This window comes from Zootoca vivipara, chromosome 7 (assembly GCF_963506605.1).
Source record: "Zootoca vivipara chromosome 7, rZooViv1.1, whole genome shotgun sequence".
In the NCBI taxonomy this organism is placed as follows: domain Eukaryota; kingdom Metazoa; phylum Chordata; class Lepidosauria; order Squamata; family Lacertidae; genus Zootoca; species Zootoca vivipara.
The window spans coordinates 15110641-15221029 of NC_083282.1; the positions used below are offsets into that span (position 1 = coordinate 15110641).

At 44.4% G+C, this 110389-nt stretch overlaps 1 protein-coding gene across 1 annotated transcript; it reads left to right on the forward strand.

The window, feature by feature from the left end:
• The first annotated feature begins 5767 nt into the window (after positions 1–5767).
• CRB1 (crumbs cell polarity complex component 1) lies at positions 5768–109529 on the forward strand. Its single transcript, XM_060277451.1, has 13 exons — positions 5768–5880; positions 6620–6687; positions 11519–12106; positions 27209–27404; positions 31739–31878; positions 34330–34512; positions 63575–64531; positions 79066–79619; positions 82679–82844; positions 84243–85149; positions 86493–86621; positions 89207–89333; positions 108453–109529. The coding sequence occupies exons 1-13, from the start codon at positions 5768–5770 to the stop codon at positions 108666–108668; spliced, it is 4344 nt and encodes a 1447-aa protein (XP_060133434.1). The 3' UTR covers positions 108669–109529.
• Positions 109530–110389: the final 860 nt, after the last annotated feature.

A 110389-nucleotide genomic window follows, 5' to 3' on the forward strand; every position in this document is an offset into this window, starting at 1 on the left:
TCTTGGTAGACCACAAACTTGACATGAGTCAACAGTGTGATGCAGCAGCTAAAAAAGCCAATGCAATTCTGGGCTGCATCAATAGGAGTATAGCGTCTAGATCAAGGGAAGTAATAGTACCACTGTATTCTGCTCTGGTCAGACCTCACCTGGAGTACTGTGTCCAGTTCTGGGCACCACAGTTCAAGAAGGATACTGGCAAGCTGGAACGTGTCCAGAGGAGGGCAACCAAAATGGTCAAAGGCCTGGAAACAATGCCTTATGAGGAACGGCTTAGGGAGCTGGGTATGTTAAGCCTGGAGAAGAGACGGTAAATGTATTGATTTCACTAAGTAGATTTCAGTCTTAATTGTGTGGGATTGCAGCTCTCTGGTGGGACCAGTCAAGAATTTTTCCTCCCTCCTCAGGACAAATGTACATACCAGTAGTCGGGGAAAGTCAAATCAAGTCATTCATCTGCCATAGTGTGCTGTATGGCAGAAGGCTAATTTGATGGCTAGGCAGTCCTTCATTCATATACTCTCAGGACTTTGCCTCAAGTTTCTGCATAGTGCTAGGAGATGGAGGAATTAGTTTGGGGCTGGCTGCCAACTGCTAAGTTAATCATTCTTCTGATCTTAAATTCTGGCCACCATGTTTATGCATCAGCTTGCGTCTAAAAGAGGTCCCCTTGAAAATTCATCAGCATTTTTGTCACATTTCTCCTCATACAGTTCTATATGCAATTTTGCCTATTATTATTATTATTATTTTATTTATTGAGTTTGTATACTGCCCTATACCCAGAAGTCTCAGGACAGTTCACAGAAAAGATCAAAACATATATAATCAGAATAAAAACAACAACCCAACACACACACACACACGAAAAGAGCCACATTTTAAAAGGGTATACAATGCCAAACAGACAAAGGCCTGGTTAAAAAGAAACATTTTTGCCTGGCGCCTAAAGGTGTATAATGAAAGCGCCAAGTGAACTTCCCTGGGGAGAGCATTCCACAGACAGGGAGCCACTGCAGAGAAGACCCTGTTCTCGTGTTGCCACCCTCCGGATCTCTTGAGGAGAAGGCACACAAAGGAGGGCCTCGGAAGATTATCTCAGGGTCCGGATATAAATGTATACACATTTTTGCAAGCAATTTCCCCTAATACAATAAATTTTTATGTTACTTATTATGCTAATATATGCATTTTCATGCAAACGTTCCTCATGGGGTGATGGAGGATGATGAGGGAACGGGGGTCGGTGCACAAGAGCCAGAGCAGCAGGACCCATCACCAGAGAGGTCCCTGTCCCCATGAACATGGCAGGCATAGGGAGCAGCGGGAATGGCACATTAGGAGGCTGAGGCAGTCAAGGGCCCGCAGCCCAGTTTCTTAGCTGGCCAGGTGGAGCTCGCTAGCCCAGGAGGGATGTGATAGCTGGAGTAGGCTTGGAGCAGGCGAGAGTCACCTGCCTCATCCAGCCCAGATGCTGCAACCAGCATGCAAAGTATAAAAGGGCAGCAGAGCTGAGGTGCTTGGTCTGCTCAATGGCCCAATATTGATGGACCTTGGATGCTCCAGGATCTATGGACTTTGGACGCATGGATTGACCCTGGACTGGGGACTTGACATACTGACTTGCCGCCAGGTAGGCGACAGTGCTCTTTCAACCCACTTGGTATGAAAAGTTGGACCTCCCTGTATCTAATTAGGCTATTGGGCCACTTACTGGAGGTGAATTATGCTTCCAGTCTGTCGTTTGTTGTGGCATGCCTTGGCAAATGGTGCATGAGACGCACTTACACAAACGTAATAGTGATATTCATTTCTTAAATTATATTTATACTTTTCAGATATATACATTTCACTGATTTTACAGTCATTTTAACATTTTTAAACTTGACTTCCTTCCCCCTCTTTCTGCAGTTCCTTAAATTTATTTTTAATATCTTCTGCATAAGCAGATTAACTTAATTTACTCATTTATTTAACTTCTTTAACTATATACTTTTACTTAGCTGCAGGTTATACAACAACCCTGCCAGTGTTTTTATCTGTTTACAATTTGTCTGTAAATATTCAATAAACCATTTCCATTCTTTTATAAAAAGTTTGTTGTCTTGATTTCTTATTCTTCCAGCAAGTTTCACCATTTTTGCATATTCCATCAGTTTTTGTATCCATTCTTCCTTTGCTGGGACTACTAATTCTTCTTTCCATTTTTGGGCAAGTAACATTCTTGCCGCTGCAGTTGCATACATGAATAAATTTCTATACAATTTAAGTAGCTCTGTCCCTATTTTTCCCAAGAGAAATGCTTCTGGTTTTTTTTTTTTAACAAACAAATGTTATTTTAAACATCCTTTTCATTTCATTGTATATCATTTCCCCGTAAGCCTTAACCTTACTACAAGACAGTGATATTCATTTCTAAGATAGCACCTGCTAGGATACATAATCTGGGATTTACCTAGGGTTAGCCCTGCAGCAGTGAAAATCTAAGGTAGCTAACTGAATGCTCTTAGATAAAGAGATTAATTAGAGGATGCATCTGATTGCATTATACCAGCATGAACCTCATTTCTTCACCCATTCCACCTGCAACAAGCAAAAGGAAAACCTGTGGTGGATTTCTGAACTGGATGCTCAAGGCTTCTGATTCATAAAGCAGCAACGCCTTAAACTGTGTGCTACGAGAGTTGGTATTCTTTTAATACTTAAAAGTTCTCGTAGTCTCAAAGTACCCATTTGCAGAGTAAATTCCCTGCTACACCTCTGCAAAACTCACTGTCTCCTTCAGATCAAAATGTATATCCCAGGATAGAAACACAGGGAGGAACTCATCTCAGGGGATTTTTTATTATTTTGTAAAATTTAAAAACCAAACCAAAAATAATGGGTTGTCTGCTGCATTGACAGTTGCAAACCCTCATCATAGCTGCCAAGTTCTCCCATTATGCTGAATAGGCTTCCTCGCGAGAAAAGGGAAAACTTGGCAGCTATGCCTCATTGCTATGGATTTTTTTTGGGGGGGGGGGGGGTTGGTTAATTTGTTCATTTCAGCCACATCTCTAAACTTGTTATTATAATCGCATCTACATCATTAGAGGTTGGGAGTTTTTCCGGTGTCTTGCCCTTACAGTCTTGTACAGACGAATACACTGATAAGCTGTGATTTCATATTACCTGAGTGAGTTATCTCAATCACCATAAAAGGCTCTTTGCAGTAATTCTAATAGATTCTTAAATCAAATTTCTCTCTTTTTTTTTAATAGGGGGTGCTGACAGTGACTCAGCTATCTGAAGTTTGGCAAGCACTGGTCTTTAGGGCATAAGATTTCACGTGCCTGATCTGAAGCATTTTACTGTCCATTTTGGGGGTCACTAGCAAACCCCCCCTTTTTTGGTGCTTAAACACCGATTTGCTTTGTATACCCATTCATAAATGTAGAAAATGTAACTTCAGGATTTTTTCTTGGGGGGGATGGGATTGTGGGATTGAAGTGGCAGGGGGCCCATGTTACAAATTTCTACTGGATGCCCCTCCCCCCAATAATTGCCACCAACTTTCAAGACATTCTGCTGCTGTTCCCTGCCTGCCTTCAGTTCTACTGCTCGGTGAGAGTTAAGGAAGCATCCTTGCAAGCAGATGCTTCTGAACAAGCACATGGGGAAGTTGCAAGCCAAGGAGGATCAAGTGTGTGACTATGTTGTGGTGACACCTGTCATGCTGTCGCCGTGTGTGCTGTCACCTGTCTGTTACTAAAATAAAAAAATTCCTTCAGTCTGTTACTGGTGCCGATGTACCTGTAAGGTGTGTGGGTGCCCACAAAGTAGCTGTGACCCAAAACAAGCCTTAATGCTCTTCCTGTTTAATCAGCGCAGCAATCTAACATAGGAATAGCGAAAGGGAAACCGGTTTGATAATCGGCTCTGAAATAGGGTCCCAGCTCTCTTTCATATGTTAAACAGCTTCCTAGACATTTGCAAAATGTCTTTTTCACTTGCTCCTAATATCTACAGTGGCTATGGGCTGTTTGCTTTGTTTTGTTAGCGTCCGCCAAACTGTGTTGTTTCTTTGTCCTTGTCGAGTTAGGTCCGTTAGAAAAATAATAGTAATACGGTAGTAATTGGCTCTCTCTTTTGGAAACTGGAACAGCGTCTTCCTTTTGTTGCGATTGCTGTTGTTTTTGTTGGTTTCTACGGCAACCGTCTCCATTCAAGGCAACAAGCCACACACATGGTTTCCCTGGAAACATGCTAGCATGCTTGGAAAACAGGCCTGGAGTAAATACATTCCATATTCAGGGTCTTGGCGCTTTTATGGCTGTGCCGTTTGTGGATCATCGCAGGGCATAACCAAAAGGCTTGTTTGTTTTCATTTTGTGGTCCACTTCGGCATTAGCCTTTTGAGAAACAGAAGGCATAACTACTACTTCTTCTTTTTGCCTTTCTGACACCTATCAGTGTCAGATCAGATTTGTTTGTCTCTCTCTCCCCACCCCCACCCCCAATTCCAGTCCTTGTCTCAGTTACCCGAATTTTTCTTTGGGTCAGAAATACATGCTCAGTGCAGTAGTACATCTAGTTATGAACTTAATTCATTCCGGAGGTCCACTCTTAACCTGAAACTGTTCTTAACTAGAGGCGTGCTTTTGCTAATGGGGCCTCTTGCTGCCGCTGCGCCGCCAACACAGGATTTCCTTTCTCACCCTGGGGCAAAGTTCTCAACTCGAGGTAACTCTTCCAGGTTAGCGGAGTTTGTAACCTGAAGTGTTTGTAACTCAAGGTACCACTGTATAGGCAAAGGCAGTTGAGCCACCAGCCATCTCGCAAACACGGATACGCTAATAACATGTATGGCGTGCAAAGGGAAAGGAGTTCAGTCTCTGGGATTCAGTGGCTGTGCTTGTGTAAGGTTGTGGGCGCTGGGTTGTGGTGACTTGGTGAAAATGTGCGTTTTCAGCATTAAGGAAGGGAAATGGGATTATTAATTCATTTGGTAGCTTTATATCTGTTTTTGGCTAGTGTCTTCAAAGCAGCTAACAACTTGTATAAAGCACAATAGCATACCCTTCAACATTTTTTGGAAAATAGGGACGCCCTATATTATTATTTATACCCCGCCCATCTGACTGGGTTGCCCCAGCCACTCTGGGCGGCTTCCAACATATATAAAAATATAATAAAACATTTAAAACCTTCCCCGCACAAGGCTGCCTTCAGATGCCTTCTAAAAGTTGCATAGCTACTTATATCCTTGGCTTGGTGGTCACATAACTCCATACCCTCCAACATTTCTCTGATGAAAATAGGAACGTCCTAAAGAAAACCGGGCCATTCTGGAATCAAACCAGACACCAAGACAGCTTCTGTTTATCCAGGACTTCCTCTAAAAAAAATAGGGACACTTGGAGGGTCTGCATAGACCAAGAACCAACAACATCTCATAGTGAATAAAGAGTGATTGTTTTACTGGGTGACAGAAAAGGCCTCAAGGATGTGTTCACACCAACACAGGAGAAATTATCTAAAATTATCAGCTGCAGTCGAGTGATGCAAGCCAATAGTAGGATTCTCCACCTGATCCTATAAAGCTGCTGTCTGAGCTGCTCATTGCTCAGGTACAGACTGGACTGCTCATGAGTTCCTGCTCACTAGTCCTGCCTGTGGCAGAGCAAAACGTAACATCCAGGAACAGCTGGCATGGTGGAGACGGCACTGCAGAGCTGTCATCCCGACACTGGTGCCACAGCTGCTTACATGGCCAGTGCAGTGCAGCATGGGCAAACTGGCAACATCAATCTGGTGCTCCGACCAGTGCACCGGCACACCCTCGAGCTCACTGCCTGGCACCCGCTCCATCCAGATAGGTGGCAGCAAAACTAATGTCAGGTAGGTAAAGGTAAAGGACCCCTGGACAGTCAAGTTCAGTCAAAGGCGACTGTGGGGTTGTGGCTCTCATCTCGCTTTCAGGCCAAGGGAGCCGGCGTTTGTCCACAGACAGCTTTCTGGGTCATGGTGCCAGCATGACTAAACCACTTCTGCCGCAACAGGACACCGTGACGGAAACGCCATTTACCTTCCCACCACAGTGGTACCTATTTATCTACTTGCAGTGGTGTGCTTTCAAACTGCTAGGTTAGCAGGAGCTGGGACAGAGCAATGGGAGCTCTGTTGTGGGGATTCAAACCGCCGAACTTCTGATCGGCAAGCCCAAGAGGCTCAGTGGTTTAGACCACAGCACCATCTGTGTAGTTGGCTCTGTGGCACCACATTGACCACTCTTGATAATACTTTTACAAAAGTTGTGTGCCACCCCCCACTTTCGGCAAGATTCCAGGAGGTTCCAGGCATTCCCCCAGGGTTTGTGCTCTGTTGGAGAATTGAAGACTGTGGCAGCTTTAAGAAAAATGATTGATTGACATATTTACACTTTCAGTCTTCATGGAGGGAGTCCAGATCTTACAGCATGCTCATTTCATGCAGGGCCTGTTTCCCTCAGCTTTGCAGCACTGGAGTCAAGGGCATCTCTCCTAGCTGGCCTACAGCCAGAGAGTCAAAGATGGATCCCCCCTTCTTCTTCCCAGCACACCTTGCTAAAGACACTCTTTCCCTGTGGTTTCACACCCAGTTATCCTGGCAACCTTCTGTCTGCCCAGGCCATCAACATCTTTTGTCTTGGTAATGTCAGTATCCCAGGTGAGGCTCTGGCTTGGAAAGGAAATCTAACCAGCATTTTTTCCACTGGCCTGCAATCTCCACCCCCACCCCCCAATACTCCAAATAATCAAAATCCTACCATTTATTAACCGCTTGGGTTTAGGGGGATCTCCCCATCTCTAACAAAACCATTGGTAATAGTATGGTAATCTCTTTCAGTCGGTTAAGAATTTTAACTCAAACCTCAGGGCAGCCCAACTTTTCATACCAAGTGGACCTCAAAAGTACTTTGATATGGAACCTGCAGGCTGCACCCTGCCTTGTTGCACAGGGGTGGGGAGCAAGGCCCAAATTTGACACTCGCCGCAGCCCTCGCACTGCCTAACCCAAGCCGGGTAAATGAAGTGCTGGGCTTTGGGAACAAGGGACAAGGCTCTAGCATGGTCCTAGAGCGTTCCCACCTCCTGCCCAAAGCCTAGCCCCTCACTCGCCTAGCTTTGGGAAGGCAGTGAGAGGGCTGCGGGGGGGGGGGGTTCCTCAAATGCTGGCGAGGGCTGCCAAAAAGGCCCATGGCCCTCAGTCCACACATTGCAGCACCCTACTCTAGCTCCTGGGTTGAGAGCTGCAAATAGTAGTTGGCATTATTGCCCTCTCTACCAGTCTGTTTCTTTGTACTCAGGCACACTTTATTTATTAATTTTACCTGCCAAGCTATATGCTCTCCAAACATAACGTCTCTCTCTCTCTCTCTCTCCCTCTCTCCTTTCATGCTGGAGATGTCTGAGAAAAACCCATTCTCGTCTCTTTGACTCTTCTTAAGATTATGTGCCTGTGTTCTCATTCTCTTTGGCACTTCCTCAAGTGCCGTCATGTATCATCCAGAAACACAAGATAACACGCACAGCCTTCTGGGGTTCTATTTGCTGGGGAGTTGGCAGGTTTATGGGGCTGTCTTTTTTGCTATCTGTCAGAGCCCATGCCAAACATACTGTGACAGGCCTAGGTGTACCACCGCAAAGAACTCTCCGATACCATGCACCTTGGGCGATGAATACACTTCCAGGGGAATCAGTTATTTCAAAATAACTTCGTGGGGTCGTGGGGCCAAAGGACCTGAAGATATTTCATTGGCAGTGCAAGTTGAACACTGCTGTGTTAAAATCTCAGTGACAGTTTTTGGCTTCTGTAAATAACGGGTGAACGCTAGGGATATCCATGCACAGTTCTGAGTCAGGACCTCGGGGGAAAGACATACAGTAGCTGATGTTTAGGAAGAGGTTGTAGTAGCGCATAGTCAATGGCCCAATCTAGTTTTAGAGACCGTTCTGAAGGTCAAGAGATGCCACATTTGGATTGTGTAACACATGGCCAGACATCAGGGTGTTTCTTGACACCAGTTTTCTCCAGGAATTGTAGTGCTTTTCTCAGGTGACAACCCTCTGACAAAATGGCATGCTGACATATTGCTCACCCACAATCCGGACAGCAACTGTGCTTGCCTCCCAACCAACCACAGCACACACAAAATGCTGGTGGCTATTATTTGAAACTTTCTAGCAGTGCACCAGCTTTAACCAGTATGGTGTGCTCAGATGTTTTGGACTACAATTCCCATCATCCCTTACCACTGGTCCTGTTAGCTAGGGATCATGGGAGTTGAAGGCCAAAACATCTGGAGGGCCGCAGTTTGGGGATGCCTGGGCTATCCCTACATGTTTGGTGGCATTCCTTCCAATTTAGGGAGGTAAATCAAGGCATCAAGAAGCTGTAACATACCCTCAAACATTCCTCGGACAAAAATAGGGACATTTCTTACTCCTCCTGCAACTGACCCTCCTCGCCCCCCCATTTTTGTGTCATCCCCCCCCCCCCCACTGAGCATTTCCTATCAGAAGAAGGGTGGGTGCCTTCAGTGGGACACAGCACATACACCCTAAGGGAGGAAACCAGCAGTGGCAGCCATGGAGAGGCAACGGAATTGCAGTCCTTGCAGCCCCCACTGTCACCACTCGGGATAAGCACCAGCTCATGTGACTTTACACCACAGTGGGTGGCACTGTGGTCTAAACCACTGAGCCTCTTGGACTTGCCAATCGGAAGGTCGACGGTTCGAATCCCCGCGACGGAGTGAGCTCCCGTTGCTGTGTCCCAGCTCCTGCCAACCTAGCAGTTTGAAAGCACGCCAGTGCAAGTAGATAAATAGGTGCCACTGTGGTGGGAAGGTAAACGGCGTTTCCATCGCAGTGTCCTGTTGCGCCAGAAGTGGTTTAGTCATGCTGGCCCCATGACCCAGAAAGCTGTCTGTGGACAAATGCCAGCTCCCTCGGCCTGAAAGCGAGATGAGAGCCACAAACCCACAGTCGCCTTTGACTGAACTTGACCGTCCAAGGGTCCTTTACCTTTGTCTACCTGACACTAGTTTTGCTGCCACTTATCTGGATGGAGCGGGTGCCAGGTCGGAGCACCACATTGATGTTGCCAGTTTGCCCATGCTGCACTGCACAGGCCATGTAAGCAGCTGTGGTACCAGTGTTGGGATGACAGCTCTGCAGCGCCGTCTCCACCATGCCAGCTGTTCCTGGGTATTACGTTTTGCTCTGCCACAGGCAGGACTAGTGAGCAGGAACTCATGAGCTGAAGTCTGCTGATGCTGGATTTTGTCCATATGTAAAGGCCATTGTGCACTCGGTTCTGCTCATGTACGTAGGTGCAGAGGCTGGGAGGAGTGAGTGTAAGGACAGCTGCAGATATTTGCTTTGCTTTTCCCACCTCACTTACCTCCCTTTAATGTATATCCATTTTGCTGTAATGACACATGCTAACCACTCCCAACAGTTTAGTTTACATAGGTTTTGGGGTTTCTAAACTGGATTTATGTAATATTTTATTAGTACTGATGCCAACCAGCAGATGTCACTCTTTACTGTGAGCAAACATCTTGAGAAAACTCTTCTTGACTTCAGATTCTAATATATTCCATTTTCGGGGGAGGGGGGGGAGGGGGGATCCTCTTGCCAAACATCTCAGTTACATCAAAAGCCCTTAAAGATGGGGTAAAATGTTTGGCACTAATTCCTCCAGTAATTAGGTTAACGCCGTGATGCCTTTTAAAGAGACTTGGAGAATTACTTCATGTGTCAGTCAGTCTAAATCCAAAGTGATCGGCAGTTTATTTTAATTTTTTTGGATGTTAAATATTAATTTTTAAAGAAATCTCTGTCAAAGCAGGTCACTGCTAAGTGATCTTAATTGGTTGAGAATTGGAGGGGGGACGACGTGTGATTCTTATTCTGCATTCAAAGAAAGAGCTTGCTCCCAACATCCCTGCAGATTTCAACCCCACTCTCCTCCCTCAAACCCTTTTTACACTCCTTTCTGACACTGTTAATTGGGACAATATTCTTGATCGAAGAACAGATGTTTGCACCTCGAGCATGAGGAAGCCCATGTGCCTATGCGCAGCAGGCTGATACCCCCTACCATGGGTTACTGAAACGGCAGGTCGCAGGAAAAGCGGCTCTCGTGGAATCAGATACTTGCTTTCCTGCACGGAAAGGTCAGAAGCCAAGAAGCTCTCCTGTCTTTCCCTTTCCATTTTCCTGCACGCAACCCAGTTCAGCCTGCACCTTGAGAAGGACGTTATGGCAAGGTGGCACTGTGCCCTGTTTTATAGAGAGCAGTCCTCTGTTTGCAGGGCTACCGGACAACAGTCCTCTATTTGAAAGGCTGTCTGGTCCAAGTCTGGTTTGAAGATAAGAGACCACAAAAGAAACCCAGACGGCAGGTCACCTGGTCACATTTCTCCTTATTATAGCAAGATGTATTGCATTTCTTCTTAAATCACAGCAATCTTTTCTAAAGTTGTGCCTATACATCTGAATTAGCATGTGTACATTTTATGCAAAACTGAACCTTTTTTGTGATGATGTATTTTCATATCATTATTAATTACATTTGCATGCAGCCTCAAAACATCTCTGAAGAAGCTTACGATTAATAAGTAAAAAAAAACCCTCTGCAAATGGCAAAATGAGGCATAAAACTGTAAGAATAGAAAAGCAACAAAAAAACAGCAGGAAGATAAAACTTACCATGATTCCAAAGTTAGAACACAAATTTTGAAAGCAAGAGGTTTTATTGAAATAGTTGGTTTTTGGTTTTGATTTCGTTTTAGTTTGGGCAAAGTCTAAGTGGCCATTCTAAGCCATGGAAAACAGCAAAACCCATTATTCACATTTGGCCAGATCCAAAGCTATGATAGATATTGCACAGAACATGGGTGTAACCTCCACAGTCTCTACACACAGATCCTGCAGTCTAAATGATTATGAAGGCAAGCGGGAAGAAGGAGAATAATGTGCAGATAAAATAATAGATGTGAGGAATGTGGCCTGGGGCGGGTCCTAAAGGCCAGGTTGAAAGGTATGGAGGACTTTATTTGTTCCTCTGTCTTTGCAGAGCCCTGTCCCTATATGCAGGTAAACGGAAGGCAGAGGGAAAATTGGAAATCTTAAACTACCTGACATTTATTTTCCATAATAAACTGCACTTTTGCATGTCATGGTTCACCGATAGATTAATTTCTGTGCACACTTCACCCCATATATGTTTTGGGGTTTTTTTGTACACGTCGCTTGGCTGGAGAAGTGCATTGCAAAATCAAGAAAAGAAATTGAAGGAATGTTGTGTTTTGACTCGTGTATTGTTTTGGGAAGGGTGAGCTAACTGCAACTTCAAGAGAATTTCTCTCCCGCCCCCACCCCAATCCTTAGCATAGACGACAACATTTTGTTGCAGCCACCCCACTTCTTGCTATACATTTCAATTGTTCCTGGAGTTGCCCATTAACCACTTGCCTTTCCTTTTTTAGAGTCACTTTGCCTAAAAGATGGTCCCAGGTGCCTGTCGAGCTCTTGCCAAAAGGATCCGGAATGTGGCGGTGCTGCCACAGAGGGTGGCTGCGGCTGTCCGGACTCACCAGGTGTCACCCCGGCCAAAGGCTGTGCCAAGCGACCCTATGACCCTTGCTCCTCCAGCCCATGTCTTCACAACGCTACCTGCTCAAGTGCTGCAGGGAACCTCAGCTTTACTTGCACCTGCCCTGTGGGGTACGCCGGACCTACCTGCGAAACCGCTGCCAGCATGTGTGGCTCGCACTTCTGCGGCCACGGAGGCACATGCATGGAGGAGCCCGGTGGCCTCACTTGCCTCTGTACAGAAGGGTACACAGGCCCATCCTGTGAAGCTGACATTGACGAATGCCTTTCCAGCCCTTGCCTCAACGGAGCAGTGTGCAGGGACCAGGTCCGTGGGTACGCCTGCTACTGTGTCCCGGGGTACCAAGGGAAGCACTGTGACCTGGAAGTGGATGAGTGTGCTTCAGATCCTTGCCTGAATGGTTCCACATGCCTCAACCTGATAGGGAAATATGAGTGTGTTTGCCCTCTTGAGTACACAGGTAAGAGCTCATTCATTCATTCATTCATTATATTAGATTCATATACCACCCTTCAACATAAGCCCCCAGGGTGGTTCACAGAATAAAATACAGGATAAAAACATGGATATTATTATTATTATTATTATTATTATTATTATTATTGAATTTATATACCACCCAATACCCGGGGCTCAGGGCGGTTCACAGAAAAAAAATCAACCACAAAATACATAATAAAAACAAAAAAAACAACAACCCAATAGCCCCCCTCGGTTGATTTTAGAGCACCCAGAGGTGGTGAGTGTCGAGGAGCTGCCTCTCCCTCTCTCTCCATTGGAATACTTCTCACAGAGCAGTTGTTGGTAGATCACTCTGGTTTTTTTTTGGGGGGGGTGGTGGTGGAAGATCTCTATACATTTGCAGAACCACCACACCCATCACAGTGGTTGGGTGACACAGTGTACAATGTTCAATGAATGACGGACAAGATTACTAATTTCCTAATGAATGTGGCATTTCAAAGTCTTTACATTGGAAGTGCCTGAAAGCTACTTGTGCAGAAACCTTGGCTGCTCCCACTCCTTAAAACCCTGATCTGCAGCTCCAAGAATAATGTGCAGATTGAAACATAATTATCCTTCAGATTTCACGCTTCTCTGAATTTTCTGTACATGGTTCTTCTCACCATTCTTCTGTAGCATGGAATCCACTTCTGATGGCAGTCAGCAGGGGTGGTGAACCACTTACTCTCCTGTGTGGTAAACCCATGTCAGTCAGCGAGTAAGCACATACTCTCTTGTGCATCATCAAAACAGCAAGACAATCACACACACCCTTCCCACAGACACATCTAAAAGGCTGTAGAATATTAATCAGCCAAAGGCCTGGCTGAAGAGAAATGTTTTCACCCAGCACCTAAAAATATGTGATGAAGGTGCCAGGCAAGCCTCCCTGGGGAGAATATTCTACAAACAAGGGGCCACTGCAGAGAAGGCCCAGTCTCATGTTACCACCCTCCGAACTTAAAATTGAGGAGGCACATGAAGAAGGGCCTCAGATGATGAGTGCAGGGTCTGGGTCGGTTTATATGGGGAAAGGCGGTCTTTGAGGTATTGCAGTCCTCAAAGGCTTTGTAGGTCAAAAACAGCATTTTGCATTAGGCCCGGAAACTAACCAGCAGCTGGGCCAGCAGTAGTGTAATATGCTCAAACTGTCTTGCCCTGATGAGCAACCTGGGCGGTGAATTCTGCACCCACTGAAGCTTCTGAACCGTCTTATGATTCCTACTGATGCAAACAGCTTGTACTTTGCAAGCTTAGATGCATTTTCCTGCCTGTGACCAGGTGGAACTCCCCTTTCTTGGCAAACGCAAGACCGATTCAGGTGCGTAGTGTCGGGAGCAGGTCAGCAATAAGTCACACGGTGTCAGCAAAACTAACTCTTTATTCAAAGAAACAAAACAGCTCAGGAGGCCAGGCCTAGTGAGTGCAGCAAGCCTTCCCAGTAGATCTTGCCCTAATAAGGCAGTTGCGAAGACTGGAGGCCCTTGCCTTCCCACAGCTCACTAAGGCTTCCCCTCCCTCAGCTCCTTCCCAAGCAATCTGAGACGCTGACGCCTTGTCTGCCTTTGCTCCGCTATCTTCATACCTCTTCTGGTGCTGAGAGACCAGAGGAGAGGGAAGCTGGTCGCAGAAGGAGGTGGGGTGCCCCTGGCTTCTTCAGTAGCCTGCCTGATCTCTGCCTCTTGGCATCTCTGCCCCAGTTCATATCGCTAGCTGCGTTTAGCAGTATGCTGGAATTGTGCAGAGGCAGGAAAGTGTCTCTGTAGGGTACATTCAGTATCCCTACTGTATAAACAAGCCAGGAGCTCTCCCTGCCCCCGAATCATATTTATTAAAACACAAAGTAGCATTCCTATACTGCAGCTATTAAAGACTAGCATTTTCATTTTTTAAAAATACAACTCTTAAGTTGGAAAGTATGCTTAAGTGGTGAATGCCTACAGCAGGAGCAGGAAACCTGTAGCTGTCTAGATGTTCCTGGACTACGACTCCCATCATCCCTGACAATTAGCCATGCAGGCAGGGACCGCTGGGAGATGAGTCCAGCAGCTTCTTGGAGGGATCACGTGTTTCCCAACCCTAGCCTACAGCTAACACACAAATGAAACCTGCAAGATTATATGTTCAAAAAACAGCAGGGGAAAATGTAAAAGAATAGGAAAACAATAATGCAAGCTTTTGCATTATCTCAGATTTTATGCAACTCGAAAAGAGGAAATGGAAGAGAGCATAGCATGTACCACAGACTGCAGGCTGTTACAGGGTCAAACTACATGCTTTTTAAAAAAATGCATGCTTAAGCGGCCCACTTTTGTTTGAAGGAGAAGCAGCTGCACAGAGGCCTGAATTGGATAGTGCTCCAAATTTAGGCTGGTGTTCCATGCAGTTCCCCACAGAACCCCATGCCCTGGCTCCTGTTTGCCCTCAAGGGCACTGTTTTGAACCCTTGCTCTCCTGACTTCATGCCAGTGAACGCTTCCTATATGCTGCTAAACTGTGCCTTTGCAGATAAATTGGCATCTGCCCAGACAATGCCTCCTGACCCCAAAAGCCTGTCTGTGGAGTAGTCATGTTCAGACAATTTCCTGTTCACCTTTGAGGTCTCGTTTCCATTCATCCACAGTCCATTCCTTTCTTTTCTGTGGAGAGGGTTTATTGAGCAAGCCATGCAATGCACTAGATTCTGTCTCTTTTTTTTCCAAAAGCCCTTCTGTATCTTCCACAACTGTCAGTCATCTTTGCCTTCCCAGCTCTCCGTGCCCACTAAGTGGTTCTAGCAATCTTCTTGACCTACAGTATTGTATACAACTTTCTCACATTCATGACTACCAGTGTCATTCTCAGCTGTGCTTCCTACTGCTCCTACATAATGTAGCCAGTAGCTTCACTATTCTGTTGCAACCTCTGGACACACAATCCCATTACGTTACTGACTACCACATAAAATTATCTCTAACCACTTAATTGGGAGACTGAGACTACTGTATGAAACTGAAATTCCAGGCTCTCGTTTCACAATAACAATCACAATAATTTTATTATTTATACTCTGCTCATCTGGCTGGGTTTCCCCAGCCACAATGTGCAACAGCTTTCCCAAGAATCTTATACTTTTGCACTGTCTTAAAAGTGGATGTTAATTTATCCAAACCTGGGTGTCTAATAACCCAGTTCTTTGAAAGCCCCTGAATTACCTCCGCATATATTTGGCATATATTTTGCAAACACAACCAATCCCCTTTGTGCATTTTAAAAATCACTTGGGGTCCCTATTTTACCTGCCATACGAGCAGAACCAACTAATCATTATTGTATATGCTTGGCATTTGCATTGCATGCGTACTAAGCTAGCAAACTCTCAAGCAGGGAAAGGAAGCGCAGCTGGAGGTCAGCACAATATGTTCTCAGTAAACCCATTTTCACAGAGTGCCTTTCTCGGGCATGCAAAATCTCCCCATGAAATTTTCTATAATAACCTTTAATATTGGACGTAGTCTATAATAGTCAGTCCCTGAGCTTTAGCCACCTTCACTTGAAGACAGAGAGAAAGCATCTGTTTGCTGTTTGATAGGATTCCTTTGTTAAAATCAAAGAGACTGACTTCTAAGGCAGCAGTCCAAACAAAGATCCACCCAAATGAGCATGTTAGGATCCATTGGATCTCCATCTTAGCTGACCAATTCCTGGGACAGTAGAACCCCACATCCTGGCTCAGTAGGACGTGGGTGGCGCTGTGGTCTAAACCACTGAGCCTCTTGGGCTTGCTGATCAGAAGTTCGGCGGTTTGAATCCCCACGACAGAGTGAGCTCCCATTGCTCTGTCCCAGCTCCTGCCAACCTGGCAGTTCAAAAGCACACCAGTGCAAGTAGATAAATAGGTACCGCTGTGGCGGGAAGGTAAACGGCATATCTGTGCGCTCTGGTTTCCATCACGGTGTTCCGTTGTGCCAGAAGTGGTTTAGTCCTGCTGGCCACATGACGCTGGCTCTCTCGGCCTGAAAGCGAGATGAGCGCCAGAACCCCATAGTTGCCTTCGACTGGACTTAACGGTTCCAGGGGTCCTTTACTGTACCTTTTTGCATCCTGGCTCAGCCAGAGATACACTGGCATCACTCCTAATCTCGTCTTGGCCAGTTGAGTCAAGACCACCAATATAAACTCTGAAAATGTGCCTTCCGTAGCAGGGGTGAGACTAGGCTTAAACTGGATCCTAATTCAGTTTATCTTGGTCACAGGACCTGACAATTTTGCAGAGCTTACCCTGGAAAAATGGGTGGTGAAAAGGGCTTGCTTTTCCTCTGCCACTCTGAGTCTGGATTAGAAGAAATTTATGCCAGTTTAAATTAATTCTGACAGCTTTGTTCAGATTTGGGGAAATGTTAAATTTGTTTTAATTTAATTTGTTTCAATTAGTGATCAGTTTGAAAAATTTGAAAATCAATAAAAAATGATTTGTTGGAGAAAATAATAATCCTGCCAGTTTTTTAGGCTTAGGCATGCTCTGCCTGCAAATTACCATAGGCTAGCATAGAGTTAGCTATTCAGTAAAATCAATAGACTTAAATTCTTCAGCAGATTTTGATGTGGCCAGTATGTCTCATAGCAGAGCACTGCTAGGATATTTCCATCCTTGTTTCGTTCAATAACATGACAGAAACTTATCAGATTCTTTTGACGGTAACAATGTTTAAATGGCATTATGCAGACTAAAAACACGGGGCTGCAACTACTTGGAGTTTCTTATGAACAATTTGGCAGTGCCCTTTTTTTTGGGGGGGGGATATTTTTTTCACCACTCCTTGTGAAAATATTTGCTTAAACAGTGCTCCCCCTGCACTTTCCCTCACTCACCCTCACCAATAGCATCTTGCAGCAAAATTAGATTGCAATGTCGCTGATTAAGTTAAAACACCCATGTGATTGATCTGGGAAGGAAAGACCAGCTTCCAAGGGGAAAAATAGCACAGAAAAAGCAACTATAGTACAGGGACAAGAATACCACACCAGACCCTCCAAGTGCCCCTGTTTTCCAGGGACAGTCCCGGATTTACAGAAGCCATCCTGGTTTCTGATTAGATCCCAGAATGTCCTCATTTTCCTCAGGGTGTCCCTATTTTCACCAGAGAAATGTTGGGAGGGTATGGAGTTATGTAACCCCTGAGCAACAGAGATAAGTACTGTAACTATACAACCTTTAGAAAACAGCCCTGCATATGGAAGTTTTTTTAATGTTCTATTATTATTATTATTATTATTATTATTATTATTATTATTATTATTATTTATTAGTTGGAAGCTACCCAGAGTACCTGGGGCAACCTAATCAGATGGGCAGGGTATAAATAATAAAATGATGATTATGGAATAGGATGTCCCCATTTTCAGTGGAGAAATGTTCGAGGCTATGCCGTGCCAGTTTTAAAAAAAGAAAAGTAAGTTAGCGTTTCCCTGAAGAAACTGGTAGTTTCCAAGCTGGAAGTAAAAGGTGGCGGATATTTTGTACAGCACTATCTAAAAACAAATGGGGACACACACACACACTCCTAAACAAACAAGGTTTATTGGACAATTTCTAGGGAGCTAACGAGACAAGAACAGCAGACACTGCACGGTATACAAAGACATTATGATGGCTGCAAGCATTTTTGAGGAATGTGGATTAAAAATAGACTTAAGCCACTGTCCCATCCCCGCCCCCCGTCCCCAGCCACGAGTGCAGGGGTATGTAGAAAGGCAAAAACAGATCTCCTCTGTTGACCGACATTGGTTTCATTTGGGAGCCTGCCTTCAGTTAAGATCCATCATGCGCACACTGAGTGTTATTTCAAACAAGAAGTATGTTGCCTTCCTGCCTCCCTGCTGTTACCAGTAGGTGTCTCAGCTCAGGCCAAGTGATGAGAGAAACTACCGAACCACAGGAAAAGCTGGAGAGGGGAAGGAAGGAAAAGCCCATTAACTGCCAGCATGGCTGCTCTGAAATGATCACATTCGACCCGGACCTCCTGTCGTACGGAGGAAGCTGCATTTGTAACTTGTGACTCTCAGCCAAGCCTAAGGTTGTAGCACAGGGATGGACTCCTTGATGGACAGCGGGACATAATCCCCTCACCTCCAGGGACCATGAGAGAGAGGACAAGGTTCGAGTTAGGGAAGAACCAAAGCTTAGACAGGACTGGGGTTGCCCAGCAGGCATGGTGAAGAGACACTGGGCAGCCAATTCACAAACAGTAACTGGTTCCCTGCCTCTCTCTGTCTTATTATAACTTTTATCAGTTTATTTCCACTGGTCATCCCAATGCTTTGGCATTGATTGCTTATCTTCAAACATGTCAGAGCTGAAAAAGGGACAGTCCTGTGTACTTGTAACCTCTGTCCTCACACTAAGGAGCACTGCTGGAGGCACACACACACACACACCGCCCGCCCGCCCATTACTAGTTTCCAAAGGATGTGTTTGTAAATTGAGCTTAACATTTCCCCTCCTAAAAATTTGAAAACAGACGGTGTAATCTTGCCAAGGAAGTGGTTGGATACATTGTGTAAAAGCTGCGACTCAAACTTACTCAGCACCATTTATTATCTGGATATGTGAATCCCCCCCTCTGTGTGTGTGTGTTTGTGTGCATGCCTGGGAAGAAAGGAAGGAGTGTACAGTGGTACCTCGCAAGACGAATGCCCTGCAAGACGGATTTTTCGCAAGACGAATGCGTTTTGCGATCTGATGGTGATCTGATAGTGACTTGCAAGACGAATTCGTTTTGCAAAAAATTCGTCTTGTGAATCACAGTTTCCCATAGGAATGCACTGAAATTTAATTAATGCATTCCTATGGGCAAAAAAAGAAATTTCAATGCATTCCTATGGGAAACCACGATTCGCAAGATGAATTTTTCACAAAACGAATTGACTTGTGGAACGAATTAAATTTGTCTTGCGAGGCACCACTGTACTGGCATATATCGTGTTCATGTGCATGCATTTACATTCACCGGAGTCAAGCAACATTGTTTCCCTTTTATAGCATTGTCATATGCATGCTTTCTCAGATGAAAATGCCGCAGTTTTCAACTGAGTTTACTCAGCGGCAGGTGAATTTAGGATTGCTTCGTCAAGAGCTTTAACCTCTGCAAACCAAGGGAAGCTCATGTGGAGCTCATGGTTGGGGGCAGCAGCTGTAGCCTGTGAAATGATCCTAAGCCTTCCTGGGACTTGGACCAAGTTTCATTCCTTATCCCCTACTAAGACCTTCATTGCTTTGGTTCCTCCCAAATCCCTTAAATTTTCAGTGTTCTGCAGAGTCGAGTCTGGTTCCTGTTCCACCCACCCCGTCTCCTCTTTGCAGAGCAGCCCATTCTGACTCTTAAAAAAGGCTTCCCCACATAAAAACCACAAAACCAACTTTAGGCACATGGAAGATATGCACACAGAAGCAGTCTGCAGGACTCCTCTCTGGCTTGACAGCCCTCTCCCAGATTTTGGAGGCAACACATTTAATGTGTGTTTGTCCTCTCCCTCCCTCTGCTCCAGTCACTTCAGTCAGGGAAACCCAGGAGTCACTGGCAACGCTGAATTGTCAGGAGCATGAGAAGGGTTGAAAGTAGAGGCAACAGAGGAAAGAAAGTGGGGCATAAAACACAGACCCAAAGAGACTACATACGTTGACATATGGCTTGAGAACGGCTTCCAGCAGCAATGACTAAAATAATAAGGGTAAAAATTCCATAAAGGGGTAGTTTGCTGTTTCTGCCATAGTAAAATATTGGATTTTAAAGTCTGCTTAATGGAGTGATTTATCAGAAGCCTTTCATTTTTTTTTTTGGTGGTGGCTCTTGTTGTTGTGGTTGTTTGCTTTTCTGCACCTCGCCATGAGATGTGTTAAATGCACGAGCCAGAGGGATTCTTGGATGAAACCCCCAAGGTGTCCCTGCTGGTAATAAAAATCCTCATTTAGTCTGTCAGAGGGAGCTTGCCTATTGCTATTACCCCAGCCTGACACCATGAATCACAGTGGGGAATCATCCAGCCTCATCTCATTTCCCCAGGATGTTAAAAAGCTTATAACTTTTGATGTGTATGCCGAGGACTTGCAATAAATCGACCGCGGTAATGCTAACCAAATGCTCTCGTTACTGGCTCCGGGTTGCTACTTGCTCCGTGGGCTCTGCAGGCTGCTCTTACGCGGCTGGTATGCTGTGTGCCTCTTCCCTCAAAGAGCTGAGAAATGTCTCACATAATTCTCACACAAATGGAAGAGGTTATTGTGCAGGGATAACGGGAGGGCGGAACATTTAAGGCAGCCGGAGGAGGAGGAGGAGGGGTGGGTGGCTGCAAGAGGAATCTGCATTTTTATTACGATAATGCACCGCACATGTGCGCTCTGTTGACGGTGCATGTGCTGCACAGCTGTTGAATAATGGGACGCAACTGGTGCCGGGATAGGCTGGCGATCAAACGTAGCATCTCACCATTACTTTTAATGCTCTTTAATCCAAAGACGGCAGAATTTGGAAATCTAGTCCAGACAGTGGCTTCTCATGCTCCTGATTTCACATTGCAAAGCACGGCTGAGCGTAGGGGATTGACAATGTAGATGGTCTCCATGCAGAGACCAGGCCAAGCCACACAATGCTAAAGCATCTCCCAGATCTGAATTGTGGTAGATCCTTTATCTGATCCTAGCTAGTATTCCAGAGCTCCCCAAGTCCACACTGTCCACCCCATGTTTTATATAGAAAGGCAAGGGCACTCTGATAAGAAAGATCAAACAAAGACTTGGCTGTGTGTGTGTGTGTGTGTGGGTGGGTGGGTGGGTGGGTTCGCCAGTGGAGATATTAAACTTTCCAGCCTATGTTGGCCTTATAAAACACTGAGTTTCAGCTCTGGCTATTTCTGAGGTTCCTGATAAAGTTTATTGGTCCCATCTTTTTCATGACATAGCTATTAAAGCTAACTTGTAACACTCTGATTCTACGCAAGTTTTATATCCATTTCACTTCCATGGCTTCCTCCACAAAGAAGTGCTCACAGATCCACAAACTAGAAATTAAATAGGTTCACTTTAAAATGTGGACCGAACAAAATTCTCCTCCATCCCTAAGCACCTGGAATCTCCAAAGGCCTTGCTCTCTAGTTGCTTGGAGCAGGAGGAACTGCTGAGCTGACATCTGCTGTGTTGCTCTCTAGTTGACCTGGGGGTAGCATTGCTTCTGCCAGCCCATCAGGGTTCAGCTGACGCAAGGGACCTTCGTAAGTCTCTACAGTGGCTTGCTCTGGCCCGGCTCTCCGGCCACTTTGACACAGAGTGAGCTGTCAGCAGATTGCTTATCCTTGCACGATCCCCTTCCTGCTTTATTCCATGCCATAGACTCCGATGGTCAGAATGCTTACCCCACAATCTGGTCAACATTTGTTGGGATTTGATTAGATGCTAGGACAGTGATGGGCAACCTTTTGAGCTTGGTGTGTCAAAATTCGCCAAAAAACCAAGCATAACTCGGGTGGTGTGTCACTTCGAGAGAGAAAACCCCCACAATTTTGCGATATTTATAGTTTAAATAATAAAAATGTATAATTGTGATATATAACTGTATTAAATAAACCAAAAACTAATTATTTAACCTAACCAAACTAAAAAACCCTTATTTATCACACAGTGACCAGAGTTATTGAACTTTTTGGGGGGAGCTGCTGACCAAAGTTTTGGGGGTTTTTTGGGGGGTGCCCCAAAGCTGCCATACTTTTTTTGGGGGGGAGAGAACAGAAATAAATGACAAATAATACCTTCACTGGAACAAACACGCAGCACCGACATAGTCTGCCAAAGTACCAAAAAACCAGCATAGAACAGGTTAAAAAATGAATGCTGTTACACCCAATCATAGTCTGCCAAAGCGCCAGAAAAAAACAGCACAGAAAGGGTTAAAAAACCAATCTCTGGCTACCAGCAGCAACAACAACAACAAAAAGGATCTGGGTTTTAACAGCGGAGACAAGCTGTAGCGGAGACAAGCTGTAGGAGGAATGGGAGAACAAATGGGGGGGGGACAACAACAACAGCGCGAATGGGCCAATGGGCCAATGCATGCCAGCAGTGAGGGCTCTGCGTGTCACGTCTGACACGCATGTCATAGGTTCGCCATCACTGTGCTAGGAGAAGATTTATCTTTCCTTCCTCATGTTAGTGAGTTCAGCAGAGCGCCGTTCCTTTGAAGATTAAAAGGGAGCTTGGATAGTTTTAGCCTTTTAGCATTAATAATCCAGGATGCTTTAAGGCAGACTGGATGTTCCTGGTATTAACCCCACTTTTCTCCCCCTCAAAATAATAACCACACACATTTTTTTTTTAGTGAAAAGGTGAAACTAACATTTACTCACTCAAGAATAGCAAATACAGCAGCACGACATAGGCAGGCTGAAAATGCTAATTAAGTTACTAACGGATACTAAAGTCTAGCTTAAAAAAGGAGTCTGAGCTAGAGCTAGAGCTCAGACACACAGATGCTCTCACATTACAGACATGGTCGAAAAAAGTGTGCGCCGAGGCAGGGAAGAGCATATTAAGTTATGCCCCTTCCTGTTGGGGCACAAAAGGGAAGTGATCTCGTCAGAGGCAGAGCTAGCTGCTCCGGCACACTGGGCAGGGGCGGGGTTAGAAGCCCACAGGGGCGAGTGGCGATGGCACCCCCCTTAGGGCTGACACACGGGGCGGACCGCACCCCACCGCACTCCCTTCCTCCGCCAGTGGCTCTCGCAGAATCGTCTCTAGGAAGTACCACAGGAAAACACTATGAGCTTCAGCCCCTATTATGTGCTTATCCCAGTCAAATCAACAATATGAATTGTTGGATTTGACTGGGATAAATACCCCACACTTTGTTGGATCTTGTCCAGTACAGTAATACCTCGGGTTACGAACGCGATCCGTTCCGGATCGCAGTTCGTAACCCGAATAGTTCGCAAACTGAGCGCTATGGGCGCCGCCATTTTGCGCATGCGCGAAGTGTGATTTTCGCGCTTTGCGCGCGCGCGGCGAAAACACTTCCGGGTTTGCGCAGTTCGTAACCCGAACTGTTCGCAAACCGAGGTGGTCGTAACCCGAGGTATGACTGTACTTTTATTTGAATAACTAGAGACACAAGCTGCCATAGCCACAAAAGTTTGTGTGGGTCACAATGTTTCCTTCATTGCCACCTTACATGGCCCATATTTGGTAGGCTGTTAGGTAGGCTATTATTTTGTTTACAGATGGGGAATTGGGGCAGAGAGAGAATGATTTGCCCAAGGCTAGGAAGTGACATGCTGCCCAGTTGGGGGAAGAGAGCCATTTCCCTCTATCATCACCTTCCAAATTCCAGGTGAAAGCCATCTGAATCATTTGTCTGCTAGATAAGTCTGCCACCAAACTATAACATGTGCATATCCCCTTTCTTTAATTGAGAATACTTAAGTTTAAAATTCACCCGACTGGAGTCTTCTGGTTTTGTTTTGTTTTAATTTAGAGGAATGTAAATACAGTATACCTAATTTGCTTCATAGAATAACTTTTATGGCAGGGCATTGCATGCAAATGCCAAAACAATTCCATATCCATTTTCCCTCCTCCTCCTCCTCTTCCATGTCTCTTAAAATCCCATGTTTTTACAAGTTGACTACAGCAGTAGAGACTGGGGGGAATCCCTCCCATATATAATCCATCACATTGGCTAGACATTTTATAGATGGAAAGGACTTTTCGCTCAGTTGCCTAAGGCCGGTTACTTGATTTGACAGACCAATGGCCTGATCCAACATAGCAAATCCTGTGGTTTCATGTTAATAATCAGGCTGTTTTTCGGCCCGTAGTTTTGAATCTGGCTATGCTGAGACTCTCGATACACACTGCGTTTATTTTTGTCACTGTGTTTTCAAATGTTCACAGGGAGCTGCTGTTAACAAGCCCTGACAGATTTACGGTCACTAGACATAGTTTGGCAAATGCACACTAAAAAAAAATAAAAATCCTTATGATGAATTCATAGAGCAAACAAAACAAAACAAGACAGAGATTTGCTTCATGTAATGATGGTGTAGGGGTGGCATACGTCCAGAATTTCCCGGATGTAGCCAGGGTTCAGCCTTTGGAAACAGTATCTGGGCAGTGTCCAGGAAAATCTGGACATAAGGCAACCAATGTCGGAGGCGTAGAATTCCCTTAGAAGTAGTTCAAAAACTCAACAACTTTGCCCCCCTCCCCAAACAAGAAAATCAAGAAAATCTCAACAACTTCTGTGTACGGATTTTCACTTTTTGAAATATGGCAACCCTATGATGGGGCCTTTTTAGTCTTAAAACTGGCTCACACAGTTGTTCAGTAGGTAGAGTTAACAGACTGTGGGACATAGCAACGATTCTCAGTTTGAAAGATGTTCCCCATACATCCAGTGATCCACTGACGTAGGAACGGGGGTGCAGAGGGTGTGGACCGCCCCCGGCACCGCTATTCTGGTAGGGTGCCATCGCAGCGGGCCCCCCGGACACGCGCCGCGCACCCTCATGCGCCGGGCATCATGCCCTCAGAATGTGCACCACGACCTCGCGGGCGGCGTACCACACCCCGGGATGCGTGTCACGCCCCGCGGGCGGAGTGCCATGCCCCCGGGATGCGTGCCATGCCCCCACCTGCCCCCAGTAGCGGAGCATGCAGCTTCGCCACTGCCGCAACCCCATAGTCGCCTTTGACTAGACTTAACCATCCAAGGGTCCTTTACCTTTTTGCCCCCCCCCCTTTTTAGTCACTGGCAGTTCACTGACTCCTTTTAAAAAATGAGGATACTTTTCACCTTTGCTCCAGAATTGCTGTGCTGTTGGATGGTATGGTGGAGGGATAGCACAAAGCTGCTTCAGCATATGACAGCAATGCTAACACGAGGAACACCAGCACAATCATTGGGGAGGGGAATAATGCTCTCCTGAACTTGTAAATATAATGTCATCAGTATGGAGCTGGGCATGATGCAACATGTAGATAGGACCAGAGCAACACAGCCTTCAGTAACCAACAGCTGTTCTGTAGTAATTGCCATGCTCACAGTAAATCTCGATGGCATGGCAGCCAGATACCAGTGGGCAACTGGGATCCTCTTCCCCTGCTACGCTTGCACTAGCTGAGCTATGCCAATACTAGAACAAGCATGTGAGATATACCCAACAAACTCAGCACAGCCAAGGGCACTGCACATCAGGGTAGCGAACAGAACACACCCAGAATTAATCTGCCAGCAGCTCAAACTGCAGCAATTTATGAGGATGAATAAGAGCCAAAATCAAGGCATGAACTTGCACTATTTTACCATTATCAGAAGAAGAAATCAAGACGAAAGGTGCCAAATGAAAGAAGAATTTCATGAGGCGCAGTTCATGAGCACTTAAAAAAATTATTTTATGAATCTTATTTTTCTATCTTTCACTTTTAACCTCTCTACCCTTTTTCTTTCTTTGTATCTTTCTCTCCTTGCTTTTTGTGTTTTTATTGTATTTAGATAAAAGTCTTGGTTTGGCTAAAAAACAGGGAAAAGATACTAAGTTTTATAGTTTCTTCCATGTACCTTAATAGAATTATTTTATTTTTTAAAAAAATCTGCATGATGCAAGATAGAAGAGAATAAATATCAGTTCAAGGCCCAGACTTTAGAAAGGCTGTAGGTCAGTGACAGACCCCATGCCTTGTAAGCAAGAGGTCCCAGATTCAACCAGGTATGGCTGGGATTAAGATTCCCACCTGAAACCCTGGAGACCTGTGGGCAATGTAGATTTTACAGAGCTAGAAAAATCAATGGAGCAACTCTGTGGTTCTAATGTTTAGTTAGTTTGTAGAAAATATCAGGGCCAGTGCAAAGCACTAAAGCACATACGGCAGACAGTTGCCACCTTCCCCCTCTTGCTGCCCCCCTCTGCACAGTTTTTGAAAGGAAAGAGCTGTAGCTATATGGCCATTTCCTAAGTCCTATGTTGCAGGGACACAGGTGGCGCTGTGGTCTAAACCACTGAGCTTCTTGGACTTGCCAACCAGAAGGTTGGCAGTTCGAATCCACACAGCGGGCTGAGCTCCCAATGCTCTCTCCCAGCTTCTGCCAACCTAGCAGTTCGAAAGCACACTGGTGCAAGTAGATAAATAGGTACTGCTGCGGCGGGAAGGTAAATGGCATTTCCCGTGCACTCTGATTTCTGTCATGGTGTCCCATTGTGCCAGAAGTGGTTAAGTCATGCTGGCCACATGGCCTGGAAAGCTGTGGACAAACACTGGCTCCCTTGGCCTGAAAGCGAGTTGAGCGCCACAACCCCATAGTCGCCTTTGACTGGACTTAACAGTCCAAGGGTCCTTTATATCTTTTTTTTTTACCTTTACCTCCTGTTGCCCTCGTGGTAGCAGCAATAACACGCCCAAGATTTCCAGGGACATTTCACTTCTCACTTCCATGCTCTGATGGAATCCTTCAGAGCAATGCATTTAGGGTGAGGCGGCCCCAAAGGGAGCTTGGGCCACCACAACGGCCATGATGATGGCAAATACTGATGAAAGCTTAACAGCATCTCAATACCACTTAACAGAGGCAACTAAACACTAACTATTGTTTGTTGGCATAACAGCAAAATGACAGCGAGCCAGGCATCCCCCAGGGCCGCCTTACCCACCGAGCTTCAATCATAGAACTGTAGAGGAGGAGAATTCTAGAACGGACCACAAGGATCACCTCGTCCAGCCCTCTGCTATGTAGAAATCTTTTGCCCAACATGGGGCTCGAACCCATCAGATTAAGATTCTCATGCTCTACTGACTAAAGAGATCTACTTTCTGTCAGTGTGGTTACCTGACCCTATTTCCTAATCACCAATAGCTACTGGGCACTTAAGATTTCTAGGAACAAGAAGAACTGGAATAAAAATAAGCGTTGTAAGATCCGAGAACCAAAAGGTTCTGACGTCTCGCAAAGCAACCATCTCTTATCAAAATCACTTTCCAGAACAGGTGCTTTTGATGTGCACCCTTCAAACTTCCCCCTTTATCTGTCTTTTCCCACAGGTATCAACTGTGAGCTGGAAATTGACGAGTGTTTGTCACAGCCTTGCCTGAACGGCGGAACCTGTCATGATAGACTGGGTGGCTATTACTGTTCCTGTCCACTTGGCTTCCTGGGTGATCTCTGTGCCGTCAACATTGATGAGTGTGCAAGTCAGCCATGCCTCAATGGGGGGCAGTGTATTGATGGTATCAACGGGTACGTAATCTCAGTGTTGGGAAATGTGCTTACAACACATGACAAGCACTTGTTACCTTTATCCTAATAGACTGGAATCACCTCTAGGCCAAGTAGGCTGAGAATGTGAATATTATTATTATTATTATTATTATTATTATTATTATTATTATTCTGAAAATTTGACTTTTCATTGATTCCAGCTAGAATCTGTGTATATTTAGAAATATAGCAGAGACCTCAACCCAGCCAAAATGGAAAAATCCTTCCATTTATGGTGTGCAAAGGAGACTGCTTTTCTTAGGAATATATTTTAGGCATTCAAAACTGGAGGTAATGAATAATAAAATAATAGAGCTTTAGATTTGGACTTGGAATTGAACAGTAGCTGTTGTTTATGCCACTATACAGGTCATCTAGTTCACCCTCTTGCTTAGTGCTGGAATTTACATTGTCATAATAATGATAATAATTTATTATTTATACCCCGCCCACCTGGCTGGGTTTCCCCAGCCACTCTGGGCGGCTCCCAACAGAATATTAAAAACATGATAAAACATCAAACATTAAAAACTTCCCTAAACAGAGCTGCCTTCAGATGTCTTCTGAAAGTCAGATAGTTGTTTATTTCCTTGACATCTGATGGAAAGGCATCCCACAGGGTGGGTGCCACTACTGAGAAGGCCCTCTGCCTGGTTCCCTGTAACCTCACTTCTTGCAGGGAGGGAACCAGCAGAAGACCCTCAGAGGTGGACCTCAGTGTCCAGGCTGAACGATGAGGGTGGAGACGCTCCTTGAGGTATACTGGGCTGAGGCCATTTGCACGGGTCAGCAACCTTTCTCAGCTGTGGGCTGGTCCACCGTCTCTCAGACCATGTGGTGGGCCAGACTATATTTTGGAAAAAAATATGAACAAATTCCTATGCCCCACAAATAACCCAGAGATGCATTTTAAATAAAAGGGCACATTCTACTCATGTAAAAACACGCCTATTCCCGGACCGTCCACGGGCCGGATTGAGAAGGCAATTGGGCCGTGGATGGCCCACAGGCCTTAGGTTGCCTACCCCTGATTTAGGGCTTTAAAGGTCAGAACCAAGACTATGAATTGTGCTCGGAAACATACTTGGAGCCAATGTAGGTCTTTCAGGACCAGTGTTATATGGTCTCGGCGGCCACTCCCAGTCACCAGTCTGGCTGCAGCATTCTGGATTAGTTGTAGTTCCCGGGTCACCTTCAAAGGTAGCCCCATGTAGAGCGCATTGCAGTAGTCCAAGCGGGAGATAACTAGAGCATGCACCACTCTGGCGAGACAGTCTGTGGGAAGGTAGGGTCTCAGCCTGCGTACCAGATGGAGCTGGTAGACAGCTGCCGGATGGACATCCAGCCTCTTTTTAAATACCTGCTTCAATGAACACCCATGGGGTCAGGTACCAAGCTCCACTTATACGTCAGAACAGAGGTGGCTCACCTGTACCCTCCAGATGTTGCTGACGGCATAATCCTTTGGCTATGATGACCAAGCCTGATGGGAATTGTAGTTCAGCAACATCTGGAGGGCGCAGATTTAGCCATCCATGCATTAGAGCAGGCATGCCCAAACTGCGGCCCTCCAGATGTTTTGGCCTACAACTCCCATGATCCCTAGCTAACAGGACCAGTGGTCGGGGAAGATGGAAATTGTAGTCCAAAACATCTGGAGGGCCGAAGTTTGGGGGTGCCTGCATTAGAGTGTCTAAAGCAGCGATGGGAGACCTGTGGTCTCCCAGATGTTGGGTATCAAAGCAACTACTTAGCAACAACTGCCAGGCAAGCCCTGAAAAAACAAAACCCACTAAAGTATCAAAACTTTGAATTTGTTTATGTGAGAAACAGAATACAGACTACCAAATTAAAACCAGTTAAATATTGCCTGGTTCTCATGGAGCTAACAAACCTATGGCTGGGTTACACAACTTCAAACTGCTGACTGAATATTCTTCCTGACTAAAACACCAAACCAGCATGTCAAGAGAAAGGCTACGCTAGAACCTTCCTCACTGACACCCACTTTGTTTTGCACAGGAAACATTTTTGTATGGGGGTGTATTTATTCATGGGAGACACCCGACCAGTAGGCTGAAGTGATACAGCCCAAAGTCCCAGATAAAGAGAGGTTTGCCACCTCAGTGACAGCTGAGCCAGAGTTTCCCAATGATTGGATACGAATCCATTTCAAGATAACTGCAATATCTGAATCCAATGAATTGTGGTGGTGTTTTTTTTTAAAAAAAGAGAGACCTGTTCAGATTGAAAGGGTTTCTGATCAATAGCTGAGCGGTCTCAAAAGCAGACTTTGGAATTAAACATTGAACGCATAAAGCGTTTCGTTCTCCTGTCGCGGCAGAACAGATGTCACACAGAGGGAGAATTCCCTGTTCTGCTTGAATTGAACAATAGCAATTATTTATGCCACTATGGAGTCGGTGTATGCCAATAAAGCTGTCCACCGAACTAATCTTTCCAATAAAGACACAGGTTTTCTGCTCTCATTAGATAAACTGAAATGCAAATGAGCACTATGAGTGTCATGAAAGGCTTAGAGGACACACCAGCCCAGGGAGCTAGACAAACGTTTATTATCTCTCTTAAAAAAAGGAAAAGAACAATAACAGGAGACTCCAGGCTCTTGCCAGATACTACAAAGGCTAGTGCCACCCACTCACTAAACTATTTAATGACACTATCCATGCACACTTTGCAAAGGTGACTCTCAAGACAGTTTTGTATTGAACAGTGATGGTTGTTTTTAACTAGACCTTTTGATTTGGGGGAATGATAAAATTTGAAGACTGGTGGGTGCAAATTCAGGAGCATGCATATGAACATGAACTGTGAAAATTAAAAGTTCACCTTTTGACTATTGGAAGTATAAACCTGCCCATTTCAAATGTAAGGTTTTCACCCAAACAAGAAGCAAAATTTCATGTCAGATCTAGGGATTACCGGGGGCGGAGGGAGGGCGGGAATGGTTTGCCTTTTACGTGAACCTCTCATCTAGAAACTTTCTTACTCAGGAACACTTGCCGTACACTGGTATTATGTTTTCTGATTTTATATTGGCGAAAAAGAAATGCATATTATAGATAAAGTCTTAAGAAGTACGACTCATTGGAAATATGAAGCATTGGGTGCTAGGCAAATTGTGAAAAAGAGAAGTGGAGGCTGCTAAGATGGAATGGAGAAGTAAGTGAGATAGGCAGAAAATGAAGAGGGAACTTGGACAGGAAATCAGAAGGTGTAAATAGATGTATAGCTATAAGATGCTCTGATGAATCAAGGCTGGGGAAACTGTGGTTCTGTGATTCCCACCATTCATTGACCCAGCTAGTTGGGTCAGATGGAAGCTGGAGCTAAGGATGGACAAATCTATTCCTTTCAGTTCTGTAAGTTTCTCATTTTTTCCAGTCTTAAATTCAGTTCTCTCTCCACATTTCTACAACAATTCGCATTTTAAAAAAAGAAAATCCTCATGAAAATTCACCCACATTTTAGTGCAAAGTTCTCCTAGGAAACATGTTTCTGTATGCTGCTTTGACTAATATGTACATTTTGCAAGCGATTTCCCCTGTTTGCACTTAATATATACCTCTTAATGTTACGCTAGTATATGCATTTTTTTGCACATAGTACTTGGGCAGAGAACCTTATTGCAAAATGCAGAGAAGTGCAAATTTCAAAGAATAGCTGTGTTTCGGTTGGCACGTTGTTGAGAAAAGTGTGAATTTGGTAGGCTTGCCTTTAAAGGCAAACCAAATAATAATAATAATAATAATAATAATAATAATAATAATAATAATAAATTTCCCATCTCCAGCCAGAGCTCAACAACAACTGAAGGGCTACAGCAGGCATACCCAAACTGCGGCCCTCCAGATGTTTTGGCCTACAACTCCCATGATCCCTAGCTAAGAGGACTAGTGGTCATGGAAGATGGGAATTGTAGTCCAAAACATCTGGAGGGCCAAAGTTTGGGGATGCCTGGGCTACAGGTTCCCCATCTCTGTAATAAACAGTCTCTCTCTCCAGGCACCTCTCCTACACATGCTCATTCTCTATGGATATGGGACATCCAAGGGGCTATGGACTGCTGCAAGAGTGTAGAAGAGGCAGTCAAGTATGAAAGGGCACATTCTGAATCTGATTCAATATAAAAAAATAAAGAAACATACTGGGAAGGGGCCTAGATGCAATAGCTGAAAAAGAAGGGTGGAAGCAAATGTGGGTCTGGAAATCTTTGCACGAGCACTGAGTTTTCAAAGACGAGCCCGCAGACCGAGGATGGCATTGATTTAATCTGTTTTATTGCAATGCAGGTATAGTTGCAACTGTACAGGCAGCGGATATATGGGCCTTCACTGTGAAACGTTAATTCCTTTCTGCTGGTTCCACCCGTGCCTCAACAATGCTACCTGCGAGGATGCCGTGGAGAGTTACGTATGCCACTGCTGGCCAGGTAAACTCTGTTTTCTCTCTCACACAAGCTCCCCTCTCTTTAACTGCTGTGAGCGCTCTGTGTAAACAAACAATAAAAATAAAATAAATTATGCACCATAGCAGCCTAAATTCTATGCAGGCAGCCACTCCCCCCCGGGGGGGGGGGCGTTACCGAGCGGTTACATTCTGAGGCAGCACGCATGTCGGTGAAATCGTGTATTATTGAAACCCATTGAGAAATCCTGCAAACACCCCGTTCCACCCTTTCGGTGAGGTTTCAGCGACATCTTTATGACATTTCTGGGTCACTTCCAGGTTCGGTGTGATGTGCCATCCTATGCCCCTTTAAAATGTGGGTTTTTGGGGATGGGGGTTATTGGGTTGTTTTGATTTTGATTACAGTGGTACCTCGACTTATGAAGATAATCTGTTCTGAAGGCGCCTTCATAGGTTGAAAATTTCGGAAGTCGAAAAAGCGCCCCCACCCAAAAAAAAATTTTTGATTTTGTTCTGTGAACCGCCCTGAGACCTCCAGGTATAGGGCAGCATATAAATAATAATATAATATAATATAATAACTTGCATATACACAGTTGCACACATGTTGAATGTATGTAAATGAGGGTTGGGGTGGGCCTGCCTGTACCAAAATATGCTGAACGTCAGCAAAATATTATTAGGCAATTGAAACAAGTTCATCATATACGGATTTAGTATGCATTATTTATTTCATTCCTTCTAATTGCAGAGTGATGCAGTGAGATATACAGGGCCCTAATGGTCCAGGTCTGGAAGCCCTGCTTAAAGCTGCTATGGCAATTTCACAAGGCGTTGCCAGAACACATTGTCATGGCTTTAAAGAACATAAATACAGTATGTTTAGATTCTCTGAATGGCATGATCCGCACTGGCTACCAAATCCAGCAGCTTTTGTGCACTTGCCTGGAATTTCTGAAGATCACCCTGCCTGCACTTCTTCTGATTTGTTTTTGTTTTTTTAAACTGGTACAATAGGGATCAGCAGTGTGTACCTATTGAATGGGTGGCTCTTCAAGCTCTTAGTTAGTGATGATAGGCCAAGCGCCTGTGACTTCCCTACAAGCCACTGATTGAGTCCATGTGTCTTGCCTGGCTGAAACTCTATCCAACTCCTCTTTCCATGGCTTTTATGCCAAATACATGCAGTGGCTCCCCGTCTGCGGAATGCTCTCCCCAAGGAAGTTCGCCTGGCGCCTTCATTATTCACCTTTAGGCGCCAGGCAAAAACGTTCTTTTTTAACCAGGCCTTTGGTTGATCCATGCCCTTTTAAAATGTGGGGTTTTTTGGGGGGGAGGTGACTATTGGGTTGTTGTTTTTATTTCTATTGCGTTTTTTGTGGTTTTATATATCTTGATTTTATTCTGTGAACCGCCCTGAGACCCCCGGGTATAGAGCAGTACAGTGGTACCTCTAGTTATGGACTCGATCCATTCCGGGGTGCTATTCGCACCCTGAAAAGTCCGTAACTGGAGCGCCGTTCCTGCGCATGCACGCAGCGCAATACAGCACTTCTGCGCATGGGCAAAGTGCGCAGCATGCTTCTGCACGCACATGCACGGTGAAACCCAGAAGTATACACTTCTGGGTTTGCCATGTTTGCAAGCCGAAAAGACGCAACATGAACCTAACGCAACACGAGGTATGACTGTATATAAATTCAACTAATAATAATAGTAATACAGTGGTACCTCGGGTTACAAACGCTTCAGGTTACAGACTCTGCTTACCCAGAAATAGTACCTCGGGTTAAGAACATTGCTTCAGGATGAGAACAGAAATTGTGTTACTGTGGTGCAGCGGCAGCAGGAGGCCGCATTAGCTAAAGTGGTACCTCAGGTTAAGAACAGTTTCAGGTTAAGAATGGACCCCCAGAACGAATTAAGTTCTTAACCCGAGGTACCACTGTATAAAAAGATGGATACAGAAGTGGGTTGAGTTCTCCTACAGCTTTCTTCACTCTCCCCGGCCCCATCCTTTCAGGCCCCTTAGATGTTCCGCAATACAGTCATACCTTGGTTTAAGTACGCCTCGGTTTGAGTACTTTCAGTTTAAGTACTCTGCGGACCTGTCTGGAACTGATTAATCCACTTTCCATTACTTTCAATAGGAAAGTTCACTTCAGGTTAAGTACGCTTCAGGTTAAGTACGGACCTCCGGAACCAATTACACTCATACCTCGGGTTAAGTACGCTTCAGGTTGAGTACTCCACGGGCCCTTCTGGAACGGATTAATCCACTTTCCATTACTTTCAATGGGAAAGTTTGCTTCAGGTTAAGTACAGACTTCCGGAACCAATTGTGTTTGTAAACCGAGGTACCACTGTATTATCTTTGCTGCTTCCACAGCGAATATAGCACAACCCCAAATAATGAACAATGAGATCGCTGTCCTAAACAACCTCAAGTTACAACCCCTTCTCAATTCTGCAGGCTATGGAGGGTCTCACTGTGAAATGGACATAAACGAGTGTAGCAGTAATCCCTGCTTCCATGGGAGTGAGTGTGTGGAGCTATCATGGTCGAGCTGGTATGGAAGAATACCAGAGCTACCCTCGGAATTCAGCTACCAGAGAGCATCGGGTTATGTGTGCAGCTGCCGTGCAGGATTCACAGGTAATGCAACCTCCAGATTTGTAGACTTGGTATTTTTAAGTGTCACAGTCTGAAGGGTCCCTCTGGTGGACTTACGCTGCAATAGAGGCTTAGGGCTGTTTTGTAAGCAAATGACTTGCCTTATTAGAAAAACTAACCACTAAACTGAAACAGACACGGGGACAAATAGAAGAAGACGCCTTCACCCCAGTTTGGTTATCACATACACAGCCCAACAAAACAACAAGAAGAACCCGCCGATAACATATGAATCAATCTGGCTAACCTGATCCAAACACACACACACACACACACACACACACACACACACACACACACACACACACACAAAACAAATCTCACTATAGGCAACCAAAGACAACCAACCGCACGCTAAGCCACCACCCCCCCAGCCTCTCTCGCCACCAAGGAAATACAACAAGCGAATAGTAAAAGAACCCAAAACCCCACACATACACTAAAAGTAGAAGAATAGAAGCATAACCACCCAACCCCACCCTGTTTACCATCCCCCCTTTCCCCCTCTTTCCTTCCTAACAAAACAAAACAAAAGGATAGGAAGCTTTAAACAAAACAGAGCCGAGCAGTTCTATCCTGTTTCCACTTGCTGTTTTTATTTAATCCACTCCACCTGGTTTATTTAAACCCAGGACTTGTACATTGACCACTAATAATGAATCATATGTTGTAGATATTATTGCAAATTTATTATGCTATTTTTGTGGTGTACAAATGACATTAGAAGGCTTGGTCTTTTTATTTAGACCATTTATTGTTCCTATGATCCTTGTTTGTCAGCAAACGATTTCATACATAGCTATGCTCTCGTGTGGAAGAAACCAGAGGTGCAGTCTCCTGTGTGATGAATATGCATTTGCTTCTGTCTGTCTGTCTGTCTGTCTCTCGTTAAGCATATAAATGGTGTACAAATTGTAGTCCATTTTCACCTTGCCTTGAACAGCAGAGGGGTGCAGAGCCAGCCAATGTATAGAGGCCAGCAGCTATGATCCTGGCTCTTCTCCATGCACGGATAAAAAGTTAATTACAATTTTGAGAGTATCTTGTTTGCCTGGCGGCGTTTCTGTTTGTTGCGTTAATAACAACTCTTTAAACGCATAATAAAAATATATCAGTGATTTGCTTCAGGAGCTAGGTTCCTGCAACATCTGGCTTCATTCTGGGAAATGTTCTATGTTATTTCCATCAAGTTGTGTGCATTTCAGGATATTAATTAAATAAGGATGCGGGTGGCACTGTGGTCTAAATCACTGATTCTCTTGGGCTTGCCGATCACTAGGTCGGCAGTTTGAATCCCCGCAACGGGTTGAGCTCCTGTTGCTCTGTCCCAGCTCCTGCCAACCTAGCAGTTCGAAAGCACACCAGTGCATGTAGATAAATAGGTACCACTGTGACTGGAAGGTAAATGGCATTTCCATGCACTCTGGTTTCTGTCACAGTGTCCCATTGCACCAGAAGTGGTATAGTCATGCTGGCTGCATGACCTGGAAAGCTGTCTGTGGACAAACACTGGCTCCCTTGGCCTGAAAGCGAGATGAGCGCCGCAACCCCATAGTTGCCTTTGTCTGGACTTAACCTTCCAGGGGTCCTTTACCTTTACCTTTTTACCTTATTAATTAAATAGTACTGTTCTTCTCATTTAGCATCCTTTCCAGGCACTGGCTAATTATTACAAAAAAAAAATACAGAATACCCTCTGCCTCGTTCATAAGTTGACTTTCAGCATTTCTTACATTTCAACATACAATAATGCTAAAACTAGCATTGAGTGTTCAATTTCAGCCAGAGTTTTGCAGGGTTGAGCCCCAGAATATTCTTTGGGTGCAAATGCAGGCTATACGTTCATTTCAGAAAATACTATGTGACACCATTTAAATTTCCTACAATTCTCCTGCTGCCTCATCATTCCATTGTATTGCGATAAAATAACATTGGCATTCGACACCAGTTGTTGGGGGCAGAGCAAGAAGTGTCAATGCCAGAGGCCCTAGCACCTCTTGAGTACCAATGCCAGGTCTGATCCCAGAACACATTTTGAAAACCACTGCCCTTTATGAGTCTAATTTCCTGAACACAGTGGGGTATTTTGAATGTGTCTGCTGCTATTTGCTTGTTCCTACTCTCTTTAAAATATATATTTAATTTTATCGAGTTTAAGAACAAACACAAAACAGACTAAAACCTTACTGTATTCAGAACTCAAAAATGTTAAGTCCCCCTTCCCCACAACATCCACTGCCCTTCCTCACCACCCCTTCCACAATTCCTTTCCTTTCCAGATTCTTCTGTTTAGCTTTGATTCCAATTGTCTGCATCTTTTGTAACTTTAAAAATCTAATTTTAAAACAATATTTCTTGGTAGTGAATATGAGCAAAGTCCTTCTCAGTTGCTGATCGTGAGAAAGGACAAACAGAACACCACCCTGATGGGAACAGTAATTCCTTCCATTTGCAGGGAAATGTGCAGGCTCCATTTCATGTTGCACCACCAACAAATTAATGAAGCCCTTGGCTGATTAGAGATTGCTGTAATTCATTTGACAGCATGGGCCCATGGGTTCGTGAATGTCCAGCAGTCACCTCCAGCAATGACAGGGCATTCAGGAGCATATTTCCTAACAATTCTCCCAGGGTCAATGAGTGGGATGCACACACACACACACACTGTTTGTTCAATAGGTTGGTCAACACACCCGATATTTCTGAAGGTCAGTTGCTGGCTGGACGAGGAGGTGTGGGAGGTGGGAGGCTCCAGGAGGAGAACCCCCTAGAAAAGCCAAGGGAGTGGTGGTGGGATCCTGAAGATAGGTCAGAGGATCAAGAGGGGTGGACAGAATGGTTGGATGCTGAACAAGCAGCAGGCTTCAGTGAGAGAGAGGAAGAAGAGGCAGAAAGCACTGCAGATGTAAGCCAGGCAGCTGCTGAGGATGTGAGGGCTGAGGCTGCAACAGATTCAGAGGAGCCGACCAGTCCTACTGTTTTCAGCTCCCCTCCTCCCTTGTCCCCAAAGGCATTGAGAGCTTTGCTTGTAGAAGAGCAGAGAGCACAGAGAGTCCATCCCCAACAGATTTTAAGACTGATGGGGAAAGAGCTGGACAGGGAGGAGACTTAGGGGAGACACAGATTGTCAGGTCTGGAAACTGGTTTACTGGAGCCAGTCTTGCTCATAGGCTTCTCTGTTTGGATTCTGCTTCCTTGAATAAAGAATCAACTTTACTGCTCATCTCTGAGTCTCCGTGCTGACCTGCAGCTGAACCAGCCCTGAGAGTTGCCCTCCTAGACAGAGCAGTATCAGGGCTGATTGACACCTTAGAAAAGGGGTTCGAGAGAGAGCATAGCCAATGAGTTGTTTTTGGGTTGTGAGCTGGCTGGGTTGCAGCGGAGCCGGAAGCTGGGTGTGTCATAATCTCCACACAAACACACACACACACACACACATACCAATCTCATAACTTTATCATGACTATCATTCACCACGGATGGATGGGCTCAGCCCATATTCTAACTATACCAATTTATTCTTGTGAATTTGTCTCTCTAAAAGGTTACTGTATAAAACTTTGAGCATCTGGACCAGTCCCTTTTTCGTGAACCTCAGGAAACATCCAGTTGGTCTTGGAGCTGCAAAAGTCATTTTAGAAACACACACATTGCCAAGGATTCTCTATTATCCCGCACCACTGCCAACAAAATGTCACAGATTAAGACTGCTTTCCCTGTAATCCCACTTTGTGTGAAATTTACACTCCTGTTATTACTATCCCACATGGCATACTAACACATGGGGTGATATATCACAGGCATCCCCAAATTGTGGCCTTCCAGATGTTTTGGCCTACAACTCCCATGATCCCTAGCTAACAGGACCAGTGGTCAGGGATGATGGGGATTGTAGTCTGAAACATCTTGAGGGCCAAAGTTTGGGGATGCCTAATATATCACATTGTTGTTGTTTAGTTGTTTAGTCGTGTCCGACTCTTCGTGACCCCATGGACCACAGCACGCCAGGCACTCCTGTCTTCCACTGCCTCCTGCAGTTTGGTCAAACTCATGTTCGTAGCTTCGAGAACACTGTCCAACCATCTCGTCCTCTGTCATCCCCTTCTCCTAGTGCCCTCCGTCTTTCCCAACATCAGGGTCTTTTCCAGGGAGTCTTCTCTTCTCATAAGGTGGCCAAAGTATTGGAGCCTCAGCTTCAGGATCTGTTCTTCCAGTGAGCACTCAGGGCTGATTTCCTTCAGAATGGATAGGTTTGATCTTCTTGCAGTCCATGGGACTCTCAAGAGTCTCCTCCAGCACCATAATTCAAAAGCATCAATTCTTCGGCGATCAGCCTTCTTTATGGTCCAGCTCTCACTTCCATACATCACTACTGGGAAAACCATAGCTTTAACTATACGGACCTTTGTCAGCAAGGTGATGTCTCTGCTTTTTAAGATGCTGTCTAGGTTTGTCATTGCTTTTCTCCCAAGAAGCAGGCTTCTTTTAATTTCATGACTGCTGTCACCATCTGCAGTGATCAAGGAGCCCAAGAAAGTAAAATCTCTCACTGCCTCCATTTCTTCCCCTTCTATTTACCAGGAGGTGATGGGACCAGGAGGTGATGGGAGGTGTTGAGCTTCAGACCATATTTTGCACTCTCCTCTTTCACCCTCATTAAAAGGTTCTTTAATTCCTCCTCACTTTCTGCCATCAAGGTTGTGTCATCTGCATATCTCAGGTTGTTGATATTTCTTCCGGCAATCTTAATTCCGGTTTGGGATTCATCTAGTCCAGCCTTTCGCATGATGAATTCTGCACATAAGTTAAATAAGCAGGGAGACAATATACAACCTTGTCGTACTCCTTTCCCAATTTTGAACCAATCAGTTGTTCCATTTCCAGTTCTAACTGTAGCTTCTTTTCCCACATAGAGATTTCTCAGGAGACAGATGAGGTGATCAGGCACTCCCATTTCTTTAATAACTTGCCATAGTTTGCTGTGGTCAACACAGTCAAAGGCTTTTGCATAGTCAATGAAGCAGAAGTAGATGTTTTTCTGGAACTCTCTAGCTTTCTCCATAACCCAGCGCATGTTTGCTATTTGGTCTCTGGTTCCTCTGCCCCTTCGAAATCCAGCTTGCACTTCTGGGAGTTCTCAGTCCACATACTGCCTAAGCCTGCCTTGTAGAATTTTAAGCATAACCTTGCTAGCATGTGAAATGAGCGCAATTGTGCGGTAGTTGGAGCATTCTTTGGCACTGCCCTTCTTTGGAATTGGGATGTAGACTGATCTTCTCCAATCCTCTGGCCATTGCTGAGTTTTCCAAACTTGCTAGCATATTGGGTGTAGCACCTTAACAGCATCATCTTTTAAAATTTTAAATAGTTCAGCTGGAATATCATCACTTCCACTGGCCTTGTTATTAGCAGTGCTTTCTAAGGCCCGTTTGACTTCACTCTCCAAGATGTCTGGCTCAAGGTCAGAAACCACACTACCTGGGGTGTACGAGACCTCCATATCTTTAGAGAGATATATCACATATATCTCACAGAAAAATAGCTGCTCCTTTCTCCCTGTTCTCCAACCACTTCAAATTTACCGTATTGGCCCGAATATAAGCCGCACCTTAAAAATTGGAGGGGGGAATACTTGAATATAAGCCGCTCCCTTCCTTGCTGCTCCTGGCTGCATACTGGGGGGGGGGAGCAAGCCGCGCTGTGTTGCTGGTGGGCTTTCCCCTTCCTCGCTCTCTTTCCCTTCCTGGCCTTGGGGGAGAGGACGGGGGACTATGCGTGAGGCAGGCACCGCTTCACCGCACTCCTGGCGTTGTTTGCCCCTCGCTGCTGGCTGTATACCGTAAGGTCGCAGATATAAGCCGCACTTTAACTTTTCACGGTCGGAATTTTTGGGGAAAGTGATGCTTATATTCAGGACAATATGGTATTGCATTTACTTAACAGTTCAAAACCCTTTCCCACTGTCAAACCCAGTCACTCAACAATCACACTCCATGTACCATATACAGTTGTACCTTGGTTGTCGAATGCCCTGGAACTCGGACGTTTTGGCTCCTGAATGATCAAAACCCAGAAGTAACTGTTCCGGTTTTCTAACATTCTTTTGGAAGCCGAACGTCCGACGGGGCTTCAGTGGCTTCCAATTGGCTGCAGGAGCTTCAGAAACCACGATTTGGAAGTTGAATGCTTTGGAAGTCAAACGTACTTCCAGAACGGATCCGTTTGACTTCCAAGGTACAACTGTACTGATTTCTGACTTCAGTAAAACACTCAAAATGTTCAGCAACCAATACTCATTGTACAGATGCAACAGCAGGTGAAAAGCCAGAGCAAAAACCAAATTCCAATCATTTCCATCCCCTCTCTCACCAGGACCAAGACCAACACCGTCTCTCCACCCCTTAACTAGGGAGATTTAGCCTTTCTCTGTCAACAGACTTCGCCTGCAGAGGGAGTTTCTGCTGTGAACTCTTTCCTGGGCTGGGAAAGAGATCTAACATCAGCTGCTGGCCTTCAATAAGGACAAGGAAAGGAATGGTAGGCTACAATTGGGTCCTTTTGGCTGTGAGATCTCTTGGACATTCTGTGTCCAAGCTACTGTGAGGGGGGAAATGTCGGCCTTCATTATGCTGTTCACACAGTCTAGGCCCTCCTTGCCTGCAGGTACCATTTGGGGTGGGCTTTTCATAAAGGACTCTGCTAGCTGCCTCTCTTCCAGCACCACTATTCATCTTGGCATCTTAAATCCCCAGGGGGACTCTCTCGACATCTTTAGTCCTTTCCTGCTGCGCCAAGCCAACGCGAAAGAGAAGAATGTCACAGTACTGGAAACGTATGTGCATTAATTTCTTGGCACAAGAATCATAGATTTGGAAAAGACCTTGGAGTCCAGCCTTCTGCTCAGTGCAGGATCTGTGACTACAGCATCTCTGACGGATGGCCATCCATCCTCTGCTTAGATACCTCCAGCCACCACCTTCTCTCTTTCAAGAGAGAAAGAGAGAGGCACTCTGCACCATTGCCAAACAGCTCTTCCTGTTAGAAGGTCTCTCTTAATGACTAGCTAACATCTGCTGACCTGTCTCATTTCCACCAATTAGTCTTAGTCCTGCCTTCTGGAGCAAAACAGAACAAGTCTCTATGTTCTGCAGGGTGGACCTTCAGATATTTGAAGACCGCAATTGTGTGTCCTCTTATTTTTTCCTCTCCTCCAGGTTAAATGTACCTGCCTCTTTCAACTCATAGGACTTGGTTTCTTGACTCCTCGCCTTCCTGGTCACCCTCCTCTGGTCTTGCTCCCCAGTAGATTGATGTCCTTCTTAAAATGTGGCACCCAGAATTGGGCACAGTATTCAAGATGTGTGCTGACCAGCATAATATACAATGGGACTATGCCTTCACCTGAGCTCGACACTATGCTCTGTTAGTACAGCCTAAGTTTGCATTAAGTTTTTTAGCAGCTTCATTGAATTGCTGGCTCATGTTCAGGTTACGATTGACTATTGACACCTGGATCCTTTTTACATGTACTGCAGCTAGGGATGGATGAATCTGTCAGTCTTGGTGTGTCTCGGTTTCTCATTTTTCCAAGTTTTAGTTCAGTTTGCAATATTCCAGCATCAGCATGTGATTGTTATGATTTTTAAGTCCTCATGAAAACACATAAGTATTTTGGTACATGCGTCTCCTAACATACACATTTTAGCAAACAATTTTCCCAGATAAAATGCATCTTGGATGTTATTTCCATGCACCACATTTTACAATCAGGAATATACATTTTTATGCACAATTCTCTAAAAGACACATTTTATTAGAGGTTACCGTCCACACACTTTCGCTGCGCAGATGCTGGTGGTTAGGTAATACCTCTTTTGAACTGTTTAGCAGAGTTTATCTTCTTTCTCTCGCGGAAGTGGTATACAATGACAAAGTTGTTCTAAAGATGACTCACAAACTCTGTGAAGACTTGGTCAAGAGATTTTATTCCCAGTCCGGGTACAAGCATTACAGTAGCAAAGATATTTTCAACTGTTAAAATAAACAGCAATTAACAGTACACTTTCAAACAAATGTCTTTTCTTATCTTCCACACGTCGTAAATTACAGCAACAGTCCTTCAGCAGAATTTACAGACAGTCCTCTTTGGACAGACGTTTGCTATCAGGCGTCTGCAAAAACAAATCTGAGTGGTCGTCTTCTTATTGGCCAATGCCAATTCAGTGGCTCAGAGTGCTACTCCCATACATAAAGGAAAAACCTCTGGAACCTTCTAGAAACTTTCTACTTTTGTTTCTTTGCGGAATGATTCCCTAACACATTTTTGTACGTTTTTGATGGGGAATTGCATTGCACAGTTTTGAAAAGTGTGACTTTTGAAGGATAGGGGTATCATCTGAGGAACTGTAAATAAGGCAGGTTTACATTAAAATAGCTCCTGCATCCCTATGCCTCCCCTTTGAGTCATCTCTCATACACAAAGTCCACTGGATGGCTCTGGGTAGCTTCTTATCTCTTATTCCCATCTGCCGCTCCGTACCATTGCATAATAAGGAACAATGATTTTGGCAGGGCTGGCTCTAGGTAGAGTCCTGGTGGCGTGGGGCACCAGGCCGGTAGGCAGGGCGCCGCAAAGCGAAGCTGCGCGGAAGCCATGCTGCACCCTGTGAGGGCGGGGGCGCCGGAGCGATTTCCACCCCTCAGCGCCAGGGCATGCGACCTGCTCGAGACTGCCCTGGATTTTGGACAATGGAGGTATTAACAGTAGAATGGACTCCCTTGGGAGGTAGTAGACTCGCCTTCCTTGGATGGTTATAAGCAGAGGTTGGATGTCCAGCTGCAATGGATTCTTTAGTTGAGGTTCCTGCATTTCTTGGGGTTGGGCTAGATGACCCTCGCGATCCCTTCTTACTCTACAGTTCTATGATTTAATGAGGACACAGTTCTAACTTAGGGGCTATGAGCACTGAGGGAAAGGGCAAAGTGATTCACTGCTTCCTACTGCCATCTTCTTTCATCCACCGAAGCTACCAAGATCCCTGGAGGTTTATGCTGGAGGGAATCCAGCAGACTGATATTGATGACTGGTGGTGATTGTTGCATTCCAAAGCCTGCTGTTCTGAAAGCCGTAGGCATTCTCAAGATCGGTTCTGCATCAGCTGCCTGATTTAGCTTGGAGGGGAGGAATAAAGGCAGCCAAACCCCTTTCAGGAATGGACAGGACTGTCAATTCTGGTTTCCTCTCCATTTCTCCTTTTTCCAGTCTCCACATTCAAGTTCAGTTCTCCACATTTCCAAATCAGTTTTCAATTTTTTTAGAAGTCTTTATAAAAATTCACCAGCATGTTAATGCAATCTTTTCATCGTATATACATTTTTGTACGCAATTCTGCCTTATATTTTCGCAAAGTAATTTCCCCTAATATAGTGCATTTTTGTATGTTATTTTCATTAGCATATGCATGCACATTTCCCTGTATTATATGGATTTTTGCACACATTACTTGGCTGGAGAACTGTATTGCAAAATTCAGAGAAGTGTGAATTTTGAAGGATTGTAGCAATTGTAAATTAGGTAGGTTTTAAATGTGAACTGAATTGAAAATCTCCCCCTGCAGAACAAGAAGACTCTAGAGTTTGTTTCCTTGCCCTAACAATTTTTGAGATACATTGTTTCCCTATCCATAGCTTTCGTATCTTTCCCATCTCTGTTGCAGTCCAACACTGAAATCACTTGGGGGGGGAGGTTGGAGGCAAACTTCTGAAACAGTCTGTCGTAATACATTTAGCCAGGTAATTCAGTTCCAAAGCATGACTATAGAGAAGGTAATTCCATAAGATAAGTGCCACCACCAAAAAGGCTTTGCTCCATGCAGGGGTGCCAACTTGAATAAAATATTGTGGGGGCCCAGATAAGCCCCACCCACACATAGTCGGTCACATGATGTAGTGCACACACACCATTTGAATGGGAATGCCCATCAACTTTGTGGGGGCCCAGCATAGCTGCCAAGTCTCCCGTATTCCCCGGGAAACCCCCATTTTTCCAGCTGTTCCCAGCCCCAAAAATGGAATTTTTTGTTTCCCCCCGGTTTATTCTGGCGCAGTGGCCATTTTGGAACTGGGCGGAGCATGCTCAGAAGGGACTTTTGATGCTGCTCTGCCCAGTTCCAAAATGGCTGCAGTGCGACTTCTGGTGCGGCGGCCATTTTGGAACTGGGCGGAGCAGCATCAAAAGTCACTTCTGAGCATGCTCCGCCCAGTTCCAAAATGGCGGCAGTGCTACTTCCGGTCTGCTACTTCCGGTCCGATCCCTTAATTTTCAGGCAGGAACTTGGTAGGTATGGGGCCCAGCCCCCTCAAATATTTTATTGTGGGGGCCGAAGCCCCTGTGGCCCCTAGGAGTTGGTTCCTATGACCCATGCTTCAGTGCAACAGTAGGGAACCTGCACCCCTCCAGATGTTGAACTACAACTCCCATGAATCCTGATTATTCTGGATGGAACTGATGGGGGCTGGAGTCCAATAAAACAGGTTCTCCATCCCTATTTCAGCTTCGCATTTAGAGGAGAATTGAACGAATTGTTTCTGCAGTCCTATATTTGCATACCTGCGGGTAAATCCTATTCAGTTCAGTGGAACTTACTTTTGAGTAGGCATGTCTACAGTTGCACTGTAATATAATGCCCTCAGCCTAGCATCACAGGACCCCCTCGGGACTAGTGAGTATGTGCCGTCTGCAATTAAAAATATATATGAAAAAGAGAGAGACAATTAGCACTTTAAAGCACTTTTCCCTCTTTCAGAAACCTTCTGATCTTGAAAGAGCATTTGGACAAGCTCAAAATAGATCTTAGGGTTTTTCTTTTTGCCGTCATTTTTTAAAACCTTTCTTTAATCCATCGCATCCCTAATGTGAAAAGCTGTTCGCCCTGTCATCGACGGCACACACAACGGCTTATCCCACACCCCTTCTGCTGTTGACTTTCATGGGGCTTGTTTAGTTTGGGAGAAATCCTGCTAAATTCTGGTTCCCCTCGGTTCTTCTTACACACCAGGACTGTGTCTTTCTTTCTGTGATTTCACGGGAACACGGGGGGGGGAGTGCAGGACATGTTATTGGTTTGAGAATTTGGCTTCCAGAGAATTTGGGGTTATGATTTCATTTTTTTAAAAAAAGAACAAGCCTCTAGTCCATATGGATGTGAAAATCTACATGAACGTGGACAACGCCTAGTAAAGTTTCACAAATCAGAGGGTTGGCTAAAGCATAGCTGCCAAGTCTCCCATTTTTCATGGGAAACCCCCGTATTTAAACCCGTTTCCCGCTGTTATCCCGAATAGAGAAAAATCCCATAAATCCCCCGGATTTCCTACCTGCCAGGGAGGCTCCTTCTGTGCATGTCTGGACATGCACAGAACCAATTTCGGGTGCTGCTCTGCCCATGTCTGGGCACTGGAAATCTGGCAGAGCGGCACCGGAAGTCCCTTCTACGCATGTCCAGACATGTGTAGAAGCCATAGCTGCCAAGTTATCCCTTTTTTAAAGGGATTTTCCCTTATGCTGAATAGGCTTCCTCGTGAGAAAAGGGAAAACTTGGCAGCTATGGTAGAAGCGACTTCCAGTGCCATGCCGTTGCTGATCCCGGATTTCTCTTACCGGGATTTGGAGGGTATGGGCTAAAGAAGGTTTTCACTGCTTTGAGTGGATCTTTTCAGCTCTTTGTCCATTCCAAATGCTAACAAGTCACACAAAAGTAGCAAAAATGGCAGAATTGTGTCAGCTAAAAGTATACGTGGCGCAGCTTTTGTCAGCACATAACTTTCTGGGGAGTGGGGAAGGGTGGGTACAAACTGCACACAGCTTTGGCTATAAAGATTTAGGTCAAGACAATTTGATGCAGATTGCACCAAACAGTCAAAATGGGTGCTTCTCTGAATTTTGCAATGCAATCCTTCAGCCAAGTAATGTGTACGAGAACGCACACACCGGGTGAAAATAACATTTAAAAATGCATTACATTGGGGGAAATGTACATACTCGGAAAAATCCTCACTAAAATACCGATGAATTTTCGTAAGGCCATTAAAACAAATTGACAAAAGACTGTAAAAATTAGAAACTGAGAGAAATAAAAAATTGACAGATAGCTACAACTGGGTAAGGACACTTTCAGCTGATTTGCCTTTTTACTGACTCAGCCAATTAAATTTGAATGGTTTTTGAAAATATAATCAAAAGCGTAATGTAGGTGGGTTATAAGACCTTGTAAGACCTATGAGATACTTTACAAGATGTACCCATGCTGTTTGGAAGCAAAACATCTGTTCTAATATTTCTGTGCCACCAAAGGCGTTGGAGGGAGAACTGACAGGGTCAGAAATTCCAGTGAGTGTTGCACCAGCCTCAGAAAAAAGATGAAGACCATGTGGTTCTTATCTCTGTATTTTATGGTTAGTTTTAAGTAATACCGTATTGGCCCGAATATAAGCCACAACTTCAAAATTCAAGTGGGGGGGGAGAGAAAAGACAATACCCGAATATAAGCTGCTCCCTTAAAAATTCCACAGGCACTCACACCCATTTTACTGTATGTCTGCTTCAGCAGCTATATCATAAAAGCCTATATTTGTAAGGCCGTGAATTTAAGCCGCACTTTAACTTTTCATGGTCAGAATTTGGGGGGGGGGAGTGTGGCTTATATTCGGGCCAATATGGTAGATACTCTTAAGTGATAGGATATATAGGCAGCAGAAAGGCGGGACTCCCCCCCCCCACACATCATAAACAAATACAACTTGGACCGTAGGATTAAAGCTTTCCCTTATTTCAGCCAAGGAAGGTGGCTTCTCCAAACGCTGAATTGCGACAAGCTCCTGTAATGTGTGTTTTCCAAATGGAAACTCTGCTGTGCCATGCTGAAATATCCAAATGCTATTTAAAGTACTACCGAAGTTTATAAATACTCAGTTCCAATCACACACCGGCATTTTACTCTCTGGAGGTGAGGCACTTTTGTGCACTGGCTGCACAGCACTGAGGACTTGCTTTCCCCTCTATGATCCATCCTGTCTTGTTGCAATAGCTCTGCTGCATAATACAACTGGACGTGATTGGCAAAGCCTTCAGGCAGTAGATCCTTGGAACCTGGCAGATCTCTCTGTGTTTGCCATTGATTCACAGAAACCTTTGGGAACATACGCCTCTGACTTTCCTGAAATTATAGGTGAGGTGGTGCCTACATGCCAGTCACCCCAGAAGGACAACCTATCTTCAGCTAGCAGTCCCTGATAAAACACGGTCCATATTTTGCTTTGGGGGTGGATAACGGGATGCCTTTTAAAAACTCGTAAAAATCTCCGAGAGTACACATCTCTTAAGTGCCACTGAGTAGCCCTGTGTAGGATTTGCAGCCTGAGAAATGTGTTTGGGGTTGCATCTTGATCTGAGCTTCCATGTACGTAATTATGCACAGACACAGAAATGAAAAACAGGCCTAAGGTTTGAAGTCTCTTCATGACGAGAGTTTCACACACAAAAATAGAATTTCCAAGAATCCAAGAGCATTTTCTTTTCCAATAATTGAATTAAATATAAGAGTTTTGGGTGTGAAAAATTAATCAAATTTCAACACTGCATTGTAGAGTGCTTGTAGTCACTCCAGCGGGGATTTGATATAATTTAGAAATAAATGTTCCGAGGATAATAGACAGTGGCCCAGATCCAGTGGCGTTCTCCCTCCCCTCTTTTTTAACATCGCTGGGTTAATAGCTGATGCTACCCTGTTTCTCATATTTTAAGACATACCCATAAAATAAGCCATAGCAGGATTTTTAAGCATTCAAGGAATATAAGCCATACCCCGAAAATAAGACATAGTGATAGGCGCAGCAGCAATGCCGGCCGCGGCAGGAGGAGGAGGAAAAAAATAAGACATCCCTTGAAAATAAGCCATAGTGTGTTTTTTTGAGGAAAAAATAAATATAAGACATGTCTTATAATATGAGAAACACGGTACCTTCATATTAGATGTGCCCATCCAATTAAATGCAGACAGATGGGCTTCCTCATCTAAAACTATGAAGTTCATTGCTGAGGATGAGATGCTTTGGGCGGTGTGTGTCTGCATCCAGACACAGATACCCACATTAGGTACATACAAACAGCTCCCTGGCTGGATCGCCATGAATGCATTTTAAAGCCAGCTTGTTCTTCTTTTAATCTACTGCGCTTCAGAGCAGCTGCTCCAGTGGTTATGTTAATGGTCTCCTTCAAAAAGGCTTCAGTTCCTCAACAGCTTTCATTGAGCCTGGCATAGAGCAGGGCAAGTGTTCTGCATTATCTGTTACTAAATCGACTAATTCAAAAAGCCCATCTCTCAGTTTTTTGTTCTGGTAAATGAAGGATGCATTTGTCTTCACTTCTCCTTCTGCACTCTTATGCGTGTAATGTTGAATGGGTGCCCCTTTTCCCCCCTTTTTCCTTTATAAATGAGCCAGTGCCCACATTTTCCCCACGTGAGCAAGCCTTCAAAAGCTTGGGACTAGTTTGCCTTACCCCAGAGATGCCCACTTTGATCTGCAGAACAAACACTTCTGCAAGTGCAGCACAACGTTTGTAAGTAAATAAGTAAGCAAGCAAAGAATTGATCTTTCAGTGTGGCAACATCTAGATTCTGGAACTGCTGCCCACTGACATTCGGCAGGTACCTTTGCTGCTAAAAAAATACGTTGCATAGGCAAACCTACCCAGATAGGTTAATAATAATAATAATAATAATAATAATAATAATAATAATAATAATAATAATAATATATTTATACCCCGCCCATCTAACTGGGTTTCCCCAGCCACGCTGGATGGCTCCCTACCGAATATTAAAAACACAATGCTGCATTAAACATTTAAAACTTCTCTAAATAGGGCTGCCTTCAGATGTCTTTTAAAAGTAAGATAGTTGCTTATTATGTAGATTCGGCTCATATACATATGCTGGTTTTATTTCTACTTTAATTTTTTAAAATTCAACTTGTTTTTAGCTTTCACTTACTTTTATTGGTACCTTTAATGTATGTTTTATCTTTTGTGTACATTGCTTAGAGCATGCATATGCAAACTCCGGCCCTCCAGATGTTTGGGACTACAATTCCCATCATCCCTGACCACTGGTCCTGTTAGCTAGGGATGTTGGGAGTTTGCCCATGCCTGGCTTAGAGGCTTCTACAATTATGCAGCATACAGATTCTGCAAATCTAGCCCCGCCCACTGGAAACAACTGATCCGACAACATCTTGAATGGTCCTCTAAGCCAGTGGTCCACAAATCCTTTTCGGCCACTGCCTCCTTGGTTCAGTAAACTCATCCCCGGTGCCCCCGAAGCATGATTCAGAATAGCACTTTGCACAATCCACTAAAGAACCTGATAATGAAATTCAAAACAGTAACCATTAATTGCACATAGAATCAAAGTCCAAGTAAAACTATTTAGCCTAATTAATTCAACAAAATTGATGCCCTTCATGCAGTGAAACCAGATTTTCAGAGTCTGAAAGTCATTTACACCTCCAGTGCCCCCCCCCCTGCTCCAAGCCCCCCTCATACTGTATCCACACAAGAAAGTTGCCATGTGAGAGAGGGCAGTGGGTATGGTCACACTAGCTTCCCCGCCCAGCACGTCTGTTTTTTATCACCTTCCAATTTGTGGAAGCTGAAAGGGCGAAAGAGTAGTTTTGGAACCCTGGAAATTATTAGAAGAGTCCGTTATCAAAAGGCCAGTTCTATAAAAAAATTTCAAGCCAGCTGCCCTTCTCAGAATTTATTCTTTTTTTAAGAAACATATTTTTTGTGTGCAAAATTGGTTTGCTGTGCAACATAACATACATTTCCCCAAGGCCCATAAAAAACAAACCTAGCGCATTTTGCCGCTGTATCTTTAACAGGAAAATTATAGGAGTAAAAAAAGAGGGCTGTAGAGCGGGGGAGAGGGGGGGTCACTTCCTAATTAGCAGTACCCACAGTGTGTTGCACAATCCCAGGAAAACAGATCTCAAGTTTAGCTATTCTATATGTTCTCCTTTATGTTTGCTAAAGCTGCAGTAATGCAGATTAGAAGCCAGTCTGTAGCCACTTACATAAGGATTCCATAAGGCCTGTGGCAGGAATGATGTCACCTTAGAAAAACAACTCTGTCGTAGCGGTCGCAGTTAGGAGGCTCAGAAATGTCTGTAACAATTACAAACTTGGCTCTCAAATCTATTTCAGACTTTTTATGGATGGTGTGAAACACGTCTTCGCCCCTTTGAACTCTCCCGAGTTTCTGGGGTGCGCAAAATGGCTCGTGTTTTCCTTTAAACATAATTGCACCTGGAATCCAGGAACTGCATGCCGGGCCGCGGCCTGGCGTATAAATTAAGTGGCTTGACTGAGCAGGCTGGCCTGAGGTAGAATTCAGCGCTGCCATACAAGAGGCTTCCAGAATACGACCTCTCAAGTTAAGGGGTCAGAACAGGTGGGGAACGCGGTGGTGATCGGATTTTTTTGGGGGGGGAGGGGAGAGCAAGCGAACACTGACAAGTCCCAAACTGTCCAGTCTGCAAAAGAGAAACAATGTCATCCTCCACTGAGAAACCAGGTTGAGTGTACATAGGTCATTGCAGGTCTTTCCTCAGATTGGTGGAAAATGAGGGAAAGGCTGAGAAGAGGTTAAACACCCTCCAGTCTGTTTCTCATATACACACACACACACACGCACACAACCCCTTAATTATACCAGCACCGCCAAGGGCATCTTGAACGCTCTCAGCTGCAAAATGGTGTTCAGCTTCGTCTCGAAAGCATTGAGATGTAAACATATTTCCATTCACACTGTTTCCAACCCCCTTTCCTTCACAGCCGTTTTCTTGTTATTTAATGTGAAGTCCTTCAGTTTCCACAAATGAATGCAGCTTTAAAGAAGTCAAGTACAGACAGTACCTATTTTCTAAGTTTAATGGTTAATCCCTCCCTCCCTCCCTCTCCCCTCCCTCCCGCTACAAAATAAATAAAATAACATTCCATTTCTGGGTTTAGCAGATGGTAATAAATCTAAGGGCTAATTCACCTGCCACAATATGGAGGGCATACCTGGAGATGAGCGTTTGTTTGTGTTTTACTAACTCGGTGGTAGGGCCAGGCTTGCTGTATGCAGTTGGCCATTTTGGGCACTGGCTGAGGATCCCAGGACCCCTCACCCTCCTGACTCAGCTGCACCACCATTCACTGTGCTGCCCATTGCCTCCCCCCCCCAAAAAATATACATTTAAGTGGTGGATGGTTGTTAGCTCTGCTTCCATCCATGGTGGTCACCCACCATTTTAAGTTGTAATGCCTCAGGCCATAGATCTATGAATAAATTTCATAGATCTGTGGGCCAGGGCATTACATTATATTCTGGGTTATTTAACAACGTGGGTGCCCACCATGGATGGGAACCAATCCAAGTTCTTGAGAATTATTTTTAATTATAGCAGGAGGGGCAGAATGTGGCTTCTTCCTGGTGATGGAAGCCCAGTTGAATTCAGTGGGACTTACTCCTGGTAGGTAGATAAAGAATTGTAGCCTGAGAGGGAGTTTGCCCGTCTTGGCAATCTTAACCCATTTTTGTAACCACTACAGCACGTTGGACTTTGAAGTCTCGATGATTATGCAACTCATAATGCCTGCATGCACCGGGCTCTAACTTCCCTCCAGCAGACTCAGCAGCAAAGCCTTGGGGGGTTCTCCCCACACTAGGAACTACAGGGGTTCCTTGCATTAGCGTGGGTAATTATTGTAGGTGAGCCTCATGAATAAGCTCACAACAAACAATGCGAAAAAAACCTGTTGTGATGCAAACCGCCAAAATAAAGTGTGCTAACAAATACCAGAGAAGGTACATTTTAGGTGGTGTGTCACATAAATTATCTTTTTACCTAAATGATCCCCCATAGCATCTCAGCTCCTAATTGCAGGGTGTTTACAGGTAAGTAAGAATGTGAATGATAATGCATATTTATAAAGACTTCTACCACACTGTAGGAAACAGATGCTGAGTTTGATTATGAAGAGGCATTACGCGTTTTAAGTTTTTAAGATAACCTTCACGCACCCCAAGCTAACCTTTCCGGACATGAAAGTTGTGGCACGAAAAATGTTTGGGAGCTATTTTAAAGGAAATTCAGCAAAATCTAGATTTCTGACATGGATTGCCATACATCCGGATTTTCCTGGGCATTTCAGCAATTTGCAGCCGGACGCAGCTTCTGACTATGTCCAGGAAATCCCGGGCATATGGCAACCCTATATGTCAACACCATTATTATAACTCTGCAGAAGAGGACCTCTTGCTGCCACCTAATGGCTATCATTTTATTATTCCTCAATTATGACTGTTCTGAGAGGCTTCCTGGAGTTGTTTCTGTCCATCCCATGTTGCAGTCAGTTGGTCACAAAATATCACTATGACAGCATTTCCAATTCCCAGCGAAGCGGCTGAGGGATGTGGCATTAAAAGAAAAGAAAAGAAAAGCAGCAATTCTCACAAACATGTGGCCAAAGTTTTAAGTAGAGCTGCAGAACTCCTTTGCTCTTCCATTCCTCCTTTTATGTCCTTTCACCTGATCAGTAGCAATAGCCAACCAGAGAAGTCCCTCAGAACCTGTTAAGTGACTTAGGGCTTGTGCCTCAGATTTTGGGGGTGTGCAAGAAGAGGAGAGGGAAGCAGCCTAGCCTACTGTGGCCTAACCTATGAATAGCTCAGTTGGTACAGCATGAGAGTTGTGGGTTTGAGCCCCACACTGGGCAAAAGATTCCTGCATTGAAGAGGGTTGAACTAGAGGACCCCACGGCCCCTTCCAACTCTGCAGTTCTATGGTTCTCTCTCGCTAGATTGAATTCAGTTAGATGCTAATAATTGTACGACTGCATTAAATGTCCACAGTACCTTTGGTAGGGAGAAAGATGGGGAGAAAATAACATTTTTTGGTTTTTATGTATTTTTGTGATTGTGGAGTTGTGCCGCTCATCTCGTTTTCAGGCCAGGGGAGCCGGTGTTTGTCCGCAGACAGCTTTCTGGGTCATGTGGGCAGCATGACCAAACCACTTCTGGTGCGACGGAACACCGTGACAGAAACCAGAGCACACAGAAACACTGTTTACCTTCCCACCACAGCGGTACCTATTTATCTACTTGCACTGGCCTGCTTTCGAGCTTGCTAGGTTGGCAGGAGCTGGAACAGAGCAACGGGAGCTCATTCCTTTGCGGGGATTCCAATAGCCAACCTTCCAATTGGCAAGCCCAAGAGGCTCAGTGGTTTAGACCACAGTGCCACCTGCATCCCTCTTGTTTAAATAATAACAACAATAACAGCAACAAATTGACCCTGCTTCTGGTGAACCCCTTCTCTGCCTCACCAATTTCACTTCTCACCATTCATCTGGTTCCAGTATCAATGGATGATATTTCCGGGAGGTCTCTCAGAAATGGGGCACGGTGACCATCCCCCAGCCTTCTGCACCCGAACCCAATTTGAAAACAAACAAACAAACACAAAGGCAAATGCAAATGTTATGCACACAGCTACTAGACATAAGCGATATTCTAGATTGGCTATTGGTGCGTTACAGATATGAGCCACCCAGGCTTTCTTTTCTTCTGTGCTCCTCTTAGGACTGTGTTCCTCTTCCAACTAGCCCCATCCTATTAAAACTATCACTTTCTACCTTGCTGGCTCCAAGACTCTGTTTTAACATGGTCTGACAACGAGGCTATGCAAACTCAGTCACTTTTACATATTACACAGACGCGTTTGCATTTTAGCGATACAGGGAATTCTCGCAAGCCACTGAACTGTTTCCCGCAGCTGCTATCTCCCTGGGCAAGAGTTAAAGGCAGGAGCAGTTTCACACTAGACAGCACAATGGCTGTACATGCCCATCTCAATTAGGGTGAACAAGAAGCAGCCAACAAGCGACAAGATGCACAATCCCCTTTCATAGCAGATTGGACGTTGCCCAAGCCCTCTATGTAATGGAATTCATCTAAGAAGCAAACATGCTTTTAAGCCCCTTAAGTGTTGTCAAGAAGGGAAAGCAAATTTGCTTGCCAAGTCCACTGCAATATATATATATATATATATATATATATATATATATATATATATATATATTATTTAATCCAGTGCTCTCAACCATTTGGAAAGCAACACATTTTGACCTTAGCCAGTCTTTTCAAAACAGATGAAAGGTAATAGCACTTACCGTCATACCTTTGTACAGCTTGTAATATAGACTATATCCTCAGGAATACAGAATCAGATAGATGTCCGAACACGCAGATGGCAAGAAAGTGTTTCTGCCGCACAGGGCACAGGTGGTGGGGCTCCTAAGCCATAGTGAGGCTTGAACCACCACGAAGGCTTGAAGAACAAGGTTTATTCCCCAGGGATCCTTGAGGACAGGAGACTAGAACTGCCCCTCCCAATGGCAGGGTCCAAATAAGTGATCCTCCGCAGGGGAAGGGCCATCTCACTCCCCACAACAGGCCCTTCCCCTGCAGATAGTCAAGTCTCCACTTTCAATTTTTGCATGCTTTCCTCCTTACCTGTGTTCTCCTTTCTGCACTTTCTGTGGCCCTCTCCTTTCCTCATGTTCTCCCACCATCCGCACTAGCTTAGTCAGCAGAGGTAAAGGCCTTTGGAGTAGACGGCCCGATGGAGATCTGGGCCCCAGGCCTGCTGTATGCATTCCCACCCGAGGTCTTGCACAGGATCTGACTGATGAGAGCGGACATAGTTCTCGTGGCACCCGCCTGGTCATGCAAGTCTGGGATCTCAGATGTTCTCCATCTTTCTAAGGAACCCCTCTCCCTTTGTCTCCCCCACTCCTGACGGTCCTTCTTTTGCAGTGGCTAGTTGTCCATCTACATCAGAAATGTGGCTCTGGTTGAAGGAACATTGCCAGGCAATGTTCTAGAGATGTTACTAGCAGGGCATTTCCCCCCCCCCAGATGGAACTTGCTGGAACTCAATTCCGGCACCTCTCAGGTGGGCGCCATTGTAAGAGAGCAAGAGAGGTGTTCATGGCATCCCTACCAAGTTCCTCTCTGAAAAATAAGGGACCGGACCGAAAGTAGCATACCGGAAGTAGCGCGGCGGCCATTTTGGAACTGGGCGGAGCATGCTCAGAAGTGACTTTTGATGCTGCTGTGCCCAGTTCCAAAATGGCCGCCGCACCAGAAGTCGCGCTGCAGCCATTTTGGAACTGGGCAGAGCAGCATCAAAAGTCGCTTCTGAGCATGCTCCGCCCAGTTCCAAAATGGCCACCGTGCCAGAATAAACTGGGGAAAAATAAAAAAATCTGTTTTTTTCGGCTGGGGACAGCTGGAAAAACGGGGGTTTCTCGGGGAAAACGGGAGACTTGGTAGCTATGGTTCATGGTGAGTTATGGCACCTCTTTTTCTAGAAAAATAGCACTGGTTCATTGATTGGTGCAGGAATAGTGGGAAGGAGGGGATGAATATTCTGAACGTCCCCACAGGTGTTTCATCAGATGAGGTGGGGGCTGTGAGCAGTATTCTGGGGTGCAAGTGGGACTTTGTCCTGTCAAGCAGTGCTCTCTTTTGATGATTTCTGAAAGGGGTTAAGCAGATGAACCTGCCTACAGCGCACCAGCACCTGAGGTGGTTGGAGCAGCACTGTGCAATTGGGGTAGAAGGGATTGTCTCTGCTCTAGCAGCCAGTGCTAATCAATGTGTTATTGGTGATATATAAAGCCTAAACAACTTGGGATCCGGACAGCCCATGTTCTTCTCAATATTCTGCTGCCAAGAATGGTAGTTAGCAGAAACACAGAAAGGGGCTCAATTGGGGAATATCTTTCTTTAGGAGGTACAGTTGGTGTCAACAATATTTTATTTCTGGTGTCAATTTAAAATGTACCTGTTCTCTCAAACATTTATATGCAATGAGCCTGTGAGATTTATTTTTGCGGTATCATCTGGACTTTTTAATATGATTTTTTAAAAATCGGTGTTTTAACTGTAGTGTTATCTGCTCTAATTTCATTGCATTGTTTTGATTTCCTATATATGACATAACCCACCCTGAGCTTAGTGACAAAGAAGGTTGGAATAGAAACATTCAAAATAGGGCAGGTTCCACCAGGGACAACAGCACCACGTCAGTTGTGTAGGCATGTATTATTATGAGGAGGACGAGAAAATGTGAGAGAGGTCAAGACAGAGAGCAAGAAGGGGAAAACAGAGAGGGAGAAAGATGATCATACATGGGGACCGGGGAATGAAATGAGACCAGTGCACTAGCACAGAAGGAAACAGTGTGAGCTGAGCAGTGGGATTCTGAATTGTACTTTGTGGTGTTGATCAGGCAAGTTGATTTGTTGGCTACAAGCAGGGAACAGCTACAGCGAGCACAATAAAATAATGTAGTTGCCTCTCAGGCAGGGCAGAGACGTGCCTTAGCCGTACTAATACAATCATGAGGTTTGCTGGACCAGATTAGGTTATTCAATTTAGAATCTAGCAGCCCTCGGAATGAACAGAAGAAAGGGAAAGGCTTGGATGATCCTTCCATTCGCCAGCTGAAGTAAAAGGGGGAGAGATGATCATTGGTTGGACTGAACATTCCTTTCCAACCCTTTCAGCATAGAATGGATTTATGCCCCGAAGCATGAGGGTTAATTACCATTACTTTAGCCTGGCTGGCTTCACTTCCTTGCTCACCCGCTTCCTCTCAGTCTCTCTCATGAAGGTGCATTTCCTCCTTTCAGCAAGGAGCAATTATCACTTGACAATTAGCAGCACAGATGTGGCAAAATTTGAATTTTCATGATTATTCAATAAGATATGGAGTGGCGCCTCAGGATGAAGAAGCCTTTGGAAAATACTGAGCGGTAAAGAATTGCTGCAGCTCATTTATTTATTTATATTAAGCATGAGGCAGTCAGTGTTAAAACCGGGGGTGGGGTGGGGGGGTGAGTTTGATAATCAAAACGCTCAAGCCATACTCACCAATCCCTTTCTCCAAACTGCAGTTGCCACCTTTGAAACAGAACAGTTTGTTGTTGTTGTTGTTTAGTCGTTTAGTCGTGTCCGACTCTTCGTGACCCCATGGACCAGAGCATGCCAGGCACTCCTGTCTTCCACTGCCTCCCACAGTTTGGTCAGACTCATGTTGGTAGCTTCGAGAACACTGTCCAACCATCTTGTCCTCTGTTGTCCCCTTCTCCTTGTGCCCTCCATCTTTCCCAACATCAGGGTCTTTTCCAGGGAGTCTTCTCTTCTCATGAGGTGGCCCAAAGTATTGGAGCCTCAGCTTCAGGAGCTGTCCTTCCAGTGAGCACTCGGGGCTGTTTTCCTTCAGAATGGATTCTTACAGTCCATGGGACTCTCAAGAGTCTCCTCAAGAGTTTAGTTGTACAATTTATACACGGTGGTACCTGCAGCCAATCGGAAGCCGTGCCTTGGTTTCCGAATGTATTGGAAGTCGAACAGACTTCCAGAACGGATTCTGTTCGACTTCCGAGGTACCACTTTAGAAGACACCTTCAGAAGAGCCCTGTATAGGGATGTTGTTTAATGTTTAATGCTTTCTTACGTTTTTAAATATGTTAGAAGCTGCCCAGAGTGGCTAGGGCAACCCATAATAAAATTGTTGTTGTTGTTGTTGTTGTTGTTGTTGAATAGGAGGTCCCTGTTTTCATCAGGGAAATATTGGAGGGTATGCAATTTATAGGTCAACCTTCGTTGTAGCTGAATTGTATTGGATGTTGTGGGCAGTTCAGTGGGCAGGGAATGTACCACACATCAAAAACACCATCAAAAACACATTAACCTAGAAGTTATTGAATTCTGTCAGAATATAATTCCAGGTTAGTGTGTCTGGGATTGCAGCCTAAGTATATATAACGTGCAATAATTGCGTCAGCACGTAATGAGCCTTAGGTTAAGCCCTGCTGATCTGGCTTGTCGAGGAAAAACGCTACCAAGCTAAACTGACATTTGCAGATTCACCTGCCCAGGTCTTCCTCTTCAGACCCCATACTTATCTCGTGGAATATGCAATGCAGCTATAAGGACCACGTCTGCCGTGGGGGAAAATGGTTGCGGCTACAATACAAGCTTGGGCTCTTTTAATCACAATGGTCGCAGGTAATTTTGGTTGTGGCGTTGGTTGTTTTCAGGCTCTAAGCTAATATTTTTTCTCAGACCTAGATGTTAGGCTTACAATTTGAATATCACATTGCTTCTAATAAAATATAATTGGGATATATTTTGAGCAGGGTTGGAAGAAAATGTTGTTCATGTATCTATTTTTCCAAACCAACAGGCTTGTGTTGCTTATCTATGGTAGTGGTCACGGGTTATTATTTTCTTTCTGTCTCAACTCAGATCTAGCTGTTACATCTCTCACCACCTAAATATCAGATTTCTAATTATATCAGTGTAATATAATTAGAATATATTTGGAAACTGTGGGAAGAAAGACATGTTTTGGGTTTTTTTCCCCTAAACCAAGTTTGCTGTCAGTAATGATATCAAGCAGTTGCTTCGTGTTTGGCGAAGTCGTAAAAAGTAGTGTTCACAGAATAGCGTTCAGCCTGATTAACTGCTTTTGTAAGCCCGTGAATCTATTCAGAGCCACATTTAAGGCGGCTTACATTGCAATCTTACGCTTACCTACTTGGAAGCAAGTCTCACTGAGTTCAATGAGGCTTACGCCCAGGTAAGTGGGCACAGAATTGCATACTCATAGTTATTTTTCATGAACGCCAGTTAGCTGCAGCTGGGCAATACAAAAAGCATGAAGGAAGTATCAAAGGGAAAGGGTCTGCAAATAGAAGAGGAATGGGAGATACCTGGCCTCATTTTCAAGTACAATCCATGACAATGGACAGAAAGAGAGCTACTGAATGCTGTAGGCAGGGAGTAGAACATCTGACGTATGCTTACTTAATCAGAAACGTCTGCTCGCTGTAAATATCAATAAAAGTTGGGATAGTTTGATCCCCCCACAATAACAAAATGCAGAACATTTGGTTTAGCAGATGCCGGTGCTGGCTGAAAACAATTAATGCCTGAGAAACCCTTCCCTTTCCACACCTAACTTTTGAGGCATCTCACACTTTGCTGGCACGCAAATAATTTTCAGTCCACTGAAATATGGGCCTCTCTGAGTGGCTGGATCTGAAGTTCTCTAAATGCTCTCTAATCCAGTTAGCGTGAGTGACAGTGGCCTTGCTTCCCAGAAGGCCACCAATAAGCAATATTTGCTGCTAATTACAGAAAGAGTTGGTGGCGCTGCCTCGAGAACGTAAGACAGATTCCCTTCATTAGCTCTACAAGCTACTTTCAGATGAAAAATCTAAAGTTTAAAAATGCACATACCCTGCAATGGTTCAAAGGTATTAAGGACACTCCCCACTTTCTGATTCCTGACCTTGATTAAGCACTGCGACTGTTTTGCTGCTATGTTTAGTCTGAAGGGATATCTGAAGGGTGCCATTTAATTTAATTTAATTTTTTGCTTGAATTTGGACAGTTAAGAGAAATCTATTTCAATTGAGGTTTAGATTCCTCAGCCTGGTTTTAGAAGTTAAATATCTGAGTGGACAGTAGTGTAGATAAGATAAGCATAGCAGACCCTCCAGGTCCCCCTATTTTCCAGAGACAATCCCAGATTTACAGAAGCGGTGCCAGTTTCTGATTTGATTCTGGAGGAATGTTCCGCTTTTCCTTAGGACATCCTTATTTTCTTCAAAGAAAGGCTGAAGGGTGTGGTATAGGCTTTGATTTAATGGTTTTATGGAGGGTGCTGTTCAGATGGGCATTACTCAGGTCAGGGGGGACCCAGGTGGCGCTGTGGGTTAAACCACAGAGCCTAGGGCTTGCTGATCAGAAGGTCAGCGGTTCAAATCCCTGTGACGGGGTGAGCTCCCGTTGCTCGGTCCCAGCTCCTGCCAACCTAGCAGTTCGAAAGCACGTCAAAATGCAAGTAGATAAATAGGAACCGCTACAGCCAGAAGGTAAACAGTGTTTCCATGTGCTGCTCTGGTTCACCAGAAGCGGCTTTGTTATGCTGGCCACATGACCTGGAAGCTATACGCCGGCTCCCTCGGCCAATAATGCGAGATGAGCGCGCAACCCCAGAGTCGGTCACGACTGGACCTAATGGTCAGGGGTCCCTTTACCTTTACCTTTACTCAGGTCAGGAGTAGGTGTCATCAAGCACCTGCTACGGCCCTCACCCCTGCAAGGCTCTCTCACTCTCTTGACCTTCCTGGTCCTTCTGTTCTTCCTCCTCCCCTACCCTATCCAAACATGAAAGCAATGACAAACGTGCTGTGCCTTTCAATCCAAAAATCTGTATCTTCTCCTGATTAATTAATCTCCCGGGGGGAGGAGGCAAATATACAATCCCACTGCATATGATAACAATGCCTTCTTTCTGACTTTTCTAGTAAATAGGCAGAATTTATTTTATTTTATTTATCTATGCCAGTGAAAGGTACCATCTTTTCATAACTATATCATTGTCTAATGTGGCCATGTTTAAAGAGAATTTGTGTGCTGTGTTCCGTAACTTCTCCCATATGTCTGCTGCTGCTCCTCTGTACGTTGAACCCATTCTTAACATGTAGTGGCATCAGGGATCAAGCTGGAACCCCTGTTTTGGCAATCTGCAATGAGGTTTCAAGAGTGATCGGGCAGCGATGGCGTAGTATAAGGGCAGGAATGTTTCAAGCAACATTGTAGTGGAGCTAGGGACCAGCCAGGGACGAGGCATTGCCACTTATGTCACAGCAGGGATGGTGGTGATATCTCTTGGGGCACTATTTGCAAATCCTCTGCATGCAAAAATGATTAAGCAATAATTAAGTTATTGATTGTTAATTAATTAATTAGTAAGTAAGTAAGTAAGTAAGTAAGTAAGTAAGTAAGTAATAACCCCAAGAAGGTAGTAGCAAAGAGAGGAATTCCCCGCCTAGACTAGACAATGAGATTAATTACTCTATCGTTTTCTCACTTCTGTGCCCACAATATTCAATAAATACTGGAAGCTCACAGGGTCTTGTGTGGTATCTAACCAAACCATTTTCCGAGTAGATCCGTTGCAATCAGTTAAGTTAGTCATTATTTTACCCACTTTGTCCCGATTTCCCACAGCAGGTGCAAGTAATTTGTGTGGGCTGCAAGGCGTGGACTGACACCTTGGCTGCCTTTTTCACTTTTCTTTTAATTGACACACTTGTCTTTATCTCAGGAGCCCCTTGAGAAACTAGATCCTTATTTGAGGTGTTCTTCATTTTGCTTCCAAACTCATAGATGCTCGACCACCTGAGTTTGGTATTACAGGGCCTGACACATAACTCCATACAGGGACGGCACCATAGAGTTCGTCTGCTGCAGGATAGAGTGGCCTACCTTCTGTAAGCCACCTTGGAACCTGGCAGACCTGAAAGGTAGATAATCAGAGGAGATGATTTGGAAAGAGGCCAACTCAGAATCAAGAGAAAAGTTCTGAATTCTTCCTCAATTTTTTCTTTCTTTTAAAGTTAATAATGTGTTCTGTATTGCAATAGGACAATACTGTTGATATTGAATCTACTATTTGGTGGTGGCACTTTGTTTTGGTTTCTAAAGCATTTTCCTACATTCAGGCTGTTTAGAACTAGCAAATAAATCTCACCTCATTGTTACTTTAGATTCACTTTGCATTAACAACTGCATTTTGCTCCATAGCACATTTTGTTGCTTCTACTAATTATAAAGCGTGTTGCTTAATTTAAAGGTGGAAATGTATTGGCTTTACAAACAAATGTTTTCCTGGAACTATTTTCCATCTCTCTCTCTCCCCCCCCCCCCTCTCTCTATATAAACACATGATGTTAATATTTTTTAACATAGCCGGCACCATTCATTGCTGCCTTGCAGCTCAAGCAAGTCATTTGCACCTGTGGGAAATGAATACAAAGTGGGTAAAATAATGTTTCCTTCCTGACTTAGAAATACTTTGCAGCTGTTTTGCACTGCTGTCTTCCAGGGCAAGTGACTAGACAAGAGGCAAGAAGGTGGGGAAACAGCCCCGGAATGTACCTGCTTCAAAAGCTATAGCCAGTTCACACCAGTGGCGGAGGAACCCTCTCTGCCACCCAGGGCGGCACAGCCCATACAGACTGCACATGTGCGGCATCCTGTACGGAGTACGTATGTGCAGACGCCCGTACGGACGCCGCTCCCTCGGCCGCTCTACAGCTGGGGGGAGTCAGGGGCCATCTTGTCGCCCCTCTCAGAGTGGCACCCGGGGCGACCCACCCCCTCTGCCCCCCCTTCCTACACCACTGGTTCACACCAACTATGAGAGAGATTTCCAAAGTGGGAGCTTGACTTACTACATAAGGATTAAGGTCCAATTGCTGAAACAATGTGGTTGGCTTCACATTTTAATCAGACCCTCAGCTAATAAAGTTGCAATGTGAGTATGCCAGCAGCCACAAATCCCTAAGGTATTTAACATGCACATAAGCACTGATACAAAATGTGACAGTGAGCACGTGGGCAGTATTTTCTCTATATATACACCATCTTGTTTAAATTGGATCTAAGAAGTCCAAAAGGGAGTAGACAGATACAGCAAGGACAGTTTAGGTATCTCCCCCCCCCCCCGGCCATCAACAAACTCAGCCATACTTGGGGGACAAAAACATACATTTTTTGCCACATGGTTCATTATGTTTCTATTTTTGAGAGATGAAAAGATGCTTCCAGACAGGTGTATATTGTGGGATAAGGTGCTCCTCATGCATTAAAAAATTTTTTGCAGCACTCACCAGATGCCATAGTCTGTATTTTACTCCAGTAAGTTAAAAAATAAACTTGGCAATGACCCATTTGAGAGATCTCAGTGACCCATTTACAGTATTAAGTCTCCACCTGGAAGCACCCCAATTTTAAGCCTAACCTGGTCTATAGGATCAAGGCCTTCATTCTTCCTTTCTGCTTTCTCGCAGGCATCCACTGTGAAGAAGACATTGATGAATGTCACACGAACCCTTGCCAAAACGGAGGGACCTGTGAGAATTATCTTGGGAATTATACTTGTCATTGCCTAACCGGAGTGGAGGAGGGCATATATTATGGCGGCTGGAATTGCACAGAAGTCCTTCTCGGATGTGTTCAACATAAATGCCAAAATGGGGGGCTGTGTGTTCCTCACTTTACAGACGGACAACACAGATTTAGCTGCATATGTTCAAATGGATATACCGGAGTACACTGTGAAACAATGACCACATTGTCTTTTCAGGGAAATGGGTTCCTTCAGGTTAACAGCGTCACAACGCCTGTCCAGGATGGTTTCTATAACATAAACCTTAGGTTTCTGACTATTCAGCCAACAACTTTTCTATTCCACCGAGGGGACAAAAGCACATTTGTGAAGTTGGAGTTACTGAATGGCTACTTACACTTATCCATGCAAGTCAATAATAACCAGTCAAAGGCCTTTTTGCATATAGCACAGAATGTCAGTGATGGTGAATGGCATTCAGTGGAGGTAACCATAGCAAGAGCAGTTACTCTTAGGTTACTCGACAGCTCTTGTATAGAGCCATGTCTCAGTAAAGCTACTGCCACAGTAGATAGCGATCAGCCAATGTTTACTTTTCAGAGCACTTTTTTGGGTGGTTTGCCAGTGGGGAACAGGAGCGATGACTCTCCACTAAACATCTATAATATGCATTCTGCACCTTCGTTTGTAGGCTGTCTTCAGGACATTGAAATAGACTTGAACATTATAATCCCAGAGAACATGTCATCTGATTCATCTTTAAATGTCAAGGCAGGCTGCACCAAAAAGGATTGGTGCGAACACCACCCTTGTCAAAACAAGGGGCGCTGCATCAACTTGTGGCTGAGCTATCAGTGCGATTGCTACAGGCCCTATGCGGAGCCAAACTGTGCTACAGGTAAGGTAATGCCCTCAACCCCAGAACCTTAATTGCCACCTGAAATCATATTGTACAACAGGTCTTATCAGACTGCAGAGCCCTATACTCCAAGCTTTGCTATTGTCCGTCATCTGCTGCTGGAATATTCCTCAGCTACAATGGTGGCCAAAAATTTACAGCTTCACCACCATCTTTGCATAAGCATAAGCTATGCATATACAAAGATGGTGTCAATGCTGCCATGTTGAAGGATATGCCAGCAGTCAGAACTCAGGCTATGTTAGGGGAGAATGAATGCAGATGGAGGGGGCATTGCGTTCTTTTCAAGGGTTTTCTGCTTGCTACTACCTGTTTGGTTGAGCTATCCGCGCCACTACAATTGTAAACGATGTTGGCCCACCAAAACTGGCCCAAGATCCACTGGGGAATTTGAGTGAACTCCTACCCATCTCTGTTGTAGAACATAAATACACACACATATGCACCAGTTACAAACTCTGTAAAGTGATCACAAATGCACAGATACTGGAAGGTTTGCAGAATTTTAGTCCATGTTTTGAAAATTTAGACCCAGGTGTGCGGATCCCCAGCTCATTTTTGGACTGAAACTTAAAGCTTATTGCCACAGATAGACCACTGAACAAAATAACACAACACAGTGGCCAATAACAATGGCACTAAACACTATTTATAGACTAATACAAATGATCAGAAATTACAACCATTATCTCTAAATCTTCTTCACCAGTCATGGTAGAATAATTCAAAAGTTTGATATATACATAATCTGTCACCAAATATCGCTGGAACAGAGTTTCTGGATAACCAATCTGTTGCGTTCAATGCTTCATCAGCCAATCTTGATCAATTCTTCATCAGCCAGACTTGTAAGAATTAACATGAGAAGGATGCAGTTCAATTTCTTAACAAGCCAATCTTACATGTAAGTAAATATAAACGCTGTAGAAAATATGCTCTGTATCAGTGCTCATATGATACTGTAGTCACTGATGACTAGAGAAAGGGATTTATGGAACAGGAGATGAATTAGACTACATAGCTTCTAGGTAAGTGAGGCTTTACTATAAGTATACAAGGAAGCAACTTGTCTCACTATACAAGATGACATCTCATGGCCATGAAGGAACGAGGAATTGCTCACAGCACCAGTTCAGTGTTTTCTTGTTTTGTCTCTCTCTACAACCCATTTCCAGCCAGGTAGAAAAGTCCAGGTAGTTTCAAGCTAACTAAATGCCTCTCCAATAGCTAGCAGGCATATTTGGTACTTGTTCTGGCTGGCATCAATATGCCACATTCATTCCTGGTCTTTTGTTCCCAGGCCTCTTAATAATGGCAGTCTCTACCCTTCTCTTTAATGTGAAACATGTTGGCTGTTAATTATTCAGATAGATCTGAAGTGAGGATGGGGATTGTTGCAATGGCTCCCTAAGGCAGTGAGGAGAGAGGCAGAGAGAAGGAATTAATTATTCCCCTATATAGTTTCTAGGGATTTTACTGGTGTTGTTAATATTGGTCCAGATCAGGGGGGGATTGCAAAAACAGCTCCCAGGGCAGAAAGGCTCTGGTGCAATTGTCTTTCATGAAGCAGCACATGTGAGGTGGGTCACAGCATCTTGACTTTTCCACCAAGCTAGTCAAAACAGACTTTTCTAACGTTGTATTATTTCCATTCTGTGCTGTTGTTTTGATTTCTTCCGAGACATGTGGCCATGGGGTGATAATGAGTTGTCTGGTGAGGCGATGTAGCTAACATCTCAACTTCCTGACAGTGGCCAAAGATAGCCTTTCAGAAAATGTTATGGGAGCCAATTCTCACATGCGTTTCATAGTCCTCCATTATCTGCATTGCTGTGAAAAATAGCAACAGTGATACATGGGATTCCTTCCCGCTTTTCCTCTGCAATCAAGTGGTTAATTCAGTGTCTCAAGAATATACAAACCCAGGGTACAATTTAGTTAAAGTCTTAAACCCCAAAGATTTCAGCAAGTGACTTTTAAACTTTATTCTAGGCATTTTCTTTACTGTCCTGCCAACCTCAGCCTGTTCTTTTCCAGCCTCTGCCTTCTTACTTACAATCAGTCCAGGGAATGACACCGCCTGTCATTTGCCTCCTTCTTAGTAGTGTCAGACTTATGCACATGCTAAGGTGACAGCCATGTAAAGCCAGAAATTATGAGGGCCCTCTAAGTCCATAAAAAGTTATATATTTTGGTCAGATTGTTAGGGTTTTTTTTGTTGCATATTCACCTAATTTACTGGCTGTTGGCACCCATCTGTCTCTTGAGACAACGGCATGTGCCTCTGTGGGTGAAAGCGTGGGCAGCGTGTATGGAGATCCCGGGTTGCCCTGTTCTCAGCCTCACTGATTTGGTCCAAAGGAAAGCAGAATAATACGGTTGGCACCAGCTTGGCTGCAGGAGTTTCCAGAAGGAAGCATACAAGGCACCCACCGTCCAACCGTCTTTGGGACTTCAGTCTGGATTTGTGGAGGGTTTACTCCTTAGCCTTCACTTTCCTCAATGATGTTCCACAAGGCAGAAGAGGTTTAGGATCAATGCGATACAGCAAATTAACCAGTTAGAAGTACTGTTTGTGGGGGACAGGAGGCGGGCAGGTGTGGAGGACTCCCTGGTCCTGAATGGGGTAACTGTGTCCCTGAAGGACCAGGTGCGTAGCCTGGGAGTCATTCTGGACTCACAGCTGTCCATGGAGGCGCAGGTCAATTCTGTGTCCAGGGCAGCTGTTTATCAGCTCCAACTGGTACGCAGGCTGAGACCCTACCTGCCTGCGGACTGCCTCGCCAGAGTGGTGCATGCTCTAGTTATCTCCCGCTTGGACTACTGCAATGCGCTCTACGGGGGGCTATGTTTGAAGGTGACCCAGAAATAACAACTAATCCAGAATGCGGCAGCTAGACTGGTGACTGGGAGCAGCTGCCGAGACCACAAACCACCGGTCCTGAAAGATCTACATTGGCTCCCAGTATGTTTCCGAGCACAATTAAAAGTGTGGTGCTGACCTTTAAAGCCCTAAACGGCCTCGGTCCAGTATACCTGAAGGAGCGTCTCCACCCCCATCGTTCTACCCAGACACTGAGGTCCAGTGCCGAGGGCCTTCTGGCGGTTCCCTCGCTATGAGAAGCCAAGTTACAGGGAACCAGGCAGAGGGCCTTCTCAGTGGTGGCGCCTGCCCTGCGAAATGCCCTCCCACCAGAGGTCAAAGAGAACAATTACCAGACCTTTAGAAGGCATCTCAAGGCAGCCCTGTTTAGGGAAGCTTTTAATGTTTAATAGATGATTGTATTTTAATATCCTTCTGGAAGCTGCCCAGAGTGGCTGGGGAAACCCAGCCAGGTGGGCGGGGTATAAATAAAAAATTATTATTATTATTATTAGGCAAATAAAAAGGTCTTTATCTTCTGCCCAAATGACATCTTAGTCGGTGCCGGGCAAGTCTCCCAGGGATGGGCATTTCATAAGCAGGGTGTCATAACTGAAAAGCCCATCACTAGTCAACCATTGTTACCTAACTTTGCTGGGGGGCGGGGGGCATCTGGAAGAGAGTCCCAGACATCAGACATGAATATTCAGGCAGGCACGTGTGATGAAAAGTGACCCTTTTAAGTAATCTAGTCCCAATGCAATTATGAACTTAAAAGGTTAAAGTACCAGTACTTTGAATGGTGCCCAGAAACAGACCAGTAGCCAAAACAATGGGCAGGGATCCAAATATGAGAGATGGGTCTGGCATCCCCGCTTTCGTCCTGAAATTGCAAAGTATAAAATCATGCAAAACTAGCCACCACAGGCCAGAGAGAATAAAAATATTGGGCTGCAGTTCTATACCTACTGTACTTACCTAAGGCCCATTGAACTCAGTAGACAGACAGTGAGCTACTTGAACATATACAGCAAAGCAGTTAGCTCTGAGAGTTTGTCTTATATTTGAACGTATTTAACTTTGACCAAACTGCATCCACCGTTCGCATTCAGATATTTTTATCTGTGAGAAAAGGTAGCTCTTCTTTTCTTAACCCTCCCCACCAAAAAAGCACAGCAAAATCAGATAAAAAGTGTGGGGGAGGGGAGAGACATGAAAGGCAACGTTGCAAATCTCTGGCTCAATCCAAAGCGCCGTATCTATTGCAGATGTTAAATGGCACAGTTGCACTGAATTTAGTGGAGTTATATGGATTTACACCAGCTGATATCTGGTCTGGTTGGGGAGGGGGGGCTTACTAGATCCATTTGTTCAGAAAGCTTCAGCTTCAAAATGCATTCCAATATTTTTTAAATACTATATCATTTCACATGCTACCCCGTGTGTGCACCTACCTCTTTTTTTTATTATTGAAAAATGACATTACCGGAGCTGTAATTGTAGCAGACGGCTTTGAAGTTGAGCAGTAATTTATCCAAAGGTTTGAAAAGCAACTTTGTGATAGGGGGACCCCATCTGGTAAATATGTTTGCCTCTTTATATGAAGCAAAATTAAAACCATGCAGCTCCAAGAGAAGCTTATACTTCCATTAGGACTGTTGCAAATGATTAGAAAGTATTTGAAACTCCCCCTGCCCACTTCTCCCTAACCGCAATATTCTTCTCAATTCACAGCATCCTACCATTTTGATTAAAGGTGTGTGTGTGAGAGGGGGGGGGGGACGGAAGGGAAAGAGAAGATTGGGAGCAAATAACAGTCTCACTGACTGAGTGAGTGTATCCAAATTGCTAGAGTATTCCTTTGAAAAGGTGGTCCAAGCCATTCAAACTTTTAGAAAAATCCAAACATGCAGCACATCTCTTCTGAAAACAGGGAACATGAAGTATATTCTGAAATGGTTAAGGTATGCTCATATTGCCTAGCTAGTTGAAACTTTGCAACAGTTTCTCACACATGTTTACCTCATGCATAGGTTTGGCTCACAGCAGAGATATAAAGAAACCCAAGTCGATTTCCTATACTAGCCAAGTATAGTATAACATCTGCCTGTCAGCAAATAAATTACATGTCTGTGCACACATATGTGTGTTGATTTAAGTAACTGGCAAAATGGAGATCGTCTTAGCTTCTTTCAATAAACTGATAGTCAGATTAGATGAAACGTTGGAGTGCTGTAATCATATCTTCCAGCTCTTTAATTCCCCTCCCCCCCAAAAAAAACACACAAAAAGTAGCTGCAGGGAGGGGATTTGGACTGGGACTGCTAGGACAGAGGAAGAGTTTGGACTTGATATCCCGCCTTTCACTCCTCTTAAGGAGTCTCAAAGCGGCTAACAACCTCCTTTCCCTTCCTCCTCCACAACAAACACTCTGTGAGGTGAGTGAGGCTGAGAGACTTCAGAGAAGTGTGGCTAGCCCAAGGTCACCCAGCAGCTGCATGTGGAGGAGCGGGGAAGCGAACCTGGTTCACCAGATTGCAAGTCTACTGCTCTTAACCACTCCACCACACTGGCTCCTTTATCCCTTTCCCCCTGAGGTTTTCTCAATGAAAATGACCCCTCCCCCCTATTGCTATGGTATTTGTCTTGCTGGGGGAAACCTATTGGTGCAGGGGCGGGTTTTATGGGGGAAATGGGACAGAGGAAAGGGTTAACTGGGCTCCAGCACTGGGGTCCTGATATGAATCAGGATAATCCGCAGCTTGATTTTATCAAAAGAAAGAACTCAAAGAAATTAGAGATTTGATCACAGATGTCGTTTGGAGTTCAACACTGGGCATCACAGTGCTAGTTCTAAGATGTGGGTGGCACTGTGGTCTAAACCACTGAGCCTCTTGGGCTTGCCGATCAGCGGTTCGAATCCCCACAAAGGAGTGAGCTCCCTTTCCTCTGTCCCAGCTCCTGCCAACCTAGCAGTTCAAAAGCACACCAGTGCAAGTAGATAAATAGGACAGGGGCATAGCTGCCAAGTCCGGATCGTAAAGATCCGGGATCGGCAGCTCGCGCACGACCGGAAGTTGCGTGACGCAACTTCCGGTGGCGCTTTGCCCTTCTATGGGCACCAGAAAATGGCGGCGCAAGCGCCGAAAGTCGCTTCCGCGCATGACCGGAAACACGTAAAAGCGACTTCCGGCGCCGGTGCCGCCATTTTCTGATGCCCATAGAAGGGCGAAGCGCCACCGGAAGTCGCGTCACGCAACTTCCGGTCATGCGCGGAAGCGACTTCCGGCGCCGCCGGCGCCATTTTCTGGTGCCCATAGAAGGGCAAAGCGGCACCAGAAAAATGGCCGCCAGGAAGAATCGAATTTAAGGGACAATGCCGGGATTCTCTGCCAAACGGGAGACTGCCGGGAAACGGTGAGAAAAAAGGGGTTTTCCCGGCGGATACGGGATACTTGGCAGCTATGGACAGGGGCAGGAAGGTAAACAGTGTTTCTGTGTGCTCTGGCACTCATAATGGTTCTCTCTGGTTTCCGTAAGGGTGTTCCATTGCATCAGAAGCGGTTTAGTAATGCTGGCCACATGACCCAGAAAGCTGTCTGTGGACAAATACTGGCTCCCTTGGCCTGAAAGTGAGATGAGCACCACAACCCCCACACTGGCGGGGGAAGAGGAATGCGGGAGGAGTGCACCGCCCCTGGCAGCACGATCCCAGTGGGGTGCCATCATGGCTGCCCCCCGCCCATGCTTGGTGCCACACCCCCACAGGCGGTGTGCCACTCCCCCAGGCTGCATGTCATGCCCTATGGGTGGCACACCCCATGCCTGGGACACACGCCAGCCCCACCCCGCCTGCTCTCTGCCCCCCAGTGCTTGAGCATGAAGCTCTGCCACTGCAACCCCATGGTCACCTTTGACTGGACTTAACCATCTAGGGGTTCTTTGCCTTTTACCTAGTTCTTAGAATGAGGAGGATGGGGAAAATATCAGGAACATTGGTCATACCTCATGTTGCGTCCGCTGCGGGTTGCGTTTTTGCAGGTATGCGAACGCGGCGGACCCGGAAGTGTTTACTTCCGAGTTTCATCGCATGTGCATGCGCAGAAGCATTCTGTGCACTTCGCACATGCGCCAGAAGTGCTCTATTGCGCTTTCGCGCGTGCGCAAAAGCACTGCTCAGGGTGCGAATGGCATCCCGGAATGGATTGGGTCCGCAACCCGAGGTACCACTGTATTTCTGTGATGACCTCTGCTTCAAGGGGCACAATGAGGGCAGCAGAGTCAATGAAGGCAGGAACAAGATCTGGTGGAACAAGCCTTTTAGAGGCATGGGTCATAGCAGGGAGGGGATAGTGCCATTGGGGCTTCACTTCAGGCAGGAAAGTGCCTCAGGCCAACACTGCATAAGACAGTGTTTCTCAACCTTTTTTGGGCCACGGCACACTTGTTCCGTGAAAAAAATCACAAGGCACACCACCATTAAAAAAGTTAAAAAAATTAACTCTGTGCCGCCCTATATTATAATTATGACTGTAAGAAACACTTGCCAAATATTGCTTTCCGATGGGTTAGTGTCGTGTATTGGCGGCCGCCAGGCTCGTTTGCACTGAGCTTTGGGAAAGAGGAGGAGAAATATTGCTTTCCGGCGGGTCAGTGTTGTTTATTGGCGGCCGCCAGGCACGTGACAATGCAAATCGCCCTTCACGTCGCCGCACGTCGCGGCACACCAGCCAGCGTCTCGCGGCACACTAGTGTGCCGCGGAACAGCGGTTGAGAAACGCTGGCATAAGATACACTGATTACAACATTTGTTGTTCAGGAGTCTCTCTCTCTCTGTGTGTGTGTGTGTGTGTGTGTGTGTTTGCATGCGCATGCGTGCTTGCCCAGCACGGGCGGGGGGGGGGCAGCCGTGTGTGTGTGAGCAACACACCAAAATTCAGCCTAATGCACAGGTTCATTTGCTCTGTGCTGAAACACACTGGTCTCTTTTATGAGATAAACTACATGCTCCAAGTTAGGTACAAAAATGTCCTGTTTCCAACTTTTGTCATAATCAGTGTACCTTGGGCTATGAGTGTACCAAATTTCAACTTTCTGGGTGGCCTACTTGTATTTAGCTTGTGCCCCCCATTTCTGGGGGGAGAAAGCAAACAGCTTTTTGCATGGTGCAGAAAGATATTTATCATACGGGGATGCACTTTGCTAACCCCTAGAGACTAACAGCTGCCACATTTTCAGACGTTTCTGGTAATCGGGGTGTCCTGGACTATAGAATTCCCCAGATATACATCTGAATGAGTGTAAAAGGGCCCCATTTCCTATAAATGTTCAGCTTACTGGGATTGTGGCTTGGGGGAAAGTGGGAGAAATAAGCAGAAGCTCTTCCAAAGCGGGCCAAGCCCAATCCAGGCAAAGTCAAGGCAGGTCACTCTAAGCAAGTCAAAACCCTGGACAGTTCCCAGTGCCCCTTGCTGAATGAACTATAGGAGGTGTTATTTCAAGCAAGAACTGAGGCAATTTGAGGCATTGCAGAGGTTGCTAGAGCTTATACTGCATTTGGCCACATCTCCTTGACATAACGGCTCTTCTGACTTACCATGTCCAGGTTTTGTTTTTACAAACATTATTAATTTATATTTTGACAAATTAATAATCATAAATAAATAAGAATAAAAACGTGCATCCCGTCACCGAGAGTGTTCCATTGTAACTATCCAACCTCCCAAAATTTCAACACCTCTTGCGGTGGTTTGACCCCTTTCCGTTTTAACAGTACAAATTCTACAAAAACCTTCCAAATGTCTTCGAAATCATTTCTCCTGCATATTCTCCATCTTGCTTTAATGTCACATGTTAATTTATCACAAATAGCTATACCCCACACCATTCTTCCATTTGATATTCTGCTTGCCCCTCCCACTTCCTAGCTATCATAATTTGTGCAGGTGTCAATAAATTTGTGAGCAAGTCCTCCATAGCCTGCGAACCTTCCACCTCATACCATGTCCAGGTTTTCAGAGTCTACAGTTCACTGTGGATGTGATGGGAATGTTCATGGGGGGCTCCTCTTCTGAGACTGAGGAAGGGCTATAACCTCAGGCTGGGAGAACCCAAGGGGAAGGTCTGAGATTCCTGCATTGCCAGGGGTTGGACTAGATGACTCATGTGGTCCTTTCCAGCTCAATTCTACCTATGATTCTATGTGCACCAAATGCACACATATTAGGGTTGCCCACCAATTATATTGAATAGCCATTGGATTAATGAATTGCTTTTGATAGAATTGAATTGATTAAATTGATTGATTGATTAATTAACTGATTAATTGATTAAATAAATGGATTGAATTGAATTGATTAAATTGGTTAATTGATTAAATATAACCACATCTGCGTATCACTAAAGCCCTAGTAGGTGACTTTTGAGTGTGTTGAAGGAAGCAAATGCAAATTGCAACTTAAGAAACAAAGACTGGAACCCTCAACACATTTACTTGGGAGTATGACCCCTTCATGGATCAATGCCTTGTTCAAGCCCCTTGAAGGGGCTTGAATAACTCAGAGAAGCTATGAGCTATGCCATGCAGGGCCACCTAAGATGGACAGGTCATAGTGGAGAGTTTTGACTAAACGTGATCCACCTGGAGAAGGAACTGGCAAGCCACTGCAGTATCCCTGCCAAGAAAACTCCATGGGAAGACTCCCTGGAAAAGACCTTGATGTTGGGAAAGATTGAGGGCACTAGGAGAAGGGGACGACAGAGGACGAGATGGTTGGACAGTGTTCTCGAAGCTATGAACATGAGTTTGACCAAACTGCGGGAGGCAGTGCAAGATAGGAGTGCCTGGCGTGCTCTGGTCCATGGGGTCACGAAGAGTCGGACACGACTAAACGACTAAACAACAACATGACCCACTGAATGCAATGGGATTTGCAATCATTCATAGAGTTGAACAGAAGTGAAAGGCCCACCAACCAACATAAAATAAATAAATAGAATCAAACATAGAAGGAATTATCCCCTTAAACTGCAACTTCACTGAATAAAATTGACCATCCCCAATCAGTCTATTAAAACTTTACAGCCAATCCTGTTCATGCTTATGCAGAAATGAGTCCCAATGGATTGAATGGAGCTTACTCCCAAGTCAGTTGCCTGGAGGTTTCTTCCAAAAAGTAGAGATCTTTCCCAGCTAGCATCTGCATAGGAATTGCTTTTGGATGTTTTTTAAATGTTTTATTGCTTGTGTGTTTCCCTCCCTAGGCTCCTTTGGAAGGAAGGGCAGGGCATAAATTTAATTAACAACAATTGTGCACTGGATTATAGCTTTACTAGGTTAAGCTATCAATTAAAGTTTAAATTCCTAATATACAAGGGCACACTCACTTTGGAATTTAAAGATAATGGAAGAGATCTTCAAAGTGCTGCTGTTGCTGCTGTGTGTGCTTTGTGGTACAGAAATTATTTGCATCTTTGTTAAAGAGAAGCTGACAAACAGTAAGCGCTGGGGGAAATTTCCATTGCGTACTGCACTCTCTCAGCAGTAGCAGGCAAGCAAGAAAGTTGATTTATTTCCATCCGCACCCAGACGTAATGGCTCAAGAGGTTAATATTGACCAAGGTTATGCTAAATGCCCATCAAACCACATACCAGATCCAATATTTCTTTTGAAGCAGAGTAATTGAAAACTGCAAGCTCGCCGTGCTACCTTTTAAAAGACTAACCTTGCTTCCTTTGCCTTCTTTGTAACGTTGCGCTTCTTCCTGCCACTCGCAGGCTTTGCTGCATCATAAGCATTCTCTCTTCAACAAGAAAAATGTCTTTCAAGTACTCCCTTAATAGAGAGAGATGGGTTTTTTTTATATAAAAAATAAACTAACCTTTCATGCTTGAAAAATGACCATTTCAACACCGAGGGGGAAGATTTATGAACATATGCCTTGTTTTTTAACAAGCACATACAGAAAGAAGTTTAAGATCACCTCATTCACAAAATTAAAACATTTCTCACACGTTATTTATGAAATTGTCTATTCAGAAATAAGCCAGGGATTTATTTCCCCATACTAAATAAACGGAGCCAGATATGAATCCTGTAAAACTTAGAAGGCAGGTTTCCACAATGATCACCCCTGTTTTCATGAGTCTTAGAATCATTTCATTAAAATAAAACACTGCAGGCAGTGTGTGTGTGTGTGTGTGTGTGTGTGTGAGAGAGAGAGAGAGAGAGAGAGAGAGAGAGAGAGAGAGAGAGAGAGAGAGAGAGAGAGAGAGAGAGATCTCAGCACCAAAGCAGCTTTCCCGCCCTATGAACGAAAAGTCTGATTATAAGTTTTTGAACAGCTGGGGTTTGTTTTGTTTAAGTCCAGTTAACGCTGTTGATGTTGTTTGGTCTGTGAAACCGCACATTAAAGGTTTTAGTTTAGGTTAGCCAATTCTGATTATTGATTTGGGGCCAATTCTTCTAGTAATATAGCACTTTGGAAGCCATGCTGGGTTAAGATATTCTGCTACCTGAAACAGAAATGATACGCCTCCTCAGCCCTCCCTTTGCCACGCAAGGGCCAACACTTTAACTTCAGAAAGCCTCCCTGGGCTGTTTAGACATCAGTCCTTGCCTTCATCTCCCTGCTTCCCGCTTAAATCCTGCTAAATTGGTGGAAGGACCATAGTTCAGTGCATTTTGTTTGCATACAGGTTCAATCCCCGGCATTTCCAGGTAGGGCTGTGTGAGACCTCTGTCTAAAACCCTGGAGAACTGATCCTGGTCTATGTAGACAATACTGAACTAGAGGAAACAATGATCTGACTAGGCATCAATAAGTTTTTTAATGTTCCTGTGCCGGAAGCAAGCTACTTCACCCTGCCATATGGTAAAGTCGACCTAGAGGGGAAGCCATTTCCACATGATAGTGTATCTCCAAATGATTTCCAGAATATTTTGGATCAGCTGCCCTGAACTGTTGCGGTGTTCAGGGAGCCACTTCACACTAATTAGTGTATTATTATTTTTTAGATTTATCATCATAAGATTTTGGGGCAGTTCACAGAATAAAATACAGGATTAAAAAAAATAAGTAAAGCAAAACAGCAAAACAATAACACCCCCCCCTTCCCACAGACACATTTTAAAGACTGTAGAATATGAATCAGCCAAGGGCCCGATTGAAGAGGAATGTTTCTGTCTGGCACCTAAAATATACTATATAATGAAGACTAGGCGAGCCTCCCTAGGTCACCACACTGTTTGAGTAAATGATGAGACTCCATCCCACTTTATTATTATTATTATTATTTATTTGATTTCTTTTCCCGAACTTTGCCATGTTATTGCCATGCCTCAATGAAGAGTGAAGATAGCTTGGGATTAATAATAATAACAACAATAATTTATTATTTATACCCCGCCCATCTGGCTGGGTTTCCCCAGCCACTCTGGGCGGCTTCCAACAGAAGAATAAAATAATCGATTAAAGATTAAAAGCCTCCCTAAACAGATGTCTTCTAAAAATCTGGTAGCTGTTTTTCTCTTTGACATCTGATGGGAGGGCGTTCCACAGGGCGGGCGCCACTACCGAGAAGGCCCTCTGCCTGGTTCCCTGCAACTTGGCTTTTCGCAACGAGGGAACCGCCAGAAGGCCCTCGGCACTGGACCTCAGTGTCCGGGCAGAACGATGGGGGTGGAGACGCTCCTTTAGGTAGAAGCCAACCAACATCATTTGTCCAATCCTAGGTGTGATCTTCTCTGAAAGCTAGTAAGCCAGATGGTCCTTTGGGGCACATGCTCGTGTTAGCAGTATAGTTGCTTCATCTGTTTTCTTACATGTGCTGATCACCCATCATGGAATCCAAGGTGGCATAAATCTGGTTTCTAGGTGGTCATCCATCTAGGCTCTGTCTAGACCAAGACCTGCTTAGCTTTAGCAAGCCTCATGTACCTTCAGACAATATCCTGGGGCCACAACCTGTGTGTACAAGGCCGAGGTTAACGATGGGCAAAAGATTCCTGCATTGCAGGGGGTTGTACTAGATTACCCTTGTGGTCCCTTCCAACTCTACAATTCTATGATTCGTAGGTACAAGAAGAAAAATAAGATTTAAGTTTGACCATTTTCTTTCACTTGAACGTTTTAAGATTTTTGATTATTGGGGTTTGTTGTTGTTTGAGAGATCGGCATTTGTGCCATACTAGATTTCAGATCAAGAAAACATCAGCCAAAAGGATGATCAGCCATCATACCTGGCCATCTAAATTCTCAGTGTAGTCTACTTTAATGTGGAGAATACGGCACATCAGTAGATTGGCTATGACCAGAAGGAAATCTGTACAACGGGAACTGCCAAGGCAAATCCCAATTTATTTTTTTAAAAGATTGTTACAGCATATTGGGTCTCACATCCCTCAGAGCTGATGGCAAAACACCCAAAATAGACACAGAGAGGCACATATCCAATTGCCAGCCTACACCCTGTTAGAAGCTTATCTAGAGCTGAACACAGCAGAAGGAGAAAGAGGAAGCAACATTGCTGCCTGATGTCCCAAGACGAAAAGAGTCTGCTGTATGGTTTGATCAACAAGCATGCCGCATATGCGACAGAGCTGGGATCCACTCAGACTAGAGGCCCTGCTCTGGTGTAAGCATCAGAGGAAATGTTTCCTTTCATAGGGCCCACTCTACATCATCCCCGGTTCAGTCAACACTGACCTCTCTTCTTGCATGGTAGGAGTCAGGCTGAGCTGAAAATAACATGGGAATGGGGAAATTAACCTGGATTGTTTCCTATATCAAATAGCTGTGGTTTCTACTGTACATTGTGGCAGATTTCCAGAACTAGCTCGCAGGGACTAAAGAAGTGTTCTTTCTTGTATGTGTTTGCATGGAACTCAAGCTTGCTATTCTCATACTTGTTCCTCAGAACTTTCATCAGACTCACAGGGAGACAGAAATGTCCAAAGTTGGCCCCTGTGATTGGCAGATAAGAGCCAAAATGTATGTTGAGGGGGGAGGCCAACAGTTCCCTTGCCCTCTAAAATTCAGGAGAAATTTTGAGTTCAGGAGGCAATCCTTCCCAATTCAGGTTTGTCTACCAATAGTCCCTGAGCGTGAGCAAAATTCACGTAGTCATCCAACAAAAAGCGAAACAATGTTGGGGCCATGGCATTCAAGGCCCTCAATATTTTATCTGTCTTTTCCTCACACATTAGAGATGGGCCATCAGGGGGAAACAGAACTTCTGAACAGAATGTTGGGCGATCCCTGGTGAGATTGGAAATGAGGAATGTAAGACGTGTGGGTCGCAACCCTTGCCTTCCCAAAAGGACTGAAACTGAAGCATCAGAACCAGCCATTGCTGGTCTCCTAGCTTTGAATGGGTGCCAGTTATATCATACCATCTCAGATAGAAGGTAGAATTATATATCTCAATCTTTAAACAGCTGCACTTGCTTTGCAGGATTCGTAATGCATCTTTCAAACGAATGGTACAAACCATAGTAGTTTGCAAACTGAAAGTCCCATCAGGTAGTTTAGTTTATAATGCCAGAGCATTCCCGATCTGTTTCATGATATGTCAATTTTTCCATCAGTACTCCTGTCTTAAAGATGTTTGTTTTTTTTCCTCTCTCTCTCTTCGCCATGTGAACTCAAGAGTACATTCCAGGAAGATTTGGGCATGAGGAATCCAAAGGGTTTGCTGCTTTTCCTTTAGAGGGCAGCGGCGACGAAAGTGTGACAATCTCAATGTTTGTCCGAACACGCAAGACTTCTGGCTTGTTGCTGTCTCTGAAAAAAGGCACAATCCTATTTCTTAAGGTCTGGTTGGAAGGTGGGAAACTCCTGGCGTCAGGCCTAAGCTCCGACAAACTCCTAGGAACGCAGCCTGTGAATGATGGAAATTTCTATTTGATATCCTTAAAAATCAAGCCAAACAAGACCGAGCTATTCCAGTCTTCGCAGAACCTGGGCTCCATTTCTACTCCTGTAATAAAAATCCAGAGCGGTGATATTATGTACATCGGAGGATTACCCGATGACCAAGAAACCCATGTAAATGGTGGATATTTCAAAGGCTGCATCCAAGATTTAAGACTGGGCAACCAACCACTGGAATTCTTCCCCGTCACGACTTCATCAGATTCTGTCATCAGAAAGAGCACGCTGATCAACATTGCCCCAGGCTGCATCGGAGACAACCTCTGTCAGGTAAGGATGCTGTTTCTCAAAGTGCCGTTTCCATGTTTGCAGCAAGGAATTCTCTTTTGAACTAGCAGTGCTCCGAAAACAGCATGTGACAGTTAGAATATCTGAACACGATATCCGAAACAGGCAGGTAAGATCAGGTTTTTGTCAAACAGACCCACACTTTGCGGGCGCCAAGACCGCAGAACATCTGGGAGGCTGGAAAGCCCAGCGCTTGAATGGCAAGGTAATGATAACCAGTTAGCAAGCCTGCTATTCATTAAGGGCAACTTGAACTCGCTGTAGTTTTTCCAAACCAAAATATTCTCATAATTACTGTAAAACCAGACTTTCGAAGCAGGCTAATCACATGGTATGTTACGGGCATTTGGGCCTGGCAATGAAGCCTGTAAAAATATTAAAGAAGAGAGGAATGTTGTATCACCACACAAATACAAAGGGGGTTGGGTCTACCAGAAATCACACGGTCCTCATTTAACATTGCATAAAAAGTAATGGATTTATAAACAAACGCCATTTCTGTTACATATGTGCAAATACAAGTGGACTGACGGAATGTGTTCTAATGTCAGTTGTATGTTCCTGTCCAGTATGTTTCATACGAAACAGCTTTTTTCCCCTTAATGTCTCAAGCATTTCGTGATTTTTTTTTTTAAATGCTTACAACCATGCTGAGCACTTTTTCCTGTGCTTAGCCTTCTTTCAACTTATTATCATTATTAATGTATTATTTGCCTTTCATGCAAGCACCTCAAGGCGATGTACAATAAAAACAGTTAAAGGCAGTTAAAAACACAAAAAAGCAAATAGGTTTAAGACAAAACAAAAAACTGGACACCCATGGCACAGGCCCATTCACCCAGCTGGGAAAGCTTGAAACAGAAAAGTTTTCAATTCCCCCCCCCCCCGAAAAGTGCAGATGATGGGCTCCTGTTATATCTTGACAGGCATGCTATTCCACAGAACGTACTATCATCCCTTCATAAAAGACTTCAAGAATGGCACTTTTTCCTAATTTACTTTCACGTCTCCTAGACATACGAAGCCTCACAGAGAGGCACCAACTGACTAGGCCCTTCTTCTCTGTTCTCTTCCATTTATAGCCCAATGCTGCTCTGAAAACTGAGAACCAGTTCACGCATGCACAGACATAATTTGATTTCTCACAATTTGATTATATGGCCCATGTTGACTTGTCCCAGAATCTACGTATGAATGGGTTCAGTTGAACAGCAAGGGATCCCCAGACCTCTTTGTGAAGATTGATCTGTGATAACTCATTCACACATGTAAATTGCCATTTGACGCTGCAGTAACCACACAATCAGCATGAACCAGGTCTTGGTGATAAAGTAGGCAATATCACATTATCCTGGCTTCAGTTCATAACTCCTAAGGAAAAGCGGGACATTCCGGGATCAATCAATCTGTAAATCTGGGATTGCCCCTGGAAAATAGGAACACTTGGAAGGTCTGCAATCTCTATTCCCAAACATACCTCTAACTTCTGTTTTACTGCTGGCTGTCCTAAGACAGAACCTAGAGAGCTCTTTTGTGGTTTCACCAAAAGGCCGACACAACCAGCCTGTGATTCTCCATTGTTTCAGACCAGGAATCTGTTCCAGGCTTGTCTGGAGTCACACAGCACTGAACCTGGGATCTTTGCACTGAAAACATGTGTGGCGGCCTTTTGCTAAAGGAAGGTCAGGCCTTGATATGCAGCAAACTTATGCATGCTCAACACTCCCTAGCCAGAAAGGCCTTCTTTGCATTGTGCATTATCTACAAAGCCTCTTTTAAAAAAAAGGAGGTTTCAGGGCACCACCCGATTTCAGCAAGAGTTGTTTGTAAAAAAATTCCCATTCTTATTCGACAACGGCTTTCCTTGACATGCCTCCTTTCCTCCCTTTGACCACTTTCGCCTTGAATAATCTCTTCTTCTTTTTTATCTTTTGATATCCTTTCTCCTAGGACTAAGTCAAATGGTCTGTTTAAGTGGTTTTCGGAACAAAAGAAATATATCTTATCTAAGCTTGTCTGATATAAGGTGATACAACTGTGATAATCTTATAGAATCATAGATTTGGGGGGAAATAAAAAACTCTATTCTGCCAGGCAGGAACATTTTCCTTATGGTATGTCGGAAATGTGCTTTTGCAATGCAGACTACTACAGAAAGCAGTTGGATTGCAACAGTACCTTAAAACAGTAAAGGAGCTCTATGACACCTGCAATTATCACAAAAAGAATTCTGTATGATGCCATCCCATGTTCCTGGTTCCTCACGATACTTAGTGAGTTCCCAGACAGCCTGAAAATGATTGGCCCCAATCCAGAAAAAAATCCCATTAAAATTGATGGGGAAAACCTGGTCATGAATAACTGGCTAGTCTCATAGCTTTAGGGTTGTGTCCCAGTTGTTCTAGTGAGAGTAGACCAGGGTTTCTCCAGACTGTTTCTGGATCAGGGTCTCCAGCTGTTGTTGTTTTTTTAGACTACAACTCCTATCATCCCTAGCTAGCAAGACTAGTAGTCAGGGATGATGGGAACTGTAGTCCAAAAACAGTTTGGGAAACCCTGGAGTAGACCCACTGAAATTAACAAAACTGAAATCCATTGATTTTCAGTGAATTTACTCTGAGTAGGACTAGCATTGGATACAACCGCTAGCGATGATTAATCGAGACCATTAATCCTATAGAATACAGACAGCTGCCTTATGCTAAGACCATTGATACATCTCTATCATCATCAGTTGGGGAATCTAGTTTTGACTGGAGCAACAGCTCTGGGGAGGGGATATTTAACCCCCCCCCCAATCTCTCCTGTTTTCCTAATCTAAAGCACCCACAATTGTATTTGGGCTCTTTTCTAGTAGGCATTTACAGCAGTAGAGCGTGTTTTCATGGCACTTTTTTAATGAGGAAAATGGGGAAACATGATAGAGCAGTGAAAGAGGTCAGAGGAAATAAGTCAGCTTCTTTCTTTCTCCCACAGCCACTTTCCTCGCTTGCCTTGCTAGAGATACTTGCTTACATCTGACTCCCCTCTCTCCTGTTTAGCCGAACCCCTGCCAAAACGGTGGCGTTTGCTATTCAATCTGGGATGACTTCACTTGCACCTGCCCACCAAATACAGCTGGGAAAGCCTGTGAGGAAGTAAAATGGTGTGAACTCAGTCCGTGCCCCCATGAAGCCCAATGCCAGCTGGTGCATCGAGGATTTGAATGCAAGTATTCCCCACTCCCCACCCCTGAAAAACCCTAACGCCTAACCCCCATCTCCTTAACTTTGAGGGACTAAGGCAACAAATTTTTTCACAAGTGTTTCAGGCTTTCCCAATCCTTGTGATGTATTTATTGGGGCATTTGTTGCTGAACATAGCACCACTCTGAAGTTGAGTGTTTCTTAGCAACTTCATTCACCTTATATTGCAGGAGAGAATTTGCTAAGCAGTAGCATTACCGGGTGCAAAAACAGCTAGACATTAGGGGGACTGAGGCATTGTGCAGCCCCTACACTAGAAAAACACTGTTAAGGTCCCTTATAAGAACACTGGATAAAAAGCCAGTCATTTATCCAGGCATCTCTGTTGCCTTTTCAGCACCCGCTAGAACCAGAGGTGGATTTAGGGCAGCGTGACTCATTCCACCACATAGGCGCTGAGCCTAGAGGGCGCTGCAGGGTGCTGTGGGACGTGGGTGGTACTGTGATCTAAACAACAGAGCCTCTTGGGCTTGCCAATCAGAAGGTCGGCAGTTCAAATCCCCGCAACGGGGTGAGCTCCCGTTGCTCTATTCCAGCTCCTGCCAACCTAGCAGTTCAAAAGTATGCCAGTGCAAGTAGATAAATAGGTATCACTGCGGCAGGAAGGTAAACGGTGTTTCCATGTGCTGTGGTTTCCGTCACGGTGTCCCGTTGCGCCAGACAGCAGCGGAGCTTCATGCTCTGCCACTGGGGGCGGAGAGCAGGCGCGCTGCCCCCAGGGACGTGGCGCACATTCTGGGGGCGGGACGCGTCGTGCGCAGGGGTGTGCATTTTGGGGGGCGGGGGCACGCTGTGTGCAGGAGTGGGGCATGCATTTTGGGACAAGGCGTGCATTTGGGGGGCAGGGCGGGGAGCCGCAATGGCGGCCCGCGCCCACCGCTCCTATCTTCCTACGCCCCTGGCGCCAGAAGCAATTTAGTCATGCTGGCCACATGACTTAGAAAGCTGTCTGTGGACAAACACTGACTTGCTCAGCCTGAAAGCGAGATGAGCGCCATGACCCCATAGTCGCCTTTGACTGGACTTAACCGTCCAGGGGTCCTTTCCTTTTTTTGCAGGGTGCTGAAACTATGACATAGTGAATTGAGCAAATCTCTCTCTCTCTCAAAATATATATCCCTCTATCACCATTTTATCTCAATCTTCCATCCATATACCGAGAGGGTGTGTGTGTGTGTGTGTGTGTGTGTGTGTGTGTGTGTGTGTGTGTTTGCATTTTTAATGACTATAAAAGCAATCAAGGGCACTAAGCTATCTTGCCAGTATATAAAGGCAAAAACCAAAAAGTTAAATACAATGTAATGTGCATGACTAAATACACCACTCTAGATGCTTAATGCCTTTTGCTATCTCTACACAGGTATTGCCAATGCAATTTTTAGTGGCAGGAGCAGTGCAATATTTTACAGAAGCAATGGGAAGATCAGCAGGGACCTTACCAACATCACCTTTGGCTTTCGGACTCGGGACTCTGACGTGATCCTGCTTTACGCAGAAAAGGAGCCAGAGTTTGTCACCGTCCGCATCCAGAATGCAAAATTGGTGTTCCAGCTGCAAAGTGGCAACAGCTTGTATACGCTGAGCCTGGCTAGCTCGCGGCCGGTGAATGATGGGATCCTGCACCAGGTGACCTTCTCAATGATGGAGCCCTTATCTCAGCCCTCAAGGTGGCTCATGGATATGAATGATAAGGAAGACATTGCAACGAGTATGGTTGCCACAGGAAACCTCAACTTCTTGAGAGAAGAGACAGATATCTACCTTGCTGACAAAGCTTTTGATAACCTGGACGGGCTCAGAGGATGCATGAGCACTGTGGAAATTGGTGGCATCCACCTCTCCTACTTTGAAACCATTGATGGCTATATGAAGAAACCACAGGAAGAGCAGTTCCTCAAGATATCTGCCAACCCTGTTATCACTGGCTGCCTTCCATTGGACGCTTGCAGCTCAAACCCTTGCATGCACAACGGGATATGTGAAGACTTCTACTCTTATTATAGTTGCACGTGCGCCGAGGGGTGGACTGGAACCCACTGCGAAACCAACATTGATGAGTGCGCATCAAATCCCTGTGTGCATGGAAACTGCAGCGACAGAGTCGCAATGTACAAGTGCATATGTGAGCTGGGGTACACGGGGTCGAGGTGCGAAGAAGACATTGACGACTGCCAGGGCCATCTATGTGCAAATGGGGCCACCTGTGTTGATGAGATTAACGGCTATTCCTGCCTATGTGCCGGGAATTTCACCGGACGGTTTTGCAGGTACTGTCATGAAGCCTGATGAAGAAATTCACCTGCTACAGTATCAGTTGCTTCCGATCTCTTAAATGAGGCAGTGATTAAAAGCTGAACACACCCCTGGGTTAGCAATTGCACTACTAAGAGTTGCATGGTGAGGAAATCAGGTAACGTCGTGGGCACCCTCACTCTTATAAATGTATAAGTGTACACAGGACTAGTTCTCTTCCAAAGCGTTTAAAGCAGGGCTTCCCAAACTTAGGTCTCCAGTTGTTTTTGGACTACAACTCCCATCATCCCTAGCTGGCAGGACCAGTGGTGAGGGATGATGGGAATTGTAGTCCAAAAAAATCAGCTGGAGACCTAAGTTTGGGAAACTGTCTAAACAGATGGAGATTTAGCACTGAATCAGAACTAATGGTAATCAGGTTTTCCGTGGATTGTTGTTTGTTCAAATTTAGTGCTAAATTTGTGGGTTTTCCAGGGGAAAGCGGCAAGGCGAAGGCAAAACCATGCGGACTCATGTTTAGAGAGAACTGCATAGCAAAATTTGGAGGTGTGAATTTCAAAGGAGAGCTGTGTTTCAGCTCACACATTGCTTTCGAACGTGAGAATTAGGTAAGTTGGCATTAAAACCGTACCCCCGTGTTTCTCAAACCTGGGTCCTCATCTGCTGTTTGAATACATCATCCCTGACCACTGGTCCTGCTAGCTAGGAATGACGATGGGAGTTGTTAGTTCAACAGCTGGGGACCCACGTTTGAGAAACACTGTCCTAACCCAACCTGATTTCTTCTCCATCCCTACTTACAAGCAAGCATGTATAGGATTGTGCTATCAGTCAGTCAGCAAAGCCAGTCTAGATACGTATACTGCCAACTTTTATCACCTTAAAAGTTCATTTAAACAGAGACGATTGATGAAAGACTCCAGTCTAATTCAAATGTTGTTTTCATGGTATAGGAGCTGAGCTACCTATTAAAGGCACACCCTCATGCCGCTTCAGGCATGATAGAGTTACCTCCAATGCCCTGGGGAGTGGGAAGCACCAATGGGAAAGGCCTGTGTCACCCGCAAGGTGGCTCCTGTTTAGACATGTGATGCCAGGACACCTGGCAGCAGGTGTGATACTACCAACATAATATTTGCCTCCTCTGTGTTAATATATTGCAGACAGGGTTTGTTACTAAAACAATTCCCATGTGAGACTAAAATAAACCCCAAGAGAATAAATAGACTGGAGGTGGAGGGGGCAGGCTTTTTATCATGTTTTTTTTTGTTTCTGTTTTTTAGTGGAAATCAGACTGGCTTTGAAAAATGATAGGGGAAAGTGATTTTGTAGGCTTACCACTGTTGTTTCGCTTTAGATATATACAGCTACCGTCTACAGTGTGCGGGAATGAGATCAAAAACATTACCTGTTACAACTACGGCAACTGTTCCGAGCTCCAAGGACTCTTGGAATGCATGTGCCTCCCAGGCTTTACAGGACGACGGTGAGATAATTTGACGTATCATAAATTTTTTTCATGCAATAATTGGACTCAATAGAAATAGGAGCAGGGCTTTTTTTTCAGCTGGAACTCACGGAACACAGTTCCAGAACACTGAAACGGTACCATCCCAGGAAAGAGTGTGCCACATGATTACTCTGCCTGTGCCGCTCAGCACTGACTCATGGGCAGAGACCCGTGAGCTTGGAGGCAATCCACATGTAGCACTCCTGCATAGGATGGCTTCCTTTCCTATTTACTTTTGCCCCATGCAATGATCCTTTCCAGTGAAGTTGACAGGAAGCCCTTTGTGCATAGGCGTCTTCACCAAAGCCCTGGGCTGGGCAGAGAGCACCACTCTGTAAAGTCTTGCAAATGCCCCCCTGCGATCTCGGTTACCGACAGCGAAAAGACGTGTTTGCTAAATTGACAAGACACTGGGTACTAAATGTAAAGAATAGAAAAGAAATCATTTGGTAAAGATTTCATTCTGTGTGGGAGATATTTTTTGCAACATTCCAATTCCCACCCAGTGTGTGGGAACATGCAGCATGTATGTAACTTGCCCTCAACACTTTTTTCTTCTTCAAAATAAGTAATTCCAGATCATCCATTTGCCTTTTCTGGATTGCTAAATTACACTAATCATACAATCCCTTTTCCGTCTTGGAAGATGTGTTTAGTAGTAACTGGGAGCTTTTGAACTTGCTTTCTTCTTTGCATTTTCCTCTCCTTCAGCCATTTTACATCAAAGGGCTTGCCCCCAAACCCCAGCACATTGTTGAAGGTCATAGAGCACAGTCTATGGTGCACGCTAATATCATGTAGGGAACTAGGACGACCTTTTCAGCCAGTGCTCTGCAATGAACTGACAGCATAACCTGGCAGAAAACCCATTTTTGTCCTGTGGCTTCATTGTGCAGGGAAAGATTGATAGTAAAATCCACAATTTTTTCACCCCTCCAAAAATGCAAAGCGTAGACCAACCCCTACGGCACATGCCGTGTCAAAGTGTTGCTTTTAAATATGGTGTAAGACAAAGTGCCACGTTGGCATATGATCTTCAACCTTTTCAAATACAGGACCCAACTAGATCAGCCAGCCAGCCACTTGGGACTTTCTAGTACCCTTACTTATTTGCTTTACACGTTTGCCTTCTCCCCTTTCTGTATCTTCTTCGCATCTCTCTCTTTAAAAAACAAAAAACATTCATTCTAAGATTCAAATGGGACCAGTATAGGTGATACAACTCCATGTCAGTCACAGCTCAGGGGTTGCCAGGCTCTCCCAAGAAGCTGTTGGCTGCATTAGACAGTTTATATCAAGTCTAATTTAGGCGGTGGGTGGGGTTTGGGGAAGGGGGGACCCCACTGGCAAGGCCTCTGCAACCCCTTTCAGTGAGCCATTGAAAGTGGTCTCACTCCTGTATACCTGAAGGAGTGTCTCCACCCCTATCGTTCAGCCCAGACACTGAGGTCCAGCTCCCGAGGGCCTTCTGGCAGTTTCCTCACTGCGAGAAGTGAAGTTACAGGCAGGGTCTTCTCCCTTTGGCCCACCCTACCATTAGATGTCAAGGAGATAAAGAACTACACAACTTTTATTTTTTATTTTTAAATAATTTTATTGGATTTTCAAAAACACAGACATTAAAGACAAAACAAAAACAAAACAAAAAATACAATATAACAGCAAACACACAACACAAACACTACTTTTTTCATCAATTTTCTGAGTCATTATCTTAGACTTCCCCTTCCTCCCCCCTTTCTGATTTCCAATTTACTCTCCTCTTTAGCAATTTACCTCTCTCCTAATTTCCTTGCTTTAAAATCCTACCCCTCCCAGACCTCCTCCTGCCACAAGGACACTCCAGAATAAGGTAGAACAACAACCAATCCTCTTTACAATTGGCCCCCCGCCCCCCATCCTGTCACCCCCCCCCCCGCCACTAGGAGGAACAGAATAGGGGGAGCACATAGAAGCGTAGGACTGCCCAACTATCCTAAAATATCAAAATTTACTATTGTAATTTACAACTTCTTTATCTATATCAATTTCACACAATTTATTTATTCTCCTTTCGCCTATAAACCCCTTCCAAATTTCTGCAAAGCAATTCAACATTTAATCCTAATATAATGCATTATATTTAATAATCATAATTCTCTTCCTTGCTGCAGATTTCACCAATTTTCAACATAAAATTCATATCATTACTTCTCATCCTTACTTAGTTATCCGTCCTCTAATAAACTTTTATTTATTTACCCCACACCCATTCTCCAATGTTTCACAACCCCCATCCCCCTGATTATCCCCCTGCCACCTCCCCAGCCACCCCTCTTCTTCCCATCTCCACGGAAAGTCACATCCACTTAAAAGAACTACACAACTTTTAGAAGACATCTGAAGGCAGCCCTGTATGGGGGCATTTTTAATGTTTTCATATGCGTTGGAGGGGCAACCCAGCCAGATGGGTGGAATATAAATAATGAAGTTAATTTATACCACCGTCCCACCTTTTCCATTCACATTAGTGAGTAGTTGGCCCATGTATTTACCTTTTTTTAAAAAAAAAAATCTTGCAGATGTGAAGTGGACATCAACGAGTGCACCTCTGACCCATGCCGCAACGGGGGCCTCTGCCAGAACCTGCTCAACAAATTCAACTGTGTCTGTGACTTGAACTATGCCGGCGATCGCTGCGAGATAGACGTAAGCGACCTCTCCTTCTTTGTCTCTCTCTTGTTGTGGCAGAACCTCTTTCAACTTCTCTCCTACCTCATTCTGCGCATGGATGACGACCCAGCAGTGGAGTGGGGGGAACAGGACGACTACTAGCAGTCAGATTGGGGCGTCATTTTTAAAGCCATCAGAGCACAAGGGAAGATTGGCCAAACAAGTTCAGCTAGGCTGGGAATCAGAACAGCGAGGGTAACCATAATCACACGCTGATTCTGTTACTCTAACATTTTGAGCATATTTAAATTGTGCATTGTTTGGTGCCCTGATTCCGATGGAGAGACTGCGAGATTCATGCTGCAGTTTAGCTTTTGATGTGAGATGAAAGCAAAACATCCCTAAAGCAAGTTTTTGATATTTCAAAAGGATATACGCATCATCTTTTTGCTCTGGATTTGCTTAGCAGTTTGGATTTGAAATACTTCCCATTTGTATAGCGCTTTCCCGCAAAATTGTGGCTGAAGTGGCTCACAACATAACAATTCGAAACATGTTAGGTATGGTTATAATCATAGTATCAGTAAATACAGAAAATGTTTAAAATATCAATCCATAAAATATTGTGTGGAAACAATGTAAATAAGCTAGGCTCATAATAGAGTCATAGAACATTAGGAGTTGAGAAGAACTTTGGAGGCCAGAGTTCTTCAACCTTGGCTCACCAGATGTTGTTGGACTGCAATTCCCATCATCCCCAGCCAGCTTAGTCTATAGTAAAGGAATAATGGAAGTTGTAGTCCAGTAACATCCAAAGACCAAAGGTTGAAGAGGTCAGATCGGCGGCATATTAATAATAAATTATTATTATAGCTTTCTTATACATTATACAGTACTGTTAAATCTGTTTTAATGATGTTTGTGACTTTATTATTATTATTATTTACTTTGGTTGCAAAAGTCCTTTTTTTGGTACAAAGCAATCAATTTAATAATCCTATGAAACTTTAAAAACCACCCTGTGATCTTCAGATGAAGGGCAGTATATAAATGTAATCAAAAATAATAATAATGTCTGCTAGTGCAGGAGCAAAAATAGGAGGTAAACCACCTTGCTTATTAGTTGAATTAAGTAACTCTTTAATTAAATGATAATTAATTAAATGATAAATCCCCCTTCCTCTTCCCACCCCAAACCACAATTTGGCTTTCGTACCAAAGAACAAGTATACCACCAATGCACTGAAGTTATTACGAATGGAAAAAGTCGTGTTTCATGCAATTGAGTAAAACACATTCTCTCAGCCACCACTGATAATATAAACTAATTACTGGGCTGCCTCAGGGCAGGCCTCCCCAAACAGGTGTAATCCAGATATTTTGGAATACGTCTCCCTTTGATGGCAGAGGCTGATGTGAGTGGCAGTCCAGGATTTCGTTTTTACTTTTTATTTGTATACCACTTTTCAGTGGTATACCCAAGGGGGTTTGCCTCATTCCTAAAGGACTCTTCACCCCTTATATTCCCAGCCAATCAATCACTGTGCTATGCCACTGCATGTCTCCTGAAGACCCCATCCTATCAAGAAGTCATTTCCACATAATGTAGAAATTGGATCTTTAGTGTTGTGGCACCTGCCCTTTGGAATGCACTCCCCTTGAATATTAGACATGTGCCATCTCTCTTGTCTTTCCAGAACCTACAGAAGACCTTCCTTTTCCCCATAAGCCTTCTAAGTTGAGGTCTTTCCCGGCCTGCATCTTTATTGGAATTGTTTCAAAAGATGTTGTTTGCTGTGCTGGACTTCTTTGGGAGGAAGCGTAGGGTTACAGATTTATTAAATAATTCTGTATAAAATACACAATCCGTGTAAAACCAGGGCCTTTTTTTGCAGCAGGAACTCAGTTCCGGCACCTCTCAGGTAGACACCATTGGCATTTAAGAGAACAAGCAAAGCATTCATGGTGAGTTCTGGCACCTCTTTTTCTAAAAAATAAAAAAATCACTGTCACAAATTAAATAACGCCATATTACATACAGCAATAAATAAGACCAGCAGGGGCAGCTCCACATCCAATGTAACAAAAGGCCTGGGTGAACAGATATATTTTTCACTGGTGCCAGAAACCCATTGGGATTTGTGAGGGAAGGGCATCCCACACGGTTGGAGAAGGTTGCCTGCTTAGAGATTGTCCTAGCTGAAGCATACTATTTTTTAAATCCATTACAAAAGAGCTCACAGCTAATTGCCATAAATAAGATTTCTTTATAGGCACATAAGGAAAAGAATAGGAACTTGAACGAGAGCTAAGCACCACAAAGGGATCTACAAAAGCAAGATGCATTTTCAGTTGGTATAAGGAAACACGGAATTTGGAAACTTTGAACTCTCAGGGGCATTTCCCTTGCATACTGTGCTGCTATTTCACAAGATGAAAAATAGATCAAGCACAAAAACCATATAAGATAGACACGGAGCGTATAAATAACCCTCTGAATATTTGTGCAGAGCTAGGAGCCTGATATCGGAGGGAAACTGTATACTGTACGTATGATGTGTCTTATGTGATCACTAACACAATACTGTAAAGCAGCATTCTAGTCTTGTTGAACTGTATCCATGCTGTTAATACTGGTGTTCTCAATGTGACCCTGCAGACTGTCGCTTTCTTTAACCACCCTGTCATCAAGAGCATCTTCTGTCTTCACACATGCTTGTTTGTCCTTCTCTTTGTGAATGTGTATTTTTCAGCTACATTGTGTGTCTGTGTGGGCATCTGCATACATTTAGCTTTCCTGCCTTTGTACGTAACAATAAACCTTCTGCCTTTGTCATGTTACATCTCCCTTTTGCATTTTTGTTTGTGCTGTTGCCTGCGTTCTCATTTGCTTCATGTGCGTCGGGAATCTGCTACCCAGAAAGCTGAAGTTCAGTCCCCCTAACACCGCCTTCCGCCCAACCCTTGAGGTGCGCGATTGCTTAAACATCTCCCGAGACCGGTGTCTTCCAAGTAAGGAGACTATCATCTGTCCTCCCTGAGGACAGAAAGCCTTCATTTCCAGAATACATTTGGTGCCTGCTATTTTGATTTCACCAAATGTCATCAGAAAAAGAGAAGCCACTTGGGATTTCTTTCTGCTTAAATTTTAATTTCTCTTTCTTCCTCATTTCCCTCCCCCCAGTCACCCACCAAAAGCTAAAAGAAGAATGCATCAGAACAATATGTACCTGACTCAATTACTATCCTGAGTCAGCAACAATATCATAACGGTTGAGGTTGTATACTTTGCTCAAGTGAGTAAATAATTCAGTTCTCCCATACCTCTGAATCCTTTGCAGTTGCTCAAGACTCAGGTGGCCACAGTGGCCCGGAGTGCCTTCCATAAATTTTGGTTGGTGGCCCAGCTGTGCCCCTGTCTGAACAGGGATAGCCTAACTACATCAGCTCTGCTCTAGTAACCTCTAGGTTAAAGGTACAGTGGTGCCTCGCTAGACTAAATTAATTCATTCCACGGGTCAATTCGTGTAACGAATTTTTCATCTAGCGAGTCCCAGTTTCCCATAGGAATGCATTGAAACTTAATCAATGCATTCCTATAGGCTCTGGGCAACTGGCGGCGGCATGCGACGGGGCTTCGGAGAAGGTCTCCGAAGCCCCGTCCGATGCCAGCTGCGTGCAAGGTGGCTGGGGGAGAAGCTCTCTTCTCCCAGCCACCGCCTTGTCTGACTCCCCCGACATGGAGCGCAGCTTCAGAGACATCTGAAGTTGCGCTCCATGCCGGCTGTGCGCGGCGAGGGAAGCTTCTCCCGCCTGCCTTCTCCGGTGTGGGGTGCAGCTTCGGAAGCCTCCGAAAGTGCACCCCATGCCGGCTTTACGTGGCGAGAAGCGGCGGCGGGGGAAGCTTCTCCCGCCGCCGCCTCCCGCCTGCCTTCTCTGACATGAGACGGCACTTCGGAGACCTTCTCCGAAGTGCCGTCTCATGCCGCTGGTGCACGGCGAGGCGGCGGGGGAGAGAAGCGCTTCTCCCCCCCCTGCCTCCCACCTGTCTTCCCCGGTGGTGCGCGGCGGTGCAGTGGCTTCAAGGGGAAGACAGGCAGGGGCAGCCACTGCACCGCCGCATTTCGGCTCCGCCCCCCTGGCAAAGGAAGATTAGCTGACAGCTGATCTTCCTTTGCCGCGCTTCGTAAGACGAAGCGGCGGTCATAGAAAATTTTGTCGTCTTACGAATGCCTCGTGCAACGCAAAACTCTTTCGGCTAGCTAGTTTTTCATTGTGCGAGGCATTCGTAAAGCGAGGCACCACTGTAAAGGGACCCCTGACTGTTAAGTCCAGTTACGGACGACTCTGGGGTTGCAGCACTCATCTTGCTTTACTGGTTGAGGCAGCCGATGTACAGATTCCGGGTCATGACAAAGCCGCTTCTGGCGAACCAGAGCAGCACACGGAAATGCCGTTTACCTTCCTGCTGTAGTGGTACCTATTTATCTACTTGCACTTTGACGTGCTTTCGAACTGCTACATTGGCAGGAGCAGGGACCGAACAACGGGAGGTCACCCTATCATGGGGATTCGAACCAACGACCTTCTGATCAACAAATCCTAGGCTCTGTGGATTAGACCACAGCACCACCCACGACCTCTTAACCTCTAGGTTAGATTACTGCAATGTGTTACACATGTCCTCCAACATTTCTCCAGTGAAAATAGGGGCATTCTATTCTACATCAAGAGGTTTCTCTGGCATTTGATGGCCCGCACAAAAATATACATTGGTCACCTTGAGCAAATTACAACCTCTCTGCCTAACCTACCTCACAAGACTGTTGTAAAGAAAAAAATGTGCGAAAAAAGGGATCGTGTAGACACCTTCAACATGGAATGGAATTTTAGCTGTAGGCTACCTTGAGTCTCTGCCAGGGGAATAGATGAGATATAATTATTATTAATAATTGGAGGAGGAGGAAGAGGAGGAGAGGAAGAAGAAACTGATCGGGAACATACCTGAGTAAATCATATTGAACTCAGTGGGACTTAGTTCTGAGGAAAAAATGCTTAGGGTTGTAGTGTAAGGCCGCACAGCATTTACCCAGTTACCTGGGAGTAAGCTCCATTAAATACAGTGGGACTTACTTCTGAGTAGACTTGTAAAGGCTTGCCATTTAAGGCTCCATTTACAATAAAGGAATAAACACACCACGCATTTCCTAAAAAATGGCTGGCTGCTGAAGCATTGCCATTTAAGAATTTAAAGTGGACTGGTGACATTTTCCTTCAAAATTATAGGAAGGGGTTCACATGATACATGGTATGTAGGGAGAAAAGCTTCTCCCTCTATCATGATATAAGAACCAGTTTAATCAAACAAAGCTCAATTGTGGGAGATCCAGGCAGATAAAAAAGGGAAGGAAATAATTCTTCACACAGAACATAGTTATTATAATTATGATTGATTGACTAATCACCTTCAAAACAACCATCTCAAGGCAACGTGCATTAAAAAAATAGCAAATGCATTGGAAACAAAACTTCCAAAGTAGACATCCATGGTCAAGACCCATTGTATCTATCTGGGAAACCTTTTGGAACAAAAACGTCTTCAATTTACAGGTCAGTGCAGGTGATGGGCACCTGTCGTATCATGAGAGGAATGCAGTTCCACAGAACAGGGGCAGCCACACACAAAAACCCTGCTTCATGTTACCGCAGAGCAGACTTCTGAGATCTTTGGAGCTTGCATGAGAAACTCTTCCAGAGACCACAGAGATTTACTGGGCATGTAAGGGATAAGGCGGTCTCTCAAGTAACCTGGTCCCACAAAATATAGTGATAGTCTATATTAATATTAATAAATTGGTGGCTATCACTGCAAGTACTTGGCAATCAGTTTTAATGATTTCTGTGCAATTTTACACAAAATCTAGTTACCAAGCAAAACTATATTAATTTTACCAAAGTATATTTTGAACTCCCAAGTCATGTTACAGCTTTTTTTTTTTGCAATCCTCATTTTGGGAATTTGAAAGTTGAAAAATTCAACACAACCTACAAGGCTGGCCTAGGGTTTTACTTAGGGACTTGTGCTTGGATGTTCACATGGATTTCTTGTGCATGCTGCCTCTCCCAGTCGTCGTCATCATCATCATTACAAAAACTTATTATTCATTATTTATACCCCAGCCACTCTGGGCAGCTCCCAACAGAATATTAAAGTCACAATAAATCATCAAAAACTTCCCTAAACATTCATTATAGTGGAGGAATAGAAAATCCACACATGTAGAAGAATGCACACATATTTCTGCTTCCTCCATTAGAATGAATGGGGTAGCACTCATGTTAATCTGGAACCAGCAGCTGGCATCCTCGGGCAGCTGCCATGACAAGGCTCACTGTAGACGTCCGATTTCCCCCAAGCAACATTCATGAATGACCACTGTATTTCCCTTTCACATATCAAATGCCAGTCTCTCCAGTTATCATTCTTGAGGTTCAGGGGACAGCAACGTGTTCAGGGCGGTAGAATCCAAAGGAACAGGATCTCTCCAAATTGGAGAGGTGACAACACGCCCAATAAATTTAGACTGGAGGTAAGCGTGAATCTGCAAGCACACACTAGACCACGTGGAAGAGTATCACACCCCACGCTACTGGAAGAGGTGATGTTCCACAAGTTCCCATTCCCACCATGCATTTGGTTTAATCACTGTGCAGAGTGGACCGCACTTTTGAGTAGGCGCTCCTGTACCTGCTCAAACAAGCCTGCTTGAAAAGTGTGGCACACAGGAATGATCTATATGGCACAGACTTAAAATGTTATGGGGCCTGGGCCTTCCTCCTTACTCTCTTGGTAGCTAACAATAGCCCACACACTACTTTTGCAACGTCTTCTGGATAATATTATTTTAGCCTTTGGGGCAAGTTAGAATCATAGAATCGTAGAGTTGGAAGGGACCACAAGGGTCCTCTAGTAGTCCAACTGCCTGCAATGCAGGAATCTCAGCTAAAGCATCCATGACAGATAGCCATCCAACCTCTGCTTTAAAAACCTCCAGAGGAGGAAAGTTCAACCACCTCCCAAAGGCATCTGTTCCACTGTTGAACAGCTCTTACCGTCAGAAAGTTATTCCTGGTATTTAGCCGGAATCTCCTTTCTTGTAACTTGAATCCATTGGTTTGGCTCCTACCCTTCAGAGCAGGAGAAAACCAGCTTGCTCCATCTTCCATGTGACAGCCCTTGAGATATTTGAAGATGACTGTTTTATCTCCTCTCAGTCGCCTCTTTCCCAGGCTAAAGACGCCCAGCTCTCTCAAACGTTCCTCACAACGTTACACACCTAACAGCAACAACAATAGAAAACATGAATGAGTGTGGCAGACATCAGCAATATGAAATTCAGCGCAACTAAAACACTGTAAGTGAAGGAGTTTGGGATTCTCACCGAATTTGCCTTTCAGAGATTACTTAATATATTCATTAACCGCAAGTGTTAGTTATGTGAACATGTCCTAATGACACTTAAATTACAATAATAAATGCCCACTGCCTCATGAATAATTTATTCCCCATTTGCATAGTCATCCTTATGCAGTTATTCCTGAGTAATTATCATACTGACTTTAAAAGGTGTCAAGGACTGAATAACTGCATTCCCTTTCCTGGGCTCATCCTCTCCCTCCATTGGCCATGTGCATCTTTCTTTTGTAATTCTACCCTTACCCTGTGCCATCTCCATTCAAAAGCAGGCAAAGAGCAAAACTCCCTCTAGTCCAGAGGCGCCACTTCAAATTTCAATAGTTACAGGAGGAACAAGATTCAACAAGGCCCACCAGAACTTGTAGGTGGGGTGAAAAAGCAGTGCATGATAAGAGCGTTTTTGGTGATTAAGGTTATTATGAATTAGTTGTTATTCAATGTATTTTGTGTGCATTTAAACCCCAACAGTCTCCAAATTGGGCGGAGTACGATGCAGACCCAGGTTTTTGTTACTTCATATCATAATACTATGGGACCCAGGTGGCGCTGTGGTTAAACCACTGAACCTAGGGCTTGCTGATCAGAAGGTCGGCGGTTCGAATCCCTGTGACGGGGTGAGCTCCCGTTGCTTGGTCCCAGCTTCTGCCAACCTAGCAGTTCGAAAGCATGTCAAAATGCAAGTAGATAAATAGGAACCGCTACAGTGGGAAGGTAAACGGCGTTTCCGTGTGCTGCTCTGGTTTGCCAGAAGCAGCTTTGTCATGCTGGCCACATGAACTGGAAGCTATACGCCGGCTCCCTCGGCCAATAATGCGAGATGAGCGCGCAACCCCAGAGTCGGTCACGACTGGACCTAATGGTCAGGGGTCCCTTTACCTTTACCTTATCATAATACTGTAAGAATTCAAAAGAAACATGCAAAGGCTATGTCTAGCTTAATCATTCAAAAATGAAAACTACTTATAATGGAATACGTTTCCTCTTTCCTTCCATATATAACAGGAAACTCCATAGCCTATCAGTTCGTTTTTCACTTTAACGACAACAACAAATCAGTTTGTGACGACCATGCCTTTACACAAATATCAACACGACAACAAAGAGAAGAGAATCTGCATTCTACATGGATACCAGTTAAATTTTAGGAGTGACAAGCAAGCAAGTTCTTGGCTCCTGGTCTTACGTATGAGGTAAAGGACCCCTGGACAGTTAACTCCAGTCAAACTTGACTATGGGGTGTGGCGCTCATCTTGCTCGCCGAGGGAGCTGGTGTTTGCCCGCAGACAAGGAAATTATACAGAAAAGAAGGTGGCTGGCCCACAGTTTTCGTGTTTTATAAACCACATCAAGGTTTTCTTACAATCAAGCGGTATACAAATTTTGTTAAATAATGAAAAAAAGTAAATAAATAAAATTGGTAGGGACTTTCCCTCGAAAATAAGAATGGTCCTAACATCTGCCTATATAAGCACCTATTCTGTTGCTTCTTTCCACTCATTTCCAATGATTTATTCAGCTCCAAGATGACCCCTTTTAAAACAAGAACTGCAAGACTCTTCTAGTCCTTTTAATTAATTAATTTAAACAGGGCATCTCATCCAAGGGACATGGGTGGCACTGTGGTCTAAACCACTGAGCCTCTTGGGCTTGCCGATCAGAAGGTCAGCGGTTCGAATCCCTGTGACCGAGTGAGCTCGTTGCTCTGTCCCAGCTCCTGCCAACCTAGCAGTTCGAAAGCACACTAGTGCAAGTAGATAAATAGGTACTGCTGTGGCGGGAAGGTAAGCGCTCTGGTTTCTGTCACTATGTTCCGTTGCACCAGAAGCGGTTTAGTCATGCTAGCCACATGACCGGAAAGCTGTCTGTGGACAAATGCCTGCTCCCTCGGCCTGAAAGCAAGATGAGCGTCGCAACCCCATAGTCGCCTTTGAATGGACTTAACAGTCCAGGGGTCCTTTACCTTTACCTTTTTACCTATCCAAGGACATTTTTGTGACCCCTCTCCAAAGAAAAACTGGAACCAACACTGATCTACACTACACACCTCCCCATGTCCAAGGGAATCCTGAGAACTATGATTCTGTTAGGAGGACTACATACCCTACAACATTTCTCCAATGAAAATAGGGATTGCCCTGTTCAAAACTACTACTAATAATATTATTTACAGCCCACCCATCTGACTGGGTTGTCCCAGCCACTCTGGGCGGTTTCCAATATACGGTATATAAGATGATGATAAAACTATACAGGGCTGCCTTCAGATGTCTTCAAGGTTATATAGTTACTTATCTCCTTGGCTCAGGGGACACATAACTCCGTACCCTTCAATATTTCTCTGATGAAAACAGGCACGTCTTACCTTACCCTCTTTTAAATCTTGCAAAACCAGAAGAGAAGCTGCATGGGAACACACCCAGAGTCAGGTACAGTGTGGGGTTAAGTGTGTGGCTCTTCATTTGGCTAGCATCCCTCCCTTTTGGATTTGTGTCTAGTCAAACTTCCACCTTGTAAGAAGTAAAATCCACAAGGGGGTTTCAGAAAGGCGCCAAAATGGATGGGGCAACTCCCCTGTTTCTGTTGATAGAGCAGGTGGGGGGGAGGGGGGCACATACTGCTAGTTAAAAAAGAAACAGGGCTTCATTGGTTTGGGGGCAATTACAGATAATGAGATGGATGGGAATAGATCATTTCAATGTCTTGGAATATTTTAGCTGAAATCAAGTCTCTCCGGTTTCGTTTTCTCCCCTTCTGTCTTCATGCAACATTCCCACAGGAGTATGAAGCTCAGGCACCAGGAGAAGCTAGTGGGGATCTTCTAAGCTTTATTTACATTAGAAAGGATGATTCACTTGGGAGTACAAGCTACACAGGGAAGGGGGGGGGAGTATACGACACAGTCTGCTACTATAAGGCCACATTTTAAAAAATCTGTGAACCTGATCTCAGGTTAAAGATCTCTGGATATGCCCCAAATGTTCACACCCTGGTCAGAGCCTGATGTCCAATTTAAGCGCAAATTGAAATGGACTTAAACTTATAAGCACCCTCTATTAGGGGGAGGCACAATGACTGAGGAAGAGATTTCAATGGCAATTCAAATGCCCATCTTCATTATATCTCTTGACATGCGAGGATTGATCAGGTCCACTCAGGTTAAACTGGTGAATTCCATCTTGAAATGGAAGTAGTTTCAACTAGTAAAAATCCAAACAACTGCTGCTGTTTTCAGTAAAGGTTACTGCTTCTTGCATACAACAATCCAACTGTTCCAACTTTCCAGGGAAAGTCCCTCTCTCTTTTAGGAAAGTCACTATCTTGCTTTTTGAAGGGAGAAATCAAGTATGCTTTAACAATATACAGTATGCAGTCATACCTCGGTTTAAGTATGCCTCGGTTTGAGTATTTTCAGTCTGGAACGGATTAATCCACTTTCCATTACTTTTAATGGGAAAGTTCGCTTCATATTAAGTACGCTTCAGGTTAAGTACAGACTTCCGGAACCAATTGTGTTTGTAAACCAAGGTACCACTGTATATAGTATGCAGGGGCAGGGCATTTGGTTCACGCTTCCCCCAGAAAACACAGCAATCTTTTGAAATGTGTGCATCTCTGAATTTTGTAAATTGAATTCCCCAACCAAATAATGTACACAAAAATGTGTACATAAAATGCATGTGAGTGAAAATGACATAGAAAATTAAATTGTCTTAGGTAAAACTGCTTACATACTAAAATGCTGATGAATTTTCATGAGGGCTTTTCACGAGGAAAACTGAACTTAAGAGTAGGAAAGTGAGAAAGTAAAATAATCTGAAGACCCGTGTACCCCTTAAATCTGTTCTAGGAGTTTTCCCTACTCTTTAGAGTAAATATGGGTGTGTGTGCAGGTCATGCACGGGGAAAGATCGGTTTGTAAAAAAAAAATTATTAAAAAAAGAGTCCCCATGAACATTTATCAGCATTTAATGCAAATTTCTCTTAATGCACAGGCGTCTATATATAACTTCCCCTAATATGCACATTTTCATATGCACACTGTAGGGCATTTTGCATTTTATCCTTGTATGTGCAGTTTTGTACACATTACTTGGTGGGGAACTGAATTGTAAAATTCAAAGAAGTGTGCATTTCCAAGGATGACTGTTTCGAAAAGTGTTCGGATTTTTACATGTGAACTGAATTGAATTCCCTCCCCCATCCCCAGTTGGAATGCAGTTCCTTCAAACACAGTTAAATCCTAAAACACAGTTAGTTAGATATCTAACTTACTGAAAAACAGTCTCAGCAGGAAACTGACCAATTTACCAAGTTCACTTTAATTGACAGAAGTCTGGAAAAAATATATATATATACAGGGTGCTAAGTTGATACTATTGCCACAATTGGACAATCACCATCCAGAGGCTCAGATCCGAGACGCAAGATAAATGATCCAGCCATGGATAACCATCTCATCAAAAAGAAAAGCAAATATTTCAATTATTTTAAAAAAATGATTTCCAAGTTTCTTTCAAACCCAAATCAGTTGTGCTTGCTCTGCAATCCCTGAGCCTCGATTAACTTTCTTCCAAGGAACTACTCACAGGGATAAGACTTGCTCACACAGGTCACAATCATCTACTTATCAGTGAGCAAAAACATAGCAGCTATGTGTAATATGTGAGGCCGGTAGGGCCCTGGCTTCTGACAATCAATATTTAGAGCTGGAAGCAGAAGATGGCTGCAATTTAAGTGTTGCACCCAGGGAGAGTTGTTGGCTTGCTATCTTGCTGTCTGACAGCATGAACCATCCAAAGAGCTATTTTTTGCTAACCAGCGATTTGAGCTAATTATTCGCTAACCTGCCAGGATTGTTTTGCAGAATCCTAGCACTGACTGGAGAGGGCAGTTCTCCAAGTTATTCCTTGTACAGTGGTACCTCTACTTACGAATTTAATGCATTCCGAACGCACATTTGTAAGTCGGGAAAAAATTGTAAGTCGAATCCCAAAGGAATTCATTGGGAGAAAAAATTCGTAAGTAGAAGCAACCCTATCTAAAAAATTGTAAGTAGAAAAAATCCTATCTAAACCGCATCCAAGATGGCGGGCGGAGCTCCATTTGTAAGTAGAAACATTCGTAAGTAGAGTTATTCGTAAGTAGAGGTACCACTGTATTGATAAGCATATCTGATTGTGCAAGAACCAAGGAATTTGGAACGGCTAGGAAGTTATGTGTATGGTATACATTAGTTGTCCAGGGAGATGGGCAGGGATGGGGGACATCACAACACATTTCTATGCATATTGTAAGTCGTTAGGGAAGCAATGTGGGAAGCATATGCAAAATCACTGACTGCTAGTGCTTACATCTGGTTAATCTCGTCATCCTGTGCTCCTAACACAGGCCCAATTCAGACATGCATCTCAGTATCTCATGCAGCATCTTTGTGCTGCTCCTTCTTTCCTCTTTTGCAATGATTCAACACTTCCCAAGTTAATTATTATTTCAGTGTCTGAACAGGGAAACTGTAGTTACCAAGATCAGACCAAGCCAGGATCTTAAACCAAAATTAACTGTGGTTGGAGATTCTGTTTTATGCCAATCCAAGCAACCATCCTTTCAAAGTTTGACTGAAATGGGAAACAATGAATTAATTAACAATGAATTAAAGCAGATTCCGACTAAATATCAGGAAGAACCTTCTGATGGTAAGAGTTGTTTTAGAGTGGAGGTGGGGAACTTCATTTGAGGTTTTAAAGCAGAGGTTGGGTGACCATCTGTCATCCTGCACTGACCATCTGTCATCCTGCACTGCTGTTGAGCTTCCTGCACTGCAGGGGGTTGGACTAGATGGCCCTCAAGGTCCTTTCCAATTCTTTGATTCCATAACCCAGAAAATGTTGAATTGTCACTACGCCAAGAAGGAAAGAGGGAAGGGACAACGCATGGGTGGAACATACAGGTGCAAAACATAATAACACCTGATGTATTAAAGTGAGACATGAATATGCAAACTAGGCTGTATCACAACTTCACACAATATTTTAGAAATGCATAAATTTTAGAAATTTTTGCACTTACCAGCTTAGTTGCTGAGGAAGGTGATTTCAGAATTTTGGGGCATGCTGTCACACAACATTGTCATTATTCGGCTAATCTTCTGAGATATCAGGATGCCATTAAAAATCACTGCAGACCTTGAAACAAAAAACATTTCCTTGCCTTTTAAATTGTTTTCCCACAATAGTTCCTTTCAATATCACCACCAGGGCAGCTGTCTTGATCAAAACTTTAGTGACAACAAATTCTGTTTGTCTAACACAGTGATGGGGATGCTGCAGCCCCCTAGCTGTTGATGGACTACAAATTCCCATAATCTCTGACCACTGTCTATGGTGGCTGGAATTAAAAGAGAACAGAAGTCCCAGGTTTCCCATCCCTGATCTACTGGCTTCCTTTGAAATCCTAAATACGTTTTCACCGAGGAGGAAATCTCCAAATTTGCTTCAAATTTCTCTTTCGGCAAAATCTTTGAGAGACAAATCTCTTCTTTTCACAAAATTGTTGGGGATGAATTTATGCAGAACTTAAAGCAAAGTTATTTTGCCTTCCCTCATAAGCCTAGATGTTTTCCTTACAGGAGAACCGTCAAATTCACTTCATATTTAACTTCAGGTGAAATTTGTTGGAAACCCTATTTAACACTCATGAGTGACAGAAGTGTCACAATAAAAGTGGAAAAGGTGCTATGCCAGGCTGACAAGCAAAGCTATGAGTTCTATATTTTCATTCTATAAAGTGGTAATCGGCATAAAGGCCTACATCCGAAGACCTCTGAGCGCCTCTTGTAATCTGAGGAGTGTTTGGCTTGAGCCCATATTGCTAACCATCTGGTGCCTCAGCATAGCCGTAGTCTCCAAAGACCGGCTATTCCAACAGTTATCACATGCCCTGTTGTGAACACCAGGCTCCCGTTGGTGAACAATTACTCACATAATTGGAGTTTGTGGCTGATGTCAATCCAAGTGAGGAATTTGCCATCTGGCTGCTTGTGGCATGATATGTAAAAGGTAGAGCTAAAAAGTGAACTATTTATTTATTGCCCTTAAATCATCCCACTCTTCCCTCTGAGAAGCTTTCAGAACAACCTCCCGTCTTTCCTACCCAGATAATGACCAGGTTGAAGCCCTTTTAAGTTTTAACAATACAAGTGGTGTAGCAATAAAACTTCTAGCACATTTGCAAAGCTAAGCAGGGCCCGCTATGGTTTCAACTTGGATGGGAGACAGTGTGTTGAGATCCATGCATTGCAGGGGGTTGGACTAGATGACCCTCGGGATCCCTTCCAACTCTACAATTCTATGATTCTAACAGCATAGCTGGCATATAGTTCTGTGGTCAAAAAACAAATGGCTGATTCAGTCTCTCCAGTTAAAGAGCCTTGCCCCCAAATCTTAGAAAACATTTCCCAATTAAATCAGACAGTACTGGACAAAAGAGTCTGAACTGGTTTCACAAATTCACTTTGTGAGCCCAGAAAATCCCATTTGATATTTATTTCATTTATTTTAAGTTACTTACTTTCCACTTTTAAAAAATATCCATTCCCAAAAGCACCTTAAATTGTAAAAAATAAAAAGAGCCCAAATCTTCTCAAAAGCACAGGAGCTTTGTAAACATGTAGGGGGAAAACAATCTTTATAAATAGAGATGGGGAGCCTATTTCCCTCCAGAGGTTGTTGGACTACAACTCCCATCATGCTTGACTATTGGCCAGGTGTTGGGGCTGATGGGACTTATAGTAATTGTACCCTGTTCATATGACTGGGTTGCCCCAGCCACTCTGGGCAGCTTTCAGCATATGGGGCTTCAAGTCAAACAATACCCGGAGGATCACAAGTTTAGACCCCCTAGTCTAAAAACAGGAGAGGGGTTTTGTTGAATCTCCTTAGAAATTCCTGTAATCACAGTGCCACCACTGAGAAAACCCTCTCTCTGCTCTCTCCCTATGGAAGCAGGACCTCCTATAATGATATAAAACTTGGGCAGGCTCATATAATTAAAGGTGGCCAAAATAGCCTGGCCCTGAGTGGCAAAGGGCTTTAAAGTTTATATTGCCATTACTTGATGAAGGTATGGCATTTTTGTCCACCTTTCCAGAGACCATTTTACCAACCCCAACTTATCTCTCTGATTAGCCAGTCTATTTTGTGTCCTAAGATATGGTTCAGGCCCTCAGGCATCCCCAAACTGCGGCCCTCCAGATGTTTTGGCCTACAACTCCCATGATCCCTAGCTAAGAGGACCAGTGGTCAGGGATGATGGGAATTGTAGTCCAAAACATCTGGAGGGCCAAAGTTTGGGGGTGCCTGGTTCAGGGCTTCATTGTAAAGTTCAGAGACCAGCCAATGCTCATCTCTATGTTCCTTGGCATTGAAATACTGTGGCTAGTAGACCCTAATGTTGAGTCAGCCAAAACCTCTTCCGTCATCATCTTTTCAGAAACAAAACAAAAACCTAATAAAGCACTTCTCTCCAATAAGCCACACTCTTTTATGTTAATTAGTCACTCAGCTATCAATTGGCCAAGCAATACATACTTGATCCTGATGGGACTCGACTGGTGAGCCTGCTGGCAATTGTAAAGCCAGTCCACAGCTAGCAAGGCAACCTGCCCAGAAGACCAGGACCTTGCCGTGGGAACCAGCCGATTGGTATGGAAGTACAGAACCAGGGGTTTATGCTGCTATCGAGTGCAATGGGAAAGGGAAGGTGGCAGCGAGGATAGCTGTGAAATTGGATGAGAGAACTGAACTGTTACAAAGGATTACTTCATCAAGCTGTGCGTAATTTACTTTAAAATGAAAGTAGCAGATTGTAAGCCTGCAGAAAGTTGTGTGTCGTGCCACAAATCCCAGCTAAGTTACTTGGCGGTCAAGGGAAAAGGCTCCTCTGTAGGGCTAGTATCTGAATTGGCTAACCAACCAATATTTTACCAGAATGACCATTAAAACCAGGTTCTGCAAGGAAACCATAGCTGTTTAGCACCTGTAACAAGGTGTAGGGGTTGGGGCCGGAATCCATTATACTTTAGGAATGAAGGAACAATCCCTTATATCAGGAACACAGAAGTTCAGTTTATGATTCATCAGCCCAACCAATCATGCACAGTGGTCTGCCAAGGGTTCAACTCTTTTAAAAAGTAAGTTTTTAATTAGGATTTCATTGCTATTAATAGTGAGCTCAATAGCTTCGAAGAATTTCCACTTCTTGGGGGATTTACTTCAGAGTACAATATTAATTTTGCACAGAATAGGTCCCCTAAAGCAATTTGTTATTTCATATTTTCCCAAGCTATATTTATGGGTTTACATTTTGGGGAGATGCCACATTCCCTCGGCAAGCCCACCAATCAATCCATACCACCTTTGTGTCAAACACCTTCACATCACAAAATGCAAGGATATTAGTTTAGGCTGCGACCCTAAAGCAAAAACTATGGGGCAGTGCATGGGGAGGACTCAAGTTGTGCTGGCCTGAATGGTTGTGGTCATGAGAAAGTGTTTCCCAATCAATGCCATATCTCTCTGGGGTGGAATTAAGAGTGACTTTAATTAAGGAAATGTGGTTTCTAATCCTAGGTAAGAGCTGCCTAAAAGAGGTATGAGTGCTGTAGATAATAATTAACACATTTTCTAAATATAATCATAATTGATTTTATTTCCTCAGACAGAGGGCAATCATGAGGGCACAAGGAGGCTGTAATATCTGCTGATCATGAGCCCTGAGCCAAGTTTACATTTCTTGAATGCTACACGGATTTACTTAACCTCCCCTCACCCACTTCAAGGCTATCTTAATGTTTCTCCTGGCATGCTGTCACTTCCTTACATTGCATAGTAAATGCTACTCTACAGGCCATTTCTATGTAGAGAGTAACCCCAAACAGTGATGAGCTTTTACTCAACGCATTATCGGTAGGAATCAACGTCAGAAAGATTCCTCCATGCAGGTAGCCAAATCGGGTTCCTTAGTCTCCAGGAAGTGCTTTTGAGATTTTTTTGACCTTTTGAGTTCTTTCGTTTTTTGTCTTTTTAAAAAAATTGGATTTGAAAGTTCTGCCCCAAGCACATGTTCCATCTCTGACAGTTCAATTGTCACTAGGGATACATATCAAAAAAAACCAAAGCAAAATCTGCCTGGACGATCAAAATCCTCCCAGGGTGATGTTGTCCACAATGGCCATGTTTTTCCTATAGCACTTCCTGCCGTTTCAGAGGTTTCCAGTACAAATTGGACTTGAAACAGAGATCACATTAAAACAGTTTCCTCCTCTCTTAAAATTCTAGCTTCTTCCAACAGCTGATTGGAAGAATCTTTGATTATACTTGCTTTATGGGCAATGATTTCATGAAAACTTCCTAGCGTTTTATAAAACTTGTGCATCAAAGAACATAGTAGATCCAGCCAGCCTACAAGTTTTTTCCCTTTAAAAAAAAAGCAGGGGGGAGATCAGAATGACTGTGCTTATGTGGAGGAAGCAACTGGGAGACTCCCCCCCCCCCACTAAAGCAGCTGCAGATAGGGGGCATCAGTGAAGACTATGGGGAAATGTGGGAGTCTGGTTGGGAGGGATATTTGAAGTTATTTGCATCATTAATCATATATAACAATTTTCAACATGCAGATTGCCTTGGCATATGTAAACTGTTTTGATAAAGTAAGCTACTTTGGGGGGGGGAATCGTTTGAGAAGCGGGGTAGAAATAATCTAAATAAACGAGTTTGTATCAAATGTTCCATGTGAGTAATCTCACTGGAACAACTGGACTTCTGTTTACTCTCCTCTCCCTGCCCCACTCTAATCTTCACTGGAGGGTCCCCCAACTGCCCCAGATTATGGGGAAGTGGACAGTGCCAGACCTTGGGGTCTCAAATTTCTGTGTCGCCCACTGCCTCTCACCTTCCATTCTACATAATACAGTGGTACCTTGGTTCTTGGACATAATCTATTCCGGAATACCATTCGACTTCCGAAACGTTTGAAAACCGAGGTGCAAAGGGCTGGCTGCAAATTCAATTGGAAAAACTGAAAACACGTAGCGGAAGCCGTTCAACTTCTGAGAAGTGTTCAAAAACAGAAGCAATTACTTCTGGGTTTTCAGCGTTTGAAAACCAAAACGTTTGGCTTCAGAGACGCTCGAAAACCAAGGTACCACTGTAGTTGCTGCACCCCCGAGGCTCCACACCCAGAGCGACTGAACTGGTTGCACTCCCCTAAATCCGTCTCTGGTGTAGGAAAGGAGAGGAAGTTCGGTTGTGCACATGAAAGTCCCTTGCACCAGTGGAGCTGCCATGTTGGCTATAGCCCATAAACTTGCAATCTTTCTTAATATGCGATTTTATTAATTCAGAAAATATAGCAGCAAAACTATTACTTTTTCAGTATACAAAACATTCAGACTGTCAACAGGTTTTTTTGCACAGCAAAAAATGAATTCATTCCTCGGCAAATACAGAACTGCACACCCCCATCACTTACAAATACAGACTAACTAGATGGACTTTCCTTGGTAGGTACACCTTTAAACGGAAATTGTTCACGTCACATGGTTTCCCTTCATGGTAACTCCTATGCATGTTCCTTTTCTCTTTCCACACCAACCACATTGTGTGTTGTTTCCATCCTTCCAGCTAACAACTGACCTGGCCTCCAATATATTCACCGCCATTGGCTCAGTGACACTGGCCTTGTTACTGATCTTCCTTCTTGCGGCCACAGCTTCCATCATAACTTCCAACAAACGGGCTACCCAAGGAACCTACAGCCCCAGCCGCCAGGAGAAAGAGGGGTCCCGAGTCGAAATGTGGAACATGGTGCAACCTCCCCCAATGGAACGGTTGATCTAGCTTGAACTCCTGCTGTACCTCCTACGTATATGGAAGCCTCCGGCTAGAATGGGTTGTTCTGGATACCAGGGAAAGGACTCCCCTCTAGACCATGATGACCTCTGCCATTTAACTCAACACCTTGGTCAGTATCCAAAGCACCATGCACATTATCCCAGGTGTACCTGGGGGCTTTTCCGCTTCCCCTTTCACCAGTAGCCTCCGATTCGTCTGAAATTCATGGGAGCCTTCAGGAGATGTGAGGGACTGCAGTTGGAAAGGGAACTAAGCACTCAGACACACGTACCTGGAAATACTATGGGGCGCAGATCTCAGCTCCAGAAAGCATTAAAGAATGGAGTTAATGGGTGCCATATTTCCCACTTTCTGGAAATTCTTATTTATTGCACTGGAAATTTTAGCTTTAGTCGAATCGCCTGTAGACTATAAAGACTGCAATGGCTCTAGGATACTTGTTAAGTGCCTGCATTTCAGATACAACTGAAGCCACATATTTTGTCTCACTCCCTGTGCATCTGCCTAGCATTCACTATCACTGCAAAAGACAAAGCGGACGTAACCCCAGATAATCTGTCTGCCATTCAATCATCGCTGTGCATCTCAAGAAGTTTTAGGAGTAGAGGTCTTTCTTAGCAGCAGATCTATCTTAATTCTTTAATCAGGGACTAAATTAATACTCCGGAGAAAAGCTCTTCATGCAGCAAAATAAACATTTCAAATGATCACTGCTTGGTGTGTTCATTGCACCTGTTTTTCCACTGGGTTGTTCTAGATCACGTTTGGCCCTCCAGATGTTGCTACACTACAACTCCCACCAGCCCCATGTGAACATGGCCAATAATCAGGAGTGATGGGAGCAACATCTGGAGGAAAAATATTCTCTGCACCTGTTACAGATCTAGAGAAAGCTATAGTTCCTTTCATGGAGAATAAACTGGTGATTTTTTTTATAAAAAAAACAGTTCCTTAGACTATTGATCATGCTGGGTGGGGCTGATATTAAGCTTAAACTCCCAACATGTGGAGGGCCACAGGTTACCCACCCCTGATTGACCTACTTTTCTAATGAAATTCAAAGCAGTCAGAATTGTAAAATAAGAAACCAACACTGTGCAATGACCCACCAGATGCTATATCCTGCAGCTCACTAACCAATGATGGTCTGGCCCTCATCAGCGCAGGGTATTATTATTATTATTACTAGTGTATTTCAGCCCGTTTAATAATGGGCGCTAGAACATCCTGGGGTTCGGGGAAGCGCTTGTGCAGCGCTTCTCCGAACCCTGGGACCTGTCCTTGCTGTCGGCGGCAGGGGGACAGGAACGGAGGAGGAGAAAGCGCTGCGTTCTCCTCCTCCGTTCCTCTCCCCCAGCCGCCGACAGGAAGGACGCGCACACTCTCCCCCCCCGCCTCCTCCAACCGCCGCTCCTCACGGCCAGGGAGGGTTGTGAGGAGGCCTTCGCCGGCCTCCACCCTCGCTTCCCTGACGTGCCCTGCAGTGAGGCGGTGTCCGGCGGGAGCGGCGGTTGGAGGAGGCGGGGGGGAGAGTGCGCGCGCGCAGTCTCTGCTGTCCAATCCCTGTATCTCTGGGGCACATGCGCAGTGACCCAGGGACACACGGGACAGCTTGGACGCAGGGACAACTTGGACATTATTATATAGGATTATTATTATTATTATTATTATTAAAAAAACAGGGGCAAAGAATTTCCAGCCTTCCA

What these genes read in the sequence shown, in the direction of transcription:
- CRB1 (XM_060277451.1), top strand. Translation starts at nt 5,768, where the DNA reads ATGGGCAAACTGGCAACATCAATCTGGTGCTCCGACCAGTGCACCGGC. An exon ending in GGCAGCAAAACTAATGTCAG is followed by an intron (nt 5,881 to 6,619) that starts GTAGGTAAAGGT and finishes TTTCACACCCAG; the next exon opens with TTATCCTGGCAACCTTCTGT. An exon ending in TTCACCGGACGGTTTTGCAG is followed by an intron (nt 85,150 to 86,492) that starts GTACTGTCATGA and finishes GTTTCGCTTTAG; the next exon opens with ATATATACAGCTACCGTCTA.